The sequence below is a fragment of the Felis catus genome, chromosome D2 (genome assembly GCF_018350175.1).
Source record: "Felis catus isolate Fca126 chromosome D2, F.catus_Fca126_mat1.0, whole genome shotgun sequence".
In the NCBI taxonomy this organism is placed as follows: Eukaryota; Metazoa; Chordata; class Mammalia; order Carnivora; family Felidae; genus Felis; species Felis catus.
The window spans coordinates 31,960,119-32,100,037 of NC_058378.1; the positions used below are offsets into that span (position 1 = coordinate 31,960,119).

General features: G+C 55.6%; 2 protein-coding genes and 3 long non-coding RNA genes across 6 annotated transcripts in view; 4 read left to right on the forward strand and 1 right to left on the reverse strand.

Annotated features, from left to right (window-relative positions):
- The window catches only part of LOC123380804, a 14,742-nt gene extending 9,336 nt beyond the window's left edge, over positions 1 to 5,406 (reverse strand). The window contains exon 1 of the long non-coding RNA XR_006587004.1: positions 5,169 to 5,406. This is a non-coding gene — a long non-coding RNA (uncharacterized LOC123380804). The remainder of the gene's footprint in view (positions 1 to 5,168) is intronic.
- A 241-nt stretch (positions 5,407 to 5,647) lies between these two features.
- Positions 5,648 to 7,357, forward strand: LOC123381033. The gene is made up of 2 exons (XR_006587537.1): positions 5,648 to 5,927; positions 6,935 to 7,357. It is a non-coding gene; the product is annotated as an uncharacterized LOC123381033 (long non-coding RNA).
- Positions 7,358 to 39,252: 31,895 nt separating this feature from the next.
- On the forward strand, positions 39,253 to 120,788 carry UNC5B (unc-5 netrin receptor B). Of its 2 annotated transcripts, XM_006937850.5 has the most exons (17): positions 39,253 to 39,762; positions 100,494 to 100,718; positions 104,600 to 104,743; positions 105,203 to 105,306; positions 106,063 to 106,243; positions 106,893 to 107,060; positions 107,879 to 108,043; positions 108,286 to 108,318; positions 110,068 to 110,262; positions 110,472 to 110,861; positions 111,517 to 111,604; positions 112,488 to 112,656; positions 112,827 to 113,060; positions 114,344 to 114,493; positions 115,198 to 115,362; positions 116,124 to 116,305; positions 117,140 to 120,788. In XM_006937850.5, the coding sequence occupies exons 1-17, from the start codon at positions 39,684 to 39,686 to the stop codon at positions 117,303 to 117,305; spliced, it is 2,838 nt and encodes a 945-aa protein (XP_006937912.3). In that variant the 5' UTR covers positions 39,253 to 39,683; the 3' UTR covers positions 117,306 to 120,788. The 2 variants fall into 2 exon arrangements, with proteins under 2 accessions (XP_006937912.3, XP_023096295.1); XM_023240527.2 differs by lacking the exon at positions 108,286 to 108,318.
- LOC109492490 lies at positions 55,795 to 57,475 on the forward strand. Its single transcript, XR_002146380.1, has 2 exons — positions 55,795 to 55,898; positions 57,261 to 57,475. It is a non-coding gene; the product is annotated as an uncharacterized LOC109492490 (long non-coding RNA).
- Positions 120,789 to 131,183: 10,395 nt separating the features above from the next.
- The window catches only part of SLC29A3 (solute carrier family 29 member 3), a 44,243-nt gene continuing 35,507 nt past the window's right edge, over positions 131,184 to 139,919 (forward strand). The window contains exons 1-2 of the mRNA XM_023240528.2: positions 131,184 to 131,316; positions 134,331 to 134,629. Of these exons, the coding sequence (XP_023096296.1) occupies position 131,316; positions 134,331 to 134,629 (300 nt within the window). The 5' untranslated portion in view covers positions 131,184 to 131,315. The remainder of the gene's footprint in view (positions 131,317 to 134,330; positions 134,630 to 139,919) is intronic.

A 139,919-nucleotide genomic window follows, 5' to 3' on the forward strand; every position in this document is an offset into this window, starting at 1 on the left:
GGAGCCCCAGGTAGATCCTGGATGTTTGGGAGCAGGAGGGTTAGTCCCTAACACAACTGGAACCTAGGAGGGGCCACGGGAAGAGAACATCTTCTGACCAGTACAGACACCCACAGAAGGGGACCAGGATGTTCACATGGCTTATGCTTTACTGGATAGCAGTCTACCCTGACTTGATCTAGGACACCTTTCTGGTCTTGGTCACAGTACCATCTTCTCTGGCCCCAGGAAAGCCGCTGGAAGGTCTAGTTGAAGGACCTTGATCTTTCTTCTCCAATACTTCAAGTCCTACCAGGTGTATAGTATTTGTCCCACCTGTTCCCTAGAAGTGGCTCATGAAGCAGAAGCCAGAAAATAAGGGATTAAGCCTTCATCTCCAGAGGCACTAGCACTCAAGCCTCGAGCCAGTATGGTTTTCTTCCATGACCTCCAAAATGAAAGGTACCTGCTGGTTAATTGTACCCTCCAGGTCCTAAAGCAGCTCTCCCAGCTCAAGGTTAAGCTTCCCACCTTATTGTCCCTAGTATTGGAAACTTCACCACCCCCAGCTCAGGAAGCAGAAGACCACCTTTCTTCAGGTTAAGTTTCAGCAAAAACCTAGAATTGAAATGGCTTTCAAGACTCCAGTGACTTCCTTTATGCCCAGAGCCAGGACTCAGATCTTCCAAGTGTGGTCAGACACAGAAGAGAATGGGACAAAATGTTGAAAGTGGCCTAGAGCTTTCCAAAGGAGACAAGCCCAGATAGCCAAGAAGTTCAAACTTCAAATAGACGATCAAAATTGATACACCTAGACTTTAAGTCATTAGGTCAAGCCCCAAAAGCAGTCAAGGAAAAGACCATGAAGATTCATGATGGACTTCTCAAAAAAAGAGAGCTGGAAGACTAGGATGACCTCTACAGTCTAGAGGGAAAGCCTCCCGACAAAGGTCCTTCAAAACTTATGAAGGAGATTTAGACAAAAGCTGAGAAGTTTACCAGCTAACCAGCTCTAAGTAGTATGGGCAGTTAAGCCCAAAGGCAAGGGTTTTCGGGTGGAATCCCAAGCATCTGGAAGGAACACAGTTCACAGGGAAAGCCTCAGGTCAGAACGAAGTGTCTCAATTCAGAAAAAGTAGGACCACGTAACCGAAGCTGTGAGAAGTTAGCATGAACACCACGGTCCCACAATGAAGGCTAAGGTGCATATCCGAGTAGCCGGTTACTAGAACAACTTCTCCCTGCAGGGATGGAAGACCTGGACAAGGCTCACCAGGTCTTTGGGCACAGAAGACTGTAGTAGGCTTTCAACAATGAAGGTAATTAAGTCCTTTGGATCTTGCAAAGGATTTTTCATCTTCCAAAGATGCTGGACCTGATTGTACGTACAAGTCCTTACACAGGGTTTCCTAGGCCTTTCCACTGGCCCAAGATCAGCTGTTGGCCAGTCTTTGCATTTAGCAGTGAAGACACCAGGTCTGGTCTGGATGTCCTCACAACACTTGAGCAAGCAGAGACTGGAAAATGGGAATAAACCAAGGAAAAGACAGGCCTCAGGATCAAGGGTCGGCAGCCTTGCCAGAGAGTCAGCGAAAGCCTAGGGGACCTTCCATAAATAGTTTAAGGTAGTTTAGAGAGGCAGTTATAGGAAAGCAGCAAGGACCTAGGAATTTCACCATGTACCTCTTAGTACATTTTGTTAAATATTTGGTTTCGAGTTGCTAGAATGGTCACAACCAACAGTCATGTATATAAGACTTTGTCAAACTCCTTTGGGAAAGGAACAAGGAGTTGGGTCCCGTTCCTGCTCTAAGAATGTTGATCACAACCGCCAGCTCCTTCTACCAGGATCAGGCCAAGACAAGGAACAAGGTGGAGAAAAAGCTGAGCACCCTCAGGGTGGGGGCCATGTGAACCTGTGAGGTGGGGGCTCTCCTCCAGGACAGGAGGCAGCCTGACAGGCTGTGGAAGTTAGGAACCAAAGTCATTCGACTTTTGCTTCCCCATCTCCCCCAGGACATTGGGACAGGTCCTGCCCTCTACCTGGCCTTCTACAGGTCTCTCACTCATGCCTCCAGACCAGGGGTCTTCAGGAAGACAGCCAGGCAGAAGCCCTGAGCTAAGAACAGAGTCTGGGAATCGCTTGGCAAAGGAACCTCCTCCCTTCTGCCACCTTCTCCCCAACACTGGGAGATTGCAGTCTGACTCCAGCCTAATGCCCTTCTGCCTGGCAGGCCCTGCCCTAAGGGGGGCAAGCCCTTTGTGGGGTGAAGGGTGAGGATTAGCTGGGTTCCCAGCATCTGCTTACTCCATCCCGAGGCTCTCTCCCCTCCCACCCATCATCTACACCAACTCAGCGAGCCCTTGGAGCATCTGGCCTCCTTTGCCCCTCACAGACCTTATTGGAAGTAGGCACTGCCACTAGTGAGAAGGACTTCAATTAGTTCGAGATGGCCAATTCTAGCAGATTCCAGAGGTAGAAGCTTTAAGCACAACAAGGGTTTTAACTGTATCAGCTGTATTAAGTTAGGCATGAAAATAGATAATTGAGGACCCCACTAAGGAACATACCACAGTAACTTGAGGTTGAAGGGTCTCGCGGAAGGAGAGCAACGTAAGAAAAGCAAAGACATGGAAGGTAGGCCAATATCCAGGGAGGCGACAGCTCAGTAGTATGTCGAGGAAAGCATCCCAAGGTTCAGAGATGTTGACCGTAAACAGGGCCGCAAGGAAGGAAGAGAGAAGGAAAACCCCAAGGCCCAGAGGAGTTGGCTGGGAGATTCTCTTACTTTACTATGAAGTCAGAAGCTGGAGGAAGGCAGATGCACACTGTGACAGCTTTGGGGGGGGGGGTCGGGATGGGTGAGCAGGGGCAAGGCCAGGCTCTCTGGAGGTGGTGAGCTTCCAGAGAACAGAGCAAGGAGATGACTGCCAGGACACACACAGCTGCACCTGCCTGGGGACAGACCTCCTGAAGCCCAGAGAATGGCCAAGATCCGGGCACCTAAACGAGGGCCCATCGCAGCAAGGCTATGGTCAGAAAGGCTCGTCGTGGCCAAAGCAGAAGCACCCCATCTCCCCGTAGGGGCTGCAGAGACAGCCAGGGGCGGCTGTGGGAACAGAGCAGCCTGGCTCATGGAGCCCCCAGTGCCGACCCAGGCCTGGGAAGGGCAGGGCTGCCCGGCTGAAGGGTCTGCTTAGCCAGCTGGGGAGGAGGCCCCTCCTAGACATTCGATGCCGTTTAACCAGCTGCTTGTACTTAGCTTGGAGCCAGCCTCCCTCCAGCCCCTTGCGGTAACTTGTCCTTCCACACATAGCCTACCCACTCTCCTCGCCCTCAGCTTTCATTCTAGAGAGGCCTCAGCTTCCTCGGTGGAGCTCAGCTGGGTGTCCCACAGCCCGGCTGCTCTCCAGAAAGGGGAGGGGCACTAACACCCTTCATTGCGGTCAGGGTGAGAACATGATTACCCACCGCCCCCCCCCCCCCCCCCCGCAGCCACCCCACCTCCCTTCTACTCCGTAGAGAACCCTTAGGCCTGCTCTTCCCCAGCAGCCAGCTAATTTGGCCTCTCAGCTCACAGAGCAAGACGGTCTTCATCCTTGGCTCTAGCACCCGTCACAGGGCCAGGATCGTGCTTCCTGGAGGCAGGGGCCTCCGAGGCAATCCAAGGGGCTGCCCCAGGCCAGAGACCAGGGACACGGGGGGAGAGGGGGAGAGAACCCCACCCAGTGTTTGGGAGATCTCCTGCCAAGGAGGCATGTACATCTGAGCAGCTGGCCAAGAGCTGTGACTGCTCATTGAGGAAACAAACACGTAGCCTGGTCTCCTCGGTCAAGCCCCCTGGTCCTAGAGCTCTCAGCCATTCCTTCTCCAGAAGGCACAGCTCAAGAACACGGCTGAGCAGGTCCTCGGTATATCCGACTGAGGGGATGTTTCCTGGCGCTGGTCCCAGAGTAGGGAGTCCTCAAGCCACCAGACTAGACTTCCAAGCTTCAGGGCCTCCTGGCCACAAGCTCATCTTCCCCAGGCAGCACCAAGGAACAGACCAAAGTTCTGCCTGCTTTACACACCAAAGCCCACCAGCGAAGCCTGGATGTTGGGGCAGCAGGTAGTCCAAGACTAGGGCTCCCACATAGGAGATGCACACCCAGGACCTGGGTCTCCACGTAGCGCCGCATTTCAAGCGCCAGACTCCTGGCAGATGCACTGAGCTTTCATTCGCCAGCTCTTTCCCGAGAGCCACGGACTGAAACCCCATGTGGGTCTTCAGGAGAAAGCGAGGCTGCTGGCCACCTTATCATTGGCTTAACAAGCCAAGTAGCTGCTTAAAGACCCCGATCTCCTTTCCAAAACCCAGCCCTGCTCAGAAGGGACTTAGTTCTAACAGCCAGGCCTGAAGCATGTGACCCCAGGTGCAACAGGAGCATCCTCGGCAATCCCGCCGGTGACATTACTCAGACATCCGAGGCAGCAGGTAAATGGCAGCCCCTTTAAGAACAGGAGTGCAGGGCCCGGAACCGGTCTCAGCTCAGCAGCCAATGTCAGGACAGCCTCTTTTTCCTGGCCAGCTCTCCGAGATCTGCCCAGCCCAGACTGGCCCAGACCTCCTTAGGAACGCAGTCTCTATCCCACACACCCGGAGTTCAGGGCCATCCAGAGACTGCACCCAGCAGCCACTCCCCTCCACCTCTTGGTGGGGTCTGCTCCAGCCGCACACTCCGTAGCCAAGGTCAGGGTCCCTTCTAGACCGGGCTCCAGCTTCCTTTCTCCTTCCTACCTCCACTTTCATCAGGCGGAAGCCCTGCACAGCTGTGCCCCAGGGCTTTCTCCGCTCTGTAGTACTTTCTTTCAAAGTGGCTGCTGGACTGAGCACCATAGGCACCTCCCCTCCCCCAAGCAAGGGGGATGCAGGATTCCCCCCACTGAGGCAGGATGCCAGGCCCCATCCAACCAGAGCATCATGGGGTGGGGGGGAGGGCAGGACACTGACTGAGGTGGGACCCACACCCCTCAGCGCCTGTGCCCCGGCTGGTAGCCTCCCCCCCGAGCGCTGGTTCACTAGGGAACCCCACAGAGGGCAGGCTGGCCCTCAGGGTTCCCACACGGTCCTTATCCGCAGCCCAAATCAAGGAGGCACGGCCAGTCACCCGGCCAGGGGTCTTCTCCCAGCCCAGAGCAAGCACATCACCTGGAGAGGCAGCCTTCAGCTGTCAGGAGATCACATCCCGTAGCCCAAACCTTCGGTCACATCTCCTCTCCTCTTTGCTCGGTGTGCGTGTCCTCCCAAGGTCATGGCTGTTGTAGAGCCTAGAGTCTCCTTCAGTCCCAGGCAGTCAGTGCTCCTCACCCACTGGTCATGGCCCACGAGCTTTACCCTCTTCACTCAGACGCAGAGCACTTCAGCCCTAGGTGGGCAGGCGAACCCATCAGCCCAGGCAAGGGTCCACTTGACGGTTTTTATAGGGCTCTGATCCTGCCTCTTCTAGAACAGTAGTTCTCAGATGCTTTAACCTATATCAGAATCACCTGGAAGGCTCGTTAAGGCAAGATTGCTGGGCCCTATCCCCAGAGTTTCTGATTCCGTAGGTCTGGGGTAAGACTGGAGAGTTTGCATTTCAAACACGTTTCCAAGTGGTACCAATATTGTGAGTGTGAGGCCCACATATTGAGAAGCACTGTTCTAGAATTTCCAGAGATGCAGAGGACCTGCGCCTCCCCCTTTCACGAAGACACAGGTGCAGCTGGGTTTATAGGAATAGTTTTACTGCTCTGGGGTTGGTTCCTCAGGGTTGGATAAGGAGAGTGGGCCGCCGTGGGTTTGAAGGGCTTTGGGGCCCCTAACTCCACAAACCCCAAGGGCTACTGATGTCTCCTGGGAAGGGGAAGGCAGTGCTGGGCACTCGTCCCTTTCCTACGTCTGGGCCCTCCTGGAGCAGAGTCTTGGCAGGTGGGAGAAGACGAGGTAAAGAGGGGGGTGGAGAATATGGGGAGCACACCCTGGAGAATAGAGCTGATGCGTCCCCTGCCCAGCTCTGCCACCAGCTCCCCCGGGACGTGGGTAGTCGCTTGCTGGGGCTGGGCCACGTCTGTCATCAGTTCAGCTAACCTTTACTGAGTGCGTGCTGTGTGGCGGGCACCGTGTGCTGGGAGGTGGCCGTAGAAGTTGTAGCCCTTTGTTGCCTGGGGGAGTGACAGGAAAGGGGGCGAAGGCAGGCGGCGGAGGGAGCCCCTCCTGTTCCCCTGCTGGGGGTCCTTCCATCCGGGACCTGAAGACAGGGGAAAGGCAGCCAGGGGGAAAAGGCCAGCGCGGTCATTATGAGGCAAGCCGTCTCCTCAGCTCTGCAAAACAAGCACACCAGCTGTCTAGGGGAAAGGGTGATCCTTAGACGCGAAATTCAGCTTTAAAAACTTATTCTCCCCACCCCCGCTAGGCTCAGTCCGAGGCAAACTGCAGACTGCGTGTTTTATTATTTATCCTGAGCTTATAATTGGCCAAGTGTCATGTGGGGGCAGATATGCATGCCCAGGCTCCATCCCAGACCAGTGCCAGCAGACTGGGGGGGGTGGGGGCGGGGGGCAGGACCAAGGCATCAGGAGGCTCTCTGTGCAGAATCCTTGGTTGCTTGGGGAATCACCGGTCTGGATTAGGAGGAAAAAGATGTCCAAAGAGACAGGCAGAGATGGGCACTTCTGGTGGCTGGGGAGGCAGCACGTACAGGGGTCCTGGAAAGGTGAAACCCCGTGGTGACCACGGGCAGGGCAGGAGTAACAGAGTAGAAATGTGGGTCAGGCCCAGTTTTGCAAAGCGTTTTCCTTGCGAAGCCAAGGAACTTAGCTTTCTCCTCATGGCCGGTGGGGAGCCACTGAAGGTCTCTGAGGAGGGGCATGACATGTCAAAGCTGAGTACCAGCTACAGCAGCCTCAGCCTCCTCCCGCCTCTTCCCTCCCTCCTAGGTTTTATTGTTTGTATCATGTGATATCGAAGAAGAAGGGCTGGATCTCAAGAGCCCATCCTGTTAGAAGGCGTCGCTTCTAACGATCAGAGGCTGAGAACACTCAGCGCTGACTCGTGCCCCTTCAAAACCATTAAAAATCTCCGGTGTGGCCTTGGGCAAGTGAGTTAGCATCTCTGAGCCCAGTGGTCAAAGATAGCTCCTGGTGCCTGCCCAAGAACACAGTGTGCAGGAGCGTGCCTTGAACAAGCGAAAGCTGGGCCCAGAACAAGATACATTCGGTACCCGCTGCGGGAGGCGCGGAGGGGCCAAGGAAGCGGGTGATTGGGAGAACATCTGAGCAAGATCACCTCCTGTTAAGTCCCAAACCTGGCGAAAAGCGTCAGGGCGGGTGGAGTCAACACATCTATTTTTCATTATCCCCGAGCTCAAATGTGAGAAGACGGTAGCAGGGTGATGTGGGATAGAAAGCAGATGAAACATTGATAAGCGCCAGATTAATATTGCAGGAGGGGCCAGGCCGCAGGTGTGGAGGCAGGACCCTAGGGTCCCTCTCCCAGACGAGGCTTATCTGGAGTATATGCTTGGCAGCGGACTAAGGGGCTGGGGCTGGACGGGGCGTTACGACGAGGCGTTTGCTCTTCAGAATTCAAGCCTCGATTTTGCTGCGTGACCCGAACACGTGGGGTCGTCTCTCCGGGCTTCATCGGTGTTAATTCACCTGCTCCCCCTCATTAGGCTAGAACTCGAACCCTCACTTGGCTTACCATTCACACACTGCTCTGATCAGGTGGGCGTCCGTATAGGACCACATGTTGCAAAGCAGTAAGAAGAGTCTAAAATGAGCCATGAGAAATAAAAGGCCAATTGGAATAACCAGAATCCTTCAAAGTGATTCCCTTGGCTCCCAGCCCCGCCCCGGGGAAGACTCAGCCAGCAGGGTGCTCCCCGGGCAGCCAGCCCCAAGGCGGCCCCCCTGTGGTCCTGTCTGATGCATCAGAGTCTAGCTCGTGGCCTGGGATGCGTCCTTTGAGTCCTAGCTCTGGAAAAAGGCTGCCCCCAGTTAAAGGTCTCGTCCCCAGGATGGGCTCACGGGTTGTACAGCCTGAGGCGAGCCAGCAGTCCCACCAGGAGGCCCCTCCGCTATGAGACCTCAATCTCCTCCAACCCTCCCCACCCCCCCCCCCACGCCCAAGACCACCCCCCCCTCCGTTCCCTTGCTGAGAGTCTGGGACTCACAGCCCCACCTCGGCTTTCTTGTTCTTTCTGTTTCCTTTTCTAACACTGTTTGGGTTTTTTTTTTTTTTTTTTTAACCAGTATGTCACATCAAACAGCCTAGCAGGTCACCTTATTTTAACAGCTGCCATGTTTCTGTCCCCAACCAAGACAGCAGGGAAATGGAGTGGCAATCAAGAAACCCATCTTCTCTTTCTACGTTCTCATTTGCACAAATGTTTACTGAGAACCTAACATGAGCCAGGCACCTCCACGTATGCCGTCAGCCTGAATTGTGGCAACAGCCCTACCAGGAGGAGGAGAGCCTCTGAGGGACGTGATCCCGGCAAAGCCAGGGCCCCAATCCGGGCTGACCATCCCCTGAGCTGTGCTCTTCCCATGGCTCCGCCACTATGGGGTCAAAGCTCCACCATGGCCTCAATATTCCCCTCTGGACAATGGCTACGGTTTGCTCTGCCCTGCCCCCACCAGGGCAGCCTTGAGGAACTTGGGAGGCAGTGACCTTGAAAGCCCCATCGGACCACCCTGTGGCTTCATCCCAGCCTGGCAGAGGGTGGGCAGGCTTCTCTCCGTGGAAATAACACTGTTCCTTCCTACCCATAGTGGTGAGTCCCGCTCCAGACAGGATCATCAAGGCAGCATGCTATTGGCACAAAAACAGACACGTAGACCAATTGAATAGAACAGAGAACCCAGAATAGGACCCACAAATGTGTGGCCAACTAATCTTTGGCAAAGCAGGAAAGGGGATCCAATGGAAAAAAAGACAGTCTCGTGAGCAAATGGTGCTGGGAGAACTGGACAGCAACATGCGGAAGGTTGAACCTAGACCACTTTCTCACACCATACACAAAAATAAACTCGAAATGGTTGAAGGACCTAAATGTGAGACAGGATAAGAAGCCATAAGCCAGAAATCTAAAACCCACTTTGGGTCAGAAGAATGCAGCGAGGGATTGAGATTTGGAACTTGGTACACTTAGGTTTGAATTATGGCTCTCACGTTCACTGTCTCACGGTCTGTGTGACCTGGGGTAAGTGGCTTAACTTCTCTGAGCTTTAGGAGTTTCTGCTTATTATCTTTTCTTAATATTTTTTATGTTTATTTACTTATTTATGAGAGAGAGAGAGAGAGAGAGAGAGAGCCCATAAGGAGGGGCAGAGAGAGAGACACACAGAATGTGAAGCAGGCTCCAGGCTCCGAGCTGTCAGCGCAGAGCCCGATGCGGGGCGCGAATTCATGAACTGTGCGATCATGACCTCAGTTGAAGTCGGACCCTTAACCGACTGAGCCACCCAGGCACGCCAGTTTTTGCTTATTATTATTTTTGCCCTCTTAAGTAGGGACACTTCTCTCACGTCTGCGTCGTGAAGACGCACGGTTAGTTTAGCAGCATCCGTCTGCCAGGCAGAATCGGGCCCTCGAGGGGTTACCTGCAGGTAATTGCCAAAGACCAAAGAGGCCCAAGGGGGAGGGGCTTCCGAAGAGTGACCCACAGGCTGTGGCCTGCAGACACTGGGGAGACCTGCGTGTGCGTGTGTGTGTGTGTGTGTGTGTGTGTGTGTGTGTTTGCGCGCGCGCGTGCGCACACGTGCGTGCTTGTCTGTTCCTGTCCCTTCCTCTACTCCTAGGAGGCACGTCTGAGCCCTTTCTTCCCCAACCCCAGACTGTCTGGCTGGACACCTGCTAAAAGCCAAGCGCCTAGACGCGGCCAGCCCGTCTGGAACTTTGGAACGTTTCCACGCTAGCCATAGCGCTGGAGGGAGCCTCCACCAGGCATCAAATCCGGCACCCCTATCGCACAGAGGGGAGATGAGAGTCAGAGAAGAGAAATCGCGCAATCCAAAACAACCAGGCGGGGCCGAGAGCAGACCAGGGTCCCCAACTCCCATTCCAAAGCTCCTTTACTTGGTCTGTGCTGGCTAGAATGAATTCTTTTCTTGGAAGAACCCAGAAAACGCAACCACAGTGTGGCCCACGCTAGTAGCCGGGGCCGATGTGGCCCACTGACGGGTTCGCTTTGCCAGCACCCCTCCTTTCAGTGTTTAAAATTTTTTTTAATAATTTTTTTTAACGTTTATTTATTTTTGAGACAGAGAGAGACAGAGCATGAACGGGGGAGGGGCAGAGAGAGAGGGAGACACAGAATCGGAAACAGGCTCCAGGCTCTGAGCCATCAGCCCAGAACCCGACGCGGGGCTCGAACTCACGGACCGCGAGATCGTGACCTGGCTGAAGTCGGACGCTTAACCGACTGCGCCACCCAGGTGCCCCTCAGTGTTTAAAATTTTTAACCCACATTCAAATAAAGGTCAGAGATTTTTTCACAGAAATCCACAGTCCCACTTCTCCCTGCTAGGGAAGTGAATATGGTAACACTGGTAGGCACCTATTTGGGATAGGATGTGCCACTTCTCCACAATCCCCACCACTCCCTATAGCCTCACACCCAGCCAGCTTCATTCACTGTATATGACCTGCCTGTCTCCCACGGGGGTGGGGGGGTGGGGGGGTGGGGCATGGGGGGCTTTTGAAGGCAGGGTCTCTGCATTCCTGTGTTCTCTTCCCTTTCTTTTTATTTATTTATTTATTTTATTTTTTAATGTTTATTTGTTTTTGAGAGAGCGAGAGACAGAGTGCCAGCGGGGGAGGGCCAGAGAAAGGGGGGAGACACAGAATCCGAAGCGGGCTCCAGGCTCTGAGCCATCAGCACAGACAACGCTCGAACCCACGAACCGTGAGGTCATGACCTGAGCCGAAGTCGGACGCTTAACCCACTGAGCCACCCGGGCGCCCCTGTTCTCTCCCCCTTTCTAAGCAGCCCCCAAAGCTTCTGGCCCAGATGCCGGCTAAATGGCAATAGTGCCCACCCTCAGACACGCCTCCTGTCTGCAAAATGCTTGCAAAATGCTCTCCCAGCTCCCCAAGGCAGTATCACCCCTGCCTCCCAAACCACAGCAAAGCATGGCAGGAAGGGGAGCACGGGTATCAGCAGCCCCATTCCGCCGATGAGGAAACTGATGGGCGAGTGGGTGCGGGGTTGGAGCTGAATAAACTCGTAGGTGTCCACTGGGGTGGGCTTTGGGGACCCTCGCGGCCTGTCTGAATTTTAGAGCTGGGAGGCAGGCCGCGCCTGGAGGGGCCCGACGCGAGGCCTGGTCTGGCCACGGGATCTGGAAGAGGCAGCTCCGTGAGGTGGGCAGAGGGGACCTTCCGGCCTGACACCATCCCTTCCCGCCCTGGCTGGCCCAGCTCTTGTCTTGAGCCACTGGGGGGTCCTGCAGGGGGAGGAACCCAGCCCTGCATACATTAGGAGTAACACAATTGTGTGAGAGCTGTAGAACATTATTGCCTGTGCATTATTGATAGTTATTGTACCCTGCAAGCCATAAATTATTGACAGGATCCAGAGAATGGCGAGGTGGGGGCTGCAGCCTGGGCGGAGGGGAGGCGGCTAGGGCCAGCACGTGCATAATGCCTCCGGAGGTGAGGTGTGGTGGGTTAGGGTGGAGGACCCAGATGGGGGGGGGGGGGGAGAGAATGCACGTATGTTCACCCCCAGGCAGAAAAGTAATATGTGTGTGTCTCTCTCTTTCCTTCACGATTCGTCACTCGTTCCTCGATTTCCCCTTCCTACACACCTTTGCTTCTTCCCTCCCGCCCCTTCTTCCTCGTCCTCCTCCGGCTCCTGCTCTCTGACCTCAAAGATGGCCTCTGGTAGACAGTTGGCATCTAAAAGCGGCCTCAAGGACAATGCCAAGTGCTGGCCACCCAAGTGCCGGGGGCACAGTGGCCCAAGATGGGGCAAAGCTGGGGAACAGACATTGGGCGGGGTGGAACACAGAATCCTGTTTCAGTCAGGTTGGGTTTGAGAAAACTGTCAGTCCTCCGGGTGGAGGCGGAGCGGTGCTTCCTCACCACCACGACGGCCATCACTTAGTGGGTGCTGAGAGCATTAGGCCTGTTTCCTTCTTCCTCACAGCAGTGACAGGAGGAAACCACAGAGGGGTCAAGGCACTTGTCCAAGGTCACACAGCCAGTTAGTGCAGCCCAGGTAGTTAGACCCCAAGGCTGGCCTCTTAACCATTACCCTGGAAATGTGAGTGAGACTGTGTCTGAATGGGGAGATTGGGGGGGGGGCGGATTTTTATTTGCTTTTTGCGCTTATCTCTACTTTCCAAATTTTCTACAATGAATATGCATTGGCTTGTAATCAGAAAAAACACACACAACAAATTACTTTTTTAATAGCATCTCCCCTCCTCCCAAGTCCCTTGATGCCTCTAACCTATCCCCTCCCCAACCCGTCGGCAGCCCCAGGGGCATTCCCCAAGCAGGCTGGAAGGAGGGAGGGGAGGAGGAGGAAAAAGTGGGCCAGCCGACCCCAGCATACCCCCTCCTGCAGGCTGGAGGGAGAGGTCAACGTAGTGTCGCCGCCTCCGTTTACCTCATCCAAGTCCAGGCCCCGGAGCACGGGCACAGGGTGTGGGGCCGCCTCCAGCCTGTCCGCCAGGCCTGGCAGCTTGTCCTGTGGCTCGTCAAGGACCGAGGGTCAGCCCCAACCTCAGCTCTATCTGCCCGCAGCAGCTGGGCCGGCAGCCGGGCCCAGGGCCAGGCCGGTACCGCAGAAGGGACCCCGTAAGCCCTTCCCGGCCCCGACAGTGCCTCCCAGAACACCATTCTCACCTCTGGGCACCGAGTTCCCTGGATTGATTTAGTGTTCCCAGCCTGGGTGTGCAGATACTTTTCTCGTCCACACAGCTCCAGGAGAGGGACTCTCCTATGCCTCACCACCCCTGGCTCCCCCTGGAAAGACCACAGTCATCCAGGAGGGAGCGGGAGCCTGGGACGGGGCCTGCCGCCCATCTGCACACACTGCCCGCCCTCCTTCCTAGCGGCGGGCACACAAGTCACGGCACCGTCCTCACTGTCACCCAGGCCTCTAGGTGGGCGTCGCGAGGAGCGATGTCGATCTTCGTGTGGTGACCTCACAACGTCAGCGTGATCACGTTAGGTGGGCACACAGACTGCGTCCCGATCTAAAGCGTGCATACCCATTTTGTGCTTAAAAATACGTATTTGAGCCATGTCGATATCAATGACGCGTCCGTGTAATTTGGGGATTTGGTTTGAAAGGGCCCCCTGAAGCTGCTCATGGAGATTAGGAGGCTGGTTGTCGGCTGGGCAAGGACAACACTAAGGGAGAATGAACACGTCTTGTTTTACATAATCCAAAAAAAGAAGTGATGACATTATGGGTTATTTTTTCCCCACCCAGAACAAATAAAACTTTAAAAAGAACTAAACATGGCGGGCAAATTTATGCCTCTAGCAAACTACTTGCAATCCCAGGGCTGGAGAATAAACGCTCCAGGGCTCCTGCCTGGGAGCAGTGTCCCCCTCCGGGGGGTGTTGGGCACCCTGTTGGCAAGGGCTACAGCCAGCGGTCCCCGTGGACAGGTGGCTCCGGGCTCCTTGGCGGGACTGGCCTTGGCTCTGGGAAGATCCAATCACCCACTCAACAGTGATGTCAGAGACACCACCCAGGTTCCGCCTCCCTCCCTGGATCCTTCTGTCACCTTGCCGGTCTATGCCCAAAGGCTCCGTGCTGAGGACAGGGACCGCTGAGCTACTCAAAGGAGACCAGGTCTATGCCCTCTTTCCACTTATCAGGCCCCCGATATGTGCCAGACATCATGCTATGTTCCTCCATTTCCCCCTCTTGACATGCTTGTGTCACTATTCTCTGGGAGGAGGGATGGGACAGATAGAGGCCTCAGCCAGGGATGAGGTAGTCCTGTCCAGCTGGGAAATGCCCAGCTAACAAATCTATTGTTATAGATACGTCTGTCTTCCCACAGAAGACAGAGGGAAAGTGACTTTTCTTGAAAGGCTCGGAGACACCGGCCCGTTCACTGTTCGGAGCTGGTAGGACATCATATAAGCTCATAGGCCAGAATGGGGGGGGAAAGTCCCCCAAGGGGAAGAAACTGAGGGACAGAGAGAGTTGGTCCTTTTTGGATGGGGAATGGACAGGGGAGGAGCTGGTGGTGAGGTGGGAGCACAACCAAAGGGCCTCAGCTCCCATCTGGGTTGAATGGGACACCTGGGGCATGGCTGAGCAGATGCTCCTGGTGTCCATGGAGACAGCTGCAAGCATGTCCTGGATTTGGCAAGCCACCCTGCTGTCCCTCTCGCAGGTCACCTCTTTAAAGAATGGGGGGCGCCTGGGGGGCGCAGTCGGTTAAGCGTCCAACTTCAGCCAGGTCACGATCTCGCGGTCCGGGAGTTCGAACCCAGCGTCAGGCTCTGGGCTGATGGCTCGGAGTCTGGAGCCTGTTTCCGATTCTGTGTCTCCCTCTCTCTCTGCCCCTCCCCCGTTCATGCTCTGTCTCTCTCTGTCCCAAAAATAAATAAAAACGCTGAAAAAAAATATTAAAGAATGAGAAGCTCCCGTTGGGCAGATGGAAAGACTGAGGCCCTAAGAGGCTGTCCTGGGGTAACGACCATACCTCCCTGGGTGAGCCTCATGCCTCCTGTGAGCCCCCACGGTACCCTCCATTGTTCTGCTCCTACGTTCAGCCTTCTGGAGGAGGGGAGCAAGCTGTGTGGGCCACCCTCTCTGCGGGCAAGGCTGGAAAGCCCTAGATAAGGGAATCAGGGAGAATGCCCAGCCTTAGGTCTTAGAGCATCGTGGCCATACCTACCTCCTGTTGTCTGGCCAGGCTCCAGGAGGATGCAGGAAAGGGGACGTGGGGGGAGATCTGGGAAAAGGGAAGGGAACTTTCGGTCCCAGCTCTCCTGCCAACTTTCCGGGTGATGACAGACAGCCCTCACAGGCTTCGAGACAGGAAATGACAGTGACAGTCAGGGACTATCAGGGTGAGGGTCTTGTATCACACTCCCTGCTGGTGGGGGTGACCCCAGTGGGGTCTGGGAAGAGGGCTTATCCATGTGGAAGGGAGGAGAGGGAGCATCTCAATGATGGGACAGGAGGGCGGGTCCCCAGGCACATGCAGGGGAGGTGGAGGGAAGGGGAGATGAGCGTTGGGCGGAGGTGGCACGCTACCTGAGCTGTCCCATGAGGCAGCCACCAGCCAGAAGCGGCCACCGAGCACTTGAAATGCGGCTACAGTGACTAAGGAACCGAAACTTCCGTTTTAATTTTTTAATTTGATTTTTTTTAAAAAACTAATTTTGATGCATTTACATTTAAAATTTACTGTAAATGTAAAAACCAATACTCAATTCACTTATTGGAAAACTTTTGAGTATGTTTAGAACAACATGGATACTTTGCTGCTGTAAATTGTGTGAAATGTAAACACTGATCAAGTATTTCAGTTGGAAACGTAGAATTCAAACTGAGATATACTTTAAGTATAAAGTACACACCAGATTCTGAAGAGTGAGCATCTTAAAAAATGTAATAACTGTTAACAGTGTTCATATTGGTTACATGGTGAAATAAAAATATATTGGGCAGGGGCGCCTGGGTGGCGCAGTCGGTTAAGCGTCCGACTTCAGCCAGGTCGCGATCTCGCGGTCCGGGAGTTCGAGCCCCGCGTCGGGCTCTGGGCTGATGGCTCGGAGCCTGGAGCCTGTTTCCGATTCTGTGTCTCCCTCTCTCTCTGCCCCTCCCCCGTTCATGCTCTGTCTCTCTCTGTCCCAAAAATAAATCAACGTTGAAAAAAAAAATAAAAAAAAAATATATTGGGCATATTGAGTTAAATAAAATCATCAAATTAATTCCACTTGTTTCTTTTTACTTTTTAAAATGTAGCTGCTCAAAAATTCTACTTATTTTTTTTAACTTTATTTATTTCATTGTTTTAATGTTTATTTTTGAGAGAGAGAGAGAGAGAGAGAGAGAGAGACAGAGCTCTAGAGGGGAAGGCCAGAGAGAGAGGGAGACACAGAATCCGAAGCAGGCCCCAGGCTCCGAGCTGTTAGCACAGAGCCCGACGTGGGGCTCGAACTCACGAATCGTGAGATCATGACCTGAGCTGAAGTCAGACGCTTAACCGACTGAGCCACCCAGGCGCCCCTTAACTTTTTTTAAATGTTTATTTTTGAGAGAGAGAGAGAGAGAGAGGGTGTGAGCGAGAGAGGGGCAGAGAGAGAGAGAGACACACACAGAATCTGAAGCAGGCTCCAGGCTCTGAGCTGTCAGCACAGAGCCCGAGGCGGGGCTTGAACCCACGAACTGAGATCATGACCTGAGCCGAAGTCGGACGCTCAACCGACTGAGCCACCCAGGCACCACTGGAAAATTTTACATTACATACGTGACTTGTTTTATATTTTAGCTGTGCAGAGCTCAGAGTCTTGAATGCTGGCCTAAATTTAACATGAGAATACACGTTACCCACTAAATGGCTCCCATGTGACTGGCCCTGGAAGTCGTCCTTGCTCCCCAAGGGTGAGTAGGGCCCCTTCTGTGTGCTTCCAGAGGCCCCTGTGTGCATCTCAACATTGAAACACAAAAAAGCACTCTGACTCTAAGGCTTTATAAGCGTATTTTACTCGAGATGCGCACTCTGTGACTGCAGCATGTGAGTTGGGGTTCTGCTTCTAGGCTCTGGTGTCCCACGCCACCACCCTGAGCTGTCAGCAGGCCCCATGCCCAGACTGTCCTAAATCCAGCCAAGCGTGAAGAGCAGGCGTCATCAGACAGGACCGGGGTAGGCGTCATCAGGCCAGGCCTCTGCAGGCTTCCTGTGGCCGGGTGCTGGCGGCGGAGGGCGGGGGGGGCGGGGGGGGGGGTCCCAGGGGAGCACATCACGACACACGACAGGCCCGTCAGCGCTGATGCTGTAGAAGGGATATACAGGCCAGTGAAATATGACCCCAGTTCCTCCCTTGTAATATCTGGGCTTGGGTCACCCGTGTGCAGGGCCCCCTGCCAGAAACTCTCTAGCTTATCACGGATCTGCCTGAGGGGAGAGGACCCTGAGGGATGAGGAGTTGGGCCCAGAGAGGAACCAGATGGCCTTGCCTGTCCTGTTACATTTCCCTCCGTCCCGAGTTTCTCTGGACCGTTTTCGTGGAGCAGGTTTTCACACAGTCCTTGAAACCACCTCTAACCTGGTCCTGCTCCCAGGGAGAGAACGTAAAGGCCAAAATTCCAGACAAGGTAGTTTCTAGGGGCTGCAGTGCAAGACAGGAATTGCTGTGTGGCCTGGGGAGAGTCGCTCTGCTTCTCTGTGCCTATTTTCCCAAGCAGGAAGATAATGCCGGAATCCCCTCTTATGTCCCACACCTGACGTGGACCAGACCTCTACGGAGTGAAGAGATGCCGGGGAGGAAGGTCTGCCGGTGCAAGCATGTAGAGATTGGAGACCTGAGCCCGTGGCCGCTGACCCAATCCTAGACCCAATACCCAAAGGAAGCAGATACCCTGTGGAGAGCTCGGTCTGCAAAGCAAGATGTTAAGTGAAAGCTACAGACATCCTGCTTCCCACTTCTCTCCAAGGATTTCTCTGGCTCTCCCTCCCTCACCCCCCACTCTATCTCCGCTTCTTCTCTGTACAGGAATAGACCCACCTTTTCACTTGTTCGGTCAACAAACATCAATTTAATATTTATCATGAAAAGTGGCCAGTACAACGCTGAAAGCACACTGGATTTTATTACGATGATAAGACTGAAAATCACTTGGGTGAACAAAGACTGGGAGTCAGAAAGACAGGGCTACATAGCATAGGGCATTTGTCGCGCTGTGCAACTTCAGGCAAGTTCCTACCCTCTCTGGGCTTCAGGAGTCAGAAAGATAGGGCTACGTAGCATAGGGCATTTGTCACGCTGTGCGACTTCAGGCAAGTTCCTACCCTCTCTGGGCTTCAGGTCCATTCTGGTCCAACCAGGGGTGTGGGGTGGGTGAGTCGGAAGAGATGACCACGATCCTACAACGGGGAGAAGGGAGACAGTGACGATTAGCATGGGTGAGACAGCTGCCTCGCCCTTCCTGAAACAGGTGACCAGGGAGCAGCCGTATCTCTTCCCCATCTGGAGTGAGTCACTGCACACCAGGAAGGCTTTGAGGTCCTGCTTAGACACTAACTGCCCCAAAATATGTCTCCTCTAGTCTTTCACAATGTCTAAAATTCCACCATTAGCACCGCATCCCTTTGGATCCCCAGCACGTTATGTTCCACTCAGATCTCATGAAAATACAGAGAGCTATAGAGAAGAAACAGAAATAGCTCATCGGTAAGACACTGGTGAAAATAAGCTGGCAGGGAGGGGCTTGGTTTGGCAGTCAAGAGGGGGCATCCCAAGAACCAAAGGCTAACTTCACCGACTTCATCATGATGATCAGCCGGGCAAACTTGAGGTCCGGACCTACTTCAAGGCCAACCCAGGGCAGCCAAGTTTGCCCTACAGACTCACCTCCCACCCCAGCCCGGTTCCCACCTCTCAACCCGACCACCACGCTGTGCGAATTGAACAGCAGCAGCCGCCACGGCCCGGGCACCTGCTGTCACCAGGCACCGTTCTCTGTGCCGGGATTCGACCCTGAGAGGACAGACTGCCCGCTGCCCTTGGGGGAAGACACGCGATAAGCGAGTAAGCAAATAAACAGGGTCCCTGCAGATTGTGCAAGTACTACGATCAGGTTTATGCTTTCGAGGGTCACCGGTTGCGGGATGAAGAAGGGATTTTTAAGGGGACAAGTGTAGAGGCATGTGTCCAGAAAGCTCGCCACCTGGTCCGATCCCCCGTTTCACAGCTGGGGAGACGGGCACCCAGCACGGTGTGGTCAAAACAATCGGAGTCGACTGGTCTCATCATAAACCCCGGCCTTGATGTTACTCACTGGGTGGCATTGCTGGAGTTCTTTAGCCTCTCTGAGCCTCAGCGCCCACGTCTGCTAGTGGGGCTCCCACACCCCTTGTAGCCATTTGTGCACATCCCTCCACACCCTGTGAGCACGGGTGAGGTGACCGGTGCAGAGAGCCCAGAGCAGAGCAGTGCCCGGTAGACGGGACCGTCCGCATCAGGGTGACCTGCCCAAGTTCACACAGGGCGTGAGGACACACGCCAGAACTGGACCCCCGACCTCCCAGTGCCCTGTGCACCCCAGAGAGATCCAGTCAGCTATCAGTGAAGTTTCCAGGGCACATGATGGAGGATGGAAAAAAATTAATAGGATGTTATGCAATTGACTAACATCAGAATAAGCGATTTTTAAAAAGAGGGCGGGGAGGAAAGAACCTCGGAGGACGCTCTGCCTTCACACGCTACTGCTCTCTGCTTCCCAGCGTGTTTTTCCCTGGGGTAAGTAAGCTCAGTGCGAAACACAGTAAATTAGTGTTCAACAGGAAAAGACCATCCCAGCCCGGGGCGGGGGGCTCCTGCCTGAGCAGAACCACGAGGAAGGGAGCTTGCTTCTCTAGCAAGAATGCCTGAAGACAGCGGGAGAGTCCAGCCGGCCCTGCAGGCCCGCCGGGATGGCCTCAGGGAGGACAGCAGCCCAGGGGAGGGGCCGGCTTGCGGCACTGGCACCGGCCTGGGGCACCACACGGAGGAAGGTGATGAGTGACCCCTGAGCCTGGTTCTTGACGCTCCCTTCATGAGCCGGCCGTCTTCAGGCAGGTTACCCAACTGCCGTGAGCCTCGGTGTCTCCGTGCTTAGTAAGCACTGGGCCGGCAGCACCCTCCTGTGCAAGGGGGCTGTGGGATCCCACGGGACCAGCTACTGCAGAGCCCAGGGGGGCTCCCGGAGGGTGGGGGTCTCCCCCTTTGGACAGTGAGGAGAGAGGGGGTTCCTCGCAGGTGAGAGCAGGCTGGGACCAGAGAGTGGGGGCGGAAGGAGCCGGATGCAGGGGAACCGGTAGCTGCTTGTCTGGGTGGGGCTGGGCAGAGCCAGCTGCACAGCCCCCCCACTTAGTAGGGTGGGGGGCGGGGGCGGGGAAGACACTCAGATACTGAGGGAGCACAGAGCGGGGCGGGTAGGGGACTTGCACTTGGTTGTATGTAGAGGTATTAAAGCAGCACTTTAAGGTGCTTGTGTTAGCTTCCTGGGTGGCTCAGTTGGTTAAGCCCCTGACTTTGGATCAGGTCATGATCTCACGGTTTGTGAGTTCAAGCCCTGCGACGGGCTCTGTGCTGACAGCTCAGAGCCTGGAGCCTGTTTCAGATTCTGTGGCTCCCTCTCTCTCTGCCCCTTCCCCCCTCACACACTCTCTCTCTCAAAAGTAAATAAACACTAAAAATTTTTTTTTTAAAAGGACATTTATTGTCCCACTGCCCTGAAGGCTGGAAGCCTGAGATCAGCGTGTCCACAAGGGCTCTCGCGGAGACTGGGGACAAACCCTCCTCGGCTCTCCCTGGCTTCTGGAGGTGGCCGGCAGACTCCCTTGGCCTGTGGCTGCCACCCTCTGTCTGTCTGTTCACAGCCTCTTCCCTCCGTGTGAGTTCAGATTTCTCCTTGCAGGACACCAGTCATGCTGGATTAGGACCCGCCCCAAACACCTCATCTTAACTTGGTTACATCTGCAAAGACCCTATTTCCAAATAGGGCACAGTGTGAGATAATGCGAGTTAGGACTTCAACATACCTGTTTTTGTTTTGTTTTGTTTTGTTTTGTTTTTGAGGATGAGGGGACACAACACAACCCATAACAGTGCTTTTAGACAGACTTACCTATAAGCTGGAGAAAAAAGTGCCAATTTTCCTTACCAAGCTATATTATGTGGGGGACAGCTTGGAAGCAGAGACAGGTAGCAATTACGGGGTGGGGGGGGGGGGGGAACTAAAGGTCCTGCAAGGTCCCTTTGCTGTTGCCAGTGCTAAGGGTTGGGACTGAGGCAGCCCCTCAGAGAGAGACAGGTACTCTGACCTCAGGTCTGGAATAATTAAGACGGAAAAGGAGTTAATGTGTGTCAAGCCCCCGACCCCTCATACCACAAAGCCCAACTCATTTCCTTCTCGCTATGACCCCACAAGGCAGGTGTTGCACCCGCTTCCCGCTTCCGGAGAGGGAATTGAGGGTTAGCCAGACTAGAGGGCTTTTTAAGGCCACACAAGCGTCTGTCGTGACGAGCGCTGGGTGACGTTTGGAACTGTCGAATCACTATGATGTACACCTGAAACTGCTGTAACACTACATCGACTGCCCTGGACGGAAGATTAAATTAAATTAATTAAAAAAAAAAAAAAAATCGCGGGGCTCCTGGGTGGCTCAGTCGGTTAAGCGTCCGACTTCGGCTCAGGTCATGATCTCGCGGTCTGTGGGTTCGAGCCCCGCGTCGGGCTCTGTGCTGACAGCTCAGAACCTGGAGCCTATTTCAGATTCTGTGTCTCCCTCTTTCTCTGACTCTCCCCTGTTCATGCTCTCTCTCTCTCTGTCTCAAAAGTAAATAAACGTTAGGGGCGCCTGGGTGGCGCAGTCGGTTGAGTGTCCGACTTCAGCCAGGTCACGATCTCGCGGTCCGCGAGTGCGAGCCCGGCGTCGGGCTCTGGGCTGATGGCTCAGAGCCTGGAGCCTGTTTCCGATTCTGTGTCTCCCTCTCTCTCTGCCCCTCCCCCATTCATGCCCTGTCTCTCTCTGTCCCAAAAATAAATAAACGTTGAAAAAAAAAAATTTTTTTTTTAAAGTAAATAAACGTTAAAAAAAAATTTTTTTAATAAATAAATAAAAATTAAAAAATCGCATGAGTGTCAGGGAGAGGAGCTCAGATCCCAACCCAAGCAGCCCGGCTCCACCCCGCTGGGTTTCACCCCTGAGGCCACCGCCTTCCTGGAGGAGGAGCCAGGGGCCTGGTGCTTCTCCTGACACTTCCGTCTCAAGGCCTCGCCAGAACCGAATCCAAAGACAAACCAGAGACCCTCTGAAACTGCAGCCAAACCCTCTCCCCGCTCAACAGCGAGATCAAAAGGCTGCTGCTTGCACTTCGGGTCGGGGATGGCGCTAATCCTAGGCGAACTCAATCTAATTAACATCAAATGAAACCCCCACCCGTCCACTCAATCTGGGAAGAGTCCGCCGCTCACCCAAGACGGAGGAGAGTATTGACACGCTCTATGAAAGATACAAGCAAAGGAAGTAACATGATATTTCAGTCCTCACATTTTGTCTGGGTAGTATTCATAAAAAATATAAATATTTCGATACATTGAAGGGGGACCATGCGCAGTGGTACAGGGGAGCCAGCTGTGCTCACGAGAACCATTTGTGCACATCCATCCATAACTCTGTTCCCTGACGTTACTGTACGTTGGTAACTGTAACTTAGCGGAGGTGGGACTATTGACACAACAGACATGGGCAAATGCTGCCAATCAAGGCTGCTGCTGGGACTGTTTGTTCTTTTTCTTCTTCTCCTTCTTCAGAGCGCTGGCTTTGTGCTATTGTAAATTACATTTGTAAAAATCTCGTTTGGCAATTGTTCACTGCTGGTACATAGAAACACATTGATTTCGGGGCACCTGGGTGGCTCAGTTGGTTAAGCGGCCGACTTCGGCTCAGGTCATGATCTCGCGGTCCGTGGGTTCGAGCCCCGCGTCGGGCTCTGGGCTGACAGCTCAGAACCTGGAGCCTGTTTCAGATTCTGTGTCTCCCTCTCTCTGACCCTCCCCCGTTCATGCTCTGTCTCTCTCTGTCTCAAAAATAAATAAATATTTAAAAAATTAAAAAAAAAAAGAAACACATTGATTTCTAAATATATTGATCTTATATCCTGCAGCCTTGCAAAATTTGCTTCTTAATTCTTGTGGCTGTCTTAGAGATTCCGTCAGATTTTTCACATAGGCCATCATCATGTTGCAAATAAAGACGGTGGTAGTTATTTCTCACCAATTTCCTTGCCTCTGATTTCTCTTCCTTGCCTAATTGTACCGACTAGAACCTATATGATGTTTTCGGCTTTACTGAGATATAATTGACATATAACATTGTGCAAGTTTAAGGCGTACAACCTGTTGATTTGATACACTCGTTTATTGCAAAAAAAAACGGTATCACCTCCATCACACCACATAATGAACATTCCTTTTTTTTTTTATAGTGAGGACATTTAAGATCTTAGCAACTTTCGAGTCTATAATATAGTACTATTAGCTATAATCACCAGGGTGTACGTTAGATCCTCAGAACTTACTCGATCTTGTAACTGGAAGTTCGTACCCTTTGACCTGAATCTCCCCATTTCCCCCTCCCGCAGCTCCTGGCCACCACCACTCTACTCTGCTTCTATAAACTTGGCCGTTTAAGATTCTCCATATAAGTGATACCATACAGTATTTGTCTTTCTCCATCTGACTTACTTCACCCAGCATAATGCCCTTAAGTTTCATCCACTGTGTTGCAAATGGCAGGATTTCATTTCTTCTGAGCCAGTGTATATATATCTCAAGCGTGTATATATATTTCAATTATATAAATGTATCTCTCTCAAATCTCAACAGTAAGAAAATAAAGAGCCAATTGAGAGATGAACAAAAGACTGAAACAGGTGTTTCATCGTACCTAGTAGAATGGCTACAAGGAAAAAGACTGACCATACCAAACATTGGCAAGAATGTGGAAAGACCGCAACTCTCACCCACTACTGGTGGGAAGGTGAACTGGTACAACCGCTTTGGAAAACAGTTTGTCAGTATCTTAGAAGTTTAAATACACACCTAGTGTACAAACCAGGGATTCCATCCCTAGATAGTTAAGAGAAATGAAAGCACGTATCCATATAAAGGCTTGCACACAGGGGCAGATGCGGCTTCAGTCAGATGAGCATCTGACTCTTGGTCTCAGGGTTTTGAGTTTGAGCCCAACTTTGGGTATAGAGAATGCTTAAAAAAAGACTTGCATGCAAATACTCGGGATAGTTTTATTTGTAATAACTAGAAACAACCCATATGTCGAGAGGCGATTGAATAATCAAATTGTGGTATATCCATGTTACTACTCAGTAATAAAGAATCGACTATGGATATGCTTAACAACATGCATGAGTCTCAAAATAAGTATGCCGAGAGAAAGAAACCAAACAAAAGAAGAGTACATCTTGTGTGATTCCATGTTTAGAAAACGCAAACTAACACCCAGTGAAAGAAAGCAGACTGGTGTTTGCTTGGGAGGGTGGGGAAGATAAAGGGACAGGAGGGTGGGATTACAAAGGAGCATGAGGAAGCTTGCAGGAGCAATAGATAGGGTCACAATCTTGGGGTGGTCATGGTTCCATGGGTGGTGTCTAAACTTACAAGTTATACACGTCAAATATGTGCAGTTTATTATACGTTAACATACATTTAGGTTCCAATAAAACTGTCCACATTGTTTAGAGTATATGTTCTGGTCCATATGTATAACAAATACACAAAGTTTATAGCAATCAATTTGATAGACTTGTTTGCCTTTTCTCTTATTGCTCAAGGCAGCTATATTTTCTATTTAAAATATTGTACTCTAACATATAAAACACGTTTTTCTTATTACGTAGGAAAAGGTTGTTGCTATGGTAATACCAGACAAACCAGCCTTCAAAAGAAAGTGTTACTAGCAATAAAGAGACATTACACCATGATAAATGGTCAATTTATCGAGGAGACTTGACCTTCCCAAATGTCTATGTTCTAAAGTACTTCAAAGTGCTTCAAAGTACATGAAGCGAGTATTCAGACAACTAAAAGCAATAGAACATTCTAACATTATTCTTTGAGTATTTGAATAAGATTAAAAAGGAAATATGATTTGAACAAAGGAAGTAGATTTGAAGAAAACTATCAGTTTGTTAGTTGTTTTCAACAAATTACCTGATATTTATAGAACATTACATTTAACAATTACAGAATATACATTATTTATATATGTACACACAATACTTATTGTGATAGTATATAGATTATGGTTACAGATATTCATCAAAAACACATTATAGTAAATTTTAAACATTTTTAAAGTTTATTTTATTTATTTTGAGAGATAGAACACAAGCAGGGGAGGGGCAGAGAGAGGGAGGGAGAGGGAGCAAGGGAGAGAGAAAGACTCCCAAGCGGGCTCTGCACTGTCAGTGTGAACCCCAATGTGGGGCTCGAACTCACACACCACGAGATCATGACCTGAGCCGAAACCAAGAGCTGAACACTTAACCGACTGAACCACCCAGGCGCTCCACATTATAATAAATTTTAAAGGACTGAAGTCATGAAAAGTTTGTTCTGTGACCACACTTGGATAAATTAAATATCAATAACAAAAAGGTGTCTAGAAAACATCACATATTTGCCAATTAAATAGCACACTTCTAAATAACTCATTGGTCAAAGAATAATGCTCTGGGAAGTTAGATAATATTTTGAACTAAGGGAAATTATTTTGAGATCTTTTCCTCTTTTCTGACGTAAGTATTCAGGGCTATGAATTTCCCTCTCAGCACTGTTTTTGCTGCATCTCACAATTATGCTGTACTATCATGATAATTCAGTTCTAAGTATTTTTTTTTAAGTGTTAGGAGATTTTCCTGTTATCATTCTATTATTAATTTCCAGTGTGATTCCCCTCGTGGTCAGACTACATGATTTCAATTCTTTTAATTTGTTGGAATCTGCTTTAAAGTCCAGGATACGGTACACTTTTGTGAATTTTGCATGAGCACCTGAAAGAATATGTATTCTACTGTTTGGTGACAGTGTTTTATAAATACCTATTAGATCTGTTGTCTGACACTATTGCTCACTTTTTCTATATCCTTATTGATTTTTTTTTTGTCTGGTAGAGAGAAGGGGATGTTAAGGTCTCCAACTGTAACTGCAGATAGATCTATTTCTATTTCTCCTTCCAGTTTTGTCAGTGTTTGCTTCATAGATTTTGAAGCTCTGTCGTCTGGTGCATACACTTTTAGGATTTCTATGTCTTCTTGGTGTATTTTCTCTTTTATCAATATTTAATGTCCTTCTTTGTCCCTGGTAATTTCCTTTGTTCTGAAGTCCACTTGATCTCATTAATACAGCCACTTTGCTTTTTAAAAATTAGTGTTTGCACAGTATATTTTTTTCTCTTTTTACCTATATTGCTATATGTGAAGTGGGTGTCTTGTAGATACTATGTGACTAGGTAATTTTCTATCTACTGTGCCAATCTCCATCTTTTAATTGATGTATTTAGATGATTTACGTTTAAAGTAATTATTAGATGGGTGCCTGGTTGGCTCAGTCAGTAGAGCATGTGACTCTTGATCTTGGGGTTGTAAGTCTGAGCCCCACGTTGGGTATAGAGATTACTTACAAACAAAATCTTTAAAAAAAATAAAGTAGGGGCACATGGGTGGCTCAGTTGGTTAAGCATCTGACTCTTGATTTCTGTTCAGGTCATGGTTCTGCTCTCATGGTTCATGCATTCGAGCCCCACATCAGGCTCAGCACTTACAGCCTGCAGCCTGCTTGGGATTCTCGCTCTCCCTCTCTCTCTTTCTGCCCCTTCCCCACTCACACCTGCAGCACACTCTCAATAAACAAACAAACAAACAAACAAACTTTTTAAAAAGATAAAGTAATTATTGATATGTTATGGTTTACATTGGCCATTTATTATTTGTTTTGTTCATTCTGTTCCTTATTCCTTTGTCGCCCCATGCCTTTTCTTCCTCCTTGTAAGTATTTGAAGAAACTAAACGAGATGGAAAAGAAAACATATCAAGATGAATGGAATGTGAATAAAGTGCTGCTAAAAAGAAAGCGTAGCTCTAACCGCTTGTATTAGACAGGAATAAAGCGAAAGATCAACGAGCCAAGAGTGCATGTTAAGAAGTAAGAAGAGCAAGTTCCACAGTAAGTAGAAAGAAATAATTAATAGAGCGGAAAACAGGGGCGCCTGGGTGGCTCAGGCGGTGAAGCGTCCAACTCTTGGTTTCAGGTCAGGTCATGATCTCACGGTTTGTGGGTTTGAGCCCCGCATCGGGCTCTGAGCTGACAGTGTGAAGCTTGCTTGGGATCCTATCTCTCTCTCCCTCTCTCTCTGCCTCTCCCAAGCTCCCTCTCCCTCTCTCTCTCTCTCTCTCTCTCTCTCTCAAAATAAATAAATAAACTTAAAGAAAATAGAGCAAAAAACAATAATATAAAAAATAGAGAGATAAAAGAAAAAGTCCTCAAAGACGAATCTGATCATTTGAAAGACTGAAAGAGATCTTATCAAAAGACTGATAACCCCTTAACTGGACTGAAAAAGAAAGAGAACAAGAAGACACTCAAATTACCAATACAAAAAACAAAACAGGGGATATAATTAGTTCTGTACTAAAACCATACACAAATAAATATGACAACTGAGATGAACTGGAGAAATTCCATCAACGTAAAGCTTACCAAAACTGGCCCAAGAAGAAACCAGAAAATATTAACGGGCCTGAATCCATTATAGAATTGGGTTAACAACTAAAACCTTCAACAAAGAAAACACTAGTTTCAAGTGGCTTCACTGAAAATTCTTTCAAATATGTAAGGAAGAAATAATGCCAGGGCGCCTGGGTGGCTCAGTCGGTTGAGCGACCAACTTCATCTCAGGTCATGATCTCGCGGTTTGTGAGCTCGAGCCCCACACGGGGCTCTGTGCTGACAGCTCAGAGCCTGGAACCTGCTTTGGATTCTGTGTCTCCCTCTCTCTCTGCCCCTCCCCCGCTCATGCTCTGTCTCTCTCTGTCTCTTAATAATAAATAAACGTTTAAAAAAACTTAAAAAAAAAAAGAAATAATACCAATGCCAATCTCATACCAACTTTTTCTAAAACTAGAAAGGAGGAAATGCTCCCCTACTCACTTTATGATACCAGCCTGACTCGCCACTGAAACCTCACAACACTATTACAAAAAATAAAAGTATAGACCAACATCCCTCATGAACATCAATGTAAACATGCCTTGACAAAATATGGGCAAGTTGAATTCAGAACGATACCAAAAGGATAATATAGGATGACAAAATGTGGTTTATCCCAGTAATGAAAGGCTAGCTTCTCACCTGAAAATAAATCACTGTAATTTACCACAGGAACCAAAGAAAGAAGAAAAAAGCTATGATCATCTCAATCAATGCAGCAAAAGCATCGGACAAAATCCAATCCCCATTCATGATCTAAAAAAATAAAAATAAATAAATAAATAAATAAATAAATAAATAAATAAAAACTAAGCCAAGTGGGAATAAAATAGAAGGAAAACAGCTGTGGAAAGCTGACGGACGGCTGATGTCATACTTGATGATGAAATACGAACACTTTCCCCCTATGATCCAGAACATGTGTATAATGTCTGCCCTCATCACTTCTGTTCAACACTGTGCTGGAGATTTTAGCCAGTACAATAAGGCATGAGAAACAAATACAATTCATAACACTTAGTATGGAATGAGTAAAATGCTTTTTATTCACAGACGATATGTTCGCGCATGAACAGAACCCAGATAAAACAGCTAGTATTAATTAGTAAATTTAGTAATGCACAATATACAAGGTCATTATACAGAATCAATTGTATGTTTATACAGCCAATTAGAAAACGCCAGAAAAACCATTTTAATAGCATAAAAACCTGTAAGATATATAGGAATACGTTTAATAAAAATATACAAAGTCTCTACATTGAAAATGACAGAATAAGGCCCAGAGAAGTTAAGAAAAGGAAGAGGTGCCTGTTTGCAGATTGGAAAACTCAATGTTAAGGTCAGTTCTCCCCAAACTGATGTATACATTCGATGACATCTTATCAAAATCTTAACTTTTTTAATGAAAATTAACAAGTTGCTTCTAAAGGTAATAAAAATATGTGTGATCTAGAATCCAAAATAATATTGAAAAAAAAAAAAGAAGAAGGTTAGAGAGTTAACAGGTTAACTGTAAATCTACGGTAGTGAAGACGGTGTGGTATTGGGGTAAGGATAGACAAATGGATTAATGAAACAGAACAGAGGATCAAGAAATAGATTCACACTTTCACAGTTCATTGATTTCTGATAAAGGGGGCCAAAGCAATTCAATGTGGAAGGGAAAGTCTTTTCAAAAAAATGACGCTGGAGGCAGTGAATAAAAATATGGGGGGAAAATGATCCTCGACCTCCATCTCACACTACACACTAAAAATAATTAGCGACGGATAATAGACTTAAACAAAAATGCTAATTACAATAAACGTTCTGGAAGGCAACAGAAGAATATCTCTATCACACAAAATGCAGTAATCATAAAAGAAGAAATATAAAGCATTCGATCTTTATCAACATTGAAAACGTCGGCTCTTTAAAACACACTTGTAACAAAATGCAAAAGCAAACTATAGGCGGAAGGACTCATCTGACAAGGGATGTGTACTCGGAATGTTCAAAGAACTCCCACAAACCAATAGTAAAAGGAGAAACATCCCAAGAAAGATTGGGCAACAGGTTTGAACAGATCCATCATAAAAGAAGACACCGAGTGGCTAATAAGCGTATGAAAAGGTGGCCAGCATCACAGTTAAAACCAGAATGAGATATCACTTCACACCCGCTGGTTTCGTCAAAAACACCGACAATATCAAATGCTGGTGAGGACTAAAACTGGAGCTCTCCAGCCTTGAAGGTGGGAGCACAAACCGAAACAATCACTTTTGAAAAACTGCTGTGGCCATTTTCTCTAAAATTAAATATATTTTTCCCTGAGAAGCCAGCAATTTCACTCTTGCTTACTGCAGAAAAATGGACACCTATGTTTCCAAAAAAAAAAAAAAAAAAAAAAGAATTTGTTCCAGAATATTCATAGAGGCTTTACTCATACCAGACTAATCTGGTAAACAATCCAAATGTCCATTACAAGAGGGTGAATAAACAAATCGGGATATGTCCGAATAATTAATACTATTTAGTAATAACAAGGAAGGAACTTCGTTACCACAGCAAGCTGGAATGGATCTCAGTCATTACGGTAAACAAAAGGAGCCAGTCACAGAAGAGTCCACATTATCTGATTCCATGCATGCAGCATTCAGGAATAAGCAAAATTCGTCTACGCTGTTAAAAAAACGGAACAGTGGCTGCCTCTGCAGGGTGAGGACTGACTGGGAAGGAGACCAGGGAATTTTCCCAGATGATGGAAATGTTCATATCTTGATTGGGAGCTTGGTTACTAGGTGTGTTTGCTTGTCAAAGTCATAGAACTTTACACTCGAGATCTGTGCATTTCCTTGTATGTAACTTACACCTCAGCTGAATTTTTTAAAAGACAGAAGAGGAAGCAGTGGGCAGGAACGTGGGTGTATCAGTTCTTGAACTTTCCTTTCCTTGACCTTGACCTCCTCCACCATTTGGGATCTCCTGGTTCCAGTAGGTCACCCCAACCAGAAAGCACCAGTTTAAGTACCGATTTTTGCACAGGTCCTTTTTTTTTTTTTTTTTAATTTTGGGAGAGAGAGAGCACACAGGCAAGAAGGGAAGAGGGGCAGAGGGGGAGAGAGAGATAGAGAGATTAAGAATCCCAAGCAGGCTTCACACTCAGCACAGAGCCCAACACGGGGCTCGATCCCACCACCCTGGGATCACGAGCAGAGTCGAAATCAAGCAGAAGCTCAACCAACTACGCCATCCAGGCACTCCCCTGCCCTGGTCCTTGAGTGATAAAATTCTGGACAGCAATCATTAGAATTTTTTACAGCTCTCTTAACTTGGAGCAGAAGTTCTCACTGGTTTAGAAATCTCTCACCATACAACTTACCTAACTACTCGAAAGAAAAGGTAAAGCCCTTGAAAAGCTTAGCCATTTTAAGAAAGAATATGCATACCCATGCACACCGGCAGACTCGGCATCTGCTTAAAAGATACCAGCGGTGATAAAGAGTCATCAGCAACCGCAGACTGAGAAGCAACCAATGAAAGGCTTAATAGGTCTAAATTCATAGTTCACAGTGGAATCGATTTTATGGCAAAAGAGTGGAACAAAGAGAAATCTAAATACCCAGAACCAGATGAGCTGACTGCTGATATTACAAGACGGGGCAGAGGAAGTGACAAGGGGTGCTCCCTATATGGCCCTTCGCTGTAGAGTCAGTGTGCAACAGAAAGGAAAGGTTTATACTATCCCTCTCCTCAAATACACACACACACACACAGAGTCTATTCCACCACGGGGATTTTTTCCTTTCCCTCTTCCTCCAATTAAGATGTTCATTGCCCGTGCAGCCAATTCACAACTTGGGAGGCCCATCTCAAGAATACTCTCCCCGGAATAATTTCTTTGGCATTTACCCTGACAATAGTAGTGAGTTACTTTCAAAAGAACCAGCTACTGAAAACCCAGAGCCCCGCAATCCCAGAAACATGGGAATTTTGTCTCTTACAGATTAATTTTGAATTACCTCTCAGTTTCAGTTCGAGGAACTGAACTGAGCTAGAACTCAGTAATTATACTTTTGCCCAGATGAAAGTTTTACAGAATTGTAATGATCAAGATAGTGATTTGTAAATAAAGTCAATTTACATATTAATCTCGGCAAGTGAATTATCTTATACTCTCTGGATACTATGAATACTGTGTTTAATTTGATTAGCAGCCCATTATTCCATGAACAATTCTAGAAGCATCACATGAGCAGTTCTGAAATCAAAGGGCAAAAGGCATTCCTATACATGCCAATGCTGTATTATTATAGTTTTCAGGCAAACATGAAGTGTCTTGATGTTTTCATTAGACAAACTAACTTGATGTTACCTGAATACATTTAAACCAGAATGTTCAGTCTTTTTTAAAAAAAAATTTAGTGTTTTTATTTATTTTTGAGACGGAGAGAGACAGAGCATGAGCAGGGGAGGGGCAGAGAGAGAGGGAGGCACAGAATCCGAAGCAGGCTCCAGGCTCTAAGCCGTCAGCACGGAGCCCGACACAGGGCTTGAACTCACAGACTGTGAGATCATGACCTGAGCTGAAGTCAGATGCCCAACCGACTGAGCCACCCAGGCACCCCAAGTCTTTTTTTTTTAGAGAGAGAGAGAAAGCACAGGAGTGGGGGAGGGGGGCAGAGGGAGAGGGGGAGAGAGAATCTTAAGCAGGCTTCACGCTCAGCACAGAGCCTGACGCAAGGCTTGATCCCATGACCCTGGGATCATGATCTGAGCTGAATCAACAGTTGGATGCTCAACCGACTGAGCCACCCAGGCACCCCATAAACTACAATGTTTGAAACAGAGAATACCAAAGTTTAAAAGGTCTATCTTGCTATTTTAATAATAGCAAGTCCTTGTTAGACCATACCCTCTCCTCTTCCTCCTCCCTCTACAGAGATAATTCCCCATTCACAGCTTCAGACTTCATCAGAAGAGGCTGGTAGTGTGGACCAGTCCTAAGAATGTGAGTTTAAAGTTCAGAGTCAGTACTGACTCTGACTGTCCCTTTCCTTCTCCCAGCCTCAGTTTCCATTTCAATAAGTCCAGGATCAACACTCACCTCCAAGAACAATGGAGAGGAAGAACGGGAAATCATGTGGTTACAAGAACACAGGGGGAACTTACACAGGCGGTTCTGTGTGTTAGTTAGGTAGTCGTTTGGGCTCTGGAACCAGACTGCTGGGCTTTCAGTCTGGCCTCTGTCTCCCACTAACTGGGGAAAACTGAGTCACGGTTTTCTCATTTAAAATTTCCTTTATTGTTTATTTATTCTTGAGAGAGAGAGAGAGAGAGAGAGAGAGAGAGAGAGAGAACAAGTGGGGGAGGGGCAGAGAGAGGGAGACACAGAATCTGAAGCAGGCTCCAGGCTCTGAGCTGTCAGCACAGAGCCTGACACGGGGCTCGAACTCAAGGACCGCGAGATCATGACCTGAGCCGAAGTCGGACGCTCAACCGATTGAGCCACCGAGGCACCCATCGGTTTTCTTATTTTGAAAATGGGGATAAGCATAGCATCCACTTCGCAGGTCATCGTGGAGATCGAAAGAACTAATTCATGTAGAGCTCTTGGCTTGGCATCTGGCTCGCTGTGAAGTGCTTAGTACACGTTAGCTGGCTTTTTTAAGACAGTGGCCACTCCCCTCAGCACTGGTCAGTCCTGCGTTCACACAGGTACGTTGGGGAGTTCACAGGCACCTCGAATTTACCACGTCCAGACCCCAATTCTCCACCTTCTCCCCAACCCACCCCTCCAACACTTTTCACTACTCTTACCATTGCAATCCTGCCTTCCCCTGCCCGGCTCCCCCGGCCCCCATTCTGTCCCCTAGCCCCAAGTTCCCACCCTCAGTGAGGCCCCAAAGTCCAGAGTCCCCAGGTCCCACCCCCGCTGCCCCAGGCCAGTCACACTGCCTGGGCAACAAACCCCTGGCTTCCCTGCCCTGGGCTGTCCTCCTCAGTCTGCCCCCGACACCCCAGCCTCAAATATGCTCCCACAGCTCAGTTCCCATCAGGCCTTTCTCCAGCTCAGTCAGAACCCATGACTCTCCATTTCCTACAGAATCTCTAGCACAGCAACCCTTGCCTTTGCTGGGAGCTTTCCCCTCCTGCCTTCTCTGCCCTTTTGTCCCCCGGTGGAGCGACAAGGGCCTCGCCACACCCTGACCACACCATCCACATTCCTGACCCTGCAATCTTTCTCACACTGTCCCCTCAGCCTGGAATGCAATCTTCTTCCAGGTTTATGGCTTCCTTCCCACCCTGGGTCTTTCATCCAGCACTCCCTGTACAGAGCTCAAAGGCCCCTCAGGGCAGGACGGAGACCTGCCAGCCACAGCCTGGGGGCCCATCCCAGGCCCTGCTTTGGGGCCTTGTCTCTGTCCTGTAAGCAGGACCTTCATTTGTAGAACCCAATGCAAAATTATTTCGAAGAGGCCTCTTTGTTCCAAAGTTATTAAGAATGTTAAGATGGACAAATCCCAACTGAGGAACATTCTACAAAATACCTGACCAATAATAATCCTCAAAACTGTCAAGATCACATAAACAAAGAAAAGGCTGAGAAAATTTCAAAGCCAAAAGTAGCCTCTGAGGTCATGATCACTACATGTAACGTAGCATGCTGGATGGGATCCCGGAGCAGAAAAAGAATATTAAGTAAAAACTAAGAAACTGTGAAGTTTAGTTCATAATAATACATCAATATCGGTTCATTAATTGTAGCAAAGATACTACGTACTAATGTAAGATATTAAAAGTAGGGGAAACTGGATAAGAACTTTCTATACCATTTCAACAATTTTTCTGTATATCTAAAAGTGTTTTAAAATTCAAAGTTTTTTTTAATTAATTAACAGAAGCAAAACAAAGCAAAAAATGTAATTTTTTTAAATTAATTAACAGAAGGCAACAGCAGAGACAATGAGTAAATTGTCCAAGACAGCGCCAGGATTTAAACCCGGATCTGCCTGACCCCGAGGCTTTTGTGACTAACTGCTTCTGTTGCTTGAACCCCAGGGAGAAGGCCCTCGCCTGGGGACAAGAGAAAAGATGTGTGTCTGGGTGGGGGTGGGGGGGAGGGGGCTGTCACAGTATTTAGCGGAGGTTAAGAACCCAAGCCTGATGGTCACATGGTGTTATGCATCTGTTCATACGAAATTCCCAGAATAGGTAAGTGCACAGAAACAAGAAAGTGGATTCATGGTTGCCAGGGGCTGGGAGAAGAAAGAATGTGAAAGGGACACAGCGGAGGTAACTGCTTAATGATGTGGGATTTCTTTTTTGGAGGGACAGGATTGCTGTTGAATTCGATAATGATGATGGCCGTACAGCATCATGAATATACTAGGAAACACGGAATCTTATTTATTTATTTATTTATTTATTTATTTATCGATTAAGCTCAATGCCCAACATGGAGCTTGAACTCATGACCCCAAGATCATTGGGGTCTGAATTGTACACTCTTAAATGGTAAGTTTCATGTGATCCAAAATTGAACAAGAAGAGTATAAGCTTGAGATCCATTCCGTCTGGAGTTGAATCTCCACTGGCCCATTTGCCAGCTGTATGTGACCGTGGGCCAGTTGCCTCTCTGTGCCTCAGTTCCTTTATCTGGCAAATAAATAGGGGTAACAGTGCCTGTCTCATAAGGTTGCTGTCAGCATATAAAGGACTCAGGATAGTACCTGGCACATAGAAAGCAATCAACATTAGCTATAATAATATTACAAAGAGACGGTAGAGCTTCAAAGGCCTCAACGTTAGGTGCCTCCCCACCAGGGTCCAGGTGTTTGGGGTCCATAATGGACTGGATGGGCCAGGGGGGGATTACGAATTCATCCTTAAGCCTCCCGCCCCATCCCAAACCCCAAACCCCACTCCCCAACCTCCCCACCCCCTCCTCCCCCCCTCACGCAACAAGATCCTCGAAACCGAGCAGTCTGAGAGCTCCCTTCCCCAGACCACCCAGGGGCCCAAGAACCACTCCTGCGCGGCTCCCGGGTGGAAGCAAGGCTCTCTTCCTGACCCATGGCCTCTCCCTTCTCTCCCTTCCTTACCCGCGGCCTGAGAACGGAGGTTGCAGCGGCAGGCCGCGGGAAATGAGCTGCAGCGCGCCGCCTAGTGGCAGCTGCGAGCACACGGGTCCTGGTCACAGAAGGAGGGGCCAACCCGGAGCCGCCAGCCCCGCCGGCCGAGACAACCCCGACAGCGGCTCTTAAATCAGCATTGTTACTAAATAAATAGCTTGTGTTCAGCCAGATAAGGGGCTTTGTGTGTATTCTTTTTAATTCTAGGAGATAGTGTTTCCATTTTACAATCGAGGAAACTGATGCTAGGAAAGGCTTAGCAGACAGCCCCCCCCCCTTTCTCCCAGCAGGTAAGAGCTGTCCCTGGACCATCAAACGTCAATCAGCTCAACTCCAGATTCCACAACTCTGGCTCCCACAGGCTCCTCTGGTTCGGGAGAAATGAGGGTAGCCCGTGGAAGCATCTGCAGCCCCCAATGAGGGTCAGGGCTGGTTCTGGAACTGATTTCAAAGCAGCTGTGTTGCAGAAAGTTGCCCCCCCCCTTCCTCCAGCCCTAGGTCCCAGGCCCCCAGGAAATGGAGCGGGAGGTCCAAGGTTCCTTCTAGGGCCCATTTGACAAGTCTGGGGACCCTTTGCTCAGTAGCCCCTCTTTTTCCAGCCTCATTGATGTTTCCACTCAACCGATATTGATTGTAGGCCTACCATGTGCTGGATGCTGTCTTACAAGTGAGATACATGATAGTGAACAGGAAAGGAGGGGCCCTGCCTCTAAGCAGCTCATCACCTCCTCCTCCTCAACTCACAGCAGGAACACCTTTACTGCCAGTGTGATGGCTCTGGGTTTGGGAACACCTTGGTAATTCTTAATCCAGTTACACTAATGAGTCATCCCAGGGCCTGGGCCTTGCCCATTCTTCACCCATCCCAGGGAAAGGTGTGGGCTCAGGGCCTCTGAAGGCCTTTCCCTGACCCCAGCTGAGGGCCAGCACTCACACTGTTACAGCATGGCAGGGGGGCAGGGAATTACAGAGGGATCCCCAGTGTGGTACGTTCCCCACCCTGATGCTGGAGTCCTGGAGGGAAAACCGGGCCCAGGACCCCCACCCCCCTCCATGGGCATATTTTAAGAGTTGACAGAGTTTTTAGGCCGGGGAGGAAAGTGGGACAGCTGGGAGGAGAGGGGCAAATAAATGACCACATTTATTTTGCTTGCCCTCCCATCCCCCCCTACCCTGCCGCCAGGAATTAAACAAAGTCATGAAACCAGGCTAGAAGGGCCTACCTGGTGCAGCTACTGCCTGAACAGCAAAGTCCAGAGGACTGAAAGTTTTTGGAAAAATCTCCAATTCCCACCAGCTTCCTGATTAAGAAAGAGAGAGAGAGAGAGAGAGAGCACGTGAGTGCCCATCAGCCCTGTGCTCCCCGCCTTCCATGTTTCTGCTGAGGTCCCTCCCTGCTGAGTTGTCCAGCATAGTGTCCTTGACCATGTGTCTGCACCCAGACGGTGATGGTCAGTTGTGGGTCCCGGTACCTGTGTTCCTGTATGGGTTTCCTCGTGGTAGTCAGGCATCTAAGTATCTACTGCTTCCGTGTCATCTTAGGAGTATGTTTGTTCTTTTGGGGGTGTATGTCTGTGTATATGTCTGTGGCTGTGACAAGGGGTGTGCGTGTGCCTTTTTTGGTCCTGTGTCTTAGGTATGTGGTTGTCTCTGCAGCTGGGTGCCCATTTGTAGGTGTTTCTGGGAGGGTCAGTTTGCATTTGCACCTGTGGGTCTTTCCTGTGTGTTTACCTGTGTGTGCTTTTGTAGGTGTGTATCAGTGAGGTATGCCTGTAACTGTGTCCAGAGGTATGTGTACGTATGTGTGCTTATAGTTATATGGACGGGTGGAGCTGGCTTGGTGTGATCAGCTATTGACTCTCTCATCCACTACCCTTGCCTGGGCTGCCCTGGGCCAAGCTAAAAATAACCCGCCTACCTTTGCCCACAGGGACCTTTCTCGGTTGGCCAAAGTTCTTCCCAGGGAGTCTGGCACTACCCGCATCCACCCTCCTGATCCTGAGTACCCAGCCACAGGGGGCGGAAGGGGCAGACTGACTATAGGAACCCTGCCCCAGAGGCTCCGGACCCCAACCTGTGGGGCAGGGTGTGTGGAGGAGGGTATGGGCAATACTTGTTGTTCCTCTGTCCCCACCAGGTCCCCTCTGGTCCCCAAATCCTTTCTTCTTCAGCCTAGAAAGTATCCCTGGGCATACTTGGCTCTATTTCAGCCCATCCCCTACAGGCTCCTCGGCCCAGCTGGACCAATCTCAGGCTTCCTTCACCCTTTCCTGAAGCTGCCCACGGCACCTGTATTTGAGGAGCTATTCTAGATCCCAGCTCCAGAAAAATCCCAAGTAGAGAACAGATCAGAGCTAGGGAGAAGAGGCATTCCTGCTGGCTGGCAATATTCTTCTCTGCCAGGCCAGCCCCTGAGAGGTGGGGTGGAGGGGGGTGGAGGCTCCCCAGCTCAGAATTTCTTTCTAATCCCGTCTTCCCTGCCCCCTTCATTCACTCATTCTCTCCAAGCTGTGTGATCTTGAGCAAATGACTTTACATCTCTGTGCCTCTATTCCTTCATCTATAAAATGGGGACAGAGTTGTTGTGAGGACTGAGGTAATGCGTATCAAGTGCTTAACCCCATTCCTGGGGCACAAGTCTTTGCCAGTATTAGCTGGTCCACCCCTTCTGACGTCTCTGTGTTTCAATCTTAAAACACCACCATCCCTCAAACTCCACCTAAATGGCCTTTGGCTTACCCTTGGGAGGCCAGGACTGGTATACCCCCCAGGAATCAGCCTGGCAGGGAGGGGAGATCTTGGAAAGAGAGATTACTGACATTTAATGCAGTTTCCATACATAATTTTTTTTCATTCAATCCTATGCCCCCTTATGAAATAATTATAATTTTTTCTCTATTTTAGATGATGATGAAGGGAGCATCAGAATGGTTAAGTAGCTTGCTCAGTTCAAGGTCACACAGAAGGTAAGGAACAGAGCCCAAGTTTCTCTGAGCCAAAAATGTTTGTACCCGTGCCCTCCACCCCACTGTTCCTTGGAGGACAAGTTTTTAACGCCCTAGTCCCCTAAAGTGCTACGAGAGGTTTAGAGGGGTCTGGTAAACAGTTCTGCCTGAGGTTATTCAGACAAGTAGACCCATCCAGGATGATCTACATCCCAAGTTCATACCCAAGTTCACATAGCTGTAAGCCCCAGCTTGATCACGACTTCGGCGTTCAAGATTTTCTCATTTAGAGAGTCGGTTTTGGAAACATCCCAACATGTAGAAGGCATGGGACGTAATACAGACGAAGGGAGCCAAAAGTGAGACTCCTCAATTTGATCAGATGAGAAAGCTGACACAGCCAAGCCAAAGGAGAGCTTAGATACACTTCCTTAGTTTTTGGAAAAGAAAATTGGCCAGACTCCACTTCCAGCTGATTTCCAGCGGCCGGGTTTTCCAAGTCGCCAGGCCCACCGGCTCGCGAGGACCCCCTTGAAAGGCCCCCAGCTCGGCAGAGGCCGCGCCCGGGTGGCCCTCGGTTCCCTCCCTCCGGGGCCCCCTGCCGGCCCCGCCCCTGCCCGCCCAGGCCCCGCCCCGGCCGCGCGCCGTCCCCCTCCGCTCGCGGACTCACTAGGGCGAGCGAGCGGCGGCGCTCGGCATTGTGGCAGGCGGCGGAGGCCGGCGAGGGCGCCGCAGCCGCGGGTAGCGGCGGGGCGCAGAGAGGCGCGCGCGGGGGTTCGGACGGCGCGGCGCGGGCTGCTGCGAGTGTCGCTGAGTGCACTCACCTTCTGTCTCGCAACTTCGAAGCCAGGGCGTGGGAGCGCGGGGAGCGCTCGGAGCCCCAGAGCCTGAGGAGCGCAGAGAGGGGCGCGCCGGAGCCTGGCGGGAGAGCGGGCGCCGGGCACCCACTGCGCTCCGAGCGCCCGGCAGCCCTCTGCGCAGCGTGGCTGCCGCTGCCCCCACGGAGGGCACGGGCTGGCGCGGCCGGGCGCCGGGGAGGACGGCGAGGAGGAGGCGGCGGCGGCGGAGACGGCGGCGGCGAGGCTGGGGCCAGGGAGAGAGCCCCGGGGGAGAGGCGCCCGAGCCTGGCCGCGGGAGCATGTGGGCCCGGAGCGGAGCGCGGGGCGCGCTGCTGCTGGCGCTGCTGCTCTGCTGGGACCCGAGGCTGAGCCAAGCAGGTAGGGAGCGATCGGGCGTGGGGGCGGACGTATAGGGGACATTTGCGCCCCAGTCTCCCGAAGTTGAAGTGGTCCATCACCGCGTCGGTGTGCACAGGGAAAGCGCCACGGCACCCAAGTTAGAAGGTAGATTTCTCCGCCCACCAAAGTGGGCGATGGCGCAGCCACCCCTCGGGCGGCGCAGGCCAGGTGGTTCGGAGTAAGCTTCCTGCCCCCGCCTAGAAGGGATCACTTCTTTTCCTTGGAACGGGTGCCCGAGTCGAGGTCTGCTCCTTCCGGAGGACTGGCCTCCAGGGGACCCCAGTTTCCCCGCGCACGGAGACCCGGGGTGGGGGGGGGGGGGGAAAGACTCGCCGCTTCGGTCAGGTGTGCGTTTATGTGCGGTTCGCCGGAAACTTCCTAGTCGGGGTCCGGGCTCGTCCAGGCTCCTATGCGCTGCACCCTCCGGAATCAGCAAACGGGAGGGAGGGATAGAGAGACCTGCGGAGCACTGGAAGTGCGGGTCTGCTCGGCCTGCCGGAGGAGGCAGGCTTGAAAGGCTTTGGCTATCGAAGGGGGAAGGGCCGAATACTGCTCGCACAGCTTTCCCTGCGACCGCAGGATCCGCTGGTCTGGAGGGATATTTTCTGGGGTTTGGTATGTATGTGTGTTGGGGTGGAGGGGAGTACATAGTGATCCTGCCAAGTTTCCGTCTAAATGGGTCACTGACATTCTCCCGGTCCGGGGAGCGGACGAGGTGCGCGTATCTACATTGGGCCTGTAGGATGCCTTAAGGGGGTTGGTGGGCTCCTGAAATAAAGTGCCTACCGCCACCGCCTCCAGCACCTCGCTGTGGTCGTGTACACGTCTCCCTCGTCTGTGGCTGGGCCCCGCGTCGCTGTCTGGGCTGTGTCTTCCCGGCGAGCCGGTGGACGCAGAGGAGCCAACCTTTCTTTGGTGCCGGAACCCAAGTAGGTGAGCTGGCAGCGGCGGCCGGGCACCTCCGCTCCCTGGGCGGGGCGGGGCGAGGCGAGGCGTGGCGAGGCGAGGCGAGGCGAGGCGGGGTGGAGTGGGATGGGTAGGGGGCGTCCCGCGCGGAGCCCTCTGAGTTGAGGCTGAGAATGGGGCTGGAAACCTGGCGCAGAAAGTAGACGAGGTGACGCAGCCCTCCCCCTCCACCTCCGCGGTGCTGTTGGCATCCGCCCCCCACGTACACCCCAATAGCCAAAGATTCCTCACTCTGGAATTAATGATTCCCACGGCCTTGGAGCGAGGGCTTGGTTTTAGCACATCCTCCACTTTTTTTTTTTCCCCAGCCCTATGTTGTAAAGTTACGACACAATCATTTGATCCAGGTTAATTACGATTTGGGCAGACTCTGGTATTTAAAGCAGTGTTTTGAAGTTGGAAGGTACTGGTGGGGGAGGGGGCAGGCTGCTGAATGACCAACCTTGTTTTAAAGAGCGCAGTTTAATGCGGGAGGTGCTGGGCTGGGGTGTTGGTTTCTGGTTTGAGGGTGTTTGAGGGGAGGTGATTGAAGGGTAGGGTGAAGTCTCTGTGAACTTGGGCAGGATTGGCGCTTGGGAAACTGTTTTAGAACCAACCGGGCAATGGGATGGGGAATAAATACTGAGGTTACTGAGGGTGGGGGGAGGGTCTCCGCTGGGCAGGAAAAAGACAAGACTGGTTGGCCGAGAGTTCTCCGGAGCCAGGTTCCGCTGGGGAGGCTGGGGGTGGCCTGCCTTTCCTGCTTAACAAAGCATCCAGCCCCCACCTTTCCCAGAGGAAACCCCAGGCCCAGGGCTTTGATGGATTTGGGCACAAACGGAGCCCAGCCAGAAATGGCCTCTAATACCAGGCTTTGATTTCTCACTCGTGAGCAGAACCGGTGTTGGAATTGTGCTCATTACTTAGCACGGCAGGGGCTGCCTGCCCACCAGCCTAGAGAGGGGCCAACTGGTGGGGTTGGCCTGCAGCCTTCCCTCGGCCCGGAGTGTAAAGCCCTTAGAAATCTGCCTTCAGGAGGGAGCACCGGCTCCTTCCTCCTACACAGCTCATCTCTCTGATGCCACAGGCACAGAACTTCTTTCAGAATGTTCTTTGGGTCTGCCCGTTGGATCCTTCATGAGTCCCATTTCACTGATGGGGAAAACCAAGGCCAGCGTGTTGGCTTTCCTCAAAGCTTGCCTTCACTTGACCACAGGTTGCAGACGTGCGCACAGGGCTGCTCCTCTCCAATAGTCAGGCTGGTTCAGGTCACATTGGATTCCTCCTCGGAGCCCTCCTCGGGGCCCCATCCACCTCTGCCTCGAGGTTTATATCAAGCTGAGGGAGATAAGGCTGTCTCCATAGAAGGTGGGGGGGGGGGTCTTTCTGGGAGATGTGCAAGCTCCCCTCAGGTAGCAGGCGCCGCTCTTTCCTCTCACCGCCCCCCTCCCCAGTAAATATGGAGATGAGCTCCCTTTACAGCACTGAGGATTTTTAAGCCATAAAGTTTGATGGTGGAGAAATCAAACCCAGAGCCATAAAACCCCAGACCCTTAGAAGCGGATGTCAGCAAGTGACTGGCCAGCAGAGGCCACTTCAAAAGCCTGGGTTAGCCCTGAGGATCTCCTGTCACCCCACCCACCTGTTAGCCTTTCCTGGAGCTTTTAATGAGTCTTGCCATGGCCTCTGGCTGGGATGGTTAAGAAGGGACCACGGTGTCATGATAACATTTCCTTTTAAGATGCAATTAAAAATCTGAGTTTTCCGCGTGTCTCTGCTCTGTGTGCATGTGTGTGTGTGGGGGGAGGGGGGTGGTAGTGTAGTGTGGTGTGGTGGCCCATCCGTGTCTCTCTCTACACGATAGCAAACACCCATCTCAAAAAAATGGAAAATCTAGAGGGTCTTAATGAGATTTCTCCTATAGTGAAAGTATCACAGCAGGGGAGGAATTTCGGAGGTAATTTCTCTCCTCCCCCCTCCTCCACCCCCACCCCTCCGGAATTCCGGAGGACAAAACAATTCTTCTCTTTTCCAACCCCCTTATTTATGCTGAAGCTTTGGAACAGGCCCGGACGTGCCCCCCGGGGTTACTCGGGGACTCAGGGATAGGTCTGGAATCTGAACTCAGGCCTCAAACCTCAGGCTAGTTGTGGCTCCTTCATTCCACTAGCCTGCAGACTGGCCAGCATGGATCTGGGACCGAGATGCCAAATTGAGGCCCCACAGAAGGCCAGCGGCTAAAGATAAGGTTTGTTGGGTAGTTAGGTCAGATGGGACTTGTATAGCAGGATGGGGGAGTGGGTGAAGAGATAGAGTCAGGAACTCAGACCCCAGACGGGTGGAACAGGGCTGGGCCAGACATCAGAAGTAAGGTCCTGAGACTAGCGAAGTGCCCAAAGGTTGCTCCACTCCTGGTGCCTAATCTGCCCTGGGTGAGACGAATCACAGGCCAAGCTCCTTTGGGCTCTGAGACTACCTGGCTCTACATTTTAAAGCTTTGCCCTCATATAAATGGGGCAGAATATATGTTTACTTTCTATTTTCAAGCTTTGGGGGGCTCCATCTCCTCCCTACCCTGTGGCTGTTGGCTGTCGGGCCTAAGATGAGATCTGCTTCCCATCTCTCCTTCCCTCCTCATCAGTGTCTTCTAAGGAGGGCGTGGGCTGCCTAGGAATTTGGGGATGAGGCTAGGGGAAGACCCCTTCTGTTCCCAAGTGCTTAGAGTAACTTTAGGGATTCTGAATGGCCCGACCTGGAGCGCCCCCCCTCCTCCCCTGCCGGCGGCTAAGCGCGTTCTTTAGACTCTCAGCTCTGGAGTTGGGCTGGAGACACCCTGTAGGAAAGGCAGGGGCCAGGGTTGGGACTGGGGCTGGGGAGTGGAGTCCTCTCAACCAGGTGCCTCGGCTGGGGTGGCCTCCGGGGGAGAAAGGAGGAAGCGGGCATCCCAGGCCACAGGCGGCGCCTCTCCTGGCCCCCTCTTCACCAGTTTCCTAAACAGCTTCCACAAATGGAGTCATTAAAGCTGTGAAGGCAGAATGAAACCAAACAAGTGCCTTCTGTGCTTTTTCTGTTTCGTTTCTTTATTTTTTTTTAAAGGGAAATTTAAAATACCGTAATGAAGATAATACGAGGAAGGGCACTTTCGGGCAGGTGGGGGGAATTCATGCACTGCCCCCTTCGATTTGCTTCCGGAGTTGCGGCTGGGGCGCCCCCCTCCCCCCCGTGGGCCTGCGCTCGGCGGGGGAGCCCCGGCCGCCCGGGGAATGCCTCCCGACCCTCACTTTGCAGAGCCACTTTGCGGAGCCGGGCCCCGGGCGGGCGAGTCACATTCGCACTCGGCCCCGCTCCGTCGCGGCCAATGCGCCCCCATGGGGTGGGCAAACCGCGGGTCCCACGGCGCTCCTTTCTCTCCCAGTCTGGGCTTTTCTCTCGCTAATGGCAGCGAAAACACATGCTGAAGTGCCGGCATAAATCAACCACCTCCCTGCTCCCATACCCCTTTTGTTCCCTCTTGCTTCTTTCCGAAAGCGCCGAGGTGCTGGAAGCCCCCGAATCGACCCTTGCGGACAGCGCGGCCTGAGCCCGACCCTGACCGTGATTAGCCCTCTCCGCGGGGGTGGACTCCGTGGCGCCCGGCTGGCCTCGAGCTTACCTGGAGGCCCTGCACCTGGGCGTCCCTGCTCCCTCTTCTCTCCCGCACCCCACCGAGCTCCTCCCGCTCCTCCTCGGCACCGCCCCCCCCCCCCCCAACCAGCCTTCCCTTCTTCTCTCCCCTCCCCTGAGCTGTATCCGTCCACACTGCACCGCCTCTCGACCTCCCAACAGCGCGAGTGCGCCCAGCCACCCTCCTCATCTCCCTGAACGGGCTGCCCCCAGTGCCTCACAACTTTTCCTGAGCCCTGTGGCTCGGTTCTCGGAGCGGACGTGGGCCGAGGTGGGAGTGTGCAGTGGGAGGTGAGGATGGGTGTGGGTGTTAGGCTGTGGAGGTGAAGGTGCAGGAGGAGGAGGGGATGTGTAGGGGAGAGGTATGCCTTTTGTATATGGGGGTGTGATGTACGTGGCTATGTGTTTGGGTGTGTGCAATGTGCATATGGGCACAGCTGTGGTGTGTTTGTGTATAAATAGGTATGTGTAGTGTGGGGACAGTGAGTCACCACCAGGCATGGGAAGCTCCATCCATTGTATGCTGTTGGGGATGTCTCTTCCTGGTGGGACCCAGGCCATTTGCCCTTCAGCACTAAGGAGGCCTGATTTTGCCCTGTGCTGGGGGTTGTGAGCAGGATTTGGTTCAAGTGCCAGGTTCCGGAGTTGGAAGGGCAGAGGCCAGCATCCCCCATTGAGGACAGATAGAACAGGCCTGATTGAGGGTAGGTCCCGCTGCCCCAGGAGGAGGAAGGTCAGCCATAGATAGGTCCTAAAGCCAGTCCAGGAGCTTGACTGACAGCCCCCAGGACAAGCGTCTGAGTCCTTGGGTCGCCTCCAGTTGACTTCCAGCTTACCGAGAACAGTGGCGGCACCTAGGGTTTGGAGATCTGCTCTCTGACCTGGGTCAGGCTCATGCTGCAGCCCTCTAGGGGCGGTGGGGTCTCCTCTGGAATTTGCTAGAGAAGAGGCAGACAGAGCTGGAGTGAGTGGCACCCCTGATGGAAAGCAACATAAGCAGGCATGGCTGGGGCGGGGGCTCTCAGTGGAGGCGATTGAAGGAGGACACATGTGCACCCAGACACACACAGAGGAGTCCTACTCCACTGTCTTACCACCTCCTTGGTCACCAAGGGTTCCCCCTGCCTTCACGCTTTGGCCTATACTAACTGCCACCCTTAGCTCTTGGATAAGAGATGAGCCAATGTGGAGCAGGGAGACCTATAGGAAAGTCACAGCCCCACTGCTGGTGCATATGGCTTTAGTGTTATCAACCCTCTTAGAGGTGGGACCTCACTTGGTCCTTGTGAGAACCCCACCGGACAGGAGGACACTCACTAGGAAACTGACCTGGGACCCAGATCAGAGCCAGAGCCGCCCTGGCCCCAGCCCTCAAGGTGGTGACTATGCTGGATGCTGATGTCCACTTCAGAACCGTGAAATGCCATTCAGGGAGCCTCAGATGCCAAATGGGGGCAGTGACCATAAAGGTAGGGAGAGCACAGCAAAGTGTAAACTTTGTAAGCCCTGGGGCTTCCTGGAGGAGGTGATGGGAGCCAGACCTTGACTCTCTCTTTTTCAGGTCTTTCTAACAGCATGTCCTGAAAAGATGGGGTGGGGGCTAAGCCAGCTAGCTGGGGCACCTGGGCAGGGGTGGCCGGCCCCAGGCCTCTCCCACTCTCAGAGAATTGGCCGTATCGGCATCTGCTCGGCCACCGTCTTGGGCAAGCCCTGTCCTTGGTGAGGCACCCCCTGGCCATATTTCCACTCCTGGGCCTCTCAGCCTCATCCGAAGGGGTGCACCTTGGGGACCTGACCCTCAGCTACCTCTGACTGCAGGCTGGGACCTAGGGTGGAGGCTTGAGAGGAAAAGATATCTCATTTTTTGATTCGTTCCCTGTGGCTCTCAAAGATGGAGTGAGCTCAGAAAATACTTCTTAAGCACTAGAAGGCATTGTGTCGGGGTGGGAGCATGGGGTGGTATGCTTCTGTGCCTTCTGCTGTGCCCCCAGGGCGGACAAGAAGGGAAGGACAGAACCCTGTGCCCAGGAACTTCTATGAGCCGGCCAGAGGGGAAGGTTCACTTGTCATTACCGCGGGCCTCAGTTTCCTCATCTGTAAAATGGGGGCAATAATACCATCCTCATGGAGCTGTTTCAAGGATCCTGCGCCCTGGTTATGATAAAGTACTTCGCACAGTGCATGGCACACAGTGGTTACTCGGGTGCATCCTCCTCAGGAGACAGCCCTGTGACGCCAGAGATGGCTTCCTCTAGAGGCCTGGGGGGAGGAGAAAGGATGAAGGCTTATGGCCTGGAGGCCCAGCAACTCCTGGCCTGGGAATTAGGAGGTTCTGGTGTTTGCTGTTCCGCCGCTGTGGGACAAGTGCCTTTTCTTCTCTGGGTCCTGGTTGGTCTCCCCTTCTGTAAGTTTAAGGTTGGGGAAGGTGGAAGGATGACCTTTAAGGGCCTCAGGTTTTGTTTTGTTTTGTTTTTGTTTTTGTTTTTTTTTTTTTTTTTTTGCTTGGTTCCAGCTGAAGAGGCCCCAGCAGCCAGCAAGAGACAGAGGTAGCTGAGGCCCAGAACCACTTGTGTTTACAGAGGCCCCTCTAGAACATCAATATATCGACTGGAATGCCCTTGTGAGCATTATGTGGCCCTGGGTCTCTCTCTGAAGCCATAAATTACCCTTCAGGACCTCAGTCCCTTTTTCCTGTTCCATAAGCATCTCCTGTCTCAGAGGCAGAGAGCCCCAGATGCCAAGCAGGGCCCAGGGGACAGAGAAGGACCCTGTGGCAGACAGCCTGAGCATTTGAGAGAAGAGGCCCTTGTTCTCCCCGACCCTGCCAGGCTCAGGGGGGCCCCGTGGAGGATGTGGGAGGAACACACTCTCAGACCTAGCCAGACCATTCATTGTTTCATTTCTCAGGGATGGAGGGTGACTGATCTCGGGGTGGGGAACGAGGGATCTGTCTCCACCTCCCCCCTGGAATATTGGCCCAGCCCTAAAACTTGGTGCACCCTCACATTCGTTCAGAGTGAGCAGGCACTGGGCTCTGCGGTGAAAGTTGGGCAAAGCCTGGGCCTGACCCTTGAATTGGTTTGTGTCCCTTCTTGAGGCACGAGCCGTGCATCAGGTGTGCGCTACCGGCTGCAAGAGTGAGTGAGACGGCGGAGAGGAGCTCACTCAAAGATGAGCCAGGCCACGTGTGGCCTGGGAGGGATCCAGTGCCACGCTCAGGGGGCAGGCTGTGCAGTCAGACCGCTTGGGTTCAAATCCTGGCCGGGGCACCCTCCGGCTGTGTGCCCTAGAGCAAGTTGCCCTCCTTTCCTGAGCTTTAGTTTCTTCATTGGTAAAGCGGGACTGCTAACAATGCCAGTCCTCATCAGATTGCTGTGGGGAAGAACGAGGTCACACACACAAGAACTTTGCACGTTCTCAAGTGCTCAGTAGCCTTGCTGTCCTCCTCAGCGTCATTATTACTGGTGCCACGTATCGAGTGGTGCAACAGGGAGTGTTGCTCCTGTTAAGAGAAGGCTCCTGGGGGCGCCTGGGTGGCTCAGTCGGTTAAGCGGCCGACTTCGGCTCAGGTCATGATCTCGCGGTCCGTGAGTTCGAGCCCCGCGTCGGGCTCTGGGCTGATAGCTCAGAGCCTGGAGCCTGTTTCAGATTCTGTGTCTCCCTCTCTCTGACCCTCCCCCATGCATGCTCTGTCTCTCTTTGTCTCAAAAATAAATAAATGTTAAAAAAAAAAAAAAAGAAGGCTCCTGTGCGCCTGCGTGGCTGGTCAGGGTAGGCTTCCTGCAGGAGGAAGGGTGTCGTTTGGCCTTTGAAAGAGGAGCGGAGTTTGGGTAAGCAGAGAGGGCATTCCTACGAGGGGGTATATTTGCGACCGGCTGGGGGTGGGGACATCTGGCATGTCCATCCAGGAAACAGATTCCAAATTCAGCCACTGATTAGTATCTGATCATCTGGTACAGTAAGAATTCTGGGGCCAGGGGTCCCTTAGTGCTGTGGAAAGAGCCACGGCTTTGGAATTGAAAGCATTCATTCACCGAGTGCCTGGGCCAGGTGGCTCAGTGTCTCTGGACCTGCACATCCCCACCTGTGAGGTGGCCTGCCCCCTTCACTGGGCCCTGGTGTGCTCTGAGATGGCATATGCCTCTCCCCTACCCTGATCTGGCTGACCCCTGCTTTTCTCCCTGTACATCTCTGGGCAGGAGAGCAAGCGGGCAGAGAGCGACAGCTTCTAGGTTGACCAGAGAGCATGGGAGAGGTGGCAGGATGAGAGAGGCTGCCTGCCTTTTCTGGTCCCCTAGGCCTGGTGGCATCACCAGGTCTGGGAGGAAGGTATCACCAAGGTCTGGGAGGAACATCTTCTACTGAGATCACCCAGGAGCCAGCAACCCCCTGAGGCCCCGAGTGGCGTCTAGAGGCATTACCGGAGTCAGGAGACAGCCGAAGGAAAGCAGCTCTGTAATGTGATCAGAGGCGCCCGCCTGCCCAGCCTGGGGCCAGAGCACCCATGGAAGATGCAGAACTTACCAGAAATTCAGTCAGAAATTCCAGGAAAGTCGTGCCTGGCTCCTTCCCCCATCCCACCTTGGAGCATTCTGTGACACACAGCAGGGCAGAGCGAGGCTCACAGAGTGGGCAGTGGCCCAGGACCAGGTGGCAAGGGTTCCATGGGACAGCCTGGCACCCTTCCCTTTCCTTGTCACTGAGCCAGGGCCCCGGGGACCTGGGTGGAGGCAGGATGGGGTTGAACAACCAGCTAATGAAAGAGGAGCTGTGACACTAGGTGACTAGGAGACTGGGTCTGAGTTCACTCCCTTGTGTGTCCCTGGCACCCAGCACAGACCCCAGCACCTAGAAGGTGCTCGATGAACACTCGTAGAACGGATGGATGCGAACTCGCGGTCAGGCCTTACTCACCCAGGTGCCGCTACGATTCAGTCCCTACCGTGTTTGGACTTGACAGTTGTCGACGTAACCAAAGAGTCAGAAGATTCTTGCTGCTTTGCTTGCAGCCTCCCCACCCCCACCCCACCCCCGCCTTTGCCTGCCTCTCTCCCTTCATCCTCTTCTGCTTCTGCCTCTGAGCACTTACTACGTACCAGTGACAAAAGTCAGAGCCCCCGGGTGTGAGAGAGTTGACTCACTAAGTCCAGTGGAGCCACAAGGAATTAACCAAGTAGTGCAGTCAAGTGCCTTTGACCGCTTTGGGTGGAGAGAGGGGACTCTAGCAGGCATTTGCCGGACTGGTAAACGTTGTACTTCTCTGCAAGGTGGCCTTCACCAGGCGCAGCTGGCCCAGGCCCTCGCGCAATGTTTGCTTCCTGCTTGCATTCCCAGGCCCATCGATCATTCCCCTCCAGCTTGCCTTCTAGGGCTCAAGAGAACGCCTGTCGCATGCACCTGGGCTCTGGGGCCCGGGAGTAGGTGTGGGCCGAGAGGGTGTTTCTAAAGGCCCATGGGTAGGGTCTGACCGCAGCCCTCCGCCTTCCATGGCAGCTACTGCCAGCTCCTTAGCTGGAGCTGGGTTTGGTGCAGGGGAGCAGTTTTGGCTGCTGGGCGTGGCCGAGCCAGGTCGTCCCTGGCTCTGTGTTCAGCGCTAACATTCAGGGAGCCTCCCTGGGAGATTAAACACCCTGAGGCCCTTGGCTGAGGCCGCGGTAGCCCTGGCCAGTATCACGCTCCCAGCTGGGCACCCCCTGGTCCTTGCCAGGAGCCCCCGTCCCAGGCCAATCTGGAATTCCTGCCTGGCAGCCAGACAGCCAGGGCTGCTGAGCACAGTGACCCCTGCTGTACATCTGACCTGGCCCCGTGTTCTCCTGCTGGTGCGCAGCAGAAAGAGCCCGGAGCTAAGGGTTGGGAAGCCTGGATTCTAATCCTGTCTACCAGTTAATGTGCTGTGTGGCATTGAAGTGGTCCCTTTCCCTCTCTGGGCCTTCAATGCCCTCCTCTGTCCAAAGGATCTGCCCTAGAATTAGAAAACGGGGTTCAAGTCCTGTCTCCGTCCTTAACTGTAATTTTCTGAGCCTACATCTCCTCGCTATAAAAAAAGAAGCCCTGATTGGTTGTTGGGGAGATCGAATGAGATGGGGCATGGTCAGTAAAAGTTGGTTTCCTTTTCTTTCTGCCGAGGAAGAAATCAATCTCAAGTTGCTGGTTACACCCCTTGTTTCTTTCTAATAGTCCCCTCTTGACCTGGGGCACATTAGACATAAGGTACAGGGTGGCCCACAGCACGACTTGGTTGATCCACCTGGGGTTACAGCGAGGGGGAGAAGCCTGCGGGTCATTATGCATTTAGAAGGGCCTTGGGCTAGACATCTGCAAGCTTCAGCTCTAAGGCCAACTCTGTGTGACAGAGAAGTCACTCGCCCTCTTTGAGCCTCAGTTTACCCATCAGCAAAAGGAATAAAAGAAGCTGAATGTCAGATAGGGCCAAAGGAGAACCGCCCCCCTGCCCCCCCCCTCCCCTGGAGTTAGACAAACCGTTCTCCAAACCTCTGGAGCCGATCTGCGATGGAAGGAGGCGGGCAGAGCAGGGTCTGTTGCCCCAGACACCGTGCGGTTCATCCGAGAGTTGCTTGCTATGGGGCTGGAAGGGCCCACGATTTCACTTCCCTGGCTGGAACCTCCCGCTGGTAGGTAGGCCCTGGCCTTTCCCCTAACCCGGCTGGCCATGGCTATTGAGCTAGATGACAGCGTTTGGGTCACTTCCCATCCTTCTGCGTGCTCCACACCCCAGAGCAGAGGAGGCCGGGGTGCCACGTCAGGGAAGGTTAGCGTCAGGGCCGGCTTTGATGTGTCTGAGCCAGCACACCATCTGCCATGCCCACCAGAACTTACATAATCCCTCGGCCGGCTGCCCGTTCTTAGAAAACGGGGCAGGCAGGACCAGCGGGGAGTAGAGGACTAGGGTTTTCTTCTCTGCACTGTATTCCCTGGCAGCCCTCACCTCCCCAGCCCGGTGTTCGTTCTTTGAGTTGCTCCCACACCATCCGGTGCCCGAGACAGGAATGCAGGGTCAGAGCAAGACCGAGGTTGGGTGGGGACGTGGCGGGCCTCGAGGGCTGCTTGCTGCCTGGCCTCGCAGACCTCGGGGACCTCCGGCAGGCTGTTTGCTGACGGCACCTGGCCCGCAGCTCACCAGCCCCTTGCTCGTTCCTCTGCTGAGCTCTGATGGGGTGGGGCCAGGGGGGCAGCTCACGCTTCCGGGAAGCAAGGGCAGACCCTCCCGCAGTTGCTACAGAGACGTTCCCCTTCCCACATTTTGTCGTGTAGTGAGCATTTTTAATATATCTAAGTAACAGCCACATAATGCTGTCCACTTATTTCCAAGACCCAAGATCCAGTCCTGTCTTTCTTATTTGCTAGCTGTGTGATATCGGCCAGGTTTCTTTGACATTGTTGGTCTTTGTTTCCTCATCTGTGAAATGAGAATGATAAAGCCTGCTTCACATAGCTCTCTTGAGGACTGAATCAGATAATAAGGCATGCAGAGGACAGAGAAAGCATCCAATAAATGGTAGCTGTCATCCTTGGTTTCCATTTCCATTCTCTCTCTCTCCTTTTTTTTCCTAAGAAAATGATACAGAATGACCAACTCGGGTCCATTCTAGGAATGCAAGGTTGGTTCAAAATCCATTAATATTAATAACATATGCCAAATTAATATCATATACCATCTTTATGAATCTAAGGAAACAAAATCATATGATTAGCTCTATAAATGCTGAAAAGCCTTGGTCAGAATTCACCACCCGTTCATCATATAAACACTCAAGAAACCAGCAACTTAAGGGATTCTTTTTTGCATGATAAAATATATACATACCCTAGTCCTGAAGCCAGTATCTTCTCTAATGGGAAAACACTAAAGGCATTTCCATTGAGATCACTAGTGAAGCACGGGCACCCATCATCTCTTCTACTCAACACTATGCTAGAAGCATTAGCCAATGTGATTAAATGAGAAATCACCTAGAGGCATAAAAATGGGTAAAGATGAAGTAAAACTATCCCTACCAGATGTTAAAACCATACTGGAGCACCTGCATAATTAAAGCTGTGGCACAAACGTGTGAAGTGTCAGGCCAGTCAAACGTAATAGAAAAGTCCAGAATGAGACCCAGTGCGTAGAGAAATCCAGCATACGACAAAGATCGTGTGATGGCCTACTGGGACAAGGCCAGACTTTGAAATAACTAGTGATGGGACAACTGGGTAGTCATTTGGAAAAAGGTAAACTTTGATCCACATTTCGTACCATAGAGAAAAAACAAAACAAAACAAAACTCCAAATGGATTAGAGATCCAGATGTAAAGAGTGACACTATACAAAACAGAGGGTGAATTCCTCTTTAACACTGGGGTAGGAAAGGCATTCTCACTAGGATTCAGGATCTAGAGGCAACAAAATAAAAGAACGATCGCGTTTATCATATAAATATTAAAGAAAAACATTTTTTTGACAATAAAGCACCCAAAACTAGTCGAAAGACAAAATATGTGACCAACCAGGAGGAAATGTTTGTAACGTATACCTCAGACAAAAAAACCCTAATATCCCAGTACAGAAAGCACTCTAAAATATTGAGGAACAAAGGCCCAAAAACCTGATAAAAAGATAAAGAGGGGGAAGAAAAGACATGAATAGATAATTCACAAGATAAGATAATAAAACAATGACCCTTAAACGCATGAAAACATTAAAACTTATAGTTAGAAAAACGCAGACTAGGGGCGCCTGGGCGGCTCGGTCGGTTAAGCGTCCAACTTCAGCTCAGGTCATGATCTCACAGTCTGTGAGTTTGAGCCCCGCGTCGGGCTCTGTGCTGACAGCTCGGAGCCTGGAGCCTGTTTCAGATTCTGTGTCTCCCTCTCTCTCTGCCCCTACCCTGCTCACGCTCTGTCTCTCTCTGTCTCAAAAATAAATAAACTTTAAAAAAAAAAAATTAAAAAAAAAAGAAAAGAAAAACGCAGACTAAAACGCAACCCTGAGATCCCACTTCCCGCTTTGTAAGACTGGAAAACATTAAAAGTTATGACCACACCTTGTGTTGGAATCACATTGACGCATGTTGCTGCCTGGAACTGCTCATTGGTGCAAGCCTTCGGGTACGTAATCTGACGATATTTAACAACCGCACATGCATCCTATATTTTTTGGCCCAACCACCTTCTAGAAATCTTCCCTTCAGGGTACCTGGACGGCTCAGTCGGTTGAGCATCTGACTCCTGATTTCGGCTCAGGTCATGATCTTGCGGTTGTGAGTTCAGACTCCACATCGGGCTCTGCACTGACGGTGGATCCTGCGTGGGATTCTCTTCCCCTCCCTCCCTTCTCTCTCTCTCTCTCTCTCTCTCTCTCTCTCTCAAAATAAATAAACTTAAAAAAAATAGAAATCTTCCCTTCAGTTACACCTTTATCAATACAAAAATACATACGCACGTTGTTTGTAATTGCAAAATATTGGAAATCATCGGAGTGCCCCGGTGGAGGCCTTGAGTCAGCTACGGGACAAGCACATGCTGGGCACCGAGGCAGCTATGAAAAATGATAGCATTCTTCGGGGACTGATAGGGTGTGACTTCCCGGACATATGGAGAAGAAAAGGAACCACAAGATAGTATCTATAGGATGCTACTTTTCATGTAAGAAAGAAGTGGGTGCGAGACCAGGCCAGATCCGCACCTGCCTTCTCATTGTGTTTTCACGGCTATTTGAATACTTTCCGCTTCCTCATGCGTGCTCGTAGGTCCAAGCAGTGAGCGCCGCATGGGGGGACAGCTTCCCGTGCTGCTCCCAGGGAAGATGGACAGGGCAGGACCCACAGGTGCTGTCCCTGCCCTGGCTTCCTGTGGTCCTGAGCGCATCCCGTCGGTCCCCTCCCTCGGACTCGATTTCCCCTTCTGTAAAATGGGGGCTAATGAATCCCACACCGCTTGCCTCGCAGAGAGGAGGTGGGGTCATCACAGTTCATGTGTGTGCAAAGGGTTCTGCACATTATTTATTATTTACCCCCGGGGTCCGCAGGTTGATCTTTGGGCCTCAGATAAGCCTTGGATCCTCCCTTTCCAGTCCCTTGCCACACACACACACACACACACACACACACACACACACACACCCCTCCATTCTATGCAGAGCCGCAGAACATGCTGAGGTGGCTGCTTAGTTGGCTTTCACCTTGATTAGTGAGGGTCCCACCCGCACGCACTCCATCTGTGTGCCAGGTGTAGTGTAGGCCCTCTGCGGCCCCGGCCTCCCTCCCGCTCTGGGTCTGTTCTCTTGCCCCCATCAGCCAGTTTGCACATGCTGTCTCATTTCGTCCTTTTAATGACTCTGCGAAGAAGGTCTTAGAGGACCAAACCGGGGCTCAGGGAAGTGACATGACCCACCCCAGTCTTCCAGCAATTATGTCAGAGCCTAGTCTGGGTGTTCCCCTAGTCTGGACTCCACATTCTGTGTTCCTTCCGGGAACCCACTCTGCATCCACTGCCCGGGCTGGGAGCAGGTCTTCCCCCTGTGAACGTCCCTGGATGTCCCCGTGAGAGCTGGCGGCGCAGTGATGGTGTCTGGAGTGATTGCGTGGTGACGCTCGGGAGCACCGGAGCGGCTTTGCCAAAGGCAGAAGCCCCACCGGGGTGACAATGGTCTCAGTAAAGAGCTGATGTGCAGAACTGGGCTCTTCCCACCACCGGCCTGTCCCGGCCAGCACGCCAGCCTTGTCTCTCCAGCCTGTGCCATTTTAAGGGTTGGTCCAAGAGGGTGCATGCTCACGTGGGTACATGAGGAGGAACATTGGCAGCCCCAGGGGCACCTTGTCTGCATGCCTCGGGCCCCTGCAGGTCGGGCATAGTCTGAGGGGAAGGCGCCGAGGCAGGCCTAAGCCTCCACACAGAGGGAGGGGGCCTCGGGCAGGCAGTGGAGGGCATAATTGCCGGAAGGTCATGCTCCGAGCCCTGAGAACTCTGCTTACCAGTCAATAAGTCGTTTATTACACCCTTGACAGCGTCCTCCTCTGCCTCCGCCCTGAGCCCTGTGCAGTTTGCAGAGGGAAGGGCCTGGCCAGCTCAGGGTCTGGCCTCTCCAGGGAGAGGGGCCGCTGGAAGCCTGAAGTAACTCCCCCACCTCTCCAGCACGGCCCACTGGACCAGAGTGCTCGCCCAAGCCCCTGGCGGTGGGGGGGAGGGGGTTGCGGATCTCTGCTGAAAAGAGCTGGCTGAACAAGTTCCCAGGAGCTTGAGCCTGTCCACCTCACTGCCCTGGACTTCATTTCCAAGGCTTCTCCTAGGGAACCCTAGTGCTTGTGGGGGAGGGCCAGCCTTCAGAGCTTCGCAGAAACCACAGCCCGGCAGACCTCGCGAAGGGGCCCGTGAGGGCCCGTTTCTGGCTCTCCCGCCCACCACATGCCAAGGTGGTGCCCATTATTGCTCACAGGCGTGGAGCACTTCGAGCAAAGAGCACCTTCGGTGGAAATCTGAGCTTCTTCACAGCCCAGGAGGTCCTCAGGGTGAGTGTTTTCACTTCCCTCTTACAGGTTGGGGAACTGAGGCAGAGAGAGAGAGAGGAATGGCTTGCCCGAGTTATTGGGTGTTGCTTTGTGGCTGGCTGATTTTTCACCCTTACCAGGCCCTCTCTGCCCTTGCACGGCTGAGAAAGGTTAAGAAAAGAATCATTTGAGACTATTCTAGATTGCCTTTCCAGGACACCCTGTTGTACCTGCAGGTATTACCTCCAGGGAGCTCAGCAGGAGTTGAGAGGGGCTGTTGGGGCTTTAGGTCTGACTGGTCCGAGAGGCTAAGGGTGTTTACCTGTTCTGGGCCTGGGGAAGCTGGTGGTCCCAGAATAGGCAGCGCCCCCCACCTCCACCGGCCTCTAGCCCTCCTGGCTACACCACCTCCAAAGCAGGAAATCAAGCTCAAGGAAGATTGAGCCAGTGGCCGCTTTCAGTGGTCTGTGCAGAGTGACCTGGTGAGCTAGCTTGCTTCTGGGAAGAAATGTTGCAGAGACAGCCAGCCGCCTTCTCTCTGCCCATTTTGCCCTCCCTGCCACATCAGGCCTCTGACTCTGGGTACCTGGGCCACCTGTCCCCTCCCCGGAATATGTCACACCCTTCCCATGGATGCTCACCACGGGTGAACAGCTGGAAACAGCTTGCGAAGGGAAATTCCGGATCCCACTAGACTCCGAATTCCATGGCCTTCTCTGGCACCATTCTGTCTGGCCTTCGATGGGCTTCCTGGTGTGGGAAGAAGCTCCCCGGGTGTGTCACGGGTCTCGGCCATGGCTGGGACACACGGGTTGCTTCTGTGAAGAGCAGCAAACAGCACCTGGGGGGAGGGGAGGACAGTAGGCTTGACCGCAGCAGGCAGGCGCGCTCCACAGTGGAGTCATTGTCCCACGTCACCCTCTTGGGAGCTGAGATGCCACATCAGAGCACACCACTGCCTCTTGCTAAGCCTCGGTTTCCCCGTTTGTTAAGTGAGGGGTTTGAACCTGTGAACTCTGAGGCCCTTGAAAGCTTTCAGCTGCACATTTTCTAACCCCGCCCCCCCCCACCCCCACCCTTAGCCCAGCAGCCTGTAGAATTTCCTGAGGTCCCAAGAGGGCAGTTGCGACACTGACCGGCTCTTTCCCAGCACATCCTGTCTAGCCAGGACCCTGTCAACAGAGGGGCTGATGAGAGATTTGGCCCTGTAGCTGCAGGGGTGCGTGGTCCCCATGTCTGTAGGCATGCCTCCACACAGAGTGCCCCCCTCAACCCACTGAACTCGGCACGGCTGGCTCCTCCCTGTCATCCTGGTCTTAGCCCCGCTGTCCCTTCCTCAGAGAGCCCTTCCCTGATCCCCTGCCCCTTTTACTTTTCTTCTAGCACCTACTACCACCTGGGATGATCAAACGAGCACGGACTCCCACGCTAGCTCGTTTATTATCTGTACCCTCCAGCATGTAAAGTCCACGCAGACAGGCCACGTATGTCACCCTCACCCGGTAATATACCCGCAGGCCTGGAACAGTGCCTGGCACAGAGTGGGCCCTTGGTGAACAGGGGCTCGGTGAATGAATACGCAGGGTCGTGTGTGTGAATCTCCTAGAGTTTTTTTCAAAATTCACCTGTCTGGCCTTCACCCCTGGCAGTTCGTACTCAGGGAGTCTGGGCATACAAATTTTGACGTTTCAGACGCACACCCCTTGTTGAGAAGAGACCTGCTCGGTGGTGTGATGGGATCACCTCTGCCTGGGTCCCCCCACCCTGAGATTCTGACTTAATTGGTCTTAGGGTCTGCCCGGGGCACTGGGAATCTTAAAAGCACCCCAGGTGATCCTGTTTTGCTGCTAAGATAGAGGGCCCAGGATCCAATCCTCTCCAAGGCCTTTCTGGTCCAAAGTTCTGTCATTCTTGGAAAGCCCTGCAAGTTTAAACCACTCTGTGTCCCGCATGGCAAACCCAAACCTCCAGTGGGGGGGAGCCTCCTTGCCCTACCCTCCTGCACAGATAAAGAAAGCGATGCCGTGTTTGACCCTCACAGGCAGGCAGGCAGGCAGGCAGGGGTGTGCCCAGGGCCCCGTGGCCCTTCTCCTCCAGCGACTCCCCAGGAGCACTGGTGGCTCTGTGCACAGCCCCAGCACCTCCTTTTCCTGGCAAGAGGGCTGAGCTGTGTTGGAACCTGCCTCTTCCCCTCCCTTGGTAGCACACAGCTTTAAATAAGATCTTCATTTACCAGAAGTTCACACCACAGCTTATGTGTTATATGAGAAGCAGCAATCTTGTGCTCGTGGGGAAGTGCACTGAGACGTAGTGGTGGGGGGGGGCGGGGAAGAGGGGGGCGCTGGAGGAGAAGCGGCTGCAGGGGGCGTGCGGGAGGAAGGAGGGACCCGTGGAATCCGAGCTGGCGTCCTGCCCCGGCCCTGGTAGTGCCATGCTCCTCTGGGCTCAGCGCGTGGCGGGTGGGGGAGGTGGCCCCGCTCTGCCGGCTGACCTCATGGCTGCTGGAAGGCTCGGAGCTGGGTGGGAGTGTGAGGTCACCAGCAGCTCTGCCAGCGGGGGGGTGGGGGGGTGGGCCCTCCACTGTGCTGCTCCGGGTCATTTACAAGTTGTCAGTTGCTGTTGCTGTTGACCTGTTAGTTGCCTCCTGCGCCGCCTTGGAGGCTGTGATAAGGGAGGGATTCGGTGGCCGTGGACAGATGCGGCTCCTCCCCCACGGTGTCCTGCCTCTGTTCTTTCTTTTTGATGGCATCAACATCAATAAACCAGTTCCAGTTGTCCAGGACTCTACAGGTTCCAAGGTGTCGTCCTGCACTCCCCCCAGCCGCTCTGTGAGGTGGGTGTGATTACGTTGCTTGTGCCAAGGAAGAAACTGAGGCTCGGGAGCGCTGAGTACCTCGTAAAGGCTCCCATGGCAGAGCAGCGACCTTGCGCGGAGATTTCTCTTGGCTCCGCCTACACCTGGTGGGGGACTGGAGGGCAGATCACCATCACATCTCTGTGTGCCCTGCAGTATTTTTACTCCAGCGGTATTTGTGCTGGTGACCTGAAAGCAGAGAGATCAGAGACGGAGTATCCGAGTGCCTGTGACCTTGAGCAAGGCTGCTTCCCTCTTGGGGCCTCAGTTTCCCCAAAGATAAACCAAAAGAGTTGGATTAGGTGGTCTTTCGGGAAGGTGCTACCTCTTAGCTGCCCCTTGTAGGTTTCCGAGTGCGCCCTAGCATTGAGAAGCTGGGGAGGAGGGTCTTACGGTGGCCCCGTCACAGGATCCGTGGTACAAGGCCGAAGTGCATGTAATAAATATTGAGCCGACAAATGCTAAGCCGCATCCCCAGCCTCTGAATAAATAAAAAGTTGCCCAGAATAACAGCCCGGAAAATGCTGGGGCTCCAGCCAGTGCTCACCTTCACCCCTCCCGCTGGCCATGGCTTTGTGCCTCCTCCTCGCACTGTCTCCCCTCCCCCTCCCGTCCACTGTCCATCACTCACTCCAGCCCCAGAGGCAGGCACTGTCCCAGACTGGCCTTAGTTCATGGCTCTGCGGATGACAGCTGGAGCTCACACCAGCCAGACCCTCATGCAGCTAGGGGTGGGGCTGGGGGGTGTGCTTTTCATCCCCAGTGCCAGCCAGAAGTCTTTCCTTCTTTGTGGGATCCTCCCTAGCATTGCCAGCCCCCTCCCTGGGAGATGAACTAGCCAACTCCAGCAAGAAGTCTTCTACTGTGATTGCTCCTGGCTGAGGCTAGCAGGAAATTAGGGCCCGGGATGCATAGGTGGCCCCAGGATGCTCCGGGATCCATTGGTCACACTTAGTGATAGTGCTTTGATGTGTATATGAGGGTGTATTTCCTGTCTCTTTGCGTTACAGCTCAGCATTTATAGGAGCAGAGACCCAACTGTCAGGTCAAACATAAAATCACAGATTGTCAGAGCTCTCTCTCTTTTCATAGACAAGGAAATTGAGGCCCCAGGTGAGCATGTGGGGGGTGAGGAACACTTTCCCAGGGTCACACAGCTAGAAAGTGGCAGAGCCACTAGATTTGAATGAACATCTAGGGCCTGTGCCCTTGACCCCCACTGACAGTGCTCTCCTCCCAAGGCCTTTGTTGGAGCCCCACAGATGACCCGTCATCCTTGGGATTCAGTCTAGCCCCAGAGGAGAAGTCCAAGCCTGGGAGAACGAGGCTCCTTGGTGCTATTCTTGGTTTATGGACCACCCTGGGAAGACAATGCCCCATCAGAAAACTTTTCCGCTTCGTGAAAGGGACCACTGTCACGTCATGGGGTTTCACTGAGAGTGTAGGGGCCAGTCCCAAGAAGCAGAGCCCCTCTGTGGCCTTGCAGGCCCCCAAGCTGTGTGAGAGGCGAGCGGCAGCCTCCTGGCATAGAAGGCTCTCAGCACCAGGCAGAACACAGCCCCCTTTTCCGTGGCCCTTTTTAGTCTTCACGGACCATGTCTCCATGGAGGGTTCCAGTAGTTCAGTGGTGGTTTTAGCCCCCATCCTACAGGTGAGAGCACCAAAGCACAGCTAGTCAGGGAACTCGGCCCGGGTCTGAGGGCGAAGGCCACGGCCCAACCAGCTCAGGTCTGGCTGGGAACCTGAGGGGGGAGTTCAGCTCAGCCCTCCTCTCCTGTTGTCTCCTGAAGGTCCCAGGGCCAGCCTGAACTGGCCTGGAGCCTTGGTATCTAGACCCCCTCCGGGGCAGGGCCAGATTCCGTTGGTCCTCAGGCTCTGCAGGCCCAGAACAGACCACCCTATCCCCCTCCTCCCCAGCACCCAGGGCGGGTCCCCTCCTCCCCTCTGGCTGCCGCAAAGCAAATGCCGGGGCCTCCTTGCAGGACTCCTGCCCTGTTGCTGCTGCCTCTGACATCCCGCCCCAGAAGATAAGGATCCTGTCTGGCGCCTGAGTGCTTTTTTTCCTCCTTCTTTCCGAATCTGTTCCCTGATTATCTGCAGACAGCCCCTCACTGGGGGGCCACCAGGGAGAGGGCCCAGCTCACAGAGAAAGACAGGAGGGGGTGGTGCCCAGGAGGCCTGTAGCCACCAATAGGCCCTGCTGGCCAGACCCCCCGCCCCTCACCCCCTGCACGCATCTGGGGGCCTGACGGCCATTTACTAAGCCCTCACTCTAGCCTGAGCCCTCAGCTTAGCAGAGAGCTGAAGGCTAATATCTCTGGGTGGACTGACCCACTTTAGTGGGAAGAGGGGTATGTGGACGGAGTGGGCCAGAGGGTGGGGTCGCTTCCGTGGTCAGCGTTCCTCAGCATTGGGCCTGGATGGTGCCCAGAGGGGATGTGGTAGCGGCTACAGCCAGCCAGACAGCCACATCCTGTGGGAGACGCTGGCCCTTCCCAGGCCAGACAGGGGCTGAGGACACTTAGGGACAGAAGAGGGAGGGTGCTCAAGGGCTCCTAGAGCCTCTCCCCCAGCTCTGGGGACTGGTCTCAGAGATGGCCAGGGCTGGCAGGGCCTCCTGGCTTCAACCAGGAAATGAGGGGTGACTCCCCATCACCTGGGCCTAGGACCTGGCTCCATGGTAGAACCCCAGCCTTAGACTGCCAGGGCCACCCCTAGAGAGCAGCGAGTCACATTCAGGCAATGTACACAGATAGGGAGACCTGTTCAGAGCAAGAAGGGATCATGCCCCTGTCGCCCACTGGCAAGTTGGATGCTCTTCCGTTTCCCAGGGGGCAGGAGTCTGCATCACGGGTCCACTGCACTGGGAGTTGGGAGCCCTAGATTCAGGTCAGTGTGTTAACGCCAACATGCTGTGTGACCTTGGGCAAGTTCCTTTTCCTCTCTGGGCCTTACACTCTTCAGCTGTAAACTGGGGAGGCAGCCCACGTGGGATGAGGACATACGGCCTCGTGTTGGAGGTAATATTCTGGCTTGGAGTAGGTGCCCCATAAAAACGATCGTGTCCGGCCACGAGCAGGGACCTCAGGACTGGCAACGCCCGCTGCAGGAGCCTGGGTGGCGGTCTGTCAGGAGGCTGGGGATCAGCCATTTCCCTCCATGAGTCTTTTTGCCCGTGCAGGCTTTGGAAAAGGCCCTACATCTTCCCTGCTCCCAAGCTCCGCTCGCCATCCCCTCCCCCAGCCCCCTAAAACCATTTGGGGGAAGGGAAGCCATGCAAGATCATTTTTTATGGCTTCCTGGCCCCGGAGCCAGAGGGCTGAGGATTGGGTGGTGTGGGCTGAATTCCTGAGCCTCCCCGTCCGGAGCCTTCAGCTCGTAAATATGAAGCCCGGGGCTGAGAGGATCTGGCCGTTAAGCTGTCAGCAGAGCGCCCACTTAGAAAGTCATAATGTGGTTCTCGGAGCTCCTCGGAGCTGGGCCCAGGGCTCTCCCACCCCACCCTGACGGCTGTGGGGCTCCCTCTGCCTGGGCCCCCTGCTTGAGCCACCAGTCACCCGTGCTTCCTCCTGCTGCCACCCTTAGCTGTGCCTTGGTTTCTTCTATGTGCAAGGACCCTTCTCTCTTGGTCACCAAGACTGGCGCTTATGTGGACAAGCTCTGGCAGCAGAAGGGGTCAGTTGTCACCTTTCCCACTCCTTAGCCGTGTGTCCTTAGGCACGTCAGCCCATCTGACACCCCCCCTTCAACCTCAGAATGGAATTAGTAGCAATCTACTCCCATAGCACCTGTTGCCGTGGAGTTGAAATGACGTTATGTTGAGAGGGGAGGTATCACTCGATCACTCGGTGGTTAGGGGGCTCTGGAGTTTGGGAGCCTGGATTCAAAACTCAGTTGCACCCCTCTCTGACCATAGGGCCTTGCGTGATCATTTTACCTCTGGTGGCCCCCATTCTCCCGCCTGTAAAGCGGTGCACATACAGCATCTGTCTCGGGGCCGGTGTCTCCGTCCTCAGCTTGTGGCCTCCATGGGGTCGGGAAGGGACGGCTTTATTGGGAGCAGGAATGGTCTTTATTAGGGCTCCTCCTTAAGCTACCCCCCCCCCCCCCCCCCCCCCCCCCCCGTCTTGAGAAATGTTTAATGCTTACCTTAAGGCAAGTAAAAACAAATGCCTGTCCATTTCCCTCATTTGTGGTGAGCTGGGTGGGTCGGGGGAGGAGGCGGGGGAGGAGGGACGGTCACCTGAGCTGGGGGAGAGGGAGTGAGGTGGGAGCAGCCCCACTGGGCAGGTAATTGGGGACGGAGGGGCCTCCTCTGTCTTCCCACAGTGGGTGGGAGAGAAGGCGGCTTCTGTGTCACTTCATTAAACTCCACCGCAAATAGCCCGACTGCCTAAAACTCCCTGAGGCAGAAATCGGGGGGCCATTCAGCAATGAAAGAAATAAATAGGAGTGTGATCATTAAAAATAAGACAGACCCGGTCGCCCTGCCCCAGGTGGAAACACCAGTCTCCCAGCGATCTGGAACCCCAGGAAGGCATTGCTGACTGCACACAGGGGTCGACCATCCTGGAAAGTGCCTGCTGCTCCCGCAGGGGATGTGACAGCCAGGATACTGGCACATAGGCTTGGTTATGGCCCCGGGGGGGGGGGGGGGGCCTGTTCCTGGGCGGCTTCCCGAGAGATGTTCTTGTCTTCCCGAAGCTTCCACCGACTGCAGGCTTTTCTGCTCACACTCACTCTTGTCCTCTCTCCTCCGCACTTGCCTTGACCTTGCTCCACGAGTTCTGTCCCCCTCCCATTCCATCTACAGTCTCCTGCGGGGCCTACTGGGCCCAGACTTAGAAACTGAGGCCCGATAACTCCTGGCTAACTTCCCTGCCGCTGAGCCGCCCTGGATGGTGGATGGTAGGGGAGAGGGTGGGTTCAGGTTTGAGTGGCCGGTCCTCCTCCGGCCACCATAAACCTGCCCTCTGTCCCCCGGGGCGGGGAGGGGCCTCTGACCCAGGAGAAGCTGGCTTCTCACCGTCTCTCACCTCACAGACACCTCATAGTCTGGGGCTTATAAGGCAGCAGATAACTTTGCGGGGAGCGGGGTGAGTTTTGGCAGCGGCCCTGGGAAGAGGCAACCTCTTCTGAACCTGAGGTCAACAGAGACCTCTCCCCATGGGGAAAGGGCTCCTGAAGCAGCAGGATGACTCAGGCCCAAGGGGTGAGTGAGGCTGATAGTAGCCATCTCATTTGCAGGGGGGGTGGGAAAAGGGACGGCTGGGGAGCAGGCTGTGGTTCCTCGTCGTGCTGAGCAGTCAGGAGCTCCCCACGTGTGTCACTGGGCAGATCGCTTCACCTTGTGCCCCGTTTCCCCCTTCCCAGCAGCACCTACTTCAAAGGAGGTTGGAGGAGCCCCGAGAAGTTCAGCCCAGGGCCGGGAGGCTGGAAGTGCTCAGAAGTGCACCCCATGTCCCTCCCAGTGCCTGCAGGCTAGCAGTATTTGGGGCTTCGCTAGACAGGGCCCAGCAAAGACAACCAACTCTGTCACCCCTCCTGCCACCCTGCCCCGTTCTCTGTTCAGCAGCACAAGAGCAGAGAGTTTCCCCAGGTGGGCAATGGGCAGCAGGCTTCTCCTGGGCCATGAGTGACAGCCAGTGCCGGAGGGTTCCTGGTGAGTCTGAAGCCCCGATTTCTCAGGGCAGCTACATAGGTCTCTCTCCCGCTTCTCCACACGCACCCTGTACATGTAAACCTCCGGGCCTGCCCTCGGGGAGCTCTCTGCTCCGCGGGGGAGATTGGCCTTGGCCTCGAGGGAAAATAAGCAGGTGTCCTATGTGGGGTGCTGGGAGGCGGGAACAGCTGGGCTGTAGGAGCTTCAGGCTGGTGCAGGAGGGCGGCACATTGGATGTCGAGCCAGCCTCCCCTCCTCTCCCCACCCCTGTGCTGTGGTTTCTCCCCTCCGCCAAAAAGCTCTGCCTCCGAAACAGCCCCAGAGATCGTAAGCCACGCTTCTCACGTGCCAACCTGCTCCACACCCCCAAGTGGCCCTATTGCTCTCCTGCCATGTGGCCTGCTCCGTTTTGGGACAACTTGGGCAGCTGTCGGTCAAGCCTAAGTCTGCCTCCTCTGGCTTCCACCCGCTGGCCCTGGGCCAGCCACTTGCCGCTATGGTTCCTCTGCTAGCATAACCTGCTGAGCCTTAAATTCCCCTTTCCCTGGGACCCAAATATCCCCAGTGAGGAAGGAAGCTCCCAGGGCATGGCCAGTGGTCCCAGACATTGAGGCACTGCGTGTGGCCTGCCTCTGGTAGGCTCCAGTGTGGGCACAGGGCCAGCATGGAGGGTGTGGGTGGTGAGGCTTGGAAGGGCCAGCTTTATCCCTCGCCCTGCTTTCTGCTCCCTCTGACTCCAGCCTCCCAAGGGGCCCATGCATTGCTTCCCGTTAGGCTCACGGCAAGCAGAGGCCAGCAGCAATGATTTCCTCCCTGCCCAGCAGATGCCTGCCTTCTCTCTGACCCGAGCAGATAGATACCCACCCCATTCCTGCCCTCCCATCTGCCCCCCCATTCCTCCTCCTCCTACGTGGTCTCATTTCTAGGAGATCGGGGCGGAGGGGGGGCGGGTGATGGGGGCAAAGGCAAGCGGAAGGCGTATTTGATATTTCTGGCCATCCTTGTCTAGCCTGAGAATGCTTGTGACTGAGAAATCAGAAGAAAGTTCCTTTGATGGCCCTTAGAAGTAAGAGGAGGCAGGTTCTTTGGTACCAGTCCCCAAGAGCCAAAGACAACTTTGGTAGGGATTCCTGCCTGGAGGGGGATTCAGGCAGGCCTGCTAAGCTTCTTTTAACAGCCTGGGAGTCCACGATTCCCTGATCTTCTTGCTTTGGGGCTTGATATTTCTAAGTTTTTTTTTTTTTTTAATGTGTATTTATTCTTAGAGAGAGAGAGAGAGAGAGAGCGCACAAGCAGGGGAAGGGCAGAGAGAGGGAGACACAGAATCGGAAGTAGGTCCCAGGCTCCGAGCTGTCATCACAGAGCCCGACGTGGAGCTCAGACTGATGAACCGCGAGATCGTGACCCGAGCCAAAGTCAGACACTTAACTGACTGAGCCACCCGGGCGCCGGGGGGGTTGATATTTCTGAGTTGGTCGTCACAGGAGCGAGCCTCCACGTCTGCGAGTTCCATGTGCTCTCCGTGTATCGACCCCCTTCATCCCGAAAGCCTCCTTAGGCAGGAGTTCTGTCCCCATCTTCCAGAGGAGCCAGGTGCCCAGCTGGGGTTTCACACTCTGCCAGCACACCTCCAGACCCCACACCATAATCCCTGCATTGCTGCCGTGCTTGCATTATGCCTGGCTGCCTTCTGCGGTGCCCAGAGCCTGTGTCTTGAGATTCGGTTCCCTGTCACGGGCTTCAGCCAGAGGACAGGTTGCCCAAGCATCCTTGAGAAGCCTGGTGGGCCACACGTGCCCAAAGGACCCCCTAGAGAGACCACAACTGCAGCAGGGGCCCCCTGCAGACATCCTAGACATTGCCTCGGCTTGTTGCAAAGGCCCCCTCCACCACCCCAGGTTGGTACTGCAGCTCAGCCTTCTGGAATCAGAGGCTCGCGTCAGGGAGCCTGGTGGCTGGCCATGTCCCAAGGTCAGTGCTGGCTCCAGCGGCCCTCGGTCTGTTCGAGGAATGGGCCAGAGGCCACAGCAAGCACGCAAACCCGAGGGCCGAGGGCCGCCCTTAGGAATGACCTTGCTGTCCTCCCCCACGCTGAGCACTGCCCAGGTAGCCCTGGATTAGCTGAGTAGGGGGAAGGCGTGTAGGGGAAGGTGCTATCAGGCATACTAGCTTTTTGTCCCTGGGAGCACGGCCTGGACTTGAACAGCAACAGTAGTAACGGGCACCAAGACACGAGGCTCGCCTTCTTCTCGGCCTGGCAGTGCACCAGGAGATCCGTGTCTTTAAATCACAGGCTGTCAGAGCCGGAAGGAGCCTTCTATCCCCGTGGCCCAAGTCGAGGCCCCAAGCCTGTAAGTGCCGCCCAAGGACACGGGATCATAATGGTGCTCCTGGGCCATTCGAGTGGGTTAAGGCCAGGTTCACCTTAATAATAAACCTCCAACAATGGGGATAATAACAGCACAGGCCCCTGCCCCGTTATCTCGCACACCACCTCAGATGAGATTACAGCCCAGAGAGGATGCGGGGCTGGCCCGGAGCCACGGAATGAGGAGGTGAGACTTCCCCGGGAGTCCCCGGCTCCTAGTGACACGCTCACCCGTGGCCTGGTGCTCCAGGAGGCCACGCCGAGGAGCTCCCTGAAGTGACAGGCGTGTTCCCTACCCGCACTGTTCAGCCCTGGCAGCATTGGCTGCATGTGGCTGTTGAGCACTGGAAAGATGGCTATGCAACTAAGGACCTGAATTTTTCATTCTAATTAATTAAAGATTAAACAGCTAGTGGCGGCCGTGTCGGATGGCGCGGCTCTGGAGGTTCTGGGAAGATGCCATCCGTTGTGTGTCTAGTACGGCATCAGCGTCCGCCGGGGAGTTAGTCCCCTCTCTCCTCTGCACAGGGGCTCCTCAGACACCACTCCCCACCCCACCCGACCTGGATGGCCAGGGCAGGGGGACCCGAGAGGCCAGGGCAGGCCAGAAGTCTGTCTGCTTGACTCAGGAAGGCCCTTTACAACACAGAGGAAAACCGCAGCTGCGGTGCTGGGGGTCGGGACGGTGGCGGCCGCTCGCTCTTAAAATCTTAAAATCTCCCCCCTGCCTCGTCCTAGTGGCAACGTGTCGAGTGCTAACTGAGCAGCAGACGCCGTGCGAAGGGCCTGACGTTTCGCGCCACTTCAGCTGAGCGTGGTTCTCTCCGTTTTGTAGTGGAGGGTGCCGGGGCCCAGAGAGGTGAAGCAACCAGCCAGAGGTCACACAGCTAGCGTGCAACAGCACCAGCATCCGTACCCAGGTTTGTCTGTCTCCAGAGTCCGTGCCCGTTCCCAACCCCCCGTGGCCCCATTTTTTTTTTTTTTTTTTTTACCCTCCACTATTCTTCTGTGGCCAGCCCTGGGCCAGGCAGCTCTGGGGACACGGACTTGTACGGTGCCGGGTCCCTGCCCTTCAAGTCTCCTTCACGCATCACTCCCTGTACAGAAGTGGTAAGGGATGCCCCGAGCTGTGTGAGCTCCAGCCTCCACAGGGTGTGCAGGGGCTGTTGCCAGCCTGGGCGGCCAAAGCCCCCAGGGAGACGGTGGCTTCCCACCCTGGGACCACTCAGCCATTATGACTGCGCCCTAAACCTGGACGCTGAGGTTTGTATCATAGTCTCTTAACAGGACACCCAGCACCCAGCAGTTTTCTGGCATTGCAGAAGGCTTGCAGCAAATATCTGTTGCATGAACATTCTCTAGCGTTCTGTCTTCAGTGAGCCAGGCCACAGGATCACGTCTCATTTTTCAGGGGAGTGGACGGAGACTTAGAGGAGCCTCAAGACTCGGCCTCGGTCATGCCCTTGCTCAGGGCAAAGCAGGAGGGCTCCCCGGCTCTCCCGACGCCTCCTCCAGGTCTCTCGCGCGCGCTCCCGCGGCTGCTTTTCTAGGATAACCAGGGAGCAGGTGGAAGGAAAGCTCTCTCAGCTTGCGTAGAGAGGCGAGTCATAAATATAATAACATCCAGGAGGGGGAGACGAGGGAGGAGGGGAGGCGGATGCTGAGAGCAAGGATGTCCGCTTCCGAGAACCCATGTTCTCCGGACCCACTGTGAGCAAGGATCCTGCAGGTCACTGAAACTGCTCCGAGAGGGAGAGAGAGGGGGAGAGCGTATGCATGTGCGTGCACGCGTGCCCCACGTCCTGCTGGCGTGGCAGCACGCATCTGTGGGTGATCACGGCACATAGACCGTCTCCAGCTCTCTCTGCGCCCCCCTCCAACCCACTTCCCAGTTCTCCGGCAGCCAGATGTCTCCCAGATGTTTCTCACTTCCTGCCTGGCTCCGTGCAGTGCGTGTGTGTGTTTATTTTGGACAGCCCACTAAATAATAACCATTTTAAGAAAAGCTTTTCATAACCCCGTTCCCACGGCGAGTCAGAGTTCAGGAAATAATCCCAACTCTATTCACTATTGTCCCCAGGCTCTCTTCTGTCTGACCTCTGCTCCCCCCACCCTCGGGGACCACTTTTGAAAAGATTTCTTTTTATTCTACATGACGTTTCCTCTCTTTGTGACGCTGGCTCTCTGGGAAGCTGAGGCTGGGCATCTCTGAAGACTGTAGGGAAGCTGGGGCTCAGAGCACGGAGCCCCTTAGAGCTCTGCTACTCAAAGTGTGGTCCCCAGACCAGCATCACCTGAGAGCTTGTTAGGCATGTGAAGTCTCAGCCCTGCCCCAGACCTCCTGAATCACAGTCTACATTGCAACAAGCTCCAAGGTGATGACCCAGGCTTGGGCTCAACTTCAGGTTAACCGGTGGCTTAAGTGGGGGCAACAAGATTCCCGCCTTCGGAAGGTTGAGGAAAAATTCAGCCCCAGGCCAGGAGACCACCAGCTGTCAAAGGCTGCCCGTGGAGCAAGGACATGAATGCCTTCCTGGCCAAGATGGGGTTGCAGGGAGGGGAGCTACAGGCTTCGGGAGGTGAGATTCTGAGGGAGTGAGGATGAGGAGAGGCCCAAGCAAGGGGGAGACCCCAGGGCGAGACCCCCCGGAGGTTCCTTAGGGATGGGTCCGAGGGCACGAGGTGAGTCCCTCATGGGATGGGGCTCAGGATGATATTGGGGCCCTCCCTGAGGAGGTGGGACCCGGGTGGGGACCGCCCTTGCGGGCACTCCGGCTCCTTCGCCGTGGAAGGTGACCAAATCGTGTGTCAGAGTAGGTGCACATTATACATCGGCTGTCAGTGGATGAGTGTCCAGGTGAGTGAGTGGATGGGGGGGGGGGGGGACGAGTGCATGGGTGGATGGATGGATGGATGGACGGACGGACGGACGGACGGACGGATGGATGGGTGGAAGGATCGTCCTAACATTCTATACTGGTCGAAACCTCTCACACCCACCATGCCTTTGCTCCCACGCTTGCCGTCTGTGGGAGAAAAGCCATGAGTATTTCTCCACGAGACTAAGACCCAGACCCAGAGAGTTGCAGCCGACCTGCCAGAGGTCTCCCACGAAGAGCGCTTCTTTAGCACCCCTGCCTCCTAGTGCCCCACCGCGGAGGGGGGCTGGGCACCGAGTCATCCACCCTCCCCGGCCCATTCCCCGGCCCTGCAGGCGGTCCACAGCCCGCCTCATCATGCCCCTGCGGCTCACAGGACGCGGGCGCCAGCACGGCCAGCCCCTTCCGTCCCCAGACTCCAGCACGAATCAAATGAGAAAGTCAGTGGCCCTGATTGTCCGCCAGAGGCATGTCCGGGCCCAGCAGCGCTGTCCAGGAAGCTCGTCACCGAGCATGTATTGAGCACCAGCTGTTTGTCAGTGGCTCCTCAAGACAATAAAGGATAGTGAACGGTTTCTGCTGCAAAGGTGCCCACGGTGTCTGAGAACAAAGCGGTCGCGCAGAGGTAGCAAGCAGCAAGCAGCGGCTCGGGCTGTGGTGCAGACGTCCCCAGAACATCAGGGTAGGCTTCTTGGAGCAGGTGCCGCTGGAGCTGGGCCTGAAGGGAGGGTCGGGGCCCGTGGAGAAGGCACCGTTCGATCCGGCCAGCCGCTCGAGCAGGCCCCCACCACCCCGGCCCGGTAACATGCTGGAGAGGAGAGGTGAATGGGCAGGCCTGGCTTGTTTCTTTTCTCTGCCACTGAGCGCTCTACTCTTGGATGAGCTCCCAGACGGGGCACTGTCAGCTGGGGGCCTCCCCCTCTGAGCTCCCCAGACCTGTCCCTGTGCACTGTTGATCTGAGACCGGGTCTTCCTCGCCTCTGCGCCCCCAGCCCCCCGGGCCCTGGCGAGGATATAAGCAATGACCATACTCCTCACACTGGAACCTGCGCGTGGCTGGGAATTCTGTGCCGTGTGGGTCTATGAGAAACTGGCAGCAAGTTCCAGACATCAGACAGAGTGCCTTAGGAAACACGTGCTTTCTTCGGTTTGCTCTGGTGTCTGTTGCCAGGGGGGTAAAGCTCCCCAGTGATTTGGGGTGTTACTTGTGTTCCAGGAGACCCTCTCAAGGCCTCGGAATAGGAGAGAGGACAGGGAATGTCACTTCTGCCTTTGGCGAGCTGCCGAGTCCCTCCTCCTGTGTGCTTTTATCTTTCTCCTCTGTGTAACAAGGGGGGGGGGGACTCGTGACCCCCACCCAGAGTCCCTCTTTTAGTGCTGCCCTGCCAGGTGTGTGATACCTCGGGGAAGGAGATGCTGGCTTCACCCTGGGGACCTGTCCAAGGGCCCCAGCCCCTGGACCAGCTCTCACCTCCTGGTGGCACAGCCTCTGAGCAGGGGACAGTCAGGGCCCCCCCACCCCCACCCTCCCGGGCAGGCAGCCTTACCTCTGGCCTCAACAGCGCTTACCCAAGCAGGAATGCCCTGGGAGGCTGCAGCCGGAGAGGAGGGAGGAAGACAAGGAGGGAGGCAGTACAGACAGTGTGGAGAGAACAGTCCCGGAGCAGGAGAAGGCCCTCCACTGCCCGGGTTCCTCTTGGGACCTGCACATCCTCACTCTCATCCAGGAGGGGTGGGCCGCTGGGAGGCCCGCCCTCCGCTTCTTCCCCTGAGTTGGCACTTTTTTTTTTTCTCTGGGTGTTAAACTCAGCTCTTCCCTTTTCTCCCATTCCCTACTGCCTGTTAAATAATTTAAATATTTGGGCCTAAAGGGCTTCAATTATCCTTTAATTTACATTAGTAATTTATGTATTAGGCAGAATGGACACGCGGTTAGTGTAACAGCCCCCAGAAGACCAGCTAGTATCTGCTGCACTTGATGTTCTTAAGAATCTCATCATTTTCCTTTGCAGCCCAAGGTCTTTGTTTTAAAAGCAGTTCCTGTGCATGTACATTGACACAGCCCCATGCACGGGGTCATGTGTGCCCAGGGGAGGATGCCTGAACTCACGGTGAACACTGACGTGCACCCACTTAACATGCACGTACACCGAGGCAGAGGACACGGGCGACACACGCACACACACACACACACACACACACACACTCACACAGCAAGATGTAAAGCCCACACCTCATTGGCCTACAATCTCCAACCCCACTGTCCACCCTTCCTTATTCCTACGGGCAATGGTTTGTATTTGCATATGTTTGTATTCGCATCGGCTGGCCAGGTGGTCCCAAATATAGCTCCTTCTGGCAAAGAGGTGGGTGGGCTCCAGCTGGCGTTCAGGTGGACCGTTCTGTGCCCTAGTTTTCCATCCCTCGTGCGCAGCCCCACGTGGGTGCCTGACCGAGCCCGGGGTTGAACACACACATGAGAGCAAGATCGTGGCCACGTCTCCACCCCACTCACACACCATGGGCTGGCACCAGCACCAGACTCCTACGAGTCTCTGGTAGAGACTGGGCTGCCCACCCAGTCTTGGCAACAGAGCCTTACAGCCTGGGCACGACAGACTGAAGCTAGGCTGTCCCGAAGCTAGGCTGCCAAGGGGAACCCATTAGGGATTGCCAGCTCCCTGCTGCCCCTCCAATCCTGGCCCAGCTGCCCCAATGCCAGCTTGTAAGGGCGGGGGCTTTCCGGGGGGGAGGGGACAGTAATGACCGAAAACAGTGTTCCTTCGGGCGAGTGTTGTATTTCCAAGCTCGTCAGCTGAGATGGGGCCCTAGCCCTGTGGGAACGTACCTTGCGGCTCTGTGCTGAGACCGTGCTTTCCAGGCAAGCCGTTCTGGATCCAGAACTGTCCTGGAGGTTGTGGCTTCCAAGCTGTCGTCCCTAGCTCTAGGAGAGCCCCCAGCATGGCCCCTCCCTCCCATCACTTCCCACTTGTCCCCTACAGCCCCCAAAGCACAAGTTGGCTAGGGGACAGGTGGCCCTCTGTGCAGCGCAGCCTCCAGTTGGTGGGAGCAAGCCCATTATACAGAGGGAAAACCAAGACTGCCTCTTAGGTCACGGGATAGCACTTAGAGAACCCCCCCCAGAAAAGTCCCTCATAGGGTACTGGCCATGCATCCCAGCGCCCGTGGGGCCTTTTGGAGCCCTGATTTCTCTCTTCCTGCCCTGGTGCTCAGACTGTTGCTACCTGGGCTGGGGTGGGGATACGGTTCTCTTCCCTGAGCACATGTCCGGGCTCAGGAGAACAGCCCATGGGAGCCAGGTGGAAAACGTGTGGGCCACAGGTGCCCATCTCCTGCCCCCTCAGGAGGCTCCCGTAACACAAGCACTGCCCCACTCCTGAGCAGGGCAGGGGCACTGGGAGCCCGGGGTACACTGGGCCTGGGTCTCCCGGCCGCTGAAGTCCTCCTACTTGTGGGGGCCCCGGCTCCCAGCTCCTGTTCCCAGAATGCCTTTACTGTGGGGGCAGTGCCAGTGGGTCAGACGCCAGAGCCCCTTCGACTTGGCCCTCAGGACAATCCTGACCTTCCAGCTGCTCTATCCAAACAGGATGCTCCCCGCCTTAGGTGGTATGTTTCCCGGTCCTCCTGGGGATTCCCACCATTGCCTTTCTCCCGGCCTTGGCCTCTCTCTCCCTCATCTGTCTGGTCTGGCTTGGGTGCTTGGGTACTTCCCAAGTCCCAGCTTAATTCCTGCCTCTCCGGGAAGCCTTCCCTGATAACCCCGGCCTCCCTAGTCCTGTAGCCTGTAGCTCAAAATGCAGGGCAGCAATGGCAAAAACGATTCATCTCCGGTGGCTGTTTTGAAAGCCGGAGGGTGACCGCCTGATATGTGACATTCAGAAGACTTCTAGGGCCGCATCTGGCCTCGTCTGTAAAAGTGGCCTCAGTTAGGAATGTCTGCTCTGGGCACGAGTTTGGAGTTGGTGGCGCTGAGGCCAGGAATTTGCCATCCATTCTAGGCCTCCGTCACGGTCTTGTTAACCACTGTCTCGTGGTTTCAGGAAGGCTTATCCCCCTCCTGACCCCCAGCACAACAACATAGGGCGGAACTTACTTCTGCCCCTCACAGATTCTAACATAGGCCTAGATGTAGCAGAAACTGAGGAGGGGAATACTTAAGAGTATGCTAGGGGTGGAAGAAACCCCAGAGACCATCAAGTTCAAGGATGACAGATAGGCTACCTCTTGCCAGCCAACCCTGACCAAGCAGTAGTGACTTCCAAGAGTTGTGCTGATTCTGAGGCTAAGATCAGGCTCAGCTGGAAAGGGGAGAGAGTGCCGTAAGCAGCTCGTGATGTCTGTTACCGGCTCCGCCGTGGCCACGATACCAGGGTATTGCCGTCTGGGCCCGATTTCAGTCTTCTAAATATACTGATCTGGAGCTAGGACCCCGAGAGGGGTACTCCGTCAGACCCCGCTGCATCGCTTGGTTGAATGATTCTAGAATCCTAGCTCCTGCTAAGATAGTCAAAGTAAAGAAGGCAGATTTCCCAGTCCATTCAGTTTTCACTTGTGCTTAACGGTACTCACGGTCCCACACACACGTGCTCCCAAATACATACAAACGCAAACGCACACACACTCTGCCTTCTCCCCCGGTAAACCTCATCCTTGCTCAGCTGGTCAGTGGGACATGGGCAGACACCCTGGCGATATGTCTGTCTGAGTCTGCTCCCTGTAGCTGCGGTCTTCGTTAGTCTCCGTGCAGCTTTTAAACTTTTACCTCTCACCCTTTTATACCGTAGGTGGTCGGTGTGACAGAAACACTCTGTAAATGGCATTTAAAGGCAAATTGGGGGCACCTGCGTGGCGCAGTCGGTTAAGCGTCCGACTTCAGCTCAGGTCACGATCTCGCGGTCCGTGAGTTCGAGCCCCGCGTCGGGCTCTGGGCTGACGGCTCGGAGCCTGGAGCCTGCTTCCGATTCTGTGTCTCCCTCTCTCTCTGCCCCTCCCCCGTTCATGCTCTGTCTCTCTCTGTCTCAAAAATAAATAAACGTTAAAAAAAATAAATAAATAAAGGCAAATTGGATTTTCTTCCGGCAGCTGCCCTGGACTTGGGACTCGCGGGCCACAGAACACAGCCCCCCATCTGCCAGAACAATTTTCCATTTGCCCAACGATGGGAGATGAGACTGACTTGGGCCAGTGTGTCACGAAAGTGGCCGGCACTTTAATAAGTTTGCTTTGACATGCCGTCTCTCAAATGCTTCGCGCGTGCCTGCGGACAAGGTGATCTAAGTTGCAGAGTTGTATACGGCCCCTAAGGAGACCTTGAGCTCTGTCTCCATCGGAACCCTCTGCCACCCAGTCCTGAGCAGACGGAGGGATGAATGAACGAAGCAGGAACTCCTGTGCTGGGGGGGGGGGCGGGTCTTCTGTCTGCACACCCTGGGGCTCAGGCGGGGAAGAAGTGAAAATGATCTTTGTTTTCCTGGAAGCGTTGTGTTTTTTTTTTTTTTTCCTCTGAAAAAAATCCACAGGCTGGGGATGTATATTTCAAGCCTGTCATTTCATTCGCTGTCAGATTGACTGTACTTTTCTGGGACTCTGAAAGCAGCAGAGTGCCGTTTTTGTAAGTGAATGAAGGGAGATGCAGTGAGTTTTGTAAGCACGTGAAGTGAGCGCTTTCTTTCCCTCCTCGACAAAAAAAAGTGACTTGCGATCTGGGTTAAAATAACTATCGTACGTATTACAATATTCTGCCCCGTGTCTGCCCTTTAAAAACGGGAAAAGGGGAAGCAGTGCTCTCCTCAGTGGGACCTGAATCTTGAGTTTTATCTTTCCGGGTCTGGTTCCTTCACACTTGCTCACTCGCTGTGTGCCGTGACTGTGGGCTGGTCTGTCGCCCTCTCTGGGCCTCTGTTTTTTCACCCATCAAACGGGATGACTTTGGGCTTGGGGCAGCAGAAATCGTGACGGAGCACCTGGCCACAGTATGCGGCTCCCTTTTGTGGCTCTGTGCTAGGGTGGGGCAGGCTTGACCTGTGCCTCCCAGGGGCCGGGCATCAGTCCCAGAGCACACGGCCTCATACCCTCTGCACGTTTGCAGCATGCATTCGTATCGTACCTCCCATCTGTTTTATTTGTTTGTTTGTTTGTTTGTTTAGAGCATGCAAGTGGGGAAGGGACAGAGAGAGAGGGAGAATCTCAAGCAGAAACCAGTGCAGAGCCCGACGCGGGGCTCGAACTCACGAACCACGAGATCATGACCTGAACCGAAGTCAGACACTTCACCGACTGAGCCACCCGGCCTCCGCTCCCCCCCCCCCACCCCGCCCCAATCTCTTTCTACTCTCAATCGCCCCGTGAAGGCAGGACTTGTATTGCATTGTACAAAAGAGGAAACCGAGGCTCTAAGAGGTTGCTAATAATAACAGCCACGGGCTGTTACTATTTTATCGTGTGCCAGGCTCTGTGCTGAGCTTATTTAAATCACCCCCCCCCCCCCATTTAGCTTGTTTAAATCACGCAAGAGGTTGACATCCTCTCTCCTATTTGGAGTGGAGGAAACAGGCTCAGAGAGGTGAAGTGACCTGTCCCAGTCCAGAGTCTTTCGTGGGGACTTGCCTCACTAGACAGCACTTGTGAACTCCGGGGGAGAGTGAAGGCGGTGGAGGCATTAAAGTACATTCCAGAGACAACCAGAACCTAAGTCAGACCCTGGCAGTCTGTTCTCCCCAGAGGAGTAGAGGGCAAGCAGGGAAGAAGGGTACGGGTTGGGGAGAAGAGGGGCTTTTCCTGGAGGACTTCGGGGGCGAGAAGAGATAGGGCAGAGCACGGGCTCCAGGGTGCTGAGGTCTAAGGGCTTTTCTACCCTCTCCCTCTTAGCTCTTTGCCTCTGCAGCTCAGACCCCGACTCCTCCCCTACACCCTACCCCGCATTGACTGTGGGCTCAGGGGATCCCCAGAGGCCCAGCCCTTCCCAGCACTGAGGATCAGAGGTGCTCCACCCCCCAGCAAGGCCATACTCACCACCCCACTCGCAAGGCCAAGGCCCAGGCGCCGGAGTAGACCTTTCCCTGAGCTTTGGCCCTTCCCCTGGCACCATGCCCCAGAGATCCTGATGCAAGGAGCAGTAATGGCGCTTTCCAGAGATGAGGCTTGCTTTCCAGCTGCCCCTTTTCCATTGCCCAGGTGATACCTCGCAGGCCAGGCTTGGGTGCTACACGTCAGGAGTGGCACTGTTTTGGTCCAGGCTAGAGTGTGTGTTGGGGGGAGTGGTACCTGTGTCTGTGAGTGTGTGTACGTACGTGTGCTGAGTCCACTCACTCCCTGGACAGCCTGGGCTTTGCCTCCCTTTCCGTCAGGCCCTGCCAGGCTCCCTGGCACCTGGTTCACAACATTTCCAGGGTGTCAGAAGCTGGGCTTCCCCAAGGGCTGCCGAGGGGAGCAGGAGCAGGAGAGCTGGGTGGGGCTGTGAGCCCTCACCCGTCCGCCCTCCCTCCCAAGGGATCCCCACAGCCTGAGGGCGAGAGGGCGCCCAGAGGTTGGAGCAGCTGTCTCAGGAATGTCTCCCAAGAGGTGTTCAGGGAGCACCTGTCACAGGTGGGGTCACAGCCTGGGAGGGGCGTCCAGGGCCCCCCCTCCCTGCTCCACGTGTGTCCTTGCTCACTGTATCATTTCAGCTCACAGACCAGCAGCGCAGTCCCCGGAAATCTGTTCAAGGTCACATCGAGTTGGTGGTATTGTTAGGACTGGACTCCAAGGCTTCTGACTTTTGGTTCAGTGCTCTTTCCACTATAGCGGGTGGTTATCAAATTAATGTAAATTGTATGCAAATGTCCATGGCTCTCTACCCCTAGCATGGTGGGGGAGGGGGGGGTGTCGCAGGGGAGCTGATGGCGATCTCTTCCCTTGACAGACGATCAGATCCAATAAGGCCCATGGAGATCATCCTGCCCACCCCAAGGCTCGAGTCCCAGCGGGCTGTGGTGAAAGAGGAGGGGTGTGTGTTGACTCTGGGACTGTGGGCGCCTGGCGTCCTGCTGCGGGGATGACAACGCCAGGAAGTAGCCAGAGGAAGCCTCCAGGATGGGCCCCCAGAGTCTATAAGACGCCATGGGCCCAGCACAGGGAGGTTTTCTCACGCATCCTGGGAAGGTGACTAGCTCTCCCCAGGCCCCCTGGGTCCCCATCAATAAGCCGGCCTGAATGGAGAGGCTGGGTTGTGGAGATTTATTTCCTGGCTTTGGAACAAGCCATTCTCCCTGCCCCCCCCCCCCCCCCCCCGCCACCTTCCTTCTGGCCAGAGAACAATGGGACATCCCCAGAGAGGCCTTCCTGGGGCAACAGGTGCACAGAGCAGGGGGGATGGCCTCTGGCCCCCACAAGCTCCAGCCCCAAGTCTGTTATACACTCCATGAGCCTGGCTCATGTTTGCTAGGCTCTCAGAACAGCAGCCTGAGGGTTACTTGTTACAATCTGTAAGGCTCTTTGAAAGACCAGGCTCCAGCCCTCTCCCCACTGGGTCCAAGATGTATTTGTTTGTTTGCTTGTTTGCTTGCTTATACGGTCCAGATAATGTTGCCATCTTGCCCCAGATAATGGGGAACAAGGGTCTGAAAAAGAAGCATTCCTAATCCTCCCCACTCCACCCCCCCGCCGCCCCCCAGACCTAGCCACTGATTGCATATCCGTGTATAAACTTCCAGGCTCAGGCCTCGGTTCGTTTTATGGTGAAATCAAAGCGAGCACTTCATCTCACCCCCCGGCCTCCTCACTTAACCCGATCGCACCAGCCTTTCCCGTGTGGTTGCACAGACCTCGTACTTCGCGCTCTCCCTACTTCAGCATCCTCCACGCTGGGGGTATATACTTTCATTTACTCAACCATTTCCCCCATCGTTGGGTATTTTGCCCTGGTAAGTAGCACCGCAGTGCTCTTCGGGAGAGCTTCTCAGAAGTGGAATTCTGAGGACGTGCCGTCCGTGACACATGTGGCCACAGAGTTTTGCGGATTTGTAGCAAGAGTTTATCCACAGGTTGTCCTTCTTCGATGAATGCAAAACAGTATTTCGCAGACTTCACACGCTGCCGGACCCCACCAGGTGCCCCTCGTTATGGGGCAGGGGGCTGTGAGTCGTCAGGGCCCTGCCTCAGAAACACTGGGGGGCCCCTAGGGACCTGCTTTACCGAGCGGGTCCCTCCTCGTTGGTAATTAGCGCCATCCGTCTGCAGTGAGATCTGGAATGAGCGGAAGCCCTTTAAAGCAATTTGCTCTTTTAATCTCACCCCTGTGATCTCATTTAATTTTCGCAGCCAAACTTGGTTCGCTGAGGGTGCCAGAGGCTTCCGTGCTCCACCAGCCGGGCTGAGTCCTCACCCTTTCCAGGCAGGGTCTGACTCCCAAAACACTGCTGGCATTTTTTTTACCCCAAGCAGAAGACCTATCCCCGTCCAGCTACAAGAGGGAAGGGTGTAGTGTAAGAGACGTGGCTTCACGCTTAGGCACACAGGCCACCCTCCCCTGCTACAGGGAAGGCGGGACTGTCTGCTGAGGTCTACTCTTTGGCGTTCTCCGTGTGTGTGCGGGCCGCCGTGGGCCGGGGGGACCTCGGGCGCCCTCCCATGCAGTTGGTGTATGATCACCCCATTTTAAAGACCAGGAAACTGAGGCTTTGAGTCCCAATGACTTGCCAAGGTCCCTACCACGTCCCCTTCCCTGAATGATTACCAGGTGGCACCCCACAGGGAGCCGAGGTGCTGCCACAATGTCTTACCCCGAGGTGACGGGGTAAGTGGCCGTGTGCCCACCACACCCTGCACCAGTGCCCCTCACACAGCCACTCCAGCCCTGGCCCCGGCTCCTCCGGGACAGGAGACTCAGCTGAGCCAGCAGAGCTCCTAGGCGGTCAGCAGTCAGGCTAGGAGAGAGAGCCATGGTGATTTACGGCCGCCTTGTCCCCTAGCGCCCTGCCCGGGCCCGGTGTACTTACTGACTAATGGAAGGCCCAGCGCAGAGGGAAATAATTCTGCCAGGAGTTGGCTCCGGTGACAGGGGCAACCACCCTTGCCTGGGGGTGAGGACGGGATAGGGAACAGAGGGAAGTAGAGCAGAGGCCAGAGACAGAGGCACACGGAAGGCTCTGAGAAAACAGATGGAACCCAGGCAGGGACTAAGAGGTGTAGAGGATAGCCCCGCCTGGCAGTCCAGTCCCTGGACCAGCTTCTTCAGGGCTCCGGTGGGGAGCCAAGAGGTGAGCCAGGAGCCCAAGGTCCCAGATGTCCACCGGTGCACCAGCTTGAACATTTGGTGGGGATTTTGATATTCACAGAACATCGGAACTTCTCACCGAACCCCTCGATGACAGACGAGCAAGCAGAGGCCCAGAGAGGGTCAGGGACTTGTTCAAGGTCACACCGCAGTCGACTACCGAACTGAGACAAGAGCCCGGGTCCCCTGCCTCCCTGGGCTGTCACAAGAACACACGAGCTAGTGTGGAGCCCAGGGGGATGGCAAGGAAGGCCGTACAAAAGGCACAGAGTATGAGACAAAGCGGAGAGTGTGGAATGTGGGGGTGGGCCGTCCTGTCCAGGGAGAGGGAGGGGCGCAGGATGAAGGAAGTATACTAAGGAGGAGAATTGGGACAGCCCCAGTAGCAGGAGGGGAAGGGGTCCAGCAGCCAGTATAGACCATCCCGGCAAGGACAGGTTAAGGGGGAGACCCTGGAAAGCCACACCTCGATGGATCCCTTCTGTTAGTTAGCAGGTGCTCCCTGAGGTCCTTTGCCAAGCACTAAGGGACAAGCCGAGCACCCCTAGATCCCGCCTTGCTCCTCTCCACTAGCAACCCCTCCTCCCCCCCCCCCGCCAGAGTGTCTGGCCTTGTGGTGGGACGAGGAGAGCCCGGGGTCAAATCTCAGTTTTGCCACCAGCCCAGCTTCTGAGCCAGGCATGCCATTCAACCTCTGTGAGCCTCTGTTTCCTTATCTGTTAAGTGGGACCATTCTGCCCACCCCACCAAACAGATGGTGAACTAGGAAGTTTGAGTTGAGAGGAAGCCTGAGTGAGGAGTTGCCGCCGGCCTCAAATCGGGTGTCTAAGGACCCCCGTGTCTCTCTGGGACCCCTTTCCCCTTCAGGTCACCCAGACCAGTCACGTAGGTGGCTAGCCACCTCGGTGATGCGTCGCGTCTGTGGAATGGGCAGAATCGAGGCCGCCGCGCCGGGCTCCCGGGCTGGAAGGCATCCCGGACCGGGCAGTGAGCTCCCCCGCCTCTGCACGCCAGGTGCCGTGCGGAGGTGCTGTGTGGGTGTGGAAGGTGTTGCCCCTGGCTGGGGACCCAGCAGCCATCTGGGCCTGACAGCCAGAAGGAGGGAGCCAACCCGTGCCTGTTGCAGGGCAGAGGCGAGGCTCCGTTCCCTCCCTGGAGCTGGGGCAGGCTGCGGCCAGGTGTGTGGGGAGCTCTGCCAGGCCACCCAGCCTCAGCGGCTCCCGCAGACGCCCAGTGTGCCTGCCGTGCACCAGACTGGTGCCTGTCGTACGTGTGGTCTGTTCGAGGAGGGCGACACCCTGATGCCCACTTCACAGATGCAGCACAGGGGCCCAGAGTCTTGGAGCGACATGGCCCAGGATGGCACTGCGGTGACCGGGCATGGTTGGTGAATGTCTCAGTCCAGGCACTGGACTAAAGCGTTCCACATGCGGTCACGCTCAATCCTCCCAGCTATCTTCCAGGCCGGGGCTCCTCACAGCTCCATTTTCCAGGTCTGGAAACCGAGGCCCGAAGAGGGAAAATCAGTTGCCTAAAATCCCACAACTGTAGCTGCCCAGATTCTCCCCCGGGGTGCTGGGGCTCTTTCCGTTGAGAGCAAGGGCCCCCACCCTCCTGGCGAGACGTGGGTGCCCTCAGCTCCAAGCGGAGCTCCCACCTCCTGGTCCGGGCTGGAGGAATCCGTGCATTGGCTCGTGCTTGTCTCTGGCCGCCTGCTGGCCAAGTGCAGGATGGGAGGCGAGGGCTTGCAGGTCAGGGGGTCCCGGAGGGATGCCCTGGTGCTTCAACCACTCTTGCTTCTTGAGTGTCCAGAGGCCACCCTACGTCCCTTCAGACCCAGCCCTGGGGTCCCCAGGACACCTGGCTTGTCACTGAGCTGTGTGGACAGGATAGCTTCCTTTGTGTCTTTCCCAGAGCCCTCTACTCCGAGCATCCGAGAGCAGCAGGACAAACCATGTCCTTGGAGAGTGTCCTTATAGAAGAAGAAGGTCCAGAGAGAGGAAGGGACTTGACCCAAGGTCACACTGCTTGGGGCCTCCCAAGGAACCTCTAGAGTTCCCTCAGAGAAAGGGCAGGAAGAACCAAGGATGGGCTTTGTCCATCTGGCTCCCACCCACCCACCTGCTCCCATGGTCACTCAGGTCACCACCCTTGTCCCCACCCTACCCCAACATTGTCTTTTCTCTTGGGGTTGATGCCCAGATGAGCAGAGGATTCACCAGTGGGCACAGACTTCTTCCCCAGAGAACTAAACATCCTGAGCCCCTCTTCCCCCTCGCTGTCCAAGGACCCGCAGTCACCAACCTGTCCGAGAGCCAGCTGGAAAAAGACAAGAGATAGGCTGGGCCTGAGAGTGGGAAGCTGGGAAATGTCCCAGCCTCCCCTCATGGGCAGGGTGAAGGGAGGGCAGGTGTAGCTGTTCATTAGAAAAAGAATCATGGCTAATCTCAGCCGTGGACAGCCCTTCACCGGTTCTAAAGCACTTTCACAGGTCTAAGGAGAACCTACCGTTCACCCCATCTGAAGATTAAGAAACTCAGGCTCAGAGAGGTGAGGTGGTTTGCCTAGGGCCACACAGCCAGTTCATGTATGAGCAGGACTGAGTTTCCTAAGCTCTCCAGCCAGACTCCGTTGTGATTACTTTTACATACGTGACTGTTCAGCTGAACAACAGGCCTGGGAGATTCACGTACACCTCCCCATTTTATAGAAAGGAACTTAGCGCACAGAGAAGACCTGTGGGCACAGCGCCTCTCAGCCACAGCCAAGTGCACCAGGTCGGTGGGCCTACGCCCCCCACCCCACTCCTGCATTTAGAGGCAGACAACCCTAGGCAGCTCCAAATCTGCCGTCGTGGACGTGGGAACACTGCTGATGCCTGGAACAGCACGGTCTGGGTCTGAGCCAGAGCCTCTAGGAGACAGACCTTCGTCGTTGGCCCTTGAGGTGGAGAGAGGTGGGGGGCACACAGGGCCAGGGGTGGGAGCTCTAGGGCCCACTCCGTTTCATGGCCCAGCACAGGGGTGGCCCAGAACTGCTCCCGCCTCCTGCCCAGAGGGTGGCTTCTCTGCTTTTGCCAACTGTCTCCAGCCCTTGTGTTTGTTTCCACGCCTGAGATCTAAAACTTCAGCTCAAGAAAGCATACCTGAGACATCCAGTCTTTCTTTCCGGGGGCCCCACCCTGGGGGCAGCAAGCAGGGGTGCTCAGGGCCCCCACCTCCCTTCCTCACAATCCCAGGGAGGAGATGGCAGTAGGTGGAGGCAAAAAGAGGCAGGCTGGGCCTGGGAGTTTAGAGGCCTCTGATGGCACCGGGTGTGGCCTATAATCCCGCTGGCTGGCCGCCCTGTTCCCTAATTAAAGTGTCCTTTTGAAAATGCCCTCCGGTCCAGGCCTGGCAGGGCTGGGAGAGGCAGGCCCCTCCCAGAAACCTCAGCAGCGTTCTCACCTCCTCTGGAGGGCCTCTAGGCTCCGGGCCTTTGGTCATCTTGGTGAGGCTGGGGGAGTCCCGTGAAAGTGAGGACCTCAGGGTCGTGCCCGGCTTTTCAGGGTACTGGCGCCCCAGACCCACCTTTCCCACACCCCTTGCTGAAGGCACCAGGCTGTCCTTGTCCGGAGAGCCTGGATCAAAGGCACTATTGAAGAGGCTTGTTAGAGCGGGGGATGCCAGGGGCAGAACGGCGCTTGGGGGGCGGGGGGGGAGTTGGTAGCCAGAAGACTGAGTCACCACGGGCCAATTGTGGTGAGTGGGCAGCGGGTGGCTGGAGCCAGCTTTTTGGGCTGGGAAGAGAGCCCAGCCAAGAGGCCCAGGAAAGGGGTGTGCTGGCAGCCCTGTGGAGAGGTTGCCACTGGCTCACCGGGACACCTCCACGGGTGAGCAAGCCTGTTCCTCTGCAGTCCCTTACGCAAGCCGCCTTAGGTCAGGGCAGCAGACCAGACGGCCAGGTCAGTACTGCGGGGGCAGGGGCGGGGGTGGGCTTGAGTCTCTTGAGTCTCCCCCACACTGGAAGCCCAGAGTTGGGACTGGGCTGAGGGTGCAGTGAGAGTGGCCAGTGTGCACCCACGGAGGCTGGTCATTGAGTAAGAGCCACTCCATTACTGGGACGAGTCACCCCCAACTCTCTGGGCCCTGTTTTCCCCTTGGGTTAAGTTGGGGTGAGTGGGGACAGTTCAAGCCAGAGATAGTGGAATCTGTTTTTCATCACTTGATTGGTGTGACTGGGTGTAGCCCTGTGTTGAGAAGGAGTCTGAGGCCCTGTCCAGGCAGGTGGAGATTGATGATTGATTAGTAATGTCTGCCACAGCCTCTGGATGGGCCCTGCTGCTGTGTCTTTGCACATGAACTAGGTTTTCTCTACAACCCTCATATTCTCTACCATCCTGAGATTCCGAGGCTTGTCTGACAAGGCCTCCCACTTCCTGGTGCTGCCTCTGGATCCTGAGATGCCAGTGGAAATGGGTCTCGATTTTTCTATCTCCAAAAGGGAGAGAAGGCCTTCACTGAGCCGTTCAGGCCTTGACTCGAAAACTCATCGTTCTCAGGGTCACCGAGCCCTTTCTTGTGCCCCGCTGTGTGCAAGATGGAGCGTGCCCGTGTTCCACAACCTTCTCCCTGTGTGAACCTGGCTGAGCCCTGGGAGTTTCCCTTTTACTGACTGTGTGATTCGGGACAAGTCAGTTAAGCACTGACCCGTGGTTGGTAAAGTGGGGGTGATGGTGTCCGTGCCCGTGGAACGCAACTGCGTGTGTAGCGTGCTCAGCCCCAAGATGGGGGTGCTCGTGAAAGGCTCAGAAGAGCCAGTTTCTTTGCCCATTCTTGACCTGGGCTTTGGATGGGAATTTTGATGAGGGTGGGCGGGGGAAGTTCAAGGGCAGTTTCAAAGCATCACAGGCCCAGACTTTCGGCTCTCCGCCGCGCTCTGCGGTGCCGAAACCATAGCCCCAGCCTGAGCTGGCTTCTCCGTAAACTCCCCGGTCCCTCCCTCTAACCAGCCCCATAAAAAGGGAGCAGGGCAGGAGGGAGTCCGGCTGCAGACTTTGTAATTTGGCTTGGAGGCGGCTCCTGTTCGTTTTAACCAGGCTGTAATTAGGGCTGGCACCCGACACCCCTCATTACCGGAGCCTGGAAGGAGGACTCTAATTATAGCATGCTGGGTCCCGGCTGGAGTGGTGGGGGGCCAGGCAGAGCAGGGTGGGGGGGAGCTGCAAGGCCAGCAAACGGCTCTCCGGGGTGGGGCCGCAGTGCGTTCCCCAAGGCTCCTCATTTCTCTAGCTTCCAGAGCCATTCATGGGCAGGGTGGGGCATAGGTTGAATGGAGGCCTCTTCCCCAGGGAGAAGAGGACCCAGAGGAGCCCAGGAGGCTCATCCATTCATGCAAAAAGCATTTATTAAGCATCTACTGTGTGCCATGCTGGCGCTGGGAGTCAGCAGGAGGCACACGTGTCCCACCCAGCCAGGGATGGTGTTCAGGCAGAAAGTGCCACTAAGGACATCTTGCTGCTGAAAACATCTGAGTATGTCCACCCGGGGTGGCAAACAGCCCCTGTCTCGAGGCTTGAGGGTCCCCAGTTGCCCCATTCACTCGCCGGGGACCCTTCCCCAGCCTCACTTGGCACAGCAGGAGCTCGAGGACCCTGGCCCAGAGCCCACACAGGTGGTTAAATGCTGCGACTGCCGCCGTGCATCTGGCCCCTGGGACGAGGATTGGTGGAGACCCCGGCATTGAACAAGGAAATGCACGGATGAGTATGTAACTCGAAAAGTGATGAGGGCAATAAGGAAAAGAAATACTAGAGGAGGAGCCAGGGCCCCGGTGTAGCTGGGAAGGGCAGGCAGGGCCGGGCTCTCTGGAGAAGTGACCTTCCAGGCGAGACCTGAAGGCAGAAGGACTCGGCCAGGCGAAGACGGTGGGGTGATGATGCAGCATTCCAGGTGTCTCCACTGGAGGCCAAAAGAATGGAGGCCTGCAGGCTGGGAGCTTCTGCTCTGAGGTGTCCCCATGCCAGGTGGAAGCAGATGCGGTGGGATTTCTCCTGCACGTGGCGCAAAGAGGGCTCGACCGTGATTGTGGATGTACAGTCCCGGCCCAGCTCTGCCAGAGTGCTGTGTGACCTGAGGCCAGTCACACCCTCTCTGGGCCTTGGCATCCTCATCTGTCCCCTGGGAGGCCCCTGCAGCCTGCAAGCCCTCCTTCCCTGCCACCACCCCCTGGCTATTTGAGGAGGCTGTGAGTAGCAAATCCCATTGAAATACCACATTTTGGGACGCCCTGACTGAAGCGAGGGCCCTGCAGCCGGGGTGGGGGTAGGGAGGCCCGGGAGCTCTGGCCGAGAGGCTGAGAGCTTGGGGCTGAGAACTCCAGGCTGTCCCATTCTCTTTGCTGAGTTAAGAGCCACCCGGAAGCAGACACAAAGGCAATTGTCCTGAGCTGGAGTCTGCCCCTAGCCCCCCAGCCGAGAACAATCGGGGAGGAAAAGCAAGGCCGTTTGTCCAGCACGGAGTGCGGCAGTGACGGCGGCTGGGAAAAGGCCGAGTATGTCTCAGCTAAAATTAGACACCTACTAAACCTTTACATCAAGGGCAACCTGAAGCCTCTATTGTTTTGAACTTGAGATCCCAGAGGACATGGGAACAAGAGGGTCTCAGGACAAGCACGTGACCTTCTCTCTCCCAGGGGCCGGAGCAGCCAATCCCAAGCCATCCCTCACACCTCGAGGGTGCCCAGTAAGGAGGAGCAGGCTAGGGGACAGAGGGACAGACGGGGAGGGAAGGGGTCTGGCTGGCCAAGGGCACCAAGTGTGGTGGCTGTCACAGCTCTGGTTCTCTACGGGAGACCTTCTCCCTTCAGTAGTGACACCGTTGTGCCCTGGGCCGAGTGGCTGGAGCGGGAGGGTTGGGGGGGGGCGGTGTTGAAGGAAGTGCAAGAAACATAAATAAGAAAACAACTCTCCATCCTTGGTGGAGGAAGTGGCCAGAGTAGGCATCTCTCTGCCTGTCGGGGACAGGTCCTACCACTGGGCTCCCAAACCTGGCTTAGAATCTCTCCTCTGCTGCTTGGGGACTCGGGCAAGTTCCTTACCCTCCCGAGTGGCTTCGCGTAAACGGTGGAGGCGGATAGGTGAAGAGTCACAGTGTTGGAAAGATGGTGACAATGGTGACAGTAAAAACAACAACGCAGCTTATACTCAATACGTCTTTGTGCTGCATGCCAGGCGCTGCTCTGAGCGGTGTCATCACTCCCGTTTTGCCGATAACGACACTGAGGTCCGGAGGGGCTAAGTCGTAAGGTCCAAGGACGCAGGTGCAGGTGACGGCTGTCATTATCCTTACTGCCACTCGCCGGAACCCGAGTCAAAGCTGAGGTAGTGGGCACCATGCTGCCATGCGATTCCTTCGCTTCCTTTCGAAAAGCGTCCAGCGGAATCATAGAAGCTCAGGGAAAGGGAGCTGACTCCATCAAGCACTGTTAGGTGGGCTAAGCGTTTGATACTTCTGTTGGGAGACACGAGAGCATAGAGGACCGGCAGCAGCCCCTGGGAACCTGTTAGAAATACACGTTTCGCTTGTTAGAAATGCCCCGCCGCCGACCTGCTGAAGGGGGGGACCTGGTGGGAGAGGAGGAGGAAGGCCACGGTGCGCTGGGATTTACAAGCCCCCAGGTGACCCTGGCGCATGCGGCGGTTTGAGAACGCCTGGCATAGAGGTTAAGGAGCAGGGGCTTAGAGTCGGCGAGATCCAGATTTAAGTGCCGACGACCCTGCTCTGTGACCTTGGGCAAGTGACGTAGCCTCTCTGTGCCTCAGTTTCCTGGGTACCGGGGATCGTGCTGCCTCAAAGGTTGTTGGGAGTATTCAGTTGAATGATGTATGCCAAGCGCCCTGGGCAGTGTCTGGGAACGGGCTGGCCTGTACACAGCAGGGGACCCGCTATGACTCAAGGCCATTGCAAAGGAAAAGGTGGACCTGTGTGGCCAGGGAAGCCCACGCATCCCAGCTGGAGTGCAGCTCTCCCTCCGAAGCAGCCTAGCAGAGCTGAAGGTAACCCCACTGGCCCGGGGCTGAGGGGTCGAGGGTGGCTGACCTCCTCCCCACCAGGCTGGCTCCCTGGCTTTCAGGAGCCTTCAGTGTTCATCAAAGAGACACATGAACCGCATGAGGCCCTTTTCTCCTCCCCTTTCTCAGGGAAAGAGCAGAGGCGTCTCCAGGGAAACCAGGTTTGAGAATTAGTCTGGAGTCAGGGAGATCTCCAGACCTTGGGCTCATGGGGTCAGGGCCCTCAGCTGCACGCGGGTGGCCTCGAGGTTTCCAGGAGGGTGTCCTGGCTCTTGTCCTCACCACCTGCGTGTTTTTGACCGCTCCTTGGAGGTCTCTGGGGAGCCCTGTTCCCTTTCATGCCCTTCCTCCCCAAGAGGAGGCTCCTGGGGCCGGGCCCGGCAGGGAGCACAGCCCTACCTCCAGGATCCTGGTGGGAACCCTCCCACGACTGTCCCCAGGCCCCCCGAGCCACCTACACGCTTCAGTGGCCACAGCTCTCGCTGCGAAGTGAGCACACGCGTTCATGAGATTGTGTCCATTTCCCAGATAAGCCAAGGCCCCAGAGGGTGAGGCAGCCAGCCTAGCCGCAGGGTGAGCGGGAGGCCAGCCCGGGACTATTCTGGTGTTTCCTTCCACGGAGCCACGCTTCTCCCTTTTCTCCTTTCCCCTCTCAGACTCCCTTACCCCCTGGGAGAAATCCACCAAAGAGTGGCACATTGAGGGCTGTGGTGGAACAGGCTCAGAGCCATGGGACATCTGCCCTGAAGTGACACGGTGGCAAAGCTGGGGTTGACCGGGTCCTACTCTTCTTCATACTGTGTTTCAGGCCCTTTCCTCCCCTCTGCCCTCCCTGGGGCCCAGCTGCCCTTCTCTGGAGAAGAGCTCTGTCACTCAGTGCACCAGCCAGACACCTGCCCTCTCACCCTTCCTCTGGCTCTGGCTCAGAGGTCAAGGTGAGCAGGCCGAGCCCTGAGCCAAGGAGGCCCAGGGATTACATCAGCAGGTACAAACAAGCAGGCGGGAGCAGGGCTGGGAGTCCCGCGGGGCCGGGGGTGGAGCTCCACCCGCCCCACGCGAGTCTGTTTCATTCCCTTCTCCCAGCTTGCATCAGCCTTTTGCAGCTCCTGTCATCACCGCGTGGGCCGGGGCAGCGGCCGGGAGGCTGGGGCAGGGTGGGCAGCGAGTGGGGCGGCTGGCGGGCACCTCGAGCCCAGAGGAACGACCTAGATCTACTGGTCAAGATGTCAGCCAGTGATCCCGGTAGCCCCGGCAAGACACGCCCACCATTTCTTACTGTAAAACTCAACGATAAAGAATTAGCCGGAGCACTGGGCCGCCCACCTGGCAAAATAGTTTCACACTTGGGACCTTGATAGTGCCAACAACCCTGGGCGGGGGGGTGGGTGGGGGGAAGCAAGTAAAAGTGGCCCCATTTCCCAGAAGGCAAGATTGAGGCCCAGAGGGAAGCGGCTTGCCCAGGGTTGCTTCAGAAGCCAATGACAGCGCCATGTGTTTCGGCTTGAGAAAAATATGAGGGATTATGGGGGCCTGGAGGATGAGAAATCCCTATGGCAGTCGAGGTGGGAGTAGTCAAAGCATGCTTCCTGGAGGAGGTGGGCCGGCTCCCTGACTGAGAAGGAGGGAGCTTCAGACACAGCTATAGCTTTGTTTCTGCACTGATGGTGGGTCAGCAGGCAGAAGGGCTGTCACAGGACTGTGAGGCTAGGCTAGAGGCAGACGGAGCGGGAGCCTGAGTCAAGATTTGGGACCCTTAACCTTGAACTTTTGCTGTGAGCTTCTCCTGGGTGGGACTGAAGCTTGGCCATTGCTCTCCAAGGCCCTCCCATAGGCGTGATCAAGGGGAGGTGAGGATGTTTGATGAATGAATGAAAGAGTAGGGGTGAGTCCCTGCCCACCACCCTGTCCCCCTTGAGGTATACCCGAGCGGCCATCTGGGTCTTCCCCTTGGCTTGAGACACCTGTCTCCCCGCGTCTTAACTGCTGACAACTCAGCTGTTCACCGGGCCCAGGGCCAGGGTCTTCTCCACCACTGGAACCAGAGGGAGGCAAGGGCAAGAGCACTGGGCCGAGTGCCAGGATGCCCACGTTCCTGTCCAGCTTTGCTTCCAACCTGCTGTGTGACCTGAACCCAGTTGCTCCCACCTCTGGGAGGCTGAGTCCGCAAGGTCCGCCTTCCTTGGGGTCACAGAACCTCAGCCCAGTCCTGTCCGCGTGGTAGAGGCAGAGCAGGAGTGTAGGAGTGTGGACGAAGGCCCGTGATGGATGGCCAGCTTCTTCCCTTGCTCTCAGGGCCCGAGTGCAAACCCAGGTGGATTCCGTGCTCGGAAACGTACGAGGAGAAGCCCCCGCACTGCTCCGCTCACCCTCGGCCGCGGGCACCGTCAGGTTTCTCTTCCTCTGTTCCTCTCCCCGTGACTCGGCCTCCACCTCTATTCATCTCTCCTCCTTCGTCCCATGCCCCATTTCACAGATGGGCAAAGGCCAGAGTCTGCACCCCCTTTCTCTCTGTCCCTGCCGTGGTTCTCTTTGTGTGAACGTGATGCCAAGATACCAGGGTCGCTGTAGCCACTGACTGGCTGTTTGCCCTTGGACAAGTCACTGCTCCTCTCTGGACGTGAAGGCCTTAGACTCACGTCTAAGGGCCCGCAGCCCAGGGTCTGAGCTGCCTCCCCGGTGCCTGCCAGGTGGCCCACAGCCAGCACCGGGGCAGGGTCTGGCCGGGCGTGGTGATGGTGCCAACAGCAGCGGGCAAGGATCGTAGCAGATTTTCCACTTTGCAAAGTGTTGGCAGTTGTCTTCCCCCTGCGAGGAGGGCTTGTGCAGCCCTAGAGCATGATGTGATGCCGAGAAGGCAGGGGAAATTTGTGCCTCGGAGCGCCCTAAGAACAGGCCTGACTCCAGACTTCCCGGGAGAACATGCAGGCACCTTGCCTGCAAGGGGAGTCTGTCAGGCAGCCCCCGAGCCAGAGGCTGCACGCACGGGCTTTTTGACTTTTCCAGAACACAGGGACAGGATGCTGGCATCCTTCTGCCCAGCGCCCAAACGTGCAAAGCCAACCTCATGTCACCGCCCAGTGGCTCCCACACCAGCTCTGCGTCCGCATCCTGCGGCTTCTCCGGCGGCCCGGAAAGCTGTGCCAGGGGCAGCCGGGCCAGCTGGCCTGCGCCCGTGACGTGATGTGTGGGACTGTGCCGAGCGCCAGAGAGATGCCTTGTGCATTTCGCTGTAGGTTCAAAGCGGCTTAAAAGTCTTCGGTTAACAGCCTTGCAAGGGAAACAGAATATGCCGCTGTATATGGTGACACCTCATTAAGTAACAAAATATGTGTTGTGTCTAGAAAAGTCCAAGAGGACCGATGTCCCGTGTTCATTCTGGGACACGGGGGGGTGGGAATGGGTTGGTTTTATTTTCATTCTTGTTTCTTCCCAAATTGTAATCAGAAAAGGCCAAGGGAAAAAAAGCATTTTCATTAGAAGGACAAGGAGGATTTTTTTTTAATGTTAATTTATTTATTTTGAGAGAGAGAGTGCACAAGAGAGGGGGGAGGGGTGGGGGGGGCAGAGAGAGAGAGAAAGAGAGAGAGCGAGAATCCCAGGCTGACAACCTGGAGCCAGATAAGGGGGCTCAGCCTCACCAACCGTAAGGTCATGACCTGAGCTGAAATCAAGAGTTGGACGCTTAGCCGACCGAGCCACCCAGGCGCCCCTAAGGAGGTTTTTTAAAATACAGTCCCTTCTCCTCCCCTGGGAGTCTAGAGTCCAGTTTTTTCTACTGGCTCTGCTGCTCAGGTGCTGTGTGATTTTCAGGCCAGGCCACACCCTCTCTGATCTCCATTCTAGAGGACAGGAATTAGATGGTCCCTGAGGTTAGTGGCATCCTTCAGCATAGGGTTTCCAAAGGGGCTGCCCCCCCATGGCTCAGGTCAGCCCAACCGGTGGCCATCCCCTCTGGCCACTCCCTCCCACCTCCACCTGCCACCCCAGGTGTTAGAGAAAGTCCTGCGTCCCCAGGAGGCCCAGCTAAACAAGCAAACAGGATTTCCAGGTTCCCAGGAGCTTGCCTTCCAGAGAGCAGACCTGTCCAGACACAGACAGCAAACAATCAAATACAGGAAGAAGGTATTTCAGAGAGAGATGAACTCTGTCCAGAAAAACAGACAAACAAAACAACCGTAAACCCCAGACCTAGCACCGGGGAGAGCAGAGGATTACCAGAGTACATTGGCGGGTCAGGGAAGGCCTCACCTGGGAAGGAGCAGGTGGCACTGAGGTCTCCGTGACAGAGAGTCACCACAGGAGCACAGGGAGATTGGCCGGCGGGGCGCGCGCATTCCAGGAGGAGACAAGTGCAAAGGCCCTGCGGTGGGAATAAAGGAGGCACGTTCAAGGGGCAGGAAACACGCATGGGTGGCTTAGAGCACAGCGGTGACGGGTGAACATCTGAAGTCAGACTGTTCAGTGAGGGGTAGGACTTCATTCCAGGTGCAAATGGAAGCCATGGGAGGGGAGGGGGTAGGCAGGGGAGGAATTTATTTCTGTCTCATAAGATGGTACCGGCTGCTGTGAGGGGAGTGCAGCGAAGAAGGGAGCACAGTGAGGAGGTCTGAGCGGGAGCACATGGGCTTGGAGACTGAAGGGGGTGGTGGTGGGGGCAGCCATGTGGTTGAGGCACATCTAGAAGGTTTATCTAGCAGCCTCCAGGTCCATCAGCAATGTGGGCGGGATGCCAGGGAGAGAAAGGAGGCCTCCCGACATAGGACTCCCAGCAGCTGGGTGTTTGGTAGAGGCTGAAAGTGCAGCTCAGACCCCCCGCCCCATCCTAACTCTGAACGGAGGAGAGATGACCAAACACAGGGGTCCCCACAGGCCTGAGCCACTGCTGTTGTCTTAGAGCATGGACGTAAACGGCCCAGAGACAGGAGTCACTGCCCCAGCCCAGTTGGGGCTCCCTGGGCATCCAGGGGAGACAGGTTGTGGACTGGGACCGTGCATGGGGGTCTGCGTGTGTCTGTTGGTATGAGGATGCGTGTCTGACTGTGATGTCTCGGGGGCTGCACCGGGCGAGGTTGGATCCCTGTTTGGCCCGGGCACCCAGAACAAGTCTAGGACTTGTCAGGCCCGTGGAGGTAGGGAGGCCAGGTGCTGGGGTCAGGAAGCCAAGACCCTGTTCCCTTCCAGCCAAGCTAGTAAACTCTGGAGAGACTCCATTTGCTCATCTGCAAAATGGGCAGGAGAATAGGTGCTCCCCTGCTAATCCCTCGGGGGCATGGTGGGCCAAAGGAGGCCTGTGGTTTAACAAGAAGAGCTTTGGGTTTCTTGGCAGCTATGAGTCTGAGCATGTCTTTTTTATTCATTTCCTTGAGCTTCGGGGTCCTCATCTGTGAAATGGACCGCCTACGTCCCAGGATTGTCGTGCTGCTCATGTGTGTTATCCCATCGTGTGCTGGCAACTGGTCACTATCTGGAATGTGATGGATGAGAGGGCTTTGAGCCCATTGTCAGAGAGAGAGGGGGAAGCAGAATGCCCCCTCCTGAGGGCCCAAGCCTCCAGGTGTAGTGACACGCTGGGACCCGGGGCTCGGAAGGGGAGCCTAAAATTAGCCCTAGAGACGCCCAGGCCGAGGGAGTCCAGTGACCGAAGGAAAGGTGGGGAGGGAGGGCCTGGACCCTTGAGTGTGGAATACAGCCTCCCCAGGTACCCCTGGGAGCCTGAGCCCAGTAACTGTAGTGTCCCTCCCAACTTTGTAAGCAGTGGGACCCCCAATAAAATGGGCCTGGGCTCCATTCCAGGATTCTGAGCCCACCCTGGGGCCTCGTCTCCAGCCTCCCGTCAGTTCCTTCGCTTGCCCCTGAGCCCTTCCAGGGGAGACATTGAGGATCAGCCAGACACCCCCCTTCAGGATGCAGGCTCCTGCCACAGCTGGCCGTCTCCGTGAGGCCACTTCCTGTGGCCAGCACAGGAAGTGATGTCATGGGCACAGGCAGGTCTACAGAGGGTATGGGAAAAGGGCTGCGCAAGGGGCCTCCTTTGTTAGAAGTAGCTCCGCGTCCCCCAAGCCCGCCAGCCCCCATTTGTCATCAGTAACGGCCATTGTAACCACCTCTGAGGGGGGCCCCAGCCTGAACCCCACAGCCGCCAGAAGCCAGGGCCAGATGGAAGAAGGGCTTTGTGTCCAGGGAGGGGTCCTTCCATGGGGGGTTTATGTGTTTTTAAAACATAATAATAAGTGGCCTCCGTCCCCCCCACCCTCCCCACTCCCCACTGAGCACATCAGCCTCACGGTGAATGGAAGAGATTTTCCATGCAGTGGGAGGTCAAGTCTGGCGGGAATTAGCCCGTGTCCAGGGGCTAGAGAAAGACTGATTGCTGATGATAAATGTGCCCAGCGTGGGGTGTTTCTCGCTCCCTCACCTCCCGCCTGCTCCCCTTCTCTCCTCCCAGTCCTGCCCCACCGGTGTGGGCACCGCCTCCCGCCAGCCAGCCCTGGAGACACAGCCCTGGAGATGCCCGCCTCTTGGTGCTGAGCCTAGGGGGCTCAGGGCTGGCCTTGTCACCCACCTGGGGACAAAAAGAGTGGGCGGGGATGTCAAGGCCCCGCATACCACCTCAGCCTAATGCTGAGGTCTCTGCCCTGGGCCAGACCCGGCTGAGATGGATGGTAGTGACTTTCCATCCCAGGCAGGGGACATACGGAGACCGTGCCTTTCCCCGAAGTTTCCTCCTCAGTCCCGAATCAGAAGCCGCGCTCTGGCCCGGCTTGGCTACTGATTTGCTGTGTGATGTTGATCATTCGCTTTCCTTCTCTGAGCTGATAGAATGCGAGACTCCAGGCCCCTCTCTGATTGTGACTTCCTGTGCTTCTGCCTGTTCTCCCCTTTCTTACAGGTGGGGAAACTGAGGCCCCAAGGGGTGAAACAACCTCCCCAAGGTCTCAGTGGCAGAGTGGGGGTTTGAACCCATTCCTCTTGGGGTCCCCGGAAGGGAAGCAGAAGCCCTCTGTGAGGGTTTCTCATTCAGGAATATCTGAGCACACAGCTCTAGCCTCTCACTCCTCTCAGCGGCAGCTCTGGAACATACGGTTTCTTCCCTTTGGTCCTGAAGCCACGTCCTTCGCCTCCAAGGCCCTGGCTCCTGCTTATTCCAGTGGCTTAGGTGCTGGTACCTCTTAAGCCTGTGGCCTTGACTTCTTCCCTGTCAGGTGGGGGCCTATGTCTCCACACTGAGTCCTGCCCGGGTCCAGCACCTGGCCGGGTCCTCCTGTCAGGCTCACAGCTCTGTTCTGCCAGCTCCGCTCCTCTCCTAGGGCCTGGTTACCCCGTCCTGAACATTTCGGGGGCGGGGGGGGGGGGACACCGACGCTGCCAGACCCACCCTGGTTACCTCTCCTCCCGCATTTTAAGTGGGTTGTGAGCAAACCCGAACTCGTCCGTGAGGAAGCCAGCTTGGTGGTGAGGGGGTGTCAAGCCGTGTCTCGTGAATATTTGAAAGCAAGGCGACAAGGCCAGGGCAGGCAGCTGCACGCCCCAGAGGCTGGAAGCTGTCATGCGGGAGGGAGAGGAAGCACGCTGTTTTGCGTGACCTCAGAGGTTAAACTTGTAGCAATGGTGGGAACCTCAGACAGCAGATTTCAGCCGAAAGTAAGGAGGACTTTTCCGTTAGGTCTGTTCAAAGGAGAAAAGCAGTGGTGAGTTCCCTGTCCCTGGAGGTATGTGAGTCAAGGTTGGATAGAGTGGATGGGGGATGTTGTTCAAGATGGCCCTTGAAGTAACCTCTATTCCTGTGAGGCTGCATCCGAGTGAGACAGGCTGACAGGAGCCCTCATGCAGGCAGCTGTGGGGAAATTGGAAGTGAGGGTTTGAATGGCACCCACAAGAGGTCCCCCCTGGAGGTGCTGGCGGTCCTCGATCTGAGACCTGGGGCGGGAGAACCTGGGCACGGCTGGGAGAGTCCAGCAGCAAATAGTTCCTCCTCCTCCCTCCCTCCTGCCCCCAGGCTCCCCTCACCTTCTGCTTTAGGACCACAGTCTGTGCTGGGCCTTTGAGCTAGGAATAACAGTGGCCAAAAAGGTGACCCCGCTTTAGGGAAATTGGCTTCAGGAAGAAAAAATCTACCCAGTAGGACACCGTCACACGCTGACAGATTCCATCTCAAAGTGATCGAACCAGAGTAGGCCTTGAGGGGTTGGCTCGACCAGCTTCCTGGCCAAATGGGGGCCAAGAGCAATGCCAGTCCCCAGCTGGGGTGCAAGCCCCGAGCCCCTGGCCCCAGGGGTTGCTCTTCTCCAGCGTGTGTGGTTACATCTGTGCGTCTTCCATACCTTCATCGTGGGACGGCTGGGCCACTCGCGTATGTGGCTGCGAAGGCAGGTTGCATTTTAAATGAGGTCTATTAGAAAAACGCACTTCACGTGGGACATCTTCCCGGCAGCAGGAAATCCAGATCCGGATCTGGCCTGGCAGGTGCAAGCTCTCTTCCGCGGGGGACTCTCCTGAGGTGTCTCTCTCTTCTGTAAAGATGGAGCTAAGGGGAGGACCGTAGTGGAAACCAGGGAGGCAGGTGAGGGAGGGACCTGGCGCTTCCTCCCACTGACGAGGCGACCTCGGGCAAGTCCCGTGATGCCCTGTGGCTTCGTCTGGAAAATGGGAAGATAATCTTCACCTTGGGGTATGTGGAGAGTAAATGGGGTGAAGGGTGGCAAGTACCTGGCACGTAGTTCCACACTTTTGTCGTAGAAATAAATGCCAGTTACGGTTCAGAAGTCAGATTCCGGTATCCGGCTGCCCGGATTTGCTCCCTAGCTCTCTGCCACTGACTAGCTGTGTCGCTCTGTGCCATTTACTTCACCTCGCTTGGTCTCTGTTTCTCATCTGTAGCACGGGCATGATGATCGTGCCTAGTAGGGCATAGGGGCTGTGGTTCCCAAACCGTGCGCCGAAGCACCCCAGGGTGCCGCGACACATTCCCAGGGGGCGCAGCGGGGTATTATTAACCTTCGAGGAAACACAGACCCACTAAACAGCTGCAAGACACAGCGGCAACTGTTGATTCGAGGTAGCTTATGATTTCGACATCGCATCGCGCTTTTTCCCTTTACGTGGCCTCACGTCTTTGCAAAGGTGGGATTTGGGCGTTTGGAGGTACTCTGAGACAGACCAGGAGGGTGGAGGCTCCAGTCTGATTCCAAGATTTGAGAACTTGTGCAGCGCCCAAGTGGTGCACACACGCCCGTTGGTAAGTCATTGGGGCGGTTTAGGAATGGAGTACAAATGTTATTTGTTTCTTTCGGTTTAGGTGTATAATTTTTTCAAACGGCTACCAACTTGTTAGGACACACACACACACACACACACACACGCAAGTTGTTCAGAGCTAACTGCTTAATAAACCATTAGGAATTCCTTTTGAATCTTGGGGTAAAAATTACCAAGACACTAAAAACCAAAGAAGTTGAGGGGCCTCTGTCAGCCTTGTTGCAGGGACTCCGTGAGTTCGTATGAAGTGCCCTGTGACAGCATCGGGCAGGGTAAGCATCCGGGAACCCTGAGACGCCATTACTCTTCTCCCTCCAGGCTGGCCCCCACACGGCAGGCTCAGGTGGCCCTCAGCCGCGAGGACCCAAGCCAGGGCCAAGGTGGAGGAAAAGTGTCCACTGATGAGGGCGGGGACCCAGCTCAGCTGTTCCCCAGGCTCTGGCAGCACTCCCCCACCCCCACTTTTATTTAATCTGCTTTCACTGAGCACCTACTACGTGCCTGGCAAGCCTGTAGGCTGCCGGTGGTCCACCTGGGGAGGAACTCTCAGGTCAGACCTGGTTCTTGTCTCCTGGCGGCATCTGAATCCAGGATGCCTGGGGGGCGGGGGCATCGCAAGGGGGAAGCAGCTACATCTAGAGCCACCCTGCACTGCCATGCCAGAGACGCATCGATGAGGATGCCCTGCCAAGGCCAGAGATGAAGCTTCGTGCAGGGGTGGAGAAGAGGGCTGGGGCAGGAGGGCGGGGCCGGGGGCCGCCAGACTCGGGGCCTGCTGCACTAATGGATGTCTAATGTTTACTTTGCTCAGCCGCGTCTGCGCCTGCTTTATAAATGAGCCGCATTAGGGTGATAAAACAAAGTCGTAAATACAGCCCGCAGTGCCGCAGAGAGCCACGGCAGCCATCACCTGGGGGCTGGGGGCCGCGTGGCTGGAAGGCAGAGCTGGCATGCACCTGCACCACGGGCTCCCACGCACCTTCTCTGATGGCCGCCACCCCCCAGAGGGAGGCCCGGTACCCCATGTCACGGACGGGGGGGGTGCCTGAGGTCAGTAAGGGCGACTTCAGACCCAGGGGTGTCTCAGTCTCAAGCCTGCACCTGCCTCTCACCCCTCCGGCCTGAGACAGAAGCAGGGTGCCGGCAGCGGGAGGTGGGCATGGGGCTCTGCCGCCCACACGACCTCTTGGCTGCACCCTGCGCTCTGGCCACTGGGAGGCCAGCGTCCAGCTCCCTGGGCATTGTTTCATCTTGCCATCAACCGCTCAAGCTCCCAGAACCTAGGGGCTGCCGGTTTACCTACCAAGAAGGTGCCTCCCTGCCTGGCAGAGGGAAGTTTGTTTTATGACCCGGAATGCTTCGGGGCTCTTCCCAGGGCAGCTGCTCAGTAAGCGGGGGCCTCGTGTCCGTCATCACCCCGTTTGGATGGTCTTCAGTTTTGAAACAAGGGCAGTCCCGGCCTTGCTGACCCTTTAATGAGAGAGCTCTTGGAATTGGAGGGTCTTGGCCAGTGTCAGGATCTGTTAAGATCCTCAGATGTGGGGACACCCGCCATGTCCCGGAGCTACTCCAGTGAAGGCGGTGTGGAGCCCTGGGCGGCTCCCCAAACACCAGGGTCTGTTTATTGGGTCTGTTTCTTGCTGGCTCTGTGCCCTCGAGCAAGTTGCTTAATTTCTCTGAGCCTCAGCTTCCCCATCTACAAACTGAAGACTAATCTTAAATACCTTACAGAATTGTTAACTAAAAATACAGCACCGAGTGGGAGGTGAGCATTCGTTGCCATTTTCACGCTGCGACTTGTACCTACTGTGCGCCAGGCCGCTCCTGGGCACTCAGGCTTGTCGTGTGGTCCCCAAAACAGTCCAGAGGAGGGTGTTTACCTCCTGCCATCTTCAGAGATGAGGTAATGACGTCGGAGTTCTGTCCTAGGGGCACACAGAACATGCTGGATGGAGCTGGATTCACACCTTCTTGTCAGCTTCGCCTTTGTTCCCATGGATCACACACACACACACACACACACACACACAGCTGCCCCCCTCCCTGGGACCCAGAGCCAGCAGCCAGTGACAACCTGGTCCACTGAGGGATGGCCTAGCTTGGGCATTTTAGCCCCCTTGGCCCATAGGGGGATGCCTTGGCACTGAGCATGTCCCATCGTGGCCTCCTGGGTTGAAAGACAAGTGCCTGATCCCAGGGACCACTTGCGCCTCTGGGGAACCCCCCCCCCAAATCAAGCTAGGACAGTGACAGGGCCACGGGTGGCTCTAAGGGGCTGGGCAGATGCACACCCCTGCGGCTTAATTCATGGTTTCCTCTGGAGCTTCGCAGAGGAGGACAGCCCCCCACCGCTTGTCCCAGCCACCTGATTATTTGGCACTTGGTGTTGGAAAGTCATTTTTCCTAAGTGGATTGCAAACCAATAGCCTGGCCTGGCCTGGTTTCCCTCCCTCCCACTACTGGTGGTGGCCAGCCCCTCTCCCTTCCTGTTTGTCTCACCTCCTGAGGCGCTGTTCTTTCCAGGGATGCAGGCGGGCCAGGGTTTCCATCTGGCCCCTTTTGGGGGAGGACATTGCTGCAGGCACAGCCTATCTGCATTCCCAGGCTCTGAAGTTTCCTTGTCTGTTGTTAGGGTGGAGGGTGTGGATTTTGCTGCGGCAGAGACAACAGTCCAGAGGAGGGGAGGCTCTGGGTAAAGGCTGCTGGGAAGAGGGGCTCCATTTCTATGCGGCTGTCTGCCTTGGGCTTCCTGGAGGAGGGGGCGGGCCAAGCACCAAGGAGCCCAGGCCCGGCGCGACCGCCCCACGTCACCCCATGCCACGCCTCTGTGGACCCCGGCTTGTCTCCCCACTTCCATCAGCCTGGCTGGCTGCAAAGGGCAGCTGTGCCTTCAGGGCAGAGCTGGCCTGGTTTGTGCTCCAGGCACAGTCACCCGCTCCCACCCTTCACCTGCTGCGACATCGCCGCGGGACACTGGAGGGAGGCTCCGGAGGTCCAGTGCAGGGGACGTTGGAGAGGGCTAGGGGGGCGGTATCCTCGCCCGGACGGATCGCTTCAGCATCCCGGGCCACCCTGACTGCTCCTCCTGGAAACAAGTCAAATCACACAGTATCAGAGAGCTAGGACTGGTGTGTCCAAAGCACAGGCTCTTCAAAGCTGGGTGGGATGGGGCAACTGAGGCCCCCGGGAGGTCACGGAGGGCATCCCAGCTGGTCTCCAGCTGCCCACCCCTCCTCCGAGCCTGCAGCCTCACGAAGCCCGCCTTCCCTCCACAGGCACTGATTCCGGCAGCGAGGTGCTCCCCGACTCCTTCCCCTCGGCGCCGGCTGAGCCCCTGCCCCACTTCCTGCAGGAGCCACAGGATGCCTACATCGTGAAGAACAAGCCCGTGGAGCTGCGCTGCCGCGCCTTCCCCGCCACGCAGATCTACTTCAAGTGTAACGGCGAGTGGGTCAGCCAGAATGACCACGTCATGCAGGAGGGCCTGGATGAGGCCACGGGTGAGCCTGCCCCCCCCCTCGTCCGGTCACCCCCAGCACACCTGGGCCCAGGCGTTCCACCTTGGGCTCCCTGTGAGACTTCACATGGCCGTGGCTTCCCCCCCGCCCCCATCCGCCGCCTCAGTTTCCCCTCTGGGATTCACCCTTGATCAGTATTTCCCCAAGGGTTGTCCCAGTCTGACTTTGGGCTACCAAATGAAAGTGCACCGAATCCTTGCTGAGTGCTCACTCTTTTTCTGGTTTCTCTCTGTCTCTGGCTTACATCGCGGAGCAGTCTGGGGGCGGGGGTGGGGGTGGGGGGCTAGAGCTCTTACACACACGCACACACACCCCAGCACCTGCTGTGCTCCCCGTTTAACAAAGAGCTCCCCCCCAGCCCCCCACAGGCACGCAACTAGAATCCTAGACCATCGTGAGTGCGGGAGGGCCTCAGTGTCTGTGGGAAGTGATTCTTTCTTTTCATAAGAATGCTGCGTTTCCTTCATAGACATCAGTTGGTTTCAGTTTAAACAAGAGGTTGGTGATGTCACGTAAATAACCACGGAGGGTGCGCTATAGGATGTAGCCCAGATCCCGAGGGTGAGGTGAACTTGGGGTCTCCGGGGCACCCCCAGTGGGGCCCCCGAGGCCAGGTGGTTGCTTATCCGTCCCCAGGCCCCCGTTTACAGTACAGGACCCTCTGGGGTGGAGAGCCTATCCGGGGTTCGGGCCAGGGAGGGGACGTCTGCTGCTGGTTACCTGCAGGTGGCCGGTGTCGGGCAGGCCCAGCCAAGCCCGGGCTCCGGGGGTCCTTGGCCCCACAGCCCGCCTCAGCTTTGGTTTTGAGGCTTTCACCCCTTCCCTCGTCCTTCTCCTCCTTTCTCAGCCGTCTCTCCTCTCCTTCTGTCTCTCCTGCCTCTCCCCCTTCTCACCCCTGTCTCTCTGTGTCCATCTTTTTTCCCTTATGTCTGTCTGTCTGCCACCACCACCCCCCCCCCCCCCCCCGCCACCACATACTCTCTCTCCTTTCTGCCTCCTTCCGACTTCTTTTTTCCTGGAAAAAGCTCGCAGATTTCAGAACCACCCAGGCCTTAAAACCATACCCCAGAATGTACTTAATGCCACCCCAAACCGTATATGTTAAAACGGTAAGTTTTGGGTTATGTATATTTTACCAAAATTCTGAAAGCATTTTAAAAAATAGATTTAGAGTGTCAGGCTCACCCAAAATCTAAAAATAAAAAAAAGGAATGTTGAAAAGAGAAAAAAAAGGAACATACCCCAGCTGCCCCTGTTCCCTGTTCTGTGTGGCTCTGGGAAAGTCACCCACCCTCTCTGAGCCCCAGGTCCTCTCGTCGTAAACTGGGATGTTAACGGAAGGTCCCGGTGGGTGTGGAACAAGGTGGCGTAAAGTGCCAGGCGCTCAGTAAACCCCCATTTCCTCCGTCCTCTTTCTGGCTTTTTCTTGGCCTCTTTCCTCTTGAAGCCTGTCCTTCTTTCTCTGTCCCCCTGAGCCCCTCCGGGCTGTATCAGAGGTCACTTGTGGGGGTCCAGGCAGAGCAGAGGGATGGTGTACCCCCCTGGGGCCTCTCAAAAACCCTGCAATTAGTAGTAATAGTAACAGCATGGCATCTACTCCCCTGGTACCGGGCTCACGAGCCATGCCAGCCCGAGAAATTGGGGCACTCTTGTCCCCATTAGCTACAAAGAATAGACTGTGGTCCTGTGGGCACTCCCTTGGCAGTAGTATGGCTGGTTTCATCCTCCTGCTCTCACCCTGGCCCTCTTGGTGGCTCTGGAAAGACAGGGGATGATAGCCATGGGCCAGAAGAGGCAGGACGAGCCCACCCTACCAGCTCGTGCCAGGTCAGGACAAGAGCCCAGTCCTGGGTGTCCTGGCCCAGGTCCCACCTGCCCCTTAACCACCATGCTGGAGGAGGTGGGCATGGGGGCGGGGGCACCTGGTGCTGGGGACCAAGTCAGAGAGACTGCAGGTCCCTGTCCTTCTGGGTGATGATTTCTCTGTCCAGCGGTTGGGCTGGATGGATGACCCCCTTGAGAGGGACCCCCCTGTCGGTTTCACAGCCTAGTGAATAAGGGGCGGGGGCCCCCTCTGTGCCGCCCTGGGCTGTGCAGCATTGGTCAAAGGCCAGGACTCCAGGCAGCCCCTGTGAGCAGCCAGCGTCATCCCTCTGAAGCAGCCTCTGCCCTCCCGGTGCTCCCCAGGGGCAGAACCCCAGCCCCCTCGCATTTAGATCCCTGGCCATCGGGAGGGGGTTTCCCTCACTGTCTGGGCTCCTCAGGCAAAGGGCATCCTACCCCATGGTGCGGGAGAGTTAAGGCAATGAGTTCACTGGAAAGGTCCAAAGAGGTCATGTATCTGGAGACAGAGGTTTAACCAGGGCAAGATACCAGATAGCTGGTCTCAGCTCTGCCGATACCTCGAGGTGGGACTTTGGACCTGCCACTGACCCTCTCTGAGCCTCAGTTTCTTCATATGTGGAAGGAAGGGGCTAGATGAGACCCAAATGACCTTCCCGAGTAGATTTGTGTTCAGCCTTGGCTGGGTGCTATGGCAGAGTGATTGCCATGATCGCTCTAGAGTTTACCCCGAGTGTTTTACTATGATGAGGGAACAGAAGCTCAGAGAGGCTGAGTAACTTAGTGAAGGTCACACAGCTGGGGAGTGAGGGTGGGGCCAGGACTCAAACCTGCCCAGCCACCCAACCCTACACTTGACCATCATGCCACAGTACCACAGAGTGGACAGCTGACAATCCCGCCTTCGAGAGGCTCATCAGAGCCCATGTGCGGGCATGAGAGGGTGAGCTGGGACACGTGGCAGGGAGGAACAGCTTTAGGAATTCTGAGCTGGGGACAGTCAGGAAGGGCTTCCTGGAGGAGGGGGCCTCACAGCCCTCCCACAAGCTTTGGGGAAGAGCTTTGGATGGGCATCGTCATCCAGAGGGTTCACTCGTTCCCTGAGCACAAGGGGCTTTTATCGAAGGTTGGCAGGAGAGTGTGTGACCCCTCTCTGGGTAGGCTGGTGGATGCTGTTATGCAGGGAAGCCCCCAGGCCCTGGTTGGGAGCTGTTGAGAGGTCCTAGGAAGAGGGGCCTCCCCCCAGCTCCAGCTCCTAACCAGAGACAGGCCACCTGCTTTCTTCACGTATTTCTGAAGCACCTTTCCTGGGCCAGGTCCTGGGCCACAGCAGTGAGCAGGGCAAAGCCCTGCTTTATTCTCCCGCGGGAAATATTTAACAAACAAATTATCAGTAGATAATACAGTTCCAGATAGCAGTCAGGGCCGTGGGGAAGTCAGGCTGGGCGGGGGTTGATAACTACGCAGCCCAGTGTCCAGTATGGTGCTTTGAGAGTGGGTGGAGATGGGCCAGGATCAGAGAGGCGTTCCCTCAGGAAGTGAGGCCCAGCCCAGAGCCGATGGCGACCGGGAGTCCACTGGGCACAGAGGTGACGGAAGAGGGTTCCAGGCAAGAGACTGGGTATGCAAAGGCCCTGTGGCAGGGGAGACCATGAGGAACTGGAAGATGCCCGGTGAGGCTGTAGTGGATAGACTGTGCAGGGCCAGAAGGCCACGTGGGGGATCTGGGTCTTCACGTCGTGAGGACTGGAGGCACAGCCAGGGGACGCGTGGCATTGTGCGCTGTGAGGAGCGCACACCAGCTGCGGGGCAGGAAGCGGACTGGAGGGGGCAGAGGGCTTGTGTTAGCCCTTGCAGTCTCCAGGGGAGTGGCAGTGGTGGCTGGGGCCAGGGTGGAGTCGGAAGAGACGAGAAAATAGATGGAAATGGAAGCGCTTGGCAGAGACAGAGGTCCTGGTGCCACGTCCCGTGCTTCCTATCCTCAGACCCGCCCCCTGATGCCATCTGTCTCCTCCTCTCAGGCCTGCGGGTACGAGAGGTACAGATCGAGGTGTCGCGGCAGCAGGTGGAGGAGCTGTTCGGGCTGGAGGATTACTGGTGCCAGTGCGTGGCCTGGAGCTCCGCGGGCACCACCAAGAGTCGCCGGGCCTACGTCCGCATCGCATGTAGGCCGTCCTGACACCCCCACCCCGCTCCCCTGGGCCCCTTCCCCCTGCCCACGCCCCCTGGAGAGGAAACTCCACAGCTGTGGGGGCATCCCTTGCCCGCTGCAGAGACATGAGGGCACACGGATGCCAGCTCAGAAAAGGCCTCCTGGACCCAGAACTTAAGCCACCTCTGGCCTCAGGATTTCTAACAGCCTTTTATAGCTACGTCTGTATAAGGGAGCTGCCAGCTTCCTCACCAGCCTGGGTTGTTGTGTGCTTAGGATCCCAGCGTCAGGGAGGGAGACCTGTTCCCCCAACCCCACCTGGTGAGGCCCCCACTTCGGAGAAGATGCCCAGGCAGAGCCCAGTTTCCTTGGTGTGCACTGCCCCCTAGTGGCCAGAGTGGGACGCGTGAGGCTTCTGTTCGGCCCAATTGTGCCTGGTGACCCCACTTCTTTCTTCCACTCCTTCTTCCAGACCTGCGCAAGAACTTCGATCAGGAGCCTCTGGGCAAGGAGGTGCCCCTGGACCAGGAGGTTCTCCTACAGTGCCGCCCACCAGAGGGCGTGCCTGTGGCTGAGGTGAGCGGGGACGAGGAGAATACTTGGCATGGCAGAGACCATGATGCCTCAGCCTTCCAGAGCTCTCCCCGTTTCATAGATGGGAATATCGAGGCTTGAGACAGAGAAGAGAACTACGGCCTCTGCAGAACTTGGCGTGTGCTAGACCCCAGCTCGGCCCTCCACAGGCATAACCCCTCGGGATGGGGAAGAGCTGGGGCCAGATCCCCACGGGCTACTTGAGCAGGCCCCAGGCTGAGTCTCTTGCAACGGAGGTGCCTGTGGCTGTATCTTCTTCCCCCGCCCAGAAGCCGGAGTCCCAGCTTTGTGGATGCCAAAGGGCCTCACCGTGCATGTGTCCGAGCACGTGGCCTTTGCCCTAACGGCGAAGGGCTAACACTTGTGTTGCACGTCCAGGGAGTCAAGTACCGTCCTCCACACTTTGCACACTAACTTATTTAATCCTTGCATCAGCCCTATGCGGTGGGTGCTAATAAATTCTGCCTTACGAATGATGAAATCGAGGCTGGTGTTAAGCCCCTCCCCAGGGCCGTCTAGCTGGTGGGGTGCTCGTCGCAACCACTGTGTTCTGCAGTATTTGCCACGGGGCCCGGCCCGTGGAGGTCCAGCCTCACTCTGTCACCACCGCGGGTAGACATGGATAGAACTGCGGTCCTGTTTATGGCCGGGCCTCCCTTCCCCTCCAGAGAGGGCCCACTCCCTGAGATGCAGGTAGCAGGTAGCGGGCCCTCATGCCCCCCACCCCCATCCCTGTAGGTAGAATGGCTCAAGAATGAGGACATCATCGACCCCACCCAGGACACCAACTTCCTGCTCACCATCGACCACAACCTCATCATCCGCCAGGCCCGCCTGGCAGATACGGCCAACTACACCTGTGTGGCCAAGAACATCGTGGCCAAGCGTCGCAGCACCACTGCCACGGTCATTGTCTTCGGTACGGGTCCTGAGTGGGGGGGGGGGGGGGGGGGGGGAGGGGCAGCTTGGGCCATATGCCCACCTCACCCCACCCTACACAGGAGGTTGGCAGGACCCTGGTGGACAGGAGAGGGGAGGTGCCTTCCCCAAGATCACACAGCAGCTAGTGGTCGAGTCAGGCACTCGTGGGCTTGGGGCTAGAACAGGGCCTCGTCAGCATCCTCACTCCCAAGCCTGGTGACCCAGCAGAGTGCAGAACCGCTGCCCAGGCCTGGAGGATGTTCCTTGCTGTTCCCTCCGCTGGGAGGGGCAGAGCTATAGCTGAGATGCCCCGAGTATGGTAGAAAGAACCCTATGTTGGGTTTCAGGCACAGGTCACCCATTACCAGGTGACCCTGGGTAAGCGTCAGCCCTCCCTGGACCTTTGCTTGCCATCGCACAATGGGGCTGGGAACAGACAGTGACCCGCCCCCGCCCCCCGGTCCCCTCCAGTGTTGACGGTCACAGCCAGATTTGTCTGCTGGAAACTGAGCCCCCAGTGCCGCAGCCGGTGGGGTCCAGTTAGGAAAGGCCTCAGCAGAAGGGCCTTGTCAGGACTGGAGATGGGGTCTAGGGGACCCACGGGCCGCAGAGCCAGGCTGACCAGCTGACACGTGCTGCCCTTGCAGTGAACGGTGGCTGGTCCAGCTGGGCGGAGTGGTCGCCCTGCTCCAACCGCTGCGGCCGTGGCTGGCAGAAACGTACACGGACCTGCACCAACCCGGCCCCGCTCAACGGAGGCGCCTTCTGCGAGGGCCAGGCCTTCCAAAAGACCGCCTGCACCACCGTGTGCCCAGGTGAGGCCCCGGGCCGGCGGGCGTCCTGCCCACACCCAGCCCGCCCCGGTCCCCAGCCCTGCCTTCTGTGCCGTGGCGTCTGCTGCGGTCGGGACAGCCGCTCTCTCCCCATGGTGGTGCTTGTTCTGGGGCCCACAGCTGGCCGAGCAGGCTGGACATGATGCTGTGGCCTGTGCCCTCTCGTTCGGCGCCCGGCTGCTAGAGGGACGGAGAGAGAGGCTCTGAGCTGCAGTCTGCCGGCGGGGGGGAGGGAGGGGAGCCCTTCCACCCTCCGGGCCGTGGGTCAGGGTCCCAGCGCTGCCCGGGGTCAGAGAGCCTGTTCTCCTGCCTGAGACTTTGGCTGCCGCCCCTAATCCTGCAAAGGTCCTCTCTCCCCTCACCTTTGTCTCAGTCTGCGCGTGCGCGTCTGTGGGTCTGTGCGCGCCTGGTTTTGTCCCGCCCCTTCCACGTTTGCGTGAACCATGTGGTATATTTCCCTTGGGTTTGTGTCTTCGCGGGTGCACCGGGCTGTGCCTGTGTGAGTGGCCTCCTGTGTCTGTTTGTGTCCTCTCTGCCCGCACGGTGCCCCTGACTGCGCTGGCAAGGGGCCATGTGGCCATGGGTGGATGGATCTCTTCGTGTGGCTTCTGTGTCCTGGGCTCCCGTCCTGCTGGAGTGCGTGTGTGTATGTGTGTGTGTGTGTGTGTGTGTGCACCGCTGTGTGCCCTGGGCTCCCCTCCTGCCGTAGTGTGTGTGCGCGCGTGCGCGTGCACCGCTGTGCTCTGCGCGCATACCTGTGCACGCCTGTGCCCCACGTGCCGTGTGCTGTGCTCCTGCAGTGGACGGAGCGTGGACGGAGTGGAGCAAGTGGTCAGCCTGCAGCACTGAGTGTGCCCACTGGCGCAGCCGCGAGTGCATGGCGCCCCCGCCCCAGAACGGAGGCCGAGACTGCAGCGGGACCCTGCTCGACTCCAAGAACTGCACCGACGGGCTGTGCGTACAGAGTGAGTCCTTGCGCCTGGCGGGGCCCCCGGGCGGGAGCTCGAGCCGGATGAGGCCCCTCCCACCCCACCCCGCCCCGCCCCACCGGCCGGCCCCAGGCCTCCAGCGCTGGCCTCGGTGGAGCAGCCCCTGGGGCCTCTGCCCACTCGCCTCGTGCATCACCTCATCTGCGCGTTTCCTGTCACATTCACCATCCTTTCTTTGCCACCTATGTCATTGTCTTTCCCTTTATTTCCCTCGACAGATAAGAAAACTCTAAGTGACCCCAAAAGCCACCGTAAGTCCCATTTCATGGCTGTCCTTTTTTCTCTGGGGGACCCTTGCTCTCCTTGGCTGGCTTTTCCAGGGTGTGGGGTGCAGGGCAGGGCAGGGCATAGGGAGACTTGAAGGTGCCCCCCCACCAACCGTCCATGGGCCCCACCCCCTTGGCCCCAATGCTGCACGTGCCACACCCTCCGTCATGTGCAGACAGACAGACCCTCAGCCCACAGAAAGGACACCATCCCGACCCTCCCATTATGGGAGAAGATGAGCCTCAGAGAGAAGGGACTTATCCAAGGACTCAGCCAGGATTTGAACATCAGTACTTACGTGACCCACGCCGGTGCTCTTAGCCTTGTCCCCTCAGCCTTCCTCTCTGCAGTGCAGAGGCCCATACCGTCCCTTCCGGTGCCCCTACTGTATCCCCCAGCGAGGTTCTCCTAGCGTCAGCCCCGAGGGGGTCTGGCCCACTTACCCCCCAGGCCGTCCTGCGGCCACACCAGAGCAGTAAAGCGGCTCGGGCAGATCGGCCTGTGGTAATTAAACCATAATTTCCAAATAATTCTGGGTTCATAAAATCAGCAGTGGGCCCCTGGGCCCAGCTCACAGGGGGACCAGGCTCGTGACTGGTGAGCGATTATCAGGTGACCCTCGATGGTTAGGGAGAGCATCAGGAGGCAGAGCCGAGCCCCGAGGGCCTCCTGGCAGCTCTCCCGGGCGCCAGGGCCCTCCGGGGAGCCCAAGAGTGAGGGCCACCGAGGAGAGATGGGGCCAGAAGGTGGCAGAAGTGGGCGGACGCCAGGACTGAGCTGTGCCCTGCCTCCCAAAGGCTCAGTCGGCACCAGGAAAGTGGGGCTTGGAAGGGTCCAGGCAGGGAAAGCAGGCCTCCCTGTCCGCGGGCCCTCCCAGGAGGGGAGACCGGACGTTGGCTTCCTGGAGGTCCCCAAACAAAAAAGAGGGAAGAGCAGGCATCTTGGCTCGGCCTGTGGGCTGTCCAGTGTCCTAGCCACTCACCACGCGTGGCTCTTCCCACTTCCATTTAACTTGGTTAAAACTAAATACATTTTTAAAGACTGAGTGCCTCAGTCAGAGCGGCCACGTTTTAGTTGTTCGTTAGCCACACGTGGCTAGCGGCTGTCACGTGGGACAACGCAGACACAGAATGCCTGTCATCGTTTCAATGCCACCTCCCTGCCTGGGCCGTGTGGGGTTACTTGCAGCTGTGTGGCAGCCTGCCTGGGGGAGGAAAGTGTAGCCGGTGGGTGGCCCCCCCTGAGCCCCTTCCTTCCCCTCCACCTGCTCACCTCCTCTCCACCCCATCGCCTTGCATCTCATTCCCTCCTCCTGCTCCCCCTCTGCCGCCATCCCCTCCCCTCAGCCCAGGATGCAAGTTGAGCTCAGGGTAGCTGCTTACAGAGATTACCGGGAGCCGGGACCTCCGGCCCTGGGATGTGCTACAGGCCGCAGCGAGGGCCTCCGTTTGCATCCTGGCTGGGACAGGACACTGTCTCATTCTCAGCAGTGAGGAAGGAGTTACCTGTTGGGACTGCCCATGAGTCCTCTTGCGTTTTTCTGCACCGGGAGGGAAGCAAGATAGGGGATCTGAGGCCGTTTTACTCGTCGAGACTGATGCGCAGAGAGGTTGAGGCTTGTCTGCGGTCCCGGCCAGTCACGAGGGCTCAGACGAGGACCTAGCATGGCGCCGGTCTGTCCCAGGACCTGGGTGTCTGCCCCTGCCCCTCACCCAGCCCTCCTGTCCCCGCAGTGCTGGAGACCTCGGGGGACGTGGCGCTGTACGCGGGCCTCGTGGTGTCCATCTTCGTCGTCGTGGGCGTCGTCATGGTGGTGGGGGTGGTGGTTTACCGCCGCAACTGCCGGGACTTTGACACGGACATCACCGACTCATCGGCCGCCCTCACTGGCGGCTTCCACCCCGTCAACTTCAAGACTGCGAGGCCCAGTAAGGACCTGGGAGTACCCGGGGTGGCAGATGCAGGCAGGGTACCCAGAGGGGCACGGCAGCCAGCCACACCGGCCAGACTGGAGTGGGGCCTCCCCCACTGGACTTTTGGGTGGGATTTTGCAACAGAAGGGCCCCCGGCGGGAGCAGAGGATGGGACCGGGCCAGCGAGGCACAGCTGGGTCTGACTGTAGCCCCAACCCCTGCAGACAATCCACAGCTCCTGCACCCATCCGTGCCTCCGGACCTCACGGCCAGTGCCGGCATCTACCGCGGGCCCGTGTATGCCCTCCAGGACTCCGCCGACAAGATCCCCATGACCAACTCGCCCCTGCTGGACCCCCTGCCCAGTCTCAAGATCAAGGTCTACAACTCCAGCACCACCGGCTCGGGGCCAGGCCTGCCAGATGGGGCTGACCTGCTGGGGGTCCTGCCGCCCGGCACGTATTCCGGCGACTACACCCGGGATGCCCACTTACTGCACCTGCGCAGTGCCAGCCTCGGCTCCCAGCAGCTCCTGGGCCTGCCCCGCGACCCGGGGAGCAGCGTCAGCGGCACTTTTGGCTGCCTGGGTGGGAGGCTCAGCATCCCGGGCACAGGTGGGCTCCCCCTGCCCCGCTCGCCTGTCAGCCCGGCCTCCGCATGTCCCCTCTAGGCATCCCCAGCCCCTCCCCCCTCTCCCCCCAGCAGAAGATAGGGCTTCCCTGATCCCATTTCACAGATGGGGAACATGCGGTCCAGGGGAAAGAAGGGACTATAACATAGAAGACTTGGGGTCCAGGCGTTTCTCTGTCTCACGAAGGCAGGGGAACCTTGGGCCAGCCCCTCTCTAAACCTTATCTGTTAAGTGGGAGGGAATATGTCTTTGTAATTCAACAGGCCTACAGAGCACTACTGAGAAAGCAGAGCCATCAGCTGATAGTTTCCCAGTGTGACACTGATCTGGGGCTGGAGCTGGCCCTGGGGCCTTTGAACTTTGGCACTTTGCCCCATCTCTATACCCCACCGCAGTGCTAGAGGCCCGTGTGTTAGCAGATGTACCCACAGCTGTCAGTGGCCTGGGCTCCCCCTTGTACCTAGTCGCCGAGCTTCTGTCCCCCCACCTTGCTGGTGACCACCTGGAGTTCAGGAGATGCCTTTCTCCCTCTGCCCCAAGCTAGGAGCCAACCAACCCCCTCCCCCACTCCCCCATCCCCCATTCTAGGCTCTTAGATCCCCTCCAGCCCCTCCCTGCTGACCTCCTTCTGCCCCTAGGGGTCAGCCTGCTGGTACCCAATGGAGCCATCCCCCAGGGCAAGTTCTACGAGATGTACCTCCTTATCAACAAGGCAGAAAACACCCTGTGAGTGGACAGACCTCAGTCTGGCATGGGCTGCCCCCCTTCTCTTCCTCTCCCTGCTGCCTGGCCACCTTGGGTTCAAATATCACCATCTGAGCCAGATCCTAAAGTAGCCTTCCAAGCAAAGCATTGACAGATCTTATTACGTCCACATTTAAAATGTGCAGCACCGACACAGCGAATCATAAAACTGAAAGGCGATTGACAAAGTAGCTACAATACGACAAGAGGCTTATCCTTACTATGTAAAGAGGCTTTAGAGACCAATAAAAAAAGTAAATATTTCACTACAAGAATGGGCAAAGGATACAAACAAGTGATTCACACATACTCTCTGATGCAAGCACGTATACACACACACACACACACACACACACACACACAGTGGCCAGTAGATTATGAAAAAATGGCCAGCCTACTTTGTAGTCAAGAGAAATAGAAATTCAAACAGCCATGAGACACTAGGAGTTCTTTGTTTCTCGAATTTGCAAAGATTTTTTTCAAACGGCCTGACCTCCATATTGACAAGAGTGTGGGACCTCGGCCCTCCCATGACACGCAGGAGGGAGCACGGGCTGGTACCAGCTTCCCAGAGGGCAGTTTAGCAACGCTTAACCAAAAGCATCCCAAGCGTGCGGAACCTTTGAAAATACGAGCAAACACATAGCTGAGAACGCTGCAGTGGAATAGCAGAAGTCTGAACACACTCTCAAGGCCTAGGCCGTCTTTCTGCCTCTCCTTAACCCCTCACCTCCGGGGGCCCAGGGGTGGAGACCTGCCTCTGTCACCCAAGAGCCGGGGTAGAGGTGGCAGGCCCACACCGGTCCCTTGCTGAGCTTCAAGCCTGCCCTCACTGCCTCCCCCCTGCCCTCTGCCCTGTCCCCAGCCCGCTTTCAGAAGGGACCCAGACGGTATTGAGCCCCTCAGTGACCTGTGGGCCCACGGGCCTCCTGCTGTGCCGCCCTGTCATCCTCACGGTACCCCACTGTGCTGAAGTCCGTGCCGGCGACTGGATCTTCCAGCTCAAGACCCAGGCCCACCAGGGCCACTGGGAGGTGAGGAGCCAAGGCTGGAAGGGGGGGGGGGGGGGGAAAGCGGGGCAGATCTACTATCTGAACCTGCCCTGGAAGGCCTCAAAAGCTGAAAGAAAGCCCCTCTTCTCCCGGCCCAACCTGGGTGGATCTCTCCATGGCCTTGACGGTGACCTCTTTGCCTCCCCGTGTAGGAGGTGGTGACCCTGGACGAGGAAACCCTGAACACGCCCTGCTACTGCCAGCTGGAGGCCAGGTCCTGCCACATCCTGTTGGACCAGCTGGGCACCTACGTGTTCACGGGTGAGTCCTATTCCCGCTCGGCAGTCAAGCGTCTCCAGCTGGCCATCTTCGCCCCTGCCCTCTGCACCTCCCTGGAGTACAGCCTCAGGGTCTACTGCCTAGAGGACACGCCCGTAGCGCTGAAGGTAAGGCCAGGCCGTCGGTAGCGCACAGCCCTGGCACACGGTGGCTGTATCACCCCCTCCCCCAGCTGACCGGCTGTGCGGTACCTTCCAGTGCCCCCGCTCCCCGGAATCGTGGTGCTTTCCAGGCACCCCTCTACCGCCATCAACCCCATTAATCACTCATTGCTCAAACATTGAAACGGCATCAGACCCGCGAGATACAGTTTTGCCCTCACCGAACTGCAGGCTAGAGGCGGGGGAAATGACAGGGGGCCTCGCTGATGGAGGGCTAGGCGAGCACCAGCCTGGGAAGGAGAGGATCTGAGAAGGCTTCACGGCACATTAACCTTAGACCTGTGCTCCAAAAGCCAAGGAAGGGTGCCCGGAAGACAAGGGTGAAGGCCATCCCAGTGGGCGCGGCCGCTGACGCAAAGGCAGGTGTGTTGTCCCATGTGACCGAAGCACGCAGGGGCTGTTTCTAGGACCTCGGGCTCATCCTGACACTGGAAGAGCATAGCCCCTTGGCCTTGTGTTGACCTTCTCCTGCCGCCCACCTCTCTGCGAAGCCTCCGGGGCCTTTCCTGTAGCTCCAGACCTCCCTTGACCCAGGTCTAGGGTCCCCTCTAGCTCCCGTCTCCCAGTCTCGCGTGACTTGTCCCCAGCTCCAAGTCGAGGACTGATGCAACCTGGGTGAAAAGGCCTCATGGGAGAGTGAGTGTCTTCTGCTGGGCCAGGCTGGCCCGAAACTGCAGAAGGCCCACAAGGGATCGGGGGTTCCGAGGAGAGGCTCTTGTGGCCTGGATCTCTGAGTACTGGGGCGCTGGCCAGTGTCCAGCTTTGATCAGAGAATGGAGGGGACAGCAGGAGGAAAGCCACCACATTTGAGCTTGATGGCATCACTTATTTATTCAGTCCCCGTCTGTCCGTCCGTCCGTCCATCCATCCATCCATCCATCCAGCTTGCTGCCCATCTATCTGTATACTCATTCACTCAGCAGTCCATCTGTCTGTGCAGCCATCGCCAACCATCCCTTCGTCTTTCCTTCCGTCTGTCCTTCTGTTTGTATATCCATCTGTTTGCATATCCATCTACACATCCACCGTCTGTCTGTAGCTATCTACCCAACTATTTATCCATCCATTCATCCATCTACCTGTCCAGTCCTCTGTAAATCCAGTTATCTATCCATCTGTCCCATTATCTGTCCATTCACCCGTCTGTTCACACAGTGTGTCTTCTCTGAGCACTCACCAAACTGGCCAAGTATGACGGGCTCCCCCTTCCCGTTGCCTCCTGCCCACAGGAGGTGCTGGAACTGGAGCGGACCCTGGGTGGCTACCTAGTGGAAGAGCCAAAACCCCTGCTGTTTAAAGACAGTTACCACAATCTGCGCCTGTCTCTGCACGACATCCCCCATGCCCACTGGAGAAGCAAGCTGCTGGCCAAGTACCAGGTGAGGGCTGGGCCACAGGAGGTGGCAAATGACGCCGGGGAAGGGGAACGAACATTCGGTCTGCCCGCGGAAGATCGGTTCCCCCTCCCGGGCCTTGGCCTTCCTGTCTCCTTCCTCTAGCCTTGCCCCCGCCTCCCCGAGTCTCTGTCTCCCTCCCACCCCACTCTCCATGCCCCTAGTCGTCCCTAGGCACGTCGTCACGTTCGGTGCCACCAACAGCCACGTTCCCCCCCCCCCCCCCACCCCGTCACACTCCCACACACAGATGTCTACAGACGTCATCTTCAAAGAGGCCTTGCCATCTCTAAGAGTGCTCATGCCTGATGCCTGGCCGACCATCCAGAGTCGTCTCGGATGGTCACTCCCCTGTGCCTACACCCACCTGAGCAACCCCATGGACTCTGCAGGGCCTCCAGCCCCAGACGTACATGCGCGTGTGTGCATACACATACACACATGCGCACACGCATCCAGACTTGTGCCGCCTTCCCCAGACGCTCCCTTTCTCGGCTGAAGGGCCCCTGACCAGCTCTTCTTCCTCCTCCTCTCTGGACGGAGAGGCCTGCCCTGCCCCCTGGGGGGGGGGGGTCCCATCGCTCCCTGAGGTTGCCCCCCCCCCCCGACCGGCCTCTGCCTCCATTCCCTGAGGGTAGGGCAGGGCAGGGCAGGCTGGCCTCACCTTGACCCTGACGCCCCTCCCTCAGGAGATCCCCTTCTATCACATTTGGAGTGGCAGCCAGAAGGCCCTGCACTGCACCTTCACCCTGGAGAGGCACAGCCTGGCCTCCACAGAGCTCTCCTGCAAGATCTGCGTGCGGCAGGTGGAAGGAGAAGGCCAGATCTGCCAGCTGCACACCACGCTGGCAGAGGTGAGGCGGGAGGACAGACACCCCGCGGGGCCGGGGGAGGCAGCGTTCAGACCCGCGTGCATGGGGATGCTGCCTTCCGTAGATATGGCCCCGTCAGCTCCCAGGTCTGAGCTGGGACTCCGTCACTTTCTGCACACTTATTGAGTGGCTGGTCCTGTGCTTGGCCGGTACCAGGCAACAGATGAAATGACTAAGTCAGAAGGTAGGTCTTAGGGAGGAAGAGACCATCGACCTTGTGTCAGGTCAGTGCTTAGCCCAAGCCTATGGCTCTCCTCCACTATACATCCACACTGAGGTTTACAAAACCCAGGCCACCCAGGCCAGCAGCGCGAGAAGTTTCTTGGGCAATGTAAAAAGCGCCGATCAGAGGCCTAGAGCCAGCTCTCTCCCGAACTTGGCACGTGACCATGGGCAAGTCACTTCCCCGTTCTGGACTTCATTCCCACATGTGTAAACGTGCGTCTGTGTGGAGTAGACTGTGGCTGAGGCTCCTTATGGCTTTGGAATCACGAGCCTGCACCCGCATCAGCCTGGGACAGTGCGTTCGCCTGGTCCACCGCAAGGACCGTTGGGCACGCAGCCCTGGCCCTTGGAAGCCGACCTTCTGGGGGAGGAGGTTTTTGAGCAGCTGACCTGCCCAGAGCGTGGGGAGGAACCTCCACGAGCTCACAGTCCCCGTGCAAGAAGGTCGGAGGGGTGGATGCTAGTGCTGTGCGTGGGGGAGCCCCCTGCCCCTCTCACCTTGCCCCCTGCCCTTCTAGACACCTGCTGGCTCCCTGGATGCCTTCTGCTCTGCCCCTGGCAGCACGGTCACCACCCAGCTAGGACCCTACGCCTTCAAGATTCCACTGTCCATCCGCCAGAAGATATGCAACAGCCTGGATGCCCCCAACTCGCGGGGCAATGACTGGCGGCTATTGGCGCAGAAGCTCTCCATGGACCGGTGGGTGTTGGGCCAGGCCGGCCCCACCCCAACCTCCCTTTGTCCCCCAAGGGGCAGGTGGGGCAGGCAGCCTGACAGTCCAGGATCAGATCCTTCCATTTGCGGTAGATCAGGAGCTGAGGCTTGGGTGTGCTCAGTCTGAGAAGCCCATTTTTGGGGAGTGCCATACTCAGCGTGCTGGCCTGTGAGGATCAGGTGAGGCCAGGACACCAGGGGTCATCACCATCTGCACCCCCGGGCCCAGGACGGAACAGGTATTCTGGAAATGTTTGCTGAGTGATGGTGTATTTTGGTGTCGAAGCCCTTCTGGAGAATCTAACATGCTGCATAAATATAATGGCAATAGTAATTATTAGAATTACATTATACTTACTGAGAAACCATTTAATAAACCTGCATTGAGCAGATGCCACGTAGAAGACACCTGACTAGAAATGGATGGGCTTTACAAAGAGTTTAAGGCTCTGTTCCTGCTCTCGGGGTAGTGTGTGGGGCAAAACCAAGCGGGGAACAGATGCGGGAGGAGGAAAGATTGGAATGCCAGGTTTGGACAGTCTCTCCTGGGGCCAGTGTCTTTCAACGGGTAATAATAACAATGATGATGGATGATGATGAGCAAGACAGTTTCCATCTTAGGGATGAGGAAACCGAGGCTCAGAAAGGAGGAGTGGCTTTCCCAGGGCCACACAGCCCCCAAGCAGAGGGGCTAGGGTTCCAACCCAGGGTCGGGGGACCTCAGAGCCTTCCCACTTCCTGGTGCTCTGTCCACTTCCAAGCTCCCGGGAGGTGCTGAGTGTTGGGGGAGCCTAGTGACCCTCTCCTTCCCTCCGCCAGGTACCTGAACTACTTTGCCACCAAAGCGAGCCCCACGGGTGTAATCCTGGACCTCTGGGAAGCTCTGCAGCAGGATGATGGGGACCTCAACAGCCTGGCGAGTGCCTTGGAGGAGATGGGCAAGAGTGAGATGCTGGTGGCCATGGCCACTGACGGGGACTGCTGAGCCGCCCCGGACCGTGGACTGGGAGGGCTGGCAGGAGGCGGGCACAGAGGAGGCAGCCTCGTGTGAGGCAGTGCGGCCCCTGCTGCCCCCCAGCTCACAGCCAGAGGCGCCCCCTCCTCCTCCTCCCCTTGCCCCATTCCCAGACCACGACCAGCCTTAGCAAATCCATGTACTCTGTTGTCAGGAAGACCCAGTGTTCCTTCTCCACCCCTTGCTGTCCCCCCTGCCCTTGGATCTCCGTGGAGGAACCGAGACGAGGCCTCTGGAGGCAGCGAGGGGAGCCAGGAGGTGGCCCTCCCTCCCTCCTCCCACCCCCACCAGCCACCTCCGCCCCGGGAGCTCTGGGTGACGTTTGTCTTCGATGCGTTCTTCGGTTTCTTCCTCAGTTACTGGTTTCTCCCTCCCGCCTAAGTCCTCTTCTCCTTTCGCACCGTTTTCCTCTTTGAAGAGTCAAGTACAATTCAGACGAACTGCTTTCTGTCGTCCAAAGCAAAAAGGAAAAGGAAAGGAAGAAAGAAAGCTTCAGGCCCCTAGTCAGGCTCAAAGAAGAAAAAAGAGAAACACCAAAACCACAAGGGAAAAGAAAAACCCAGTTTCTTAGGAAACGCAAATGATTTATTATCCAGATATTTGGATAAGTCCTTTTTAAGAAAAAAAAAAAAAAAAAGAAAATGAAAAACAACACAAAAAAATAGAAAACTCTTTTCTTGAGTGTGGATGAGTGTGGGCTTGCTCATGGTTCTGGCCAGGAGTGAGCGTGTGTGCGTGTGTGGGGGTGTGTGTGTGTGTGAGAGAGAGAGAGAGAGATTATCAGGGAGAGAGAGACAGAACAGGGAACACCTTGCTGCTAATGATTCTGTCTTAGGCTAAATTCCTACAAGGCCTCAGTTTCCCCAGGTGTACAGGGTCGAACGGGGTTTTAGCCACGGTACCATGTTTCCCTCTAAAATTCTGAGCAGATGCTGAATCTTTAAAGGCAAGGAGCCCTGAGATCTGGAGTGGGCTGGGGTCCTCCCTCCCGCATCCCCAGGCAGATGCCCCACAGGCTCCCTGGGCTCCTGGAGAATCCGGATTAAGAGGCCCAGGGATGGAAACTGGGCAGACCAGGCCAGCTGTGAGCCAGGGACAATGTTTCCAGTGCCCCGGTCTGGTGGCTCCTGGAAAAGGGGGTGGGGCCCAGAAGTGGGGCTCTAGCAGAGAAAGAAGTGGGCGGGGAGAGTCTCCCATGGGCACTTCTCTCCTTCACCCCAGGGTGGGAGCAGCCAGGTCACCCCTCTACCTAGCAGCCCCCAGACCAGGTGGGCTGGCGCAAATTGACATTCCGCTAATGCCCAGGAATCCGGGAACCGGTCTCCCCCAGCCTCAGTTTCTCCGTCTATAAAGCAGGAGGGCTGGATAAGCGGGCCTCTGACTGCAGAAGCCTGAGCTTCTGGGCCTCAGCGTGGCTTTATGGAATGTGTGAGCAGTCAGCCCTGCGGGCCGGGAGGCTGGGAGGTGGGCGGGCCGGCTGTGCTCTACGTGCACGCCCCAGTGAAGGAGGACCTGGGGAGGGCTGTTTTCCCAGCTCTGACCTCCACCGACAGCTCCCTTAGCCCTGTTCTCACCCTCCCACTGCAGTCTGGGAGGTCTGAACAGGCGGGACTGCCAGAGTGGAGGGGGCTGGTACCTCCTCACCAGCCTGCTCCGGGATGCTCCAAGGGCCCAGCAGGATCCCTTTTGGGCTGGCTGATCATGGCCGGGACCAGGCTCTTACGGCTGGCACAGAGGCCTCCTCGCAGGCCTCTCCCTGGCACCCGGGGCAAAGCAAGAAGTTCTGGGCCCTGACCCCAGGGCTTGCCCCGGCTGGTGCGTGACCAGCCTGGGCACATCCTGGCCCTTGAAAGTCTGGTCTCCAGGGAGGAGAACAGGTTTGGGGGCTCCAGTCCTAGCCGGCAACCTCAGCCTACCCTTCCCTGCCATGGACTCAGGCTCATGGGGGTTCTCGCCCCCTGCCAGTGACCCGGGGGGTGGGGGGGGGAGGTTGTCCACGGACAGACAGAGGCCTGCTCGGTTTGAGAGAGGATTTCTCCTATCAGCGCTGCTGAAGGAGCCGGGCCTGCACTCAGGGCTTGGCAACAACAGCTCTCTGCCCCAGGGCCTGTGTGGTGTTGCCTCGCAGGCCTCGAGGCTTCCCTGCCAAAGGTGCCCATCCGCTGTGGGCTCAGCATCCCTGATGAGTCCTGGCCTGAGCTGTGCAGGCAGGGGTGACAACATGGCCCGGAGAGAGCAGCCTGACCAGTGCCACGAGAGGCTTTACCCGGACCCTTCCCATCAGTCTCTGCTCACAGGCAGCCTGGAGTCCAAAGACCAGCACCCCAGCTCCAGCTGTGCCAGTAAACTGCTGTGTGACCTTGGGCATAGGACTGCCTTCTCTGGGCCTCACTTCCTTTTTACATCTGCAGCTGCTGTCTGACCGCCCTTGGGTTCTGACACACACGGACGGTCATTCTGGGTTTCTCGTGGGAGGGAACCCTGCCGTGTTCTGCCGGGCCCCTCCTCCCTGCCCCGCTCGCTCAGCAGCCACGATGGGAGCTCTTGGTGGCTGAGGCCAAGCCAGCCGCACACGTGCCATTTCTCATCTGATTTCCAGAAATTGTGCACCAGGGCCTGGAGCACAGAACCGATTGGCTGGGGCCTCCTGGGAGGGTTCAAATTGTCCAGCTTTATAAGAAACGCCGAGAAAGGGTTTGCTGCCTCTATCAATCAAACCTCTGCTGAGGCTGCTGTGGCTGCGTCCCTACGCTGCCCGCCTTAGGGTAGGATCAAGATTTCTCCTCTGATTCAGGCCTGAGAGGCAGCCCCACGTGGCCTGTGTACCGCCAAGAGTGGCAGATCAGGGGCCACCGCAGGCTTGCAGGGCCCTCCCGTGGGCGTTTACGTCTCTCATCTCCGGGGTGTGTGCTTGCGTGTGAGCGTGCCCCGCGCGCGTGTGCTTTTATCTGCAGGCACATCAGGGTACCCCTCCGGGAACGTGTCCCCACCCGGGTGCGAGCGTGTGCCCTCTCCGAGTCCACAGGGTCAGTTGGTGTATCTTCTACGTGCCTCTCCCTCTGCTTTCTCTCGCAGTGACCCGGGCTCCAGAGCTCCGGGCCAGGGGTCCTCCTGAGGGTGTGGGGGACCCCATCTCCTGGACGATCCAGGACCCTCTGGTCCTTTCCCCAGCAACCAGGCAGCTGAGCTAGGTCCCTTAGTAGGCCCTCTGAGGGAAGGTGACCAGGAGTTCGGCTGCAGGGAGCAGATCTCCTGGGGGCAAAGGGCTGGACCCCCTGCCTGGGCCGTGGACATGCGTTATGTGTCCCAGGGATGTAGGGCTGCAGGGATGGCCCAATCCCACCACTGTTGAGTCTGTAAACTTCGATCTGTAAATAACGTTTAGCATTCCTATTGTAACAAAATTAATTTTTACAAAATAAATTATATTTCCTAGTCTAATTAAAAAAAAAAAAAAAACGAAAAACCCTGGTTGTGTTCTGTTGTCTTCTTGACTGTCTTTCTATCAGCAGTTGGAACAACCTTCCTGCTTTCCTCAAAATTCCACGGGTTTGGGATCGGGCGGTCGCTGTCAGAGCTCTCTGAGCTCCTGGAAACGATCAACGTCAACTGCTTCATTTTGCAGAAGGGAAAACTGGCCCAGAGAGAGGTTAAGGATTTCTCCGGGGTCGCGCAGCAAGTTAGAGCCCCTGCTGGATGCCAATCCCTGCTCCCCAGTCAGCACTCTCCATGCATAAGCACCCAAGGAGCGTGTTCAGGGGCCAGTCCGTTGAGCCTGCTGTGGGCTAGGTGATCGGTGGAGATACCCGTAAGAAATTCAAAAGGGCCGAGGCAGAGAGGTCAGTTTAGAGTACTCACCTGGAACATAATCATGCACGTAGAAAGGGATTGATGGGTGGGCTGCGATCGCGTGACTTTGGACCCAGGGCTGCTATGCGTGGCTGGGCAGGTTACACACTGAACAAGAGTACCATGCCTACAGGGGGGGATGGGGCCATTCCCACAGAGGGTAGACTTGCGTGTTTATTGCGGGATGTTTCCAGCAGGTGGCAGTAGAGGGTCTTGTTCTAATAAAATCAACCTCTTGGTGGTGGTAATTTTCCCATAGGTGGAAGTATTTCGAAGGGGCGTTTTTTTCCCCCTACTTTGCAGGAAGGTGCCGAATGCCCGGCAGGGGCCCTGTGAGTTGGTCCTCAGGCCTCCCTGTGTGCGTTGAGTCTAGTCCCAGCATTTTCCAGCTTGCAGTGCCTGCTTCGTGGGGGATTCTGTGATCTCTGAAGTGTGGGGGTGAGAGTACCCTCTGGTCTCAGAGTAGAGACATAGTGTTCATCAGCGCAAGAGGGACGCTGAGAAGTCCTATGAGAACAAGCCGGTCTCTTCATGTTCATGTAGTGCGTCCCCGGTGTATCTGGCCTTTTTAACCTTTCCACGCCCCGAAGTATATGTATATGGTACGTACAGGCCCTGCCAGCTCTCTCAGGAATCTGTGGCAGGTGTCATTTTGTCATCCCCCCAGGGGTAGGGAGCACCTGTGGGCAAGTCCCCTCGGAGCTCATGGCCTAGTGGGGCCGGCAGGACAGTCAAGGCACACACCCCCACCACTCAGATCGTCGTCATTCCCTGGGGACGCAGGAACATCCGCATCGTCTGGGGCGGGTGTGTAGGAAGGGGGGTATCGCCTGAGGTGAGGCAGCGGCGCAGGGAGGAGGTGGGCAGAGTCAGGTGAGGGACAGGTATTTCATCCAAGTAGCCCCCACCAGCAGGCAGATTGTCTAGGGTCCCCTAGGAGTCAGGGGTACCCATTTAAACCACTCCCCCTCTGCCCACTACCTAAGCGGGAGGGCCTCTCCTTGCCACCTGCCTCTGGTCGGGTGACAAGAGCTCTGGCCTGGGGAGCAGGGACCTGGGTTCTAGTTCTGATGCTGTGTGGGTCCCCGTCCCTCCCGAGGCCTCAGTTTCCTTACCCATGAAATGTGGGCCTTAGACCCGCTGGTCTGTGAGTTCCTTCTGGCTGGTGTAGTTCCGTAATTTGGGTGTCCTGGTTCCAGGCGGGCTGGGACAACCCCACCCGGTGGTCCCTCCTCTGTCACCGTCCCGGGGGTGCGTGAGGAAAAGCCAGAAGCCGGCAGAAGATGGGCTGGTTCTGACCCTGTAACCGACTGGCTGCCCCATGAGGTGTCCTAGAGCAGGGCTGTGAGGTGACGAAGCTGGCCACCAGCTGCCCCCCTCCCCCACGAGGGGCCATGAGAAAACCCAGTCCAACCCCAGCCTAGGGCTTGAGATCGTGCATAGGGAGACCTCAACCAGTTCCATTTAGCAAACTGGCCAAAACTCCTGCCCGTTTCAAGAGGTGACACATGTTTATGGCTTAAAACATTTTTTTTTTAATTAATTTTTTTTTTCAACGTTTATTTATTTTTGGGACAGAGAGAGACAGATCATGAACGGGGGAGGGGCAGAGAGAGGGAGACACAGAATCGGAAACAGGCTCCAGGCTTTGGGCCATCAGCCCAGAGCCTGACGCGGCTCGAACTCACGGACCGCGAGATCGTGACCTGGCTGAAGTCGGATGCTTAACCGACTGCGCCACCCAGGCGCCCCAAAACATTTTTTAAGGGACAAAAGAATAGGTAAGAAGCAGATGCCTCTCACTCAGGTATCACCTCCTCCCCCTGCTCCCTCCCTGTCCCCAGGACCCCCCCCCCCCCCCCCCCCGCCACCGCCAACCCCAAGAGATAATTGGTTCATTTTTTATATATCCTCTCAGGAACATCTATGCAAATACAAACACACACGTCTGCACGTAAATATTTAAATATAATGGATCTGATCCAAGAGTCTCAACCCCTTGAGGTATAAACATGAAATAGTTTTATTTTTCCAATAACTGCTCAGAAATTCGTTTTGCCGACACTGTGTTTCCCACAGGATAACAGGCCCCCTTAATGACGTCCCCATGGAGGTCCCTAACTTTTCCCTCCCTGGCTGTCATCAAGACGGTCTCGGTCTCGTTCCGGTTGCTAAGGCTCAACCCATCCATCTCGGATCTCCAACCTCCTGTTTAACTAAAGCCTTTGGCGCGCCTGCGTAGGCCTCTGGGGGCTGCGGCTGCCTGTTCTCCATGCTGTTCCCTTCGCAGCCTCGGCCCAGGGGCACCTGCCTCCCTCCAGACCACTCCACGGAAGAAGCTGCCGTGAAACCCGGCACTCTGAGCTGGGCACAGGCATCTCACACCAAGAGCCCAGGCTTCTTAGCACTTGGCCCTGGAGAACTGAGTGACTGTCTTCAACAGAAGTCTGTTTCTGTCACAATCGCTGTCCTGGATTCAGCATTCCAGGGACAGGAGGCACTGGAGATTTGGAGCTTCCCCAGGGCTAACTTTTCCAAACACAAACTGTCGGGGCAGGGACTGGGGTTCCACGGTCATCCAGCACACCGTGTCTGTCGGTCAGTCCTGGGCACGAGGGCTAGGCCTCACACACTGCCCTCAGGGCCTGTGGCCTAATGGAGAGACAGAGAAACCGGTGGACAAGGGGGCCACGGAAGCCCAGAGAGGCTGCTGACTCAGCCTGGGAGTCAAGAAAGGCTTTCTGGAACAGTGATGTTTTAGAACACGGGGGTTGGTTTCCCTGAGCCATAGTTTCTCAGTTATGTATTTTAGGGGAGATGCTTTTAGGCAAAAGTCTGCAGCAACTTTCTTTTATGAAATGTCTTGCTAAGAGAAGATACGGATGCCCCTTCAGCAGGTAATGGGCCAGATGTCAAGGCCGCTGCCAGCCACAGGTGCTGAAATAGTCTCAGGGTCTGATCTGGGTGTGTGTGTGGGGGTTGGGGGGAGTGTGAGGTGGTGACCTCTCAGAGACCCTGACCCAGGAGATGGGGGTAATCCCCGGGAGGGGGCACCCGTGAGTCTGTGTTCCTCCAGCAGCCATGAGGGCCCGACCCAGCCCAGGCCTCACTGCAGGTAGCTTGAATCTACCCATCACAGCTCCTCAGCCTGGGGAGCTTCCCCAAGAGAGGGTCCGGGATTCCTGGAAATTCAGTCAACGTTTATGGATCTAATCCATAGATGGGCGCAGCACAGGGGATACCGGGCGTTAAGTCATGCCTGGACTTGGCCCTCTAGCAGCTCACCGCAGAATAAAAAGTGAGTTTCCATAGTACACAAGGACCGGGAAGCAGCCAGCTGGGAGTGGCTCCAACGCGGCACGAACACGAAGCAGGGATGGGGTCATTCCGGCTGCCTGCCTTGTGGTGGTGTCTAGGCTGGTGGGGGCATAGGGGTGGAGGGCTGGGTGCAAGGAACCACCAGGTAGCAGGGACCGTGTGATCAGAGGTATGGAGGTGAGAAAGCTCGTAGCGGACAGACTGAAGGATCAGGTTGGGATCTGGGAAGGTCAGAGCGGCCATCCTGACCCAGCTGGCAGGGGCCACCCACTCCAGGTTCACGCAGATCTGTTCCTCGACATTGGAGTCGAGGGCTTGGTCTAGAAGCCTGGCTCAAAAACAAATGCCTCCAGGATCCAGGCTGCGCATGACATGAATAGAGAAGCAGCCATATTAATACTTTTGCCCCCTTGGCCAGTTCTTGAGACACAAGGCCGTCTTAGCTCGCTTGCTTCCTCCTTTTGTTGGGAGCATGGATCTCTATCAAGCGGCCTCTCACATGTGGCCTCAGCGTGCTAGGGAGCGATAGGGAGACGTGGAGACTGTAGCTAAGTGGAGACCATACAGCCCAGTGGAGAGGAAGGCCCTCACCACTGGCTCTAAGTTGTGGTTCCAAATAAGACCCCCCCAGTCTAGGATCTGCCGGGCACCAGTGGGGCTGTAGAAAGGTGCTGAAGCAGGGGAGGGTCAGGCTCAGAGCTGCTCTGGTTCAGGGCTTTGCTGGCTGGGACGGTCCGGAGCCCCCGGCCCTCTGTGCAGACCGCCAAGAGGCCCCTGTCTGCGTGCCACTTGGTGGGGATTGCGTCAGGGGACAGCGGCGCCTGCCTCGGTGCCCCTCCGCATCCCTTCACGGGATGGTGGCCGTGGCTGGTCCTCTTCCCAAGGGCTTCCCCACCGCCTGATGAAACCCAAGACAGGGCTTAGCTGCCAGGCCCCGGGGCCCCAGCAATTCCCCTACCACCAGGTCCCCAGGGACAGATAGATGCCCAGTACTCAGATCAGTAAATACTGTGATTACCCAAGGGGGTGACAGTGGGCAGAGGCTGTCGCTATGAACTGCAAAGGTTCACTGGGATCAGTTTCACTGACTTTTAGAAGAGCGGAGGTCGGGGGTGGTGGAGGCGGGGGGTTGTCCTTGGCCACCGTCTATTTCCATTTCACCTGATGCCAGAATTTCCTCCACAATAGCCCAGACACAGGCTTGTCCAGACTCCACTTGACGACTTCCAGAGATGCTGAACACACTACTTACTAAAAGAATAGTGATAAATGTTATTGATTGGGTGCTTACTTATTTTCACTGTAAGGGCTAATTAACAAAAAAAATTTTTAATGTTAATTTTTGAGAGAGAGAGAGAGAAAGAGAGAGAAAGTAGGGGAGGTGCAGAGAGAGGGAGACAGAATTGGAAGCAGGCTCCAGGCTCCGAGCTGTCAGCACAGAGCCCGACGCGGGGCTCGAACTCACAGACCGTGAGATCATGACCTGAGCCGAAGTCGTTCGCTCAACCGACTGAGCCACCCAGGCGCCCCTGTAAGGGCTAATTTTACCCTCAGCTAGTTTTACCATCACTAGGAGGACGTCTAAGTGTTACACTCCCTGCCAGCTTCTCAAAGATTTGGACACAGCTCTCAACGCTCCACCCTGAAGCCATTCTCCCTCCATCCAAACACTGCCAGGTCCTCACGTGACATGGGTCGGCCTCCACATGCTCTTTTGCTCTCCCTCCGGCTCCTGGTGGCCTGTCCCCCTTCCTTCGACTCCCGTGGGGGCGTTATGATGGGCCAACCTCACAGGGTCGGGGAGGCATAGAGCCGCTGGCAACTGGGAGGTGCTGAGCACAGGGCTTGGTCTGACCCTCTCCTGGCTCCGGATCCCATCCCCTCCCTAGGACGGAGGACAGCAACGGCCCTGTTGTAACTGGAGAGAGGAAAACAGAAGCCGATGGGGCACATTTGGTGTGGAGAAATGAGGATGTGCCTCCCTGGTGACTTCTGTGTTCTTCATCGAGTGGGAGGCGGGAGGCAAGGCCATCTCGGGGCGGGGTGCGTTCGGGGGTCTGAAGCCAGCGAAGGAGGAAGGTGGCAACAGTTCTGACGGAGAGCGGGAGCTGAGATGTGCCACGGGACCGCTGGCATCCCGGAGGCCCATCGCAGGTTGGTAAGCACGACCTCGGAGTGGAACCCTTGCCTGCTGCGCACTTTCTCCAGCAAGGCTCATCCCCTCAGATGTAGGTGGCTGCATCCCGGGTTGGCCAGCGGTACCACCAGGAGAGGATGGGCATGGGAGTGTCGGGCATTGCTGAGACTCTATTGCAATTATGGACCATGGGCTCCAAGCCGACTCGGGGTGGAGGGAAAGATGCCCAAGGCATGGAGGGGAGACAGAGGGGTCAAGGGCTGGCATCTCCAGGAATCTCCAGCAATCGCCCCCAAAGGGAGCCGTTGGACGCAGAAGGGGAGGTAGAGTGGAGGGGTTGAACTGGTGACGCGAGAGCAGAGAATTAAGGCTCGGCAGTTATGGATGAGTCCCTGTCTCCCAGGATCCACGTGCCCCGCTGGCGGGCCCAGTAAAAACCCCCGAAAGGCAGGACGTGCAACCTCACTGAGCCAGCCCGCACGCACTGCAGTGACGGGGCGTGATCACAAGATGGCCTGCCAACCCCATGCCTGGAAGCCTCAGCACACACCCGGCTGAGAATCTGCAGACAGGTCAGCGGGCTTTGGGTAAGAGCTTGTGTGACCCACCCCTCTGACGATGCCCCTGACTTGGCTTTCAGTAAGGTGCCCATCTGAATCTGGGCTCTGCCACTTAGCTGTGCGACTCTGAGCGAGATACTAACCTCTCTGTGCCCCAGGGTCCTCATATGCAAAATGAGGCTAATCAGAGTACCTCCCTCATGGAGCTGTACATTGGACTCGAGTCAGTGGTCTCCGCGGGGCGGGGGACGGGGACAGCCGGAGCAGAGCTCTGTGAAGTCTCGCCTTCCTTGCCAGGCATCGGTACTGCTTACTGAACACCTCCCCTGTGGCGTTGCTCTGAGTCAAGTTCTGGGTCTCTCGGAAAAACATCCGCCCAGCCCTGGGAGGCCAAGTACAACAAGAGGGACCTCCCGACTGTGCCCCCTCCCCATCAGGGGCAGCATCCAGGAACAGGCTTCAGCCTTTAGGTTCTTGTCTTTTCCCTGTGGACAGTGGCCGTTGTCTCAGCTGTGCAGGATGGTGTATAGGTAGGAGCCTCTTGGGGAAGTCTGGCTGCTCTCCCCGATCTGGACATCGCATCAGCTCTGCGGAACAGCCAGCTTGCTTGAGCAAATGTAGATTCAAGACGGGTCTTCTGCCTTCCCCCCAGCGACCACACAGGGGCCCCCAAATCCTCCAAAAGAGTGTCCTGGAGCCCCCTGCACCTCCCTCCTCCTGCCCACCCCATCTCCAGATTGGAGGTAGGGTCCAGGTGTCCGGGGCAGGGTGTTACCGACTGTATAGACTTGGGTGGCGGAGGCGGGGCTGGGAGCCAGGACGGTTCAAGGCCTAGAAGGGATAAGATGCTAAATTAAAACTTCCCAAATGTGGATCTGATTTCTTAGGCTGGACAAATCTGTCGGATATTGAAGCCAAGTGGCCCCAGCCTCCAGTCCGTTGCCCTGACTTTGATCACCATGGTCACCCCTCTAACCCCCCTCCCCCCCGGGACCCGTTCTCCTCGTCTGCAAACCCTTATGGAAGGCTGTGGCCTGCAGGGCGATGTGCAAATGTCCATTCTGGCTTTTGTGACCATCCCAGCCCGGGCCCAGCCTCTCTCACGGCCTCACAGCCCTCCCTCCATGGACATGTTGCTGCTCTGCCCTCTGCCTTTGTTCAGCCTTCTGCTCCTTCTGGAAGGTCCTCCCTGCTCTCCTCAATGGGCCACAAGCGTCCTATAGATTCAGTTCCAAGGTCCCCTCTTCTGAGAAACCCTTTGTAGAGGCTACTTTTAGGCAACCGGCTTGGGCAAGGTAAAAGGGCCCACGGTGACCACCCAAACAGGCTCCTTAGAGAACCCAAGGGGGCTTGTACCAAAGAAGGAAAATTCCATACATTCCCACACCTCCTCACTCTCTCCCCCTAACTACAGCTCCTCCCCCACCACTGCCTCCAGACCGACAGGCCCTCCTTTGTTCCCTTGCAGTGTATTCTGTAAATTTCTATCTCCTTTGTTCTGCCTTGGGCCAATCCTTTCACTACCCCGACACCAGCCCACCCGATCCACCCTTCTCCCTCCATCCCACCTCCCACCCCACCTGCCTCCAGACCCTTGGGAAAGGCACATGATGGACCCGCAAACAGGTGCCAACTTTAGAGTCAGACACACCTGGGGGGCAAACACAGGCCCCACCGTCCTGTGACCTCGGGCCAGCTACTTAACCTTGCAACCTTGGACCTGCACCCTGTGAAATTGGGCTCACGAGGATGCAAGGCTTCAGCGAACGTGGACGGGTGCCCAGTCCTTGCTGACTCCGGTCACCGGCCCGCCGCTGACCCCGCTGCACCAGGCACGTCCCTGCAGGGCTCCCAGTGTCCTCTGCGCTCCCTGGCCTGTCTCCCCTGCGGAGGGTGGGAGCTCCTCCAACAGGAGAGCCCAGCCCTTTGTACCTTTGGGCCTCTGCACGATTCTTGCCCTCGATACTTCTGACACCCAATGTGGGGGGCGGGGGCGGGGGGCGGTTCCCCACCAACAAACCGATTCTCCAACTCTCCAGACACCGTGGGGTGTCCTGCAATTCACTTCAGTTCTGACACTAACTACCTGGAGCTGGCATCAGTCCCGGAAGACTGTCCCCACTTGAGACACGAGTCGCAAGCATGGGGTGCCCAGGGCACCCAAGCTTCTGTCTGACTTGGCTGTTGGCTACAAAGTCAGGGGTTCCTATGACACCCATCCCTTCAGTTTCCGGAATTTGCTAGAATGGCTTACGGAACTCAAGAAAACACTATCACTGGCTTATCGTAAAGGATGCAGATGAACAGGGTCCCAGGTCCCAAATGAAGGAGCTTCTGTCCCCATGGAGTTAGGGTGCACAACCCTTCCAGCAAGTAGATGTGTTTGCCAACCCAGAAGCTCTCCGAACTCTGTCACTGAGGGGTTTCTATGGAGGCATACCGGCATGATTAATTAACTCATCGGCCATTGTGGTTAAGTCAATCTCCAGCCCCTCTTCTCTGCAGAGGTGGGGCGTGGTGTTCAAAGTCCCAACCTCTTGATTTCACACTTGCTTCCTTCGGCACAACCAGCCCCCATCCCGAAGCTATCTTGGGGCCCAGTAGGAGTCACTTGATTAGCATAAACCCTGGTGTGACTGAAAGGGGCTTGTTATAAACAAAAACCGCTCCTCTCACCCGTATTACCCAGGAAATTCCAAGAATTTCGGAAGCTCTCACGTCGGGAACTGGGACAGACCTATGTTAAATAACAAAATTCAACCAAGTAAATTTGAGAATCTAATTGGCTTTATTAAATGATCCATGGGGCCGGGAAGCAATCCATCTAGCAAGGAGAGAGGCACTCAGGAAAGTTGTACATAATGGAAGGTTTTTATAGACGGAGGGTGGGGGTGAGAACGTTATTAGCAAAACAAAGTAAATAAATAAAGATTGTCTCAGAGAAGGTTGTTTGCCAGGGGAAAAGCAAGAGCCTTATCATGCGGATTACCTTACGTTTCTTTGAGGGAGGGGAATGGGGAGGACCCTCGGTGACAGATTCATTGGGGCTGACGGAAAGAAGTATTTCCTGACTGACCAGTTAAGGCCACCTTTCTGGAGGGGAGATTGAAACTGCGCTGAGTTTGGGGATTAAGCTCCGGTTTGGGAACTCAGTCTAAATGGCCATCTGGGACCTGTGGCTTTCTTTTCTTATATCACGATATCACAGGTCCCCATTGCAGGGCCTGGCACGCAGTAGGCCTATTGAATGAAGGGAAGCACGGTGTTCTGAGTCTCACCTTGCCCCAAGGGCACCTAGCACTGAGCTCACCCTGTGCCTTGGGGGGCATCCATCACAGGCCCGCAGGGGCTTTAGAACCGCGGCTGCATCTTGGTTTCCCCCTCAGGCATGTGAGGGGTTAGGACACAGTGGAGGTAAGGGGCGTGGCAGAGAGAGAGGGTACGTCTGGTAAAGGTGGCCCCCTCGGCCTGTCACTCAGACACAAATGTCTGGGGGCTGGTGGGAGGGCCTGGCAGACGATCCTGAGCACCGTGTGCCCTCCAGCCCAGCCACCCCTCTGCCTCAGCCAGACAAGGAGTCTCCGGAAGGCGGTGACAAGGCAAAGCGCCATGGCGCTGGCCTGGCATACAGAAGGCCGGACACCATGCGCAAAAGCTGGGTGGCTGGGCCAGCAGAGGGATCAGGGAGGAGTGAGGCGCTGCAGTTAGAGGGGGCGCCCTCTGCGGGAGTCTGGGGGCAAGGTGGAGCTCTTCTGGGTCCCGGGGTGCAGGCTTTGGAGACGATCGGGTCCCCGGGTCCGGCTCTCGCGGGGGGGGGGGGCGGGGAAGGAGCGCGCAGGGCCCCCGCGAGCTCCGGGGCCAGCACCGGCGGTGCACCCGGCGGCCGGCGCCTCGCTTTGTCCGCCCGTGCAATGGGCGCGTAGCCGCAGCCCGGCGCCGGCGCGCGGGGGCCGGCCCAGGACAAAGGGAGAAGAGGGTTTGCAAACCGGGAAGCGCCGGCGTCAGCGGGCCGGGGCGGGGCCGGGAGGCGGAGCTCGGCCTGCGGCCCCGCCGAGCCCCCAGTCGCAGTGGCCGCGGCGGCCGGGGAGGCAGCGGCGGCGGCGGCGCGGCGGCGACAGTAAGTGCGGGCCGGAGGTCGGGCGCGGGCCTGGCATCCGACCAGCTCTTCAGGCTCCCGGCGGTCCCCTGGGGCTCGCGCTTCGGCGGCCTCCCCGCACGAGCCCTCCCGGGGACTGCTCCACGGGAGAGACCTCAGGGCCTCCGTCCCAGCCCCGGCCCCTCCTCTTGGGCGCCTGTCGCTGTCTCCCACCCCATCGTCCCTTCTCTTCCTTCTTGCTCCCCTCGCCCTCAATTTCCCCCTTTCCGGGTCGCTATCCTCTTTCTCTCGCCGCGCCCCATTCTCTGCCCTCCTCTTTCTCCTCCTCGTGGATTTCCTGAGACCGGACCTCACCACCTGGGGGGCCCGGGTATGGACACATCAGCCCAAAGTATCCAGAAGGTGGCTGACGCTCAGTTCCAACTGGGGAGTCTGAGGCTGGAGGTGTCCACAACCCCAAAGCCCATTCTGCCACGGCCTCTGGGCGGCGCCCTGTGTTCCCCAGCAATGTTTTCCCATCGGTTAGCACCAGCTCCCCTGCCCCCGTTTCTCAGGCGGGGAAATCGAGGCCCGAAGGGGAGATTGACTTAGCCACAGTCAGAAACCGGGTCGGAACCGGCAGCCACTTCCAGATGGTGGCCTGCAGCGGCCCCAGGCACCACCCACTTCTGCTTCTTGGTGCAGGCGCTGCCCCTACCCCCACATCCCCCAGGAAGGGAGCAGGGCCAACCCCGGCCGGCTCCTGCAGGTGCCTGAGGGGCACACGCCAGGCCACAGCCCGCCCGTGCTGACGATACCACGGCTCTTCCTTCGGTTTCTTTTTCTTTCTTTTTAATCCAAAAGCCAGCAGCTAGCTTTTATGAACCGTAATAAGACTTTGCTCACTCCAATGCCCTGGCCTGTGACCCAGGTCGGAGAAAATTTCTGGCTCCTTCTTCAGAAGCTCAGTCAAGGCTGAATGGTCCCGGACAAATAAATGCCTGGAGATGAGAGTGGGCTGGAGTGACCCCACCGTTGGCCCCCGCACCCGCCCCTGTAGCTGGAGCATCTGGAAGGAACCACTTGCCCTTATGTCTGTTGTCCTACAAGGGTCATCATTTTTACATTTTTCCACACTAATATAGAAATTTGTGTGTGTCTGCACATGCCTGTGTGCCCACCCTGGTTAGTGTGTTAGTGCTGGGCTCCCTGTGGATCAAGGCTAGGAAGGGCTCTGCTCAACCAGGGGAGTTGAAAATAGAGCTGCTGCCTTGGAGGCTTAGGTATGTGGCCACCTCTTGCCTGCCGCTCCGGGGTACAAGCTACCCCGGAAAGAGAGAATATCCTGGCCACGCAAAATCCATTCATTCAGCAAACATTGCTGAGGGTGCCCTGCACCCTCTTTGCCTCTGCTCACAGCTCCCTGGCCGTGAGGCCTTCTAGAAGGAGATCTGGACTTGGAGCCAGCAGACGTGGGTTCACACTGCCAGCCAGCCTCCTCTCCCGCCCGGGCCTCAGTCTGCTTGGCTGTGCGACCTCTCTCTTGCCATTTGGGGGGCTGTGTGACCTCGGGCACATGACGGAACCTTTCCGAGACTCTCTCTTCCTCTGGGAAATGAGTCTCAGCGTAGTGCCTATCACGCTGGGCTGTTGTCAGGCTCAAGTTCGGGCCTTTGGTCGGCATTGCGTGAGTACCGGGTTGCGTGTTAACTCTTGGCGATTCTTACTGCTCGAATGTGGGACAAATCAAGGCCTCGTTCTCCGCCCCTGAAAAAAGGAGGCAGTAATTCCTGTCCTGACTTCCAAGGAATGTTGTGTGGCCCTCCTGAAATAGCAGAGAAGGCTCTGTGCCTGCGGGACGGGGTGTTCCCCTGTCCCCAGGGAAGAAAGGCTCTACTTGGCCTGGCTTGATGCTGTGACTTAAGGCTCAGCCTCTTAATGGGAGGCGAGCTGCGCTGCGTTGATTTCTTGATGTATTGGGTGACGGAGGGGGAGGGGAGCTGCTACGGGAGACACTACAGTGTCCCATCGTCAGCTCTTTGGAAGTACTGCCATTTATCAAGCTGCTGCCATGTCCTAGGTGCTATATAGAGCATAGAAGCGGGCATACGACTTTTCAGCCGGATCCAGCAGCCAGCCAGCCAGGTGACAAGCCCACGGTGGCGGGGAAGACGCTGACGTTTGTGTAAGAGCTGCTCCCACGGTCCAGGCACTGACAGCCAGCTGCGGTTGTATAACCATCATAAGAAGGCCTCCCTCGGTTTGCAGACGGGGAAATCGAGGCTCCGAAGCATGGCCACTTGCCCAAGGTCATGTCGGCGATGGTTCCTAGCAGAAATTTCGGTTCGTCTTAGGTGCTATCGCAGATTGGGAGTGGCCGTCTCCCGGTGGGATGTGAGGGACAGAGGTGGGGGCCGGGGCAGGAACTGCCAACCCAGCCTTGGCCGTGGACCTGGTGTGTGACCTTCCACTCTTCGGACCTCTAGCTCCCACAAATTAAATGAGCGAGTGGACTGTTAGATCTCTTAGACACCATGGATTTTTGGTGGTGGTTGTTTTTTTAATGCTATTTACTTTGAATGTCTTTGCTTCTATTTATGGTTTTATTTCTGAACACATAATACATTCATGTCGTTCGAAATTCCAAAGGCACACAAGAGTAGGGAGTGAAGATCCCTCCCTCCCCATCGCCCCCAGCCTCCCGCCTCAGACGTAGCCACTCTTTGAAATTTCTTGTGTGTCCTTCCAGAGGACGTACATACGTATGTGTATATATTCTCCTCCCCACGCAGCCCAGCCCTGCTTTCTGGCTTATTTGCTACCTGTGTTGGCCTGCGTGGGAGTCGGGGGCGGGGGGCGGGGGGGTGATCCTTTGGTCGCTTACCGTTCCGATATCTTGTCTTTCTCCCTGATCCTTTAAACGTGAAGCTCTCTAACCGTGCTTTGGTGACCCAGGGTGGGGGCGTGGTCAGCTTGTAGGACAGGTGCGTCCCTAGCTGTGCCCAGGCTAAGCTTCTGATCACCTGCCCTGTCTCCGTTTCCCTCTCCTCCAATAGTGGCCATGATCTCAGAGGATGACTTTCACCACAGTGCAAACGCCACCTACAGACCTGCAGGCAGCAATCTCCGAGCTGACCAGGAAGCACTCCTTGAGAAGCTGCTAGACCGCCCGCTGCCCGGCCTGCAGAGGCCCAAGGACCGCTTCAACGGTACCTACATCATCTTCTTCAGCTTGGGCATTGGTGGCCTACTGCCATGGAACTTCTTTGTCACTGCCAAGGAGTACTGGCTATTCAAACTCCGCAACTGCTCCAGCCCAACCGCAGGGGAGGAAGCCACGGGTTCGGACATCTTGGTAAGGAAGTGTTCATCCCGGGAGCGGGTGGGGGCGGTGGGAGCAAACAGCCTGGTCGGGGCGAAGGGCAGCTTTGCTTGGGTTTCCAGGATGCTGAGAATATGGATGCAAGCCAGGGAGTTGTGTGGAGTACAGTAGAAAGGCTTTAATCCCGAGACATGCTTTGCGTTGTGTGTGAGGCCTCATGCTTCATGTGGTGGGGAAAATGGAAATAGATAAGACACGATGGCAGCCCTCAGACTGCTTACTGTTTCACTCGGGCGGAAGACACGAACGGTGATTCTGTGCAGTGTCACAGGGTGAACCCAAGAATCCAGAGTTCGTGACTCCGGGGATTGGAAAAGGTGGCTCTAATAGCATTAAGGTCAGCTGTCACAGAAAGTTCCAAAAAAGCAGTGCTAAAACAAGCTGGAAGGTAATTTTTCTCTCGTGTTCAAGTCTGGAGGGGCCAGCCCAACGCGGGTATGATGTTCCGTGGGGTCAGAAATTTTGTTGCTCTGTCAGGTATAGCTTCCATATTAAGGATCACCTCACAGTCCAAGATGGCTGTCGGAGCTCCAGCCATTACAGCAAGAGGAGGAAGAGAGGCATAAGCACATTCCTGGAAGTCACACTCATTGCTTCTGCTTACATTGCATTGGTCAGAACTGAGTCACATGAGCACCTGCGCTGCAAAGGAGGCTGGGAAATGTAGCCTTTAAATGTTGTCATTATCCCAGAGAACCGTGTGCCCGGATAAGCTGAGAGGTGGTACGGTTAAAGGCGATGGGGGGAAACGAAGACTAGAGGATAAGTCCTTGTCACCAGGGGAGAGATGGCTGTGACTCAGAGCAGGTGGATAAGAAGGGAGAGGAACTTTCAGGTGGGAGAAAAAAACCTGAGCAGAGGCAGGATGGGGGAAAGTTCTGGTGTGTGAGGGGCAGTAAAGCACCGAGCGTTACTCGATGTGGGGTGCACCTAAGAGAAAAACGAGGCTTGAGGTCATTGCCCGGGCCCCGAAGTCCTTGCTCAGGCCTTGAATGCCAAGGTGAGGAGTGGACATTGTGTTTAGTCGGCAGTGGCACCACGCCCCCTCCCACCATCGGGGCCCTTCACTGTGTGGTATGACTTTTCCCTCGGGCAGGGGCAGTGTTGAAGAAATTATTCTGCCACTTGTTAAAACGGTAAGGAAGGCTCCACTAAGGGAGAGAGGTCGCGCTCAACTCTAGATACTACAAGGACGTGTGGGGATTTATAGCCAAGGAGGAGGGTGAGGGCTCAGTGGATGAAAAATTAGTATGAAGAGCCCTCAAGGGCAGGGGGATTCTTGCTAAAGGCAGGCCAAGGGCCTGTCCACCAGGGGTGGGGGATGTGGAGCTTGCTCCTATATCCAGGGCGATCAGATATCAAGGGTGGGGTCTTCTCGAGAAATTGACTTAGCAGGATTCTTGCTAGGACTGGGCTGGGCCAAGGTCAAGGCCTAGTGGAGAAGAGGACTCAGAGGTTTGGTTAATCTTTATCTGGAGCCTCGGTGCCCACAGCCGATCTAGGCTGGTGTCTGCTCACTCCTGAAAGCTCACGGGTGGGGAAGGTGGGGCATCTCTGAAAGCCTGCTAGATTGGGGGTTGCCAGTTGCCTCTCTCCTCCAGGAGACAAGAAGAGGGAACGCTAGCAGACCGGAGCCATACCCCTCAACTGGCCCAGGCAGTGGCTCACCACCCCCTTTTCTGAAAGCACTTTTGAAATCCCTGACCTAACCCTGAAGAACTTTCCCCAGTCTTGTAGGGATAAATCTGACTCATTGACTGGAGCAGCCCTGTTGCCTGTCTCAGGGACTCTACGTGGCTCCACGTTGGAATCACCCAGGGAGTTTTAAAAAAATTCCCAGTCTGCGGCGCCTGGGCGGCTCAGTCGGTTGAGCGTCCGACTTCAGCTCAGGTCATGATCTCACGGTCCATGAGTTCGAGCCCCGCGTCGGGCTCTGTGCTGACAGTGCGGAGCCCGGAGCCCGCTTCGGATTCTGTGTCTCCCTCTCTCTCTGCTCTTCCCCTGCTCACGTGCTGTCTCTCTCTCAAAAATAAGCAAAGATTAAAAAAATTAAAAAAAAAAATCCCAGTCTGAGCCCCACCCCAGAGATTCTGATCAAATTAGGCTGAGGTGGGGAATGGACAGGGTTATTTTAAGACTTCACGCCCTCTCCCCTGGCCCCAGCCCCTTGATTCTGACCCCCTGCCAATGCCTGTTCCTATTGACTGAGGAATTTGTGGACACCCCCAGAGCCAGAGCAGTGTGGTGTAGACCCATTTCCACAGCTGAAGGGATGTCATGGGAAAGTAGTCTAGTAGTTTATTTTTATTTATTTTTTATTTTTTTATGAAATTTATTGTCAGATTGGTTTCCATACAACACCCAGTGCTCATCCCAGCAGGTGCCCTCCTCCGTGCCCATCACCCCCCCTCCCACCCCCCCATAAACCCTCAGTTTGTTCTCAGTCTTTAAGAGTCTCTTATGGTTTGCCTCCCTCCTTCTCTGTACCTTTTTTTCCCCCCTTCCCCTCCCCCATGGTCTTCCATTCAGTTTCTCAGGATCCACAAGGGAGTGAAAACATATGCTCTCTGTCTTTCTCTGTATGACTTATTTCACTTAGCGTAACACCTTCCGGTTCCTTCCACGTTGCCACAAAAGGCCCTATTTCATTCTTTCTCGTTGCCACGTCGTATTCCATTGTGTATCTAAACCACACTTGCTTTATCCATTCGTCAGTTGATGGACATTTAGGCTCTTTCCATCATTTTAGTCTAGTAGTTTAGAGCCTCCTACTCAAGGTGTGGTCCCCGGATCGGGCATCACCTGGAAGCTTGTCAGTGAGGCAGGCCCCTGCCCCAGACCAGCTGAGTCAGGAGCTGCACGCTAACAAGCCCCCCGGGTTCCTGAGGGGCGCAGTAGAGTTTGGGAAACACTGCCTGGGGCCTGGCTTCTGGAAGCAGACTGTAGGGGTTCACACCCTGCCTTTGTTTGTGCCTGGCTCTCTGGCCCCCGTGCTGCCTCATCTCCCTGGTATGTGACAGGAGGATGCTACTATGACCACCTTCTTAGGGTCCTTACGAGGATTAAGTAAATTAGGACGCGTACAAAGCCCTGAGCACAGGCTCGGAGAAGCTACCCCTCTAAGTTGCTGTATAAACATTATTATCGTTATTATCACTCGGGGGCTGGGGCCCACACTTCTAAGCTGCGTGTGGCCCTGGTGTATTTCCAGACGTCTGGCTTGGCTGGGGTGCTTTATGATCCGCTTTTATGGACCAGTGACTCAAGCATCCCGGTTTCTGCCAGCCTCGGTAAATTACCCAGCCCACTTGGGCTTCGTCCAGAAGATCCCCGTCTGTCTGGGCCAGCACCCGGCCATGGCAGCCCCCAGGGCTAGACGGAGCGTGCACCTGTTCTGTCCAGCACCCCCCCCCTTCCCCCCACCCCCGGCCCCGGGAGCAGGCTGCCCGGGGCAGGAGAGGAAGCACAGGCCGGTGTCTGGGAGAGGGGCCTCGCGCAGTGGACTTGTGCCGCGAACCGCTCTCGCTGTAAGGCGGTCCCTTCCCAGCTGCAGGCACTTAGCATTCCAGGCCCTGCTACGATGCTTTATTGCCTCTTTCCAAGCGTTGGCAGGTGCAGATGTAGTATCTGCGGCTGCCCGGAGCTCCTGGCTCTTGGCATCACAGATGAGAGACCTGTCACCCCTCGATTCATGGGCCGGGTTTGGGAAGCGAGCATGCTGGGGCGTCTCTGCATCTCGCAGGCCGTTTTTCTTTGCCTAATTCCTCGTTCCTGCCACCCACCTCCCCAGTTCTTTCCCGCTCTCTTCCCGATTTCCCTGCAAGAAGGGGCTGGCCGGCTCTGGCACCTGAGGGCCACTTTGGGCCAAGGAGGGGGAGAGTCAGATGGGTCTGTCTCCAGCCGCCACCTGCAACTCCATAAGCTGTGGGTCTGGGTGTTGGGTTTTTTTCTGTACTTTCCTTTTAATATTTCCCAGGGATGGATACCATTGGATGGGGAGTTGGGCTTAGTCGGTTGTTTGCACAGAGCCCCTCCCCTCCGGTTTATGTCACTTTCAAGGTCACCTCCCGTCCCAGGCTCATTCCCTTCTGCCTAGAACAGTTTGGGGGATGATTTAGAAAGCGTCCTGCTCACCCGCCCCCTTGTCTCTAGTCCCCGGAATAAGAACTTTGAATAAAACCCACCACAGGCCTTTGGGCCCAGAGCCCAGAGCCCAGAAAATTACAGCATAAACAAGGAAGAATTTCTCTGAAAAGGTTGTGCCGCAGGGCACCACGGTGGCCACCGTCTTCTGTCTTCTGTCTTCTGAGCCCGACTCTGGGCCCCCTGAGCTAGCAGGGGTGTTCAACTCGCCTCTCGTTAATTCTGTTTCTTCAGACAAAAGCCAGGCCCAGAGAGGTTCAGTAACCTGCCTCAAATCACATAGCGAGGAAGGGCTGTAGAGAATGTCACGGAGAATTGAGATGAACACATGATTGCAAACTTGGTCAGGCTCAGAGAGTGGCGTAGAGGGGACTCTCCCGGAGACAGGACCACCCCGCACCCTGACTCCACCAGATGGAGAGCCTGCCCTTGGTCCGGCCTCCTTTTCCACCCTGGGAGAACAGGTGCCTCAGCAGAATCCAGCCCCTGGATTCTGGACCCACCTTCCAAGCTGTCGGCATCCCCGATCCCTTCCCCACCCCCGCCCTCCTGGCTCTGGGGTTTGTAAGCCATCCCTGATCCTGCGGGGCATTCCTAGCCCTCCACTGGCCTCTCCTGCAAGCCTGTCTGGGCTGCCCCTGGGCCAGGGAGGGTAAGCCAGACACGCCCCTCTTCCTGTCCCCAAGAGGAGGGGGACTGCACCTTCTCCTGGTCGTTCCCTGCCACGAGCCCTGCGTGGCCGCCTCCTCACACACTCTTCTTATGTGCCTCGGCCTGTCCAGGGCTCCTCTCCGAGGGGACTGCAGGACACAGCCAGGTCATTGGCGGGGGGGGGGGGGGGGGGGGGCAACCTACAGTCTGCCTTGATGTCAGAAGGGCTGGGTCCCCAGCCTGGCAATCTGCTGCTGCCCCATCCAACCCGTAACTGGAGGGAGCCCCAGTAGCCCAGTGTACCCCCATCAGGTGCTTACCCCATGACTCACTATGTTGAGTGTCTGGGGGGGGGGGGCAGGGCACTGCTCAGCACGTTTGCCGGCCTCAACTCATTTAACCCTGCAGCACCTCCACGAGGCAGGGCTGTCATGATCCATGATGAGAGTGCCCGCTTCACAGATGGGCA

Coding starts and splice junctions, on each gene's coding strand:
- UNC5B (XM_006937850.5), top strand. CDS start 39,684: ATGTGGGCCCGGAGCGGAGCGCGGGGCGCGCTGCTGCTGGCGCTGCTG. Junction 107,061..107,878: donor CTGCACCACCGTGTGCCCAG/GTGAGGCCCCGG, acceptor GTGCTCCTGCAG/TGGACGGAGCGTGGACGGAG. Junction 108,319..110,067: donor AAGTGACCCCAAAAGCCACC/GTAAGTCCCATT, acceptor CTGTCCCCGCAG/TGCTGGAGACCTCGGGGGAC.